This window comes from Phascolarctos cinereus, unplaced genomic scaffold (genome assembly GCF_003287225.1).
Source record: "Phascolarctos cinereus isolate Bilbo 61053 unplaced genomic scaffold, phaCin_HiC Scaffold_5;HRSCAF=322, whole genome shotgun sequence".
Lineage (NCBI taxonomy): Eukaryota > Metazoa > Chordata > Mammalia > Diprotodontia > Phascolarctidae > Phascolarctos > Phascolarctos cinereus.
Window position 1 is genome coordinate 300,574,905 of NW_027555958.1, and position 144,179 is coordinate 300,719,083.

At 43.3% G+C, this 144,179-nt stretch overlaps 2 protein-coding genes and 1 long non-coding RNA gene across 10 annotated transcripts; 2 read left to right on the forward strand and 1 right to left on the reverse strand.

Moving 5' to 3' along the window:
- Positions 1-687: 687 nt before the first annotated feature.
- CDK12 (cyclin dependent kinase 12) lies at positions 688-81,503 on the forward strand. 8 transcript variants are annotated; one of them, XR_013487212.1, is made up of 19 exons: positions 688-1,796; positions 6,677-7,564; positions 17,737-17,913; positions 21,525-21,664; positions 22,683-22,853; positions 24,720-24,909; positions 30,404-30,460; positions 30,867-30,968; positions 34,250-34,327; positions 35,870-35,986; positions 36,694-36,825; positions 38,959-39,170; positions 40,001-40,453; positions 58,757-58,880; positions 59,732-59,800; positions 59,914-60,015; positions 60,298-60,402; positions 79,986-80,084; positions 80,476-81,503. XR_013487212.1 is itself a non-coding variant. In XM_020997790.2 (14 exons), the coding sequence occupies exons 1-14, from the start codon at positions 727-729 to the stop codon at positions 44,732-44,734; spliced, it is 4,500 nt and encodes a 1,499-aa protein (XP_020853449.1). In that variant the 5' UTR covers positions 688-726; the 3' UTR covers positions 44,735-47,966. The 8 variants fall into 8 exon arrangements, 2 of the variants coding, with proteins under 2 accessions (XP_020853449.1, XP_020853450.1); XR_013487213.1 differs by having other exon boundaries at positions 60,298-60,328; XR_002326651.2 differs by lacking the exon at positions 59,914-60,015.
- A 42,577-nt stretch (positions 81,504-124,080) lies between these two features.
- On the reverse strand, positions 124,081-128,913 carry NEUROD2 (neuronal differentiation 2). Its single transcript, XM_078156020.1, is given in 3 exon segments — positions 124,081-126,551; positions 126,554-127,238; positions 128,805-128,913. Coding segments are annotated over 2 exon segments (1,155 nt in total). The 5' UTR covers positions 127,233-127,238; positions 128,805-128,913; the 3' UTR covers positions 124,081-126,075.
- LOC110215645 (uncharacterized) lies at positions 127,037-128,985 on the forward strand. Its single transcript, XR_002326587.2, has 3 exons — positions 127,037-127,281; positions 128,211-128,422; positions 128,908-128,985. It is a non-coding gene; the product is annotated as an uncharacterized LOC110215645 (long non-coding RNA).
- Positions 128,986-144,179: the final 15,194 nt, after the last annotated feature.

Below are 144,179 nucleotides of genomic sequence, written 5' to 3' on the forward strand. Positions count from 1 at the left end.
GATGACTTGTTCGTCACTAGTCTAACCCGTTCTCGCGGAGTTTGGTAGTGCCTGGAGAGGAGGGAATAAGGAAATAGGAAAGGGGAAAGTGGCTAAAGGCCGGTGTCTCTCTCGCGAGAGTAGCTCTACTCTCGCGAGATTTGGGCTGCGTTTCCCACCCCCACCCCAGCCTCAGCTAAGTGCCGTTTCGGTTTAACCTAGTGTGTCTGAGTGTGAGAGCGTGTGTGGTGAAAGTGAGTGTGTGTGAAGAAGGCCTGAGGCGAGGGGAGCGGGTAGTGACTTCCCCAGGAAAGAGGGACAAAGGGAGCGGGGGGCGCCCAGACCTCGGGCCCCCAGCGTCAGGAGGCCTCAGGGCAAGCCGGACTGCCGGCTGGGGGAAGGCCCGCGCAGCCCTCACAGACAGGCCCGCTCGGAGCCCGAGGCGGCCCCACAGCTCCAGGGGGCCGGGCCGGCCTCCCCCACCCCCTGCGGGGCGGGAGCCTCTGCCTCTGCAGCCTTTGAAGAGCTTTTTTTTTTCGCCTCCCCCTCCCCGGGCGCTCTTCCCTCCACCTCATGTAGGAAGGAGGTGAGGTGGAGGGAGGGAGGGGGGGCCGGGGCGAGCGCCTTCCCCCCCCACCCCTCTTCAGGAGGGGACTCTTTGCTGAGTGTGAGTTGGGGGGGAGGGTGGGGATTGACTTTGGGGATTCTGGGGGATTCCTCTCCCCTCTTGAAGTTAGGGGAAGGGGAATGCCCAATTCAGAGAGACATGGGGGCAAGAAGGATGGGGGTGGAGGGAGTTCTGGGGCCATGCATCCATCATCTCTGGGTGGTGGTGGCAGCTCTAATAGCAGAGAGCGGCATAGACTTGTGTCCAAACACAAGAGGCACAAGTCCAAGCACTCCAAAGATCTAGGCTCTCTGGCCCCTGAAGCAGCCCCTCTGAGCACCATGATCAAGCCCCTGGTGGAGTACGACGACATCAGCTCTGATTCAGACACCTTCTCTGATGACATGGCCTTCAAGCTAGATAGAAGAGATAATGATGATCGTCGGGGTACTGATAGGAGTGACCGGCTCCACAAACATCGCCATCATCAGCACAGGCGAATCAGAGAGCTACTGAAAACCAAGCAGATAGAGAAGGAGAAGAAGGTGGAAAAAAACCAAGAAGTCTCCAGCAAGTCAGTGTCCACAAAGGACCGAGTTTCTGGGACTTCAAAACGACTGAATGAAGAGAATGATGACTACGGGAAGGCACTAGTATCTAAGAGTAGCAGTAACAAGGAATCTAGGTCAGCCAAATTCCATAAGGAGAAGACTCGAAAAGAACGAGAGTTAAAGTCTGGACACAAAGATCGTTCTAAAAGTCATCGGAAAAGAGACCCACCCAAAAGCTACAAATCAATAGATAGTCCCAAACGCAGATCCAGGAGCCCTCACCGAAAATGGTCTGACAGCCCTAAGCAGGATGACAGCCCTTCTGGAGCATCATACAGCCAGGAATATGATGTTAGTCCTCCAAGGTCTCATACCTCCAGCAACTATGACTCCTACAAGAAGAGCCCAGGTGGGTCCTCACGAAGACAGTCAATTAGTCCACCTTATAGAGAACCATCGGCCTACCAGTCCAGCATTCGTTCACCCAGTCCATACAGTAGGCGGCAGAGGTCAGTGAGTCCATACAACAGGAGGCGTTCATCCAGCTATGAGAGAGGGAGTGGTTCATATGGTGGTCGATCACCCAGTCCTTATAGCCGAAGACGCTCAAGCAGCCCATTTGTGACCAAGCGCTCTGTGAGTCGGAGTCCTCTTCCCAGGTATGTGATCTTTCTTTTCATTTCTTTGCCTTGGGAGAAGATAGGTTGTGGGGGAGAAGGACTGGAGTGCCCTGAAGGGCCTTTGCCTGTCAGTAAGTAGTCAGGACCACCCATGACCAAGAACTTTTGTTGTTGGCTACGTATCAGAATAGATAAACCTCTCTGGTCTCTAGTAGACCTGCTATCTTAAAAGTAGAAAGTTTACATGGTAAAAACTACTTCCATGGTTGGTCCCAGCTCCTGCCTTTGGTGAGACTTTAATCTGCAAGGTGGAACCACCTGTTCCCATTCTTAAAGGTGGTCTCACCAAAAAAGTATGAGGCTCTGTGGGGAAAATCCATATTCATTACTTGATACATTTATAATAGTGGTCTAGATGTCCTGAGTTTGGCAACTTATTCTTAATTAAAAAAAACACATTTCTCTTAGCTTGAGGATATTTGGACAGGGTTCATTTACAAATTGATAGCATTCTATTGTTCATCATCCCCACTCCCTTTTCATATTAATCTAAACCATTTCCTTCTAGTTAGTGTTTAAAATTTATCTCAATACTTGCCCTTCTTTTGACAGAATGGTAAGGCAGAAATTGGTGATCAAGAGAAATAGGCTTCTTTTTAGCTCCATCATCAACTTTCCTTGTGACCACAGACCAGTCATTTCCTTTGAATAGATTGAATTAATACCTAACTTGGTGATGTCCTTGGGAAAAAACATATTTTTTTCTAGTTTGAGATTCACAGCTTGGAGTAAACTACTTATGGAAAGTTTTTCTTCCTTTGTGTTTTTATTTTCAAGGAATAGGAAACATCACCCTTTTTTCAAGCATACTTTTACATGCTGTCAGTATGTTTATTCCATTTTTTAAAATTCGTGTAGTGGAAACATTAAACTACTCTCCTGCCTCTATGTGTCAATGCCAGTGCTAGGAATGGAGCATGGAAGAATCTAGCACCATTCTTGAGGGAATTTTTGCTAAATCTATAAGGGTGTAAGACTAGGTGATTTATAATATCCCTCCCAACTCTAACATTCTGTTGAGCTATGAGGCTGTGTGATGGATCCTTTAAGGGAGCTGGAGTAATTTTTAAAGAATTAGTTGTTTTGTTCCACATAGTATTGCCAGTTTGCTTATAAGGGTAAATTTTATTGAGTATTTCCTAGTAGTTATAAAATAGGTTTTCTGACAGTGTCATTAGCCCATTGGGTTTGGGGCTACAGGAGTTCATTAATCTGTAAAATTAGGGTACTATATTAGATGGTCTGTAAGGTATGTTCCAACTTCATTGTGTGACATTCTTGAAATCCCAAGCTTCATTCAAGGCTCAAAGCACATGAACCACTTCCTATATGAGGCCTTTCAGGATCCATGTTGTTAAGTGTTCCATTTCAACCTCCTGGAATTACTTTGTACTTTTGTATACTTTGTATGCATTTTGAATTTACTTTTCTGTGTACGTGTTGCTTTCTCCCCTCTCCCCAGTGGAATGCTTCTTGAGCGCTGGGATTGTTTTCATACTAGGTTTAGTCCCTTGAAAACCTAGTATATAGTTCCTGGCATGTAGTAAGTGCTCAGTAAATGCTTGTTGAGTTGAATTGAAGAAGTACCAGCAGTAACTGCTTTTTTTGGATAGTTGTTTTGGGCAATAATAGAAAATACTCCATCTCATTCTCTGTTTCTTTCCTCAACCTTGTTGAAGATTGTCTTAATAGTGATATAAATTTAAAAAAAATATAAGGGCAGGATGTAAATTTGATGCATATTCAGTTCCTGGAGTCACAGTCATTTCTGTAGTTTTTTTTGTTTGTTTTCCTTAAAAGAGCTTTGCCTTTACACAGAGTATCAGTATTTGGTATTGTCATGTGTATGCATTCCTCCTCCATTTCATCAGCAATCCAAATGGTGCCAGAAGTTCAATGCACACTCGTCAGAGTGGATTGACCATGAACATGTGGTGCCTTTTTGTGTCCATCTTCTGTGATTTTTCCTTTTTACGCTGTCAGAAGGAAGCAGACATAGTAGGCACTCAGAGAGTTTTTAAAAATTTAATTTAGACTGACAACACTATTAAAGAAGCCAGAAATTCTGCATTAGAAATTACTGTGTTGTAACCAGAATAATGATACTTCAAGTTCAGGTGGGATTGGACTGGTTTAATTCAGTATTGTAGATTTAAATTTGGAAGGGGCCTCAAAGGCTAGTTTCAACCCCATTCAATCTAGTTCAGCCCCCTTATTTTACGTTTGATGAAGCAGACTCAGGGAGGTTAAATGACTTTTCCAAGATTACAAAGGTGGAAAAGCATTAGAGACAGAATATGAACCCAGGGTCTCCGACTCCAGAGCCAGTGCTCTATCCACTGTATCATGCTGCCTTCCCAAGAAGTCATGAAAGAGAGGAAATAGAGACTAGAATGCCTCACTTCAGCCTCCAATAGACCTTTTTTCTTGTGGAGAGAGCTAGGATTCATATTTAACACAATCATGGTATGGAACATTCTGTTATTTGCTTTTAGTATATGGCTATCCAAACATAGGATATGGGACTAGGAGTCAGAAGCCTTGGGTTTTAATCTAGTTTCTCGCACATAATATCTGTGTAACTTTAGTCAAGTCATTTAACCTCTGGGCTTTGATTTCGTCTTCTGGCAACTGGGAATTATAATAGCTACCCTGTCTACATCATAGGATAGTAATGAAAATCAATTCAGCAAACATAGGTACAAGGCATTGTGGGAGATAGGACATAGTTCCTGTTTTTGAGGAGTTTATAACCTGGTATTTAAATTGAATGAAATATGTGAAAAACAGAAAACTGTAAAGTACTACATACACCAGATAAGGTAGTAGAATTAGTACTAATAATTAATACTGTAGCATTTCCTTGGAGAAGTTGTTTAATTATTTAATTGGTTTAATTATTATATTAATGAAAGACTAAAGACAAATGGCTATAGTGCCTTCAGTAAGAGTCAAAGCAAGTAGTTGAGCTTTTGGGAAATGTTTCCAAAGTTTTCTTTGGAAAAAAGAGGGAATTTCATTTTAGTCCTGTTATAATGACAGCAAAGAAAATCCCTTTCAGTCAGATATTTAAAAGAAAAACATAGTATTCTCCACCTACATACTTTTTACCTCCATAAATGTGCATAATTTGACAATGGATTTATGTTGAACTCTAGGGAATATGATGGTAAAGTTAGGTTTTTATCAGTGCGTTTCTGGAGCAAAGTTAACCAAATTACCATAGATGATGTTGATGATCAAGAGTAGATCATTGGTGGGGCAGCTAGGTGGTAAAGTGGATAGAGCACTGGCCCTGAAGTCAGGAGGACCTGAGTTCAAATCCTGCCTCAGACCAAACACTTGACATTTACTAGCTGTGTTACCCTGGGCAAGTTACTTAACCCCAGTTGCCTTTTAAAAAAAAAAAAGAGTAGATTATTGGAAGGATTTGTGGTTTGTTCAGCCTGATTTTTAGCAGGGATGCTTCTTCCTGTACTTTCAGGACTTCATAGACACTTCAGTCAAATGGAATTAATAGTAGTTCAGATTTGATTTAGCTTCCTCTCATTGTCGAGGTTAAGATTTATTTCTCTGTTTCTTTATAGTTTCCTTCAAGGAAGGGATGGAGGGAGGAGGAAAGGAAGTAAGCAGGGAAGGGAGAGTGTTTGAAAGTAAAGAAGTGCCCTGCCTTTATATGATCTGAATTCCTGAAAAGTAGAGTGTAAATTAGAACACCTTAAAAGGGGACAGGGAAAAGGTCTTTCTCTTTTTTGATAAATCCTGAGTTTAATCTTTTTGTAAAACAGATACTCCAGATTTTTCTGTATTTTTAAAAATTCAGATTTTTGTCTTTACATTAGAATACAGTGAGGGAATACCTATAATATTTAAACCAACTAAAAATACAAAATAGATTGTTTTAGCCCTAAAGAATTTGACTGAAGTTTGAAACGTAAACAACTACCTAGTCAGAAAATTTGGGTATCTGAGGCATGCAAATTATTTTTATTTCCTGCAGAAGGTCATAGCTTCAGAAATCCCTTTAATATTTTCACAACTTTAAAAAAGTTTGAAATTTAAAATCTAAAAGCTTTGTCCTTTTGTTTTAATTATTATCATTGCCCCTTCAAAAGTACAAAAGAAGAGTCATATTTCCTTAGCATACTGAGTAGAGAAGAGCTTATTCTTGAGTGAAAGAGGGAAATATAGACAAAAGCTCTCTAACAACTGGAGTGTTACACAAATATAACATAGTATTATTAGATTCAGGTATGCTTGTATCCAGCAGCTGGGAGTTCCAGGCCTGAAAAAGCAACTTCCTGAGTTCACATCTGGCCTTAGACAGCTTGTGTGACTAGCTGTGTGACCCTGGGCAAGTCACTTAAAACCCTGTTTGCCTCTGTGTCCTCATCTGTGAACTGGCAAACCACTTTTTGCCAAGAAAGCAAATCTTTGCCAAGATAACCCCAAATGGGGTCATGGAGTCGGAAACGACTGAAAACAATAGAAAAACAACAAATGCTTGTGTCCTGTAGGAACCAGTTGTTATCCATTTATTTTTATGGTAGATTTTAGGATCATAGATCAAAAGCTAGAAGGGGTCTCAAAGGCCAAACCCTCTTTAAAAGAGAGAGAGAGAGAGACACTAGGAAATTGAGAACCAAGTGACTTTGCCAAGGTCACACAGGTAGTGAACAACAGGCAGAGTTTGAGCCCAGCTCTGAATCTAGAGCCACAGTTCTTCCACTATACCACACTATGTTAATTTGAGTAATGTTTGTTCCCATCTGCCAAAGCTTACTTACTGTACTAACTCTGTTTTCCTTGAATATGATTGTGAAAGATTCATTTTTACCACTAGTCTCTTCTCTCCACAGGAAATCAGTGAAGTCTAGAAGTAGAAGTCCTGTATATTCTAGACATTCATCTTCCCACAGCAAAAAGAAGCGATCTGGTTCACGAAGTAGACATTCTAGTATCTCACCTACCAGGCTCCCCTTAAACTCCAGCCTGGGAGCTGAGCTCAGCAGAAAGAAGAAGGAAAGAGCAGCTGCAGCAGCTGCTGCAAAAGTAGATGGAAAAGAAGTGAAGGGGTCACCTATAATTTTGGCTAAAAAGGAAAATATCTCAGGAGAGACTAAAGAGTCAAGTCTTGAGTCTAAAAAGTTATCTAGAGTTTTAAAATCTGAAAAATCTGCCTCAGATACCGAACTGGTAAACTTAACACATCTGAATACAGAGATTAAAACTTCTCTAGATCCTGGAAAAATAAAATTGGATGAGAACTCCGAGAAGAAGCATCTTGTTTCTACTAAAGACTTGAAATCACAGGGATTAAAGGACTCTAAACCCATAGTATTGAAAGAAGAGATTGTGGCTCCAAAGGAATCAGAGATAATGGAAAAAGAGGCTCTTCCGCCTCTCCCCACAATTACTTCTCCACCCCCTCTACCAACTACCACCCCTCCACCTCAGGCGCCTCCCCTGCCACCTTTGCCTCCATTACCTGCTATTCCACATCAACCACCTTTGCCACCTCTCCAACCAGCTTTTAGTCAGGTCTCTAATTCTGTCACCCCAACTTTGTCATCTTCTGCTCACCCAAGGACATCTGCTCTATCCTCTCAGGCAAACTCTCAGCCCCTTGTACAGGTTTCTGTGAAGACACAGGTGTCTTTGACAGCTGCTATTCCACACCTGAAAACTTCAACTTTGCCTCCTCTGCCGCTTCCACCCTTACTTCTTGGAGAGGACGACTTGGATAGGTAAGTCTTAATAGATGCCTTTTTGAAAGTTAACCCTGATGTTCTTCATTTCAAGTTATTTAAGTCTTATGTTTAGATTCTGTTTAGATTTATGTTTAGATCTGTCCACGTCAGCACTGCTTTTAGCATCACTATTATGAATAGGGTACATTTTTGGTGTTTTTGGCTTTTATTGGAAAAGGGCAGATCTAGGGCTTCCGTTAGTTACAAAAATTTGTAGTAATAAAGGACGTATGTTAACCACGTCACTTGACTGTTTTTGATTCAAATCAAAAGTTGTTGTAGCTACTTTTAAGGTAAGGCAGCATGGTATAGTGGACGCCAAGGTAAAATTCAAGTCAGTAAGACAGAGCTGCATTTCACACTAGCTTTGTGACCATGAGTAAATCATTTGGCCTCAGTTTCCTTGTCCACAAAAATGGAGTTAATACCTATAAAACCTACCTCACCAGGGTTGTTGAGAGGTCCAAATGAAGGAATATACATAAAGTGCTTCACAAACATTTATCGGTCTTAAGCTGTTACCAGTTTCTCTCTGAAAGGTAAAGAATAGATAATAATTCCAGAATCTTCACAAATGGGAACAGTTGAGTCACATGGGATTATTGGAGGGTGGCATTGAAGCATAAATTTGATTTTATGATAGATGTTTGGAAATTGGTTTACCTGTTCCTCTGCATGACTGACTCCAGGCACTACCAAGCAAACATAACTTTAACAATTACATGTACTATGGCAACTCCATTTGTTACTGTTTCTTGTCATTAGTTCTTTAATTCCCCTGAATCTGGATTGCCTTTATTGCAACATTCTTTCTTGTACACAGAAAAACCAAATACTGCTGAATTTTTCGCATTCCAGTTCAATCCTTAAACTTCAGATTTCCCAAGTGATATTGGTAGTGATATTTCAACTCTTCAGACTTATTTTCAGTCAACCCCAAACTAATCCACACATGACTTTTAAGGAAGAGAAAGGCATATCGAATAGACTTTGTCCTTTTCTGTTTGTATCAGCCCTTGGTAATTTTTAAAATGACTTGTCATGTTCTCTTCATAGTAGCCAGTAATTATGATCACAGAATTTTAACTTTAGAGCTGGAGAAGGAACTTTGGAAATCCATTTAGTCCGACTCTTTTTTCAAATGAGGAAGTTGTTACTTGCCCAAGGTCAAATAGCTAATAAATTGTTAGAAGCAGGATCCAACTGAGGTCTCCCTAATTCCAACTCCCGTCCTCTCTCCACTACACCACAATACCTTCTTATGCTATATACCAAGAATTTAACAGTAATAGCAGTAGAAATACTGTGCCTGGAAGTTAGAAACTTTTGTTGAAAATACTCAAAGTCCTGATAGATTAAACATGCATTTTTTAAAATGTAGCCTTATTGGGAGAGGAAAGGAACACTCTTTACCCTCATCTAAAGGGATTTACTCCCTGATGGTCCTGATTCAGATATTAGTTTTCATCTATCAGTGTCAACTGAGAATTTTGTCTTTTGGAAGCAGGTAAGCTACTTTTCAAGTCAAATTGAAATTACGTTAAATATTTTTTAGTCAAATGATAATGTGTCCAGCACTTGATTTTGCCTCTAGGTTGGATTATTCTTATTAAAGCCATGCTGAAATGCTTATTTTTTAGGTGATTAAGTGGAAAGGAGAATAAAATTGTCATGTGTATGTACACAGGAAAAGTTGAGTACGGGACAGGTTTTGGGGGTAGAGCAATAAGAGCTTAATAGGTACTTCACTGAACTAGGAGAATTGGCATGAGATCTCCACCCTCCAGCCTCCAACCCCCCCCCCAAAAAAAACCCCAAAACCTCCATTAGTATTATGTACCTATTTGGATTTTGACAATTCAAAACACCTTATTTCCCAATATAATTTTTTTATTTTTTTAAATGTGCTACTATATTGGGTACTTGTAAAAAGATAAATGAGTTGGTAAGTGGAATATTGGGATAATTAAGAATTTTTGACCATAACATTAGGGGTATTTATCTTTTTTTTTTTAGGTGAGGCAGTTGGGGTTAAGTGACTTGCCCAGGGTCACACAGCTAGTAGGTGTCAAGTGTCTGAGGCCAGATTTGAACTCAGGTCCTCCTGACTCCAAGGCTCTGTCCACTGTGCTACCTAACTGCCCCTTATCATTTTTTTAATTCAGGAGTTTGCTTCTGTTAAAAAAAAAAGAATTTAGGATTGTCCCTTTGTAATCTAGCCTTTCTCATTTATATGGAAAATAATTCAGGAAACTGAATATTTGTATTATTGTGCTTTCTTTTTGAAGAGAAACTGGAAATTTTCTTTAAATCAAATTTGCATTTTATTTTGGACAGAAACTTGTTAACTCAGGTCTCAGGCTAGCAATAAGCTAATTTTTAAATTTAATTTCATTCCATTCCTTGTAATAAAGCTGAAGATCAATGTATAGGAAATACTGCTGATTCATGGTTTCAGAAAGCAGAAACTTGCAGGCACATAACTCATAGCCACTAATCTTTTGTTAGCATTTTGTCAGGACACATTAATTGAGGGTTTACCTTGACAGGTACAGTATCCTTGGAAATGGCTAAGTTGTAACCTCTTCTATTGAGAAAGTCCTTTTGTCTACTTACTAATTACATAAATCTTTCTTTCCCTTCATGTACCCCATCATGCTTTGAGTGTAGCCTGTCTTTTGCTGACAACTTGGTTCATACTGGAGTTTATCTTTGTTATATGCTCTCGAAAAGGACTGCCCCCAATAAATAATGAATATTTTGTGAGAAAGAGAGAAGAAAGCTATACTCGAGATTAGATTTTGGTTCTCATGATACACATATTTGCTGTTGATGACACTGGTTGAAGATTTTGTTGATGCATGTCATGGCTTTTGTTGTTTTTCTTTTAAGGGCTTCAGAATTGAATAGTGGCTCATTTTTCATCAGCTTGTTTTGCAGTGGGAAGGAAAGGGTGGTTGGTTGCGTTTTTATAAGCTATATTGTTAAGATTTGAAAAATATTGGCAGTTCGACTAAATGCACATAGTTAATCACCATGTAAGCCAAATTGTAAATCCTTTTTAAGCTGTTATTTATATGATATTTTAAGGTTTGAAGAGGGCTTTAACCTTGTTTGACAAATGAGAAGGCTTAAGCTATGAGAGGCCAAATTGACTTCCTCTGTTCTTGGCCAGAGGCTAAGTGACTTGTCAGCTAGTAATAATCTGAGGCAGGATTCAAACCAAGTCCTTCTGACTGGAGGATGGAGGGATTTATCCAGCAGCTATCAACTAGACCAAGGTGCCTTTGACTAAATAAAGATTCCATGGAAAGGAAGTTTTTTAGGCAAAATACTAATATGAACTCTTAGGAGATCCTCTGATTATACAGTTAACTTTTTCAGTACTTTTGACATACCACTACCGTATGACCATAGCCTGGAAAGGAGATGCCAAAGTTTGTCATAGCAAATTAATAAAAGTCTGGTGAGGGGCAGCTGGTGGTGCAGTAGATAGAGCCTTGGAGTCAGGAGGACCTGAGTTCAAATCCGGCCTCAGAAGCTTTATACTTACTAGCTGTGTAACCCCGGGGCAAGTCACTTACCCCCCAATTGCCTCACCAAAAAAGAAAAAAAAAAAGCCTGTTGAATTCAATTAACATCAGCATGTCTTGGATCTAAATCATAAGATAAAGACTTTTCCTGACTACTTTACTCTCTTGTGGTCAGATCCCTAATTAAACTATGCCTTCCCAGTACTTGCACATTCCCAACAAAGGGGTTGGGGAGAATCAAGATTCTTTTAGACACAAAATGGAATTTGTTGTTATAGTAATGGGCCTGTGTTGGTTTTGTCCATGTGCCTCTAATGATATGTCCACATATATATTAACCAGGATCCGTAGTTAATGTAATGTGGAATTGCTATAAGCTTCAAGTAGTTTAATAAACCAGTGTACTGAAGCAACCTGAAGTATTTTTCAGGCTGATAATATAATTTTCATTTTCTTCCCAGAAAAACATTTCTTTTTTTAAACATAAATTTTTATTGATATCTTTTGTTTTTATCACCTAAATTTCCTTATATTCCTCCCTCCCCCCAGAGAGTCATCCCATGTAATAAAGAATAGCTTTCAGAGAAAAAAGAGGAACAGAAAAAACAATCAGCAAAATGATCACTTCATAGGAAGAAATCTGAAAATACATACAGTGTTAAACATCCACAGACCTCCCACTTTTGCAAAGGAAGCAGGAGAAATCCTCTTTTTTTTACAAAAAGTTTTGTAGCATTCACTTTTGATTGTTTTCTGCTTATTATTCTTTCTATTTATATTGTCCTTTTCTTCTTGCCTCTTCTTCACTCTATCAGTTTATGTAAGTCCATATTTCTGTGTTTTCTTCATATTCCTCATTTCTTAGAGCACAGTAATATTTCATTACATTTATGTGTCACAGTTTTTTTAGCCATTCCGCAGTCAGTGGATATCTACTTTGTTTCCAGTTCTTTGTTGCTACTAAAAGTGCATAACCTTTTCTATGATAATACTGGTGTCAACCAAAAAACCCTAGAGACGACAAAGCATAAATGTAAAATTTGGAATAATGGGGAGATGATAAAGGCAAGACAATTTATCAACTGTAGATGTTCTTCATATCTACTGGGGGTGGGAGGGAAGAAAAGGAAACAGGTTTCTGTAGCATAACTTTTTAAACTAGATAGAGTTTCAGGAATCAGTGGTTAGTAGACACAAAACTGATGAAGTAAGGGAAGTTATCTCTTTCTCTGGAAGTCTTTTTTTAAAAAATAGAATAGTTTCACGTACTTTCTATCCTTTTGATTTCCAGATTCAGACATTCTGATTTTTTTATAATAATGTAGAATATAATTTGTGGATAAACTATTTTGCCAATTTTTCCAAAGAAGGGTTTGTATTATCTTTCTAGGTACATTTAATTAGCCCTGCTTTGCTGGATGTGATATAATATAACACATCAACATAATACAGTTAAATTGTGCTTTTTTAACTCACTTGTCCGGTCTTTCTAATATGGGGTTAAAATGATGGAAGAAGGTGGGAAGGATACTTTTCACACCAACAGTAGTAACTTTGTTCATTGCTCGATTCTTTTATATTGAAAGACTTTATTTCTCATTGATGCTTTTGGAAAGCAGTTAGGATTCTCTACACGAAGAGCAAAGCACTTTTTAAAATACATTGAGGGAGGTAGAGCCACGATGGTGAAGTAGCAGGAAGAAAAAGACAGCAAGCTACCCACCACACATACATACACACAGAACTTCAAACTGATCTTGAAAATGGATCAGACCAAATCCTGGTGGGGATATCCAGGAAAAATGTGGAAGGAGACAGGTAGATAGAAAAGTCTGCAGTCCTTGGGAACAGGGTCTGTCCAGGGGCCTTCCACATGGAATATTTCAGTGCCCTGGGACTGAAGCTGAGCCTAAGGGCAAAGAAAGGTCCCAGATCTATACCAGGATATCACAACCTTGTACAGGGCATGGGAACAGGTACCAATTGACAGCTTGGTCATTTACTATTGAGACACAAATCCTGGACAAACTGAGACGAGAACCTGTGTCAGGACTAGTATTGTAAAGTAAGGAGTAGTCACAGGCCCTGGCTGTATACAAGAGAGGAGCAAGTTCAAAAGCAAGCAGCAGTATGGCTCAGACTCTAGGAGCAGACCAGGGTCTCATTTCTAACTTCTAGCCTAATCTGAAGGGGCAACTAGGTGGCAGCAGTGGATAGAGTACTGGACTTGGAGTCAAGAATACTCACCATCCTGAGTTCAAATCCAGTCTCAGACACTTAGTAGCTGTATGATGCTAAGCAAGTTACTTAACCCTTTTTCCTTCAGTTTCCTCATCTCTAAATGAGCTGGAGAAGAAATAGCAAACCACTCCAATATCTCTGCCAGTTGGGTCATTAAGAGTCAGACATGACTGAAAACCAACTGAACAACAACAAGCCTAATCTGAAGCCTGCACAGGGATAACCAAGGTAGAAATCCCAGACCAAAGAAAAGCCTACAGTTTTATTATTCTGAACTAGCAGAGCTTTCCAGTTTTGTGATAGCAGCTGAGTCTGTCCAGCAGCATTATAATGAAAATCCAAAGGAGACAAGTCCATAGGCCTGTTGCTCATTCTCAAAACCAGGTGAGGAACTTGCAGAGCTCAGACCTAGGGCAGGTAGTATGTTAGAGTTGCCCTGTATCAGCCTACTTTGGGAGTACAGAAAGGTTGCAGGGCCTCCAATCTGAGCTGTCCCTGAAATCATGCAATAATACAACACTTAATACCCCCAAGAAAGCACCAGCAGGACCAGCCCAGACATTCTCTCCAGAAGTGCACAGGGTGTAGGCTAGAAGAATGAGCAAACAAAAAAAGAAGCTTACCATAAAAAGCTATTATGGTGACAGGGACACTCAAATCACACCCAGAAGAAGAGCATGGCTTCAAAATATCTACAAGTAAATCCTCAAAGTGAAATATAGCTTGAGTACAAATTCAGTTAGATTATTGGAAGGAATGAAGTAAAAGTGAAGTCAGAGCACCAAAAAAAAAAAAGTAAAGAAATGAGAACTATGGAAGAAAAAAAATTGAAAAGGGAATTAACAAAGGTGACAGACACTGTGCAAGCAACAAACTCCCTGAAAATTAGAATGGACCAGATAGAAAATAATGCCTTCATGAGATAAGAAACATTAAAATAAAGTCAAAAAACTGAAGCAAATAGAAGAAAATTTAAGGTTTCTAATAGCAAAAACAACTGCCCTGGAAAACAGATAGCGGGGGGAAAAAATCTGAGGATCTTTGGATTACCTGAAATCAGTGAGCAAAAAAAAAGAGTCTAGCCATCATGGTTCAAAAGAAATCATAAAAGAAAACTGACCAGACCTCTTACGACAAGAGGACAAAGTGAAAATAGAAAGACCTCTCTTTTTACTTCTTGAGAAAAAAAATGCCAAAATGAAACTCCTAGGAGCTTCATAACCTAAATCCAGAGTTTCCATGTAAATGAAAAAATATTGCACATGGCCAGAAAGAAAGAATTCAAGTACTGAGGAACCACAGTCACAATCACACACAATTTAGCAGCCAGCATTATAATGCAGCAAAGAGGTTGCAATACAGCATTAAAGAAGGCAAAGGATATGGGCTTATAGTCAAGAATAACTTACCCAGAAAAACCAGAATATAATTTTGCAGGCAGGGGTTGGGATAGGAGAATGTACCATTAATGAAATTGAGGACTTCCAAGCATTACTATGAAAAGACCAGAACTTCTTAGAAACTTTGAATTGCAAACAAAGGAATCAAGAGAAACATGAGAAGGTTGACGTAAATGAACAATCACAAGGGACTAAACAAGGATAAACTGGTTGCATTCTAATATGGGAAAATTTTACATGTAACTCTATTATTATTAGAATTCATATGAATCTATTAGCAGAAAACCTGAGTGAGATTTTGTTAATATGTCTTTTTATTGGATCCACGTTCTCTCCTTTCCTCCTGAGTCCTGTCCTGTGTTTGAGAAAGCAAGAAAAAGAAAACCCTTGTAACAAACACATTATAGTCAAGCAAAACAAATTCCCCCATTGGCCATGTCCAGAGAAAACCATGGGTTCAATTATGTCTTGATGATAATAAAAGAAGAATAGAAAGGGAGTGGAGAATACACCAAGGATAGAGGACAAGAATGGTCAGAAAGAGAACATTATGGAAAATGATCACACATAATCAAAACGTACAAGTAGAAGTCCATACAAATAAGGAGGAAGAATTTGAATGAATGACATATGAAACTCACTCTTACGTGAACAGATCAGAGGAGGGAAGAAAATAATCACACACAAAGTTGTGTACAGAAATACATTACACTCAGCAGGGAAATAGGGAAAGGAGAGAATAGAGAAGGTAGATTAAGGGAGGTATTGGTCCTAAGCTTAAAGAAACTCTAAGGATGTACAAAAGTATTTATAACTAACTTTTTGCAGTGGCAAAGATTTGGAAGCTGGGAGTGCCCATCATTTGGGGAATGGTTGAATTTATGGTATATAAAGGGACGTATTTTTGTGCTGTAAGTAGTGATTCAGGGAGTGATTTCAGAAAAACCTGGGAAGACTTGTATGAATTGATACAGAGTGAAGTGAGCAGAACTGGGAATGGTTTATACAAAGACAATATTATGAAGTCAAACAGCTTTGAAAAACTTAAGAACTCTGATCGTTATAATGACCAGCCAGGATTCTAGAGGTCTAATGATGAAATATGCTACCTACCTCCTGATAGAGAGAAGAATCAAAGTGCAAAATAAAGACTTTTTTCCCTGTGAGGAATTTTGTTTTGCTATACATGTTTGTAACAGGTGTTTTGATTTCTTTTTCTTTTGGGGAGTAGGGGGAGGCTTATTCCTTGGGGGAAAAAAATTTTAAAAACGTTAGAGTAAACTGAATGTCTTAGTTTGAGCTTTTTTATAGATGTGGATTTATGTGATCCCTATAAATTTTCTCAGTGTGTATATGTGTGACAGCATACTGCTTATCTTGTAATATGTTAAAGTAGATTAAGAAATAGATAGGAAGTCAGATGAATTTTCCAGTCTATTTCAGTTAAGGCTAGTATCATTGTATTATCAATAGTCCTTGTTGAACTCTTTGATTCTAGTACAAAATATTTCTTTCTACTAGCTGCCCTAAAAATGAGCCTGAAGAAATTGCTCAGGTATTTTTCCCTCCTGTCTGTATAAAAGATCAGGATAAAGATAATTATTCTGACTGATCACTTAATCAACAGGTATTTATTTAAATGCCTTATATTTGCCAGGCACTGTGCTTTGTTTACTAAGCCACTGGAATATCAGTTTATCATTTTCTCTGGTTTTGTTTCCCAGTTTTATGATTTTTTTCTCCTCTTTCCAAAATACCATTAAATATACAATTCCCACTTTAAGTTCTTTCCATGCCTTTGCTAATATGCAAGATTTAAGCTATTGAACTCTAATATGCAGGTGTCATGTTACATTTCTTTTGAGTCAGTCAAAATATAGAAGAGATAATGAGCTTTTATATATTTGCAGTGATGATCTATGAACTGAAGGATTCCACTTGGCTTCATTTTGGTTCATTTCAGTGAAAAGCTACAGAGGCACATGATGGAATGAGAGGCAGACAATATAATATATTGGAAAAAATGCTACTCTGGAAAACAGGGCGCCTGGATTTGAGTTCTGGTCCCTTTACTTGCTAGTTTTTGTGACCTTGGGCAGGGGTTAAATAGCATTTAACTTCTCTGAGCTTCAGAGATAATACTGCCATGACTTTCATCAGAGAGTCATTGTGAGGAAAGCATTTTGTAAAGTCTAAAGCTATTCAGCCACCTCCATTGGCTTCCTTTTGCCTCTGAGATAAAATATAAACTACTCAGTTTAGCTTTTCAAGCCCTATACAACTTGGCCCTAACTTATTTCTCCAGCCTTGTTGGGTGTTACTCCCTCTCCTGTTATCTGAGATCTAGCCAAACTGGCTCTGTTCCTCACACACATGACATTTATTTCATCTTCTTGCCTTTTCACTGGCCATTTCCTCCTTAGTTCCACCTTTCTCATCCTTTAAAATGCAGCTCAGGTACCATCTTCTTCGTGACAATTTTCCTGATTTTTTCACCAAACACTAGTACCCTCCCTGCCAGACTACCTTGCATTATAATAATATATGTATTAAGTCACTAGATAGATATAAATATAAAATATATATATATATGCTATATATAGTTTAAAAACTACTTATTGTCTGTGTCATTAGAATGTAAGTTCACTTCCCATAGAGATTGTTTGATTCTTTGTACTTGTATCCCCAGCAGCTAGTACAGTGCTTGGTATATAGTAGGTACTTAATAAATACATGTTGATTGGTTGTTATATAAATGTGAACGATAGGAAAGCCAGTTAGAGTAGAATTTGGTAAAGAAATCATAAGTAATGCCTCATCCTTATTCTGATCATGCATAATTGTATAGATTTGTGTTAATTATATTTTTAAAAGAAAAATAATTTGTGATAATATCTCTTATTCTGCTTCATAGACAAACTTCATATTCTTTGAAAACCATCATTTGTATATGCCTTTAAATAGTTGTCATCTTCTCCACCTTACTCTGTTTTAGTCCGAAGGAGAGTCTTCCTCCAAAACCTATGAAGAAGGAGAAGGAACAAAGAACTCGACATTTGCTCATGGACCTTCCTCTTCCTCCAGAGCTCCCCGGTGGTGATCCATCTCCCCCAGATTCTCCAGAACCAAAGGCTGTCACCCCCCCTCAGCAACCATATAAGAAGAGACCAAAGTAAGTTTTTTCAGGGAATACACATCTCTGTTTTTGTCTTAGTTTTGACCGTGTTACTCAGTCAACTCCAGTGGATTCATATTGCTGGAAGTGTCGAATATAAACTCCTTTGTTTAGCTTTTAAAATCTTCCCAGCCTCATTGTGTACATGAGACTAGAAACTCTTCAAGGTCATATTGGCCTTCTCTCTGTTCTTCCTAACTCCATCTCCTTTCTCTATACTCTTGCATTAATTGTTCCCCATGCCTGGAAAATACTCACTTTTTCTCTGCCTCATAGAATACCTCTTTTCCTTCAAGATGCAACTTAAGCACTGCCTTCTTTGTGAAGCATTTCCTGACCCCCTTAACTACCAATGTTCTCCTACCCAAGCTAACCTGTATTTAACTAGTTTGTATTTTATTTATATTCTATATATGCTTATGTATGATCTTGTCTCCCTGGTTATATTGTAAGCACCTTGTTGTTAGGGGTTATTTATTTATTTTATTTGTATCTCCAGAACCTAGCACAGTGCTAAGCACATAGAATTTTAATAAATGTTTGTTGATTGATTGATTCCTGTGCCATCCAGACCAAGCCAATAGAATTATCTATCAATATTTATTAAATACCTATTGTATATGTAACAATTGATTAAAACTCTGGTGAAGATAGAGAATAAGAATTAATCCCTACTGACTAGTTTCTTTTGTTTTTCCCTACTGACTAGTTTTAAGCCCTTTCTGAAATATTTATAATAGACCTGGCAAACTATACTCACAATTTTTGTTCCTTTCTACTTGTGTCATGTAGTTTTTGAAAAATCGACCATTTCTCAGGTTTATAGCCAACTCATTCATCCTTTTGTGTTTGTTAGGTTAGGAATACTTTTAGTCTTGAGATAAAACAAGCCTTTTTGATCAGGGTGACCAGTATAACATATAGACTAATGAAAGAATAATAAACAAGGGAACTGGCCTCTGGAATTATTAAAAACTCCCTATTATTATTAATATTATTATAATTATTATTTTGCAATACAAATTTAGTTTGGTAGTTTCCATACGACCCTGATTTTTTAAAAAATTAATTTGTTTTTAGTTTTCAGTATTCACTTCCATAAGCTTTTGAGTTTTACATTTTCTCTCCCTCTCTCTCCACCTCCCTCCCCAAGATGGTGTGCAATCTGATATAGGCTCTGCATATACATTCCTATTAAACATATTTTCACATTAGTCATGTTGTAAAGAATTAGAACCAATAGTAGGAGCCACAAGAAAGAACAAACAAAACAAAACAGAGGGAAAAAAAAGAACAAATACTATACTTCAATCTACATTTAAACTCCATAGTTCTTTCTTTGGATGTGGATAGCATTTTCCAGCATGAGACTTTTGGAGATGTCTTAGATCCTTGCATTGCTGAAAAGAGCTAAGTCTATCAAAGTTAGTCATCGCACAACATGGCTGTTACTGTGTATAATATTCTCCTGGTTTTGCTCACTTCACGCAGCATCAGTCCATACAAGTCTTTCCAGGTTTTTCTGAAGTCTGCCTGCTCATAATTTCTTATAGTATGATAGTATTCCATTACATTCATATACCACAACTTGTTCGGCCATTCCCCAGTTGATGGGCATCCCCTCAATTTCCAATTCTTTGCTACCACAGAAAGAGCTACTATAAATATTTTTGTACATGTAGGTCCTTTTCCCATTTTTATGATGTCTTTGGGATACAGCCCTACAAGTGGTATTATAGGGTCAAAAGGTGTGCACATTTTTATAGTCCTTTGGGCATAGTTCCAAATTGCTCCCCAAAATGGTTGGATCATTTAAAACTCTACCAATATTGCATTAATGTTCCAATTTTTCCACATCTTCTCCAACATTTATAATTTTCCTGTTTTGTCATATTAGCCAATCTGATAGGTGTGATGTGGTATCTCAGAGTTGTTTTGATTTGCATTTCTCTACTCGGTAGTGATTTAGAGCATTTTTTCATGTGACTATAGATAGCTTTAATTTCTTCATCTGAAAACTGCCTGTTCATATCCTTTGACCATTTATCAGTTGGGGAATGAGTTGTATTCTTATAAATTTGACTCCGTTCCCTATATATTTTAGAAATGAGGCATTTATCAGAGACACTGGTTGCAAAAATTCTTTTCCAGTTTTCTGCTTCCCTCCTAATCTTGGTTGCATTGGCTTTGTTTATACAAAAACTTTTCAACTTAATGTAATCAAAATTATCCATTTTGCATTTCATAATATTCTCTATCTCTTGTTTGGTTATAAATTCTGTTCTCCATAAACCTGACAAATAGACCATTCCTTGCTCTTCCAGTTTGCTTATTCTATCAGCCTTTATGTCTAAATTACCACCCAGATTTTTTTTCTGTGCCCTTCTGAATTTCCTTCTCTATTATGTATTTTTGAAATATTTCAGTGACATTTTTTTATTATCAATATCCCCACTTTCTACTTCACATAACTTTCTCTGACTTCCTCCTCCAAATAAAAATCTGCATTTGTAACACATACATATAGAACTTTATAACACTTACAAGGAAACTTAATTATGAGTGAAGGCTTTTATTAGAATGAGGAGTAATGATAATGATGAAAAAGAAAAGAAAGAAGAATACCATTGAAACATTTAAAAATACAAGGAAGAAAGCAGAAGAAAGTTCAGTAGGGGATACAGACAAACTAGGGTAGTGTTGGTATTATATGTTTAATATCAGTTTTGAAATAGTAATATATAATTTTTCATAAGAAAAGCATAGTCAAGTAAAACAGATCCACATATTAGTGGTATCTGGAAAATGTAAGTGTCATTCCGTCTCTCTATTCCAGCAGGTCTTAACTTTCTTTGCGCGTGTCATATACCTCTTGGGCAGTCTAGTGAAGCCTATGGACCCCCTCTCATAAGAATATGTTTAAATGCATCAAATAAAATACAGAGGATTAGAAAGGAAATCAATTATATTGAAGTAGAGTTATAAAAATAGTAATAAAACACATTTAGGGTTTAGAGCTTCTTCTCTAGTCAAGAGAGTATTTCTACTCTTGCCAAAAGGTAGAAAAACATGTATTTATCATAAGGTTATGACTGGTTGTTGTATTGATCAGCATTCTTAAATTTTTCATGATTGTTTTCCTTCACAATGTTGTGGTCATTGTATGAATTGTTCTCCTCATTCTTCTCCTGTCACTATCAGTTCACACAGGTTCTTCCAGTTTTCTCTGAATCTGACTCTTTTATTATTTCTTATGGGCAATAATATTATTACATTCATATGCCATAATTTGTTCAGGCATTCTTCAGTCAACTACTTTGTTTTTAGTTTTATGCTACAACAAAAAGTATCAGCAATTTCTTTTAAGATGTAGTTGAATCAGTGAATTAGGACATATCATATATTAAAGCTCTATCACTTGTCATTTTTTACATTGACTAGACAAAACATTTCTATAATCTTAAGAACAATCTTGCATAGGGGAGGGTCAGAAAGCACAGTGTTTTATTTAGGTTTTCTGTAAAAATGTATAAAAGGAACAGTGAGTTAGCATTTCTTTTTTTTCAGTGAAAGTGTTTTATTTTTTAAAAAAGTTTTCTTGCTTATAGAATCTGTTGCCCACGTTATGGGGAAAGGAGACAAACAGAAAGTGATTGGGGCAAGCGCTGCGTGGACAAGTTTGACATAATTGGAATTATTGGGGAAGGAACATATGGACAAGTATACAAAGCCAAGGACAAAGACACAGGTAAAACACCACCGTACCAAACCTCTGGTTTATATTAAGAGCATTTTTGTTAGTAACGAGGGTGCTGCTAGAGCTGAATAAAACGTAAGCATTTTGGATTTTTAAAAAATTGCCATGGTGACAGTGACACTGTCTTAAAGGATCAGCTCTTGGACTTACTCAGCCTTTTTTTTTTAATTAAATGTACTTATTTATTTAATTTTAGTTTTCAGCATCCACTTTTATAAGATTTTGAGTTCTAAATTTTTCCTGTTCCTTCCCATGATTTTGAGTTCTAAATTTTTCCCACTTCCTCCCATCTCCACTCCCCAAGATGGCATGCAATTTGATATAGGCTATACATGTGCAATCATATTAAGCATATTCCACTTCACTCATGTTGTGAAAGAAGAATCAGAACAAAAGGGAAGAACCATGAGAAAGAAGAAAAAAAAGAGAGAAAAAACAGTATGCTTCAGTTAGCATTCAGACCCCATGGTTCTTTCTCTGGATGTGGATAGCATTTTCCATCATGAGTCTTTTGGAATTTTCTTAGATCATTGCATTGCTAAGAAGAGCTGTGGACTTATTAAACTTAATAACTGTACTTTTAGTTTTGTGTTGCTATTCATACTAAGATAGTAAATAAAGAGAGACTTAATGGCTCCAAAAGCATGGAGTTAACTTTTATTTAGGGGCTAAAAATGGTCTATTGTAGATTTTCTAATCTCTTTATTTTGAAGTTGAAATGAAGTATTTGAATTATTGATACTTTTCATTTTTCCATTCTGTTTTTTTCCTAGTCTTATCTAGCAAGTAGAATCAAGAATTATCTAAGTCTTAGAAATCATTAATTAAATGCAAGGTTAGGTATAGCAACATAAACAGGAAAATGTATTCATTTGGTATATAAAATCTTTGAGGGTAAGTATTATACATTCTTAAATCATATAAAATACCTAGTATGTTACTTTGCTTTTGGTGATGTTCAGTGTGTTACTTGATAATGGCCTGATAAAGGTGGATTTTGTTTTTGCAGGAGAGCTAGTAGCCCTAAAGAAGGTGCGACTAGACAATGAGAAAGAGGGCTTCCCAATCACAGCCATTCGTGAGATCAAAATTCTTCGACAGCTGATCCACCGGAGTGTTGTTAATATGAAGGAAATTGTCACAGATAAACAAGATGCACTGGATTTCAAGAAGGACAAAGGTAGTTAGCATAAGAATGTGTAAACATAGCAGAATAATTTAGAATTATCCTTTACCTAGCTTGGTATTGGCATGTTTTGACTAACTCTTAATTTAATGTGCTAGCTTTGTGCATATACAAATGAAGATGATTATTTTGGGCTGAGAGAAACTTATTTAATAAAATGCCCATTCTGCTTCATTTTCTGCTTTATTTATAGAAATCATTGGTAGTCATTGCCTTATGGTCTTTGCAACAGTCTCCTACCTATAGAGTTTACTACTTCTGGTAGTAGGTAAAAGGCATGGGACTATCCACTTTCTACCAGTCATAAGTTTACGATGGGTACTTTCAAAATGCAACACCTTAATGCCAAACCAGAAGAGTTTGTGTCTAGAATTATGGCTTTTGTCACTATTTTATGGATTGAATTTTCATCTTATCCTCCCTTATTTTTGAAGTGGCCTTTTACATTGTCCAGCATTCCTTTTGTCATTCTTTCAAAGCTGACTTGGAATGGGTTCAGAGGACATCTAAAATGATGAAGGGGATTTGGAGCTGGGGGAATGGAATAGAAAGACAGAGAACCAAAGGTGGCTTATGTTTTGCAATAGATTGAATAAGAAAGTGGATTGGATTCTTCATTGGGAGAGATGAAGGCTGAGAGGAAATATGAATAGAATTTATGATATCTTGAAGGGGTTATTAAAGTGAACAGTGGAAAAAAAAGGCCCACAAAATCTGGAGTGTCAAAATTAAGGAGGCATCCCTTGATATTTGAAAGCATTAGTTTTAAGGCAAATACACAAGCAAGTAGTAAAAAATATGGAATTTAGTTAGCTTAATGGATTGTAAATTTAAATGAGATTAGGAAAGTTAGCTATTTTTAGGGTTATGTCTCATACCTTTTGACATCATGGAGGACAACTATGCCTACCACAAAATATCCTACTGGTGTCACAGAATCTGGGACTAAAATAGGTATCTGATCTGACCCACAATGACTTTTTAATATCCTAAATTCTGTGTCCTATAGGCATACTTCTCTGCTGGATATGAAGGTGGTGTGGATTTCTTACTTTTCATGAGTACTATCTGTAATACTTCCCTACCAGATTCATGTGCATCTATAAAACTGTGAGGTTAAACTATCAGGGTTGGGGAACCTGCTGCCTCAAGGCCACATGTGGCCCCCTAGGTCCTCACGTGAGGCCCTTTAACTGAATCTGGATTTTCACGAATCCGAATTGGATTCAGTCAAAGGGCCACCACCTTGAGGACCTAGAGAGCCACATGTGGCCTTGAGGCTGCAGGTTCCCCACTCCTGGTAGATAATCCAGTTCTCCCTTAGTTAAAAAAGTCTTGTCTTGTTAATAATACACATAGGCGCCCATAAATATTGTGCAAACCCTTGTCTACCTTACCTTTAGTTTTTTGGGTTTTTTTGTTTTGTTTTGGTGAGGCAGCTGGGGAGTCAGCTAGTAAGTGTTGTGTCTGAGGCCAGATTTGAACTCAGGTCCTCCTGACTCCAGGGCTGATGCTCTATCCACTGAGCCACCTAGCTGCCCCCCACCTTACTTCTAGTATTAAAGGTTGAACAGCTCCTATTTTAGAGCATTTGTTTTATTGAAGAATGATTGTGGAAAGATCAGTGGACTCTTTCAGAAAAAAAAAAATCAAAAAATCTAGGCTCTTAATTCCAGTTTTGTCACTAAAGAGCTTTTCCAAGTTGTCCAGCCTTGTTGGGCCTTAGTTTCTTCATCTATAAAATAAAGGGGTTGGGCTAGGTGGGGTTTCTACCAGCTCTGTGATTCTGTTCTAACTAGAGGTGGGAGCCTATGGGCAGTTTTTCCCTTCCAGTTTTTAATTATCATATTTCCTTCCTAGGTGCCTTTTACCTTGTATTTGAATACATGGACCATGACTTAATGGGGCTGCTAGAGTCTGGATTAGTACATTTTTCTGAGGACCACATCAAGTCTTTCATGAAACAGCTAATGGAAGGGTTGGATTATTGTCACAAAAAGAACTTCCTGCATCGGGATATTAAATGTTCCAACATTTTGCTGAACAACAGGTAAAAAAGTAACTTGATTAAAATAAACTTTCTTCCTTTTTTCCCTGCCCCGCTTTATTTTCAAACTAAGTAACATGTTACGTTATATGGCAGTAATTTTATGCAATGCTAGTCTCTGGTATTCAATGGAGGCATGGTAGTAATAGTGGGAAAAACATAAATTGGAGCCAGGAGATCTTGTTTCTATATGATATTGAGCTAGCCATTTAATTTCTATGAACCTCTATATCCTCATTAATAAAATGGATGTAATGCCTATCTTACCAATTTCAAAGGTTTGTGGTGAAGATCAAATGGGATTATATGTAAAAGCACTTTGTAAACTGTTTAAAGTTATATACTGATGTAATACAAATAATATCATGAAATAGTGTTGTTCATCCTTGAAAGGGATTTGCTCTGACCAGCAAAGTCCCCAAATTTAATTTCTTTTTAAGCCCCTATCAGTTAGGATCATGAAGGTGACCTTAATGACATGCATTCCAGAACATAACTTGTTTATTCCTGCTATATGTTGTTTGTTTGTTTTGTAAATAATGCATTTTTTTCCAATTACATGTAAAGATAGTTTTCAACATTCATTTTAATAAGATTTTGAGTTCCAAATTTTTCTCCCTCTGCTCCCCCCTCTCCAAGACAGCAAGCAATCCAGTGTAGGTTATACATGTGCAATCATATCACACATATTTCCACATTAGTCAAGTTGTGAAAGAAAAAACAATAAAGGAAAAAACCGTGAAAACCAAAAAAACCCTCCCAAAAAGTGAAAATAATGTTCTTTGATCTGCATTCAGAGTCATAGTTCTTTCTCTGGATGTGGATAGCATTTTCCATCATGAGTTTTGGAATTGTCTTAAATCATTGTATTGCTGAGAAGAGCTAATTCTATCATAATTCGTTATCACACAATGTTGCTGTTACTGTGTTCGTTGTTCTCCTGGTTCCGCTCACTTTGTTCAGTATCAGTTCATGTAAGTCTTTCCATATTTTTCTGAAATCTGCTTGCTTATCCTTTCTTATAGCACAGTAGTATTTCATTACATTCATATACCACAACTTGTTCAGCCATTCCCCAATTGATGGGCATCCCCTCAATTTCCAATTCTTTGCCACCACATATAGAGCTGCTATAAATATTTTTGTACATGTACATCCTTTTCACTTTTTTATGGTATTTTTGGGATACAGAACCTAGTAGTGGTATTGCTAGATCAAAGAGTATACAGTTTGATTGCCCTTTGGGTGTAGTTTCAAATTGTTCTCCAGAATGGTTGGATTAGTTCACAACTCCACTAACAATGCATTAGTATCCCAACTTTTCCAAATCTTCTCCAATGTTTGTCATTTTCCTCCTGTATAATTAGCCATCTGATAGGTGCGGGATGTTATCTGGTATATATTGTTGAAGGGAATTTTGTTCAGTTGTGGGTAGTCTAAATGATCTGTGGTCCCTTCCAGTTCTTAAAATTCTGTGATTCAGTATCAAATTGCCCAAAAGTGTGCCATTTAGAAACCATTGTAATAGTGACAAAAATGATAATATAGTGCCTGATAGTCTCAGCATAATCATTTTTTTTCACAATATTCTAGGGGTTCAAGTTCTCTTTTTTCTGAACTCCTAAGCAGTTTCCCCATTGCTTAGAGGAAAGAAATCTGCCTGTTGACATTTCCTTAAACCACTTGAAATACTTTTCTTATTCATGTACTCTCAGAGAATTTAGGACTGAGATGGATGTAGTCATTTCTGGATATTATACACACAGTCTGGCAGGAATCTGGTGGTTGGAGAGTTGTAGCTTCCCAGAGTGTTTTTTTTTTTATTTTGTCTGGCTTCTCATAGATAAGCCTACAGTATTGATCTTGGATCACAGACAGTTCTGTGGCAGCAAATCTGCCATCTGAAGAACAAAATATTTATTCTGATACTTGGTTCCTAGATCTTTAGATAACAAAAACTATTGTCACCAGACAGTAATAATAGTTTGACTCTATGATCATTCTATTCACACACAAGTTCTACTAATCTCATTCTAATTAAGTTAAATGATTGTTCCAGTGCTCCATTTTGTAACATAATCTCCTGAGGTTTTGCTGCTGTGCCCAAATTTTATCTACAAAGGGAAACATAAGGCTCTACTGGCATTTCTAGAAGAACAGAGCTATGATTTTTCACCATTTCTCCAAAATGTTTGCCAATATGATACAATGTGGTGGCTCATATATGAAGAAGCAATGATCCTAATCACAATAATAGTTAGAATTTATATAGAACTTTAGAGTTTGCAAAGCACTTTACAGATATCTCATTTTATCCTCACAACAACTCTAGTAGGAAAATGCTGTTGTTATCCCCATTTTTACACATAAGGAAACTGAGACAGAGGTTAAGTGACTTGTCATAAAACTAGTAAGTATCTTAGGCTGAAGTTGAACTCCAGTCTTACTAAATGAAGGGCCAGTATTTTATCTGTTGCACCACCAGCTGCCCATCTTAAGAACAGTACCAGTGCTATGCATGTTATTCTAGGTTCCTGTAATTTCTACCATGGATTTTTGTCTTTTGGGCCCAGCCTTATTGTCAGAGGCCCTAAACATGTGACCCTGTTTTAGGTCTTCTGGGCCTTAAAAATCCTGTCCCAAGACAGGGTAAATTAAATGACTGAAAAGCATTTATTAAGTGCTCACTATGTACAAAATGGTGCTAAGACATGGGAATTAAAGAGGAAAGAGGCTCCTAGTCCCAGGCTGAGCTCAAAACACATTTATACCTACACTTGTTTTTTGTAGGATGTTATTAACTTTAGATTTAAGAAAACAAGGTGACATAGTGGAAGGAATGCTAAATTTGGAATCTAAAGATCTGGATATAAATCTTGTCTCTACTGCTTACTACCTATGTTACCATCAACAAGTTTCTTAATCTGTCTGAGCTTCAGTTTCTTCATATATAAATGAAAGGGTTGGACTAAATAACAGGCTCTTAACCTGGGATCTATAAACTTGTTTTTCATATGAGGCAATTGGCATTAATTGAATTGCCCAGAGTCACACAGCTAGTGAGTGTTATGTGTCCGAGGCTGGATTTGAACCAGATCCTCCTGACTCCAGAGCTGGTGCTGTATCCACTGTACCGCCTAGCTGCCCCTATAAACTTATTTTTAAAAAATATTTCAGATGGCAAAGTGGAGTCATGGGCCTGGGCCTGGAGTCATGAAGACCTGATTTCAAATCTGGCCTTAGATACTAATTATTAGCTATGTGACTCTGAGCAAATCACTTAATTTCTGCGTGCCTCAGTTTCCTCATATGTAAAGTGGGGGGGGGTGTAATAATACCTAGCTATCTCCCAGGGTTTTTATGAGGGTCAAATGGGGTAATCATTGTGAAGCACTTAGCACAGTTCCCAGCACATACTGTATAAATAGTAGCTCTCATTATTTTAATGAAATTATTCTACTTCTATATAATTGGTTTCCTTTAAAATTTCATCTATTTTATGTATTTAAAAGCATTCTGAGGAGTCCATGTGCTTCATCAGACTGCCAAAGGAGATGCAAAGAAAGTATTGGTAGAAATTCCCCACTGGGAGCTCCCAATGCCAGTGAAATCAAAGGTCTGGTCTCTATCCCTATGAAATTCTTTTGTCCAGTTAAAACAACAAAGATTAAAAAATGGTTTAGAAACAGGGCACCCTGCATGGTCCAAGGATATTGACCTCAATGTAATAAAGAATTCTGACTGACAGCAGTACCAGGGAGCTTCTGTAGGAAAAAACAGCTGTTCTCCCTGATGTCAGTTCCAAACACCCACCATATTTTTTAGGAACATGAGATCTTTAATGTTAGAAAGGACTATAGGAATCATTTAGGCCAGAGGTTCTCAGCTTTTGCTAAATGTTTTGGAACTGACATCAGGGAGAATTCCCAGTGAGGAATTTCTACCAGTACAGATTGGCACTTTTTCTGCAACTTACCTAAGTCTCAGAGTTTCATAGCACTGAGAGATTAAATGACTTGCCTGAGGTCATACAGCCAGTGTGTATCAGAGGCAAGACTTGAACTGAAGCCTTCTTAGTTTTAAGGCCTGTTGTCTTGTCAAATACATAACAGTAACTCTCAGTAGGTAAGAGTAAAATGTCTGTTAGAACCATACCTTAGAAGGCTGTAATCAACAAACAAGTAGGGCTCATAGAATCGTAGATCTGGAGCTGGAAGGAATCTAGGGTGCAAAAGAAATCAGACATCATCTCTGCCCTTAAGGAACATAATGATTAGGGAGATAAAGCTAACACTGATGAAACTATTAGAGAAAACTTAACTGTTATATGGTATTAAAAATAACTGTTGGTAGGCAGCTAGGTGGCTCAGTGGTTAGTCAGGAGGACCTGAGTTCAAATCCAGCCTCAGACACATAATACTCACTAGCTGTGTGACTCTGGGCAAGTCACTTAACCCTAATTGCCTCATTAAAAAAAAAAACTGCTCTGAGTTATATATGCCAGGCAGGAAAGATAAAAAGAAAGGCCTCACACACCAGTGTATTGATAAGAGCACTTTTTGTGGTAGCAATGGACAGTAAATAGTTCTTTGTATGTTGCCCATATAATATAATCCTTACTATAATGCCCATCCACTGGTAAATGAATGGCTGAACAAGGTCTGGTGCATGATTGTAATGGAATAATGCTGCCCTATGACAAACAGTGACTATAGACAAAGACAGAAGAGCATTAGAAGACTAATGGACTGATGCAAAGTGCTTTAAGCAGAACTAAGAAAATAATATACACAATGACTACAATATTGTAGTTGGAAAGAACAACCACAGAAACATTGAAACTGAATATTGTAAAGCTATAATGACAGGAAGTCAGGAAGACCTAAGTTCAAATCCAGCCTCAGACCAAACACTTGACACTACCTGTGTGACCCTGGCAAGTCATTTAACCCCAATTGCCTTTTAAAAAAAAAAAGTTAAGTTATAATGACCAGTCATAGCCCCTAAGAGATATGAGAAGACATCTTCCACATAAGTAGGAGACTATGGATGTGGAACAGTGTGTATATTCTTTTCTTTTTCTTTTTTTTACATTGTGTATATTGTTAATCTTTTTCAATGTGTCGGTTAGTTTTGCTGAACATTAACATTTTATTATAAGGAGGGAGATATAGGGAAATACAAGTGATATAAAAAATAATAAAATTTTAAAAAATAACCCCCAAAGAGGCAGCAAATCAGTATGGGCTGGAGTAGTCAGAACAGCTTTAGCCTGAAAAGAAAACTCCAGGAGGCAGAGAATTGTGGAGACAGGTGACATTCATCATTGTTCTTCCCTTCCTTTCTACTCTCTCAGGACTCCCAGATAGTTAGGATTAAGGGCATATTTTCCACAACTGATGTAATGTCTGGCTTTCAGAAGTGATATTATTTCAGATATGGCATGAGGGCCACAGCTGTCATTGAAAATTAAAACAATTGTTTGTTTATTTTCCAGTGGACAGATCAAGCTGGCAGATTTTGGACTTGCTCGACTCTATAGCTCTGAAGAGAGGTGAGGTGCCCATCAAGTAAAATTATACTGAATTATGAATTAGTCCTCATTTTTTGATGCTTTACCTATAAGCTTCAGAAATTGTCAGAGTTCTTCTATTAACTGAATGTGTTACAGTTGTTGGTAGGCAGATTTAAATACTATAAGATGATATAAGTTAGTCAGCCTGTTTATTTATTTAAACAACTCAACCAGAGATTGAGTTGGAATGGAAATCTTTACTTTCCTTCTCTCTTCTCTCATGTTTATGTTATTTTGTATTTGTCTGTTGTTATTTAAAGGAGCTACTTTAATAATCCCAAATGCAATAGAAAATCAAGAGTAGTTATTACTATCTTCATTTATTTGTCCAACTGGTTTAAATTTGTTGCTGGTGTAAAAAGTATGGTTCTTTTTTATGTTTCAGTCGTCCTTACACAAATAAAGTCATTACGCTATGGTATCGACCACCAGAACTGCTGCTAGGAGAGGAGCGCTACACGCCAGCCATTGATGTTTGGAGTTGTGGGTAAGGACAAATCCTGAAGTCTAAGGAGTTGAATATTCATCTCTGTTTTCTCTCATCACCCCAAATTTAAGGTGGCCATCTTGTGCTGATTATAGCTCATTTACTATTGGTGTAGATCTTTATTCCCCATTTGTAATCTTCCTGCATTTCTGGCTTTTGGGATAGGGAGAAATGAATATAAAATTATTGGCAAAATCCCAGAAAATTCTGCTGCTCATTGAGTGATTTTTTCCCAAGGCTTAAACACAAACAGGCCCTGTACTATTTCATGAGGCTTACTAAATAATGTAGGATTTTACTACATATTCTCTTATTGCCCACCATGTTACCCCTGCTCCCATACATAGTTTCCAGTATAGTGTAACAGCTTGCTCTATTTCACCTCGGTGAAAATGCCACTATCTTAAAAAGATGCACTGCAGGATTTACTCTCCAGATTCAAGAAGGGTGATGAAAGAAAAGCACAGCAACTGTTGTAGCCTACCAAAATCAAATGTAGCTTTAGTTAAATTTTAGTGACTCAAGCTGGGTGTGTTTGTGTTCTGGACTATTTGCTTTAATAGTATTAGCATTTAAATTGTCACAACTAGGCTCTAAAGTTAACGCCCCATTAAGATGCTTGGGGGAAGTTCATAGCTCTTCTGCTACTGTTATTTCGGTCTGTGCAACCTGCATCTTCAGTGCTGTGGCAGGGTGTTGATTACATAATGAAGATGTCTTCCCTACCAAGAGGCTGGAAACAACATTTAAAATGAATGTAACAGAAATACCTAGACACCTCAGTAAACTAGGATCTCTGAATCAGTAAATTTAAATTTTACTTGGCTTTCATAAGTTTCAGTATGTTTTTCTATACTGAAAACTTCTTATTGATCCATAGTAACCATAGAGGAAGACTGAATCATTGGAGAACTTCCCTTCAGAGATTTGTGAACTAGAGCTGTTCAGTTTACAACTCACAGGAGAACTTGAGTGGCTGGCATGGCATCCACCTGGAGTCTGAAAATCCAGCTGTGTTCTTTCTGCCTCTTATGTCACCACCTATTATTACAATACTAAAGTTTAGAAGTTAGTTGATGATTTGATAGTCAATGCAAGATTTAGAATTAAATTCAGCTTTGGAGTCCTTTAGTAATATCAGCTTTTTGTGACTATTGGGAATAAAAATTTGTTCATCATTTGAAATCAGCAGGCACACTTTAGAAACCCACTAAGTACTGTGCTAAATAGGAAGGTGCTGTTTATTTAAGCCGTCAGGATTTTCCTTCTTGATTTCAGTGAAGCCAAAGAAATGCAGAATTTAAAGATAAAATTTTTTTATTTTTGGTTTTGCATCAACACTTTCATACAACTTTACCAAAGCATAGACTAGAACAGAAACTTTTCCTCTGTACACGAAAATGGCAATTTTTATAGGCACACTTCATTTGAAAACCCTTTCTATTTAAATCACTACCAGCTGATAAAAAGAAAACCCTTTATTTGCAAACATAGTGCCAAGATAGCTGCAGTGTAATATACACACACACACACACACACACACATATATATATATATATATTTTTTTTTTTTTGCTTTTTGGTGAGGCAGTTGGGGTTAAGTGACTTGCCCAGAGTCACACAGCTAGTGAGTGTTTATGTGTCTGAGGCTGGATTTGAACTCAGGTCCTCCTGACTCCAGGGCCAATGCTCTATCCACTGTGCCACCTAGCTGCCCCTGTAATATACTTCCTATAGATCAGTTGAATGAAAAGAGCTATATCAACCTTTTAGTAAAAAATATTTTATTGGAGCTTTTTTGAGGCAACAGTTATTCCCAATGTGCCCCACTCACCAATAGAAATATAACAAAGAAAAACAGTTAATTCAAACCCAATAATATAGTGATAACATCTGAAAATATTCCATTCCTATAATCTGTTACTTCTGTCATCATTTAACAATATGATTTTTAGTGTTTGGTTACTTTCTTTATTTACACTAAAGTATATAGGGGAGATAGTTTTCATTTATGATCACCTTTTCTTGGGTTGTTTTAAATTGTCTTCCTGATTCCTTGCTTCTGGCCCTAGCCATTTTTTGTCCAAAGAAGTCTACTTCCTCACTATCCACTGGAGCCTGAACCCTTTGCAGTCTTAATTTTAAAATTAAATATCCTTACCCTGTTTCCTCCATACGTTCTTCCTTCATCTCGTTAACTTCCGTGGATGAAATGATCACTTCTTTGCAGGTTACTCCCAAATCTATCTCTCTGATCCTTAACTTCTTTTCTGAGTGCCAGCCTCCTGTTTCCAGCTGTGTAATGAACATCATATGAATGTTGCACTAGCATCTCCAACTTAATGCCCGAAAATGATTTGTCTGCTACTCTTGCCCACCTTGAACTGCTCCCAAACCTGCTCCTCACTCTGACTTCCCTATTTCCATTTATGGCATCATTGTGTTCTATTTGCCCTTGCCTTAAAACCTTGGCATTATCTTTACTGTCCTCCTTTTACCAAGTCTTACTGATTCTTCCTTTTCTATATCTCTTTGCATTCAGCACCTCCTTTTTCATTCCTTCCACCAGCATTCTGGTTCAGTCAACAATCTTTTTTTTTTTAAAGCACCTATTATGTGCCAGGAACTGGAGTTGTAAATACAAAGGATCAAACAGTCTCTACTCTCAGGGGGCTTATATTAAAATCTTTATTATGTGGACTACTAGCTATCTAACTGGTTTCCCTGTCATTATTCATCACCTTTCTAGTTCATCCGGTACTTTTCCACAGGAAAAACCTTGGGGAGGTGGCGGGGGGGGGGAACGGACGGGGACGCTATTGTATAAAGTTCAAAACGTGGTCCAATAGTTAAGGCTTTTTTCTTAATCACTTTTAACACATTCTGCTTTGTATTATAAATAGTTGTGTGCTTCTTATTTATTCTGTTAAATTGTAAACTACTGGAGTATAAGAGCCATGTCTTATTTATGTACATAACACACTGTGTTTAGCATACTGCCTTGCACATAGTAGGTATTTACTAAATGTTTGAATAAAAATGGTCTAGCAGTAGCTGATTCATTTAAGCTGTGCAGAGCAGTGGCATTCATCATGCTAAACTGGATTTGATACATTGGTTAATCTGTATGTAGTTTTGATCCTGGTCCTAGCTGCCAGAAATTTGTTATTCCTTTAGGAAACCCAGGCTGTCCCTTGGTACTGTGAAGCAAAGTTTACCAAGATACTGTTTAAATTGGTTTTAGCATTTACTCTCCTGACCTCTTACTTTTATTCTTCCTAGTTGTATCCTTGGGGAACTGTTTACAAAGAAGCCTATTTTTCAAGCTAATCTGGAACTGGCTCAGCTTGAACTAATCAGGTAAAACAGTGGTGGGAGGGAAGGAAGGAAGGTGTATGTGTACAAATGCGTTCCTTGGTGTGAGAGTTAATCTGTTCTTCTAAAATCCATTTGTGTCACAAGTTACCAGTTGTTTTAGCCACATCATTAATGGTTACATCTTACTGTATGTCAAAGGCTTTGGGACATTCTACACAAAGTGTTGTTTCTGATCCCCCTAATTAGTTTTATAAAGTAATGTTGTGGTAATATAAAGAAATACATCTTACCAAGCTTTGTGGTTTAGGAGATCTTCTGTCTTACACAGATGATGCCTTGAGCAGATAATTGTGTGCTGATTTAGGAGATGGCGGTGAGATTCTTGAGAGGCTAAATTTAAATTTAAGACAACGTTGCTATAATGAGGGAGCTTAAGTTTTGATCTCCAACCAAAAGCTGACTGAAATTTTATCAGACTTCATCTATTATAGATGTAAAAAGATAGTTCTACCCTGCTTATTTGTGATAGTCAACATCCTTGGTTACCCAAAGCATCATTTTTCCCTTGCCTCAGGTTGACTTCTTGACGTCCAGTATACTTTAGGATCCATCTCAGCTGGTTGACATAGGTTGTAATTTGTTGTTTTTCAGCTGTTTCAGTCATGTCCAATTCTTTGTGACTTCATTTGGGGTTTTCTTGGCAAAGATACTGGAGTGGTTTGCCATTTCCTTCTCCAGCTCATTTTACAGATGAGAAAACTGAGGCAAACAGGATTAAGTAATTTGTTCTGGGTCACATAGCTAGTAAGTGTCTGAGGCCAGATTTGAACTCAGGAATATGAGTCTTCCTGACTCTAAGCCTAGTGCTCTATCCACTATGACACCTAGCAGCCCATTAGTTGTAGTTTAGGAAATGTAAATTAATGTTAATATCTAATCAAAACCAAAGGAAGAAGATAAGTCTGCTCAGAGTAAGGGAGGGGAATATAATTCATTACAAAAGGAAATGTGTCTGTATTTCGTACTATTTTTTTTTTAAGGCAGTCAGGGTTAAGTGACTTGCTCAGGGTCACACAGTTAGTAAGTGTCAAGTATTTGGTCTGAGATCAGATTTGAACTCAGGTACTCCTGACTTTAGGGCCGGTGCTCTATCCACTGCGCCACCTAGCTGCCCCTATTTCCTACTATTGTTAACAGGATAATTGAAATCTGCTATGAAAATCAAGACGCTCACAAATAAAGTGGATATTGTTATTACCATACTATGAAAATTAAAGCATATGTCCTTTCTTTTCTATTAATCATCAGTAAACTACAAAAGTGAAAAAGCTACTGCCAGTCTCAGTCACAATATTTATGCTGGTGTACTTCTCTCCCCTGCCCTCTGAAATATTTTTGGAGAAGGGGGAGGAAGGGATATCTCTTGGAAAGTAAAGGACATCTCAAAATCTCATCTTTCCAATTTGCCCTTGAACTGAATCTTATCAAGATGCCCAGAACCTCAGGAGGTAGTAGTTATGTGTCTGGATTTTTCAAAACATATGGCTGACTCACTCTTTTGAATGTTTTCTGTTTTGCTTCTAGTCGGCTCTGCGGCAGCCCTTGTCCAGCTGTGTGGCCTGATGTTATTAAGCTACCTTATTTCAACACAATGAAACCGAAAAAGCAGTACCGTAGGCGTCTACGTGAGGAATTCTCTTTGTGAGTTTGACGGAAGTGGGCAACTTGTAGTTGTAGCATAACCTCAGCTACTCTTAGTATATAGTATAATATAGTGTTCTGCTTTCTTAAATATATAACTGTTTATCTCCTCAGTGATTTCATACTACCCATTATCATATAATTTTTTTTTATCTTTGAACCATATTTCAAGGGATTCAGTTATTAATGTGTATTTTCACAGACATTTAATGGGCATATTACTATACTAGCATTACTGTCATATTAATCATTCCTGCAACACAGAATTGGTAGCATTTTTGTTTGTAAAATAAACACTATTTTGAAATTTTTCCTAAATTCACCTTAGTTCTTGACACATTAATATATATTTCTTTTTTTTAATGCATACAGTGTGTCTGGCACTGTGCTAAGCATTTTATAAATATTATCTCAATTGATAGTCACAACAATCCTGATAGGTAGGGGCTATTATCTTTATTTTAGATTTAATATATATTTCTGTATCATAGTGTTTTTAAATTCTTTACACAATCATGTCTCTATATGAGTTGCCTAAACTATTCTTAACTATTCCTTACAGTATCCAAAAAGTATGTTACTATTACTGTTTTCTCCTCACTGTATATGAAACTAATAATTCTAAGACCTTCTAATAGAAGGCTGCAGCTTTGAAAACAGTCTGGTTGCTTGAGACTGACCCTTTTTTTTTTTGTCTCCTTTTACAGTATTCCTTTGGCTGCTCTAGACTTGCTCGACCACATGCTGACACTGGATCCTAACAAGCGCTGCACTGCTGAGCAGGCCCTGCAGAGTGACTTTCTTAGAGACGTCGAGCTCAGCAAAATGGCTCCTCCAGAGTAAGTGCCCCTGCTCCTTTCCCCAGATGATGTGGGACTGAGAATCATTTTTGTATAAAGTTCTGAAGATGGGAACAGTATTCTTGGAGAAATCAAGTAGCTTATAATGTCCCAACAAGAAAGATAACTGAATTCGAAAGTTACAGAGACGTGAGGGTAGATATGTTTGTTTTAGCTAAATTTGACTTGTTTCCTTTTTGTGTTAGATCCCCGGGCATATTATTCAACTTCTTTCTCTTCTGAGTGTCCACTTTCATTTTTTCTTCCTAATTATTCCCTCTTCCTGCCCCAAACCGAAAGGGAGTGAAGCCTATAGAGTGAAGGGCTTGGAGTCAGGAAGCACCAAGTTCCCACCTCTGCCCTTGGAGTTCAATAGCCTTATGACTATGGGCAAGTCACATAACTTCTTTGAGCATCCAGAAGCTTTCTAGGACTTTATCTACTAAGTTATAAAAGGATGGCAATCTATATTGGGGTGCCATTGAAGAAATCACAGATCCTTGATGTAATGATGTCACTCTTTCCCTGCCTTAATTTGTATTGTGTCTCTCCCTTCTCTAGTGTCTTCTGAGAACCTCGACATGATTGACTCTGGAGTCAGAGGACCTGGGTTCAAATCCCACCTCTAACACTACCTGTGTGACCTTGGGCAAGTCACATAATGTCCCTAGGCCTCAGTTCCCTAATCTGTAAAATAAATGGGTTGGGCTAGATGGCCTCTGATATCTCTTCCAGCTCTAAATATATAATACTTTGAATTGTAGAGAAACCCCAGGGGCTCCTATACTCCAAGGAGTAGTGATAGGTGCTCTCTATTAGCCAGGAGAGCTGACAGACAGATAGCAAGTCCTTTGGTGTTTGGACTTGTCACAAAATTTTTTCAAATTTTTTAGTATTTCACTTCCTTGAGTGGGGTAGAAAAATGTGTTGAGGGAAAGAAATGTGTAAGATATATGTGAAGTCAGTAATTAATATGTTAGATCCTTTTTGCTGTAGCTCTAAGAGACTTTCCAAATTCTTTTCTTGTTCTAGAATTTTGTAACATTGAATATTCTTTGAAATAAGTGGGTTATGCACTGAGATTTGCTGATATCTTTGTTTTACAAAGATTTTTTATATAGTATATCATAATGAGACTCAGTGCAGAAGATGTTCACAATGTTGTATAAAAAGGTGACTGAAAATACCAAATATTATAAAATATTGAATCTCATAAATAAAGAAAGTGATAGTGTTTTCTTGAGGAGATAGGACATGGGTAAAAACAGAAGAGTACCTTTTCTTTTTTCTTTCATTCTTTTTTTTTGCCCTCCCAAACCAACATTGAGAAGCATTTCCAAAATAATATATTACTGGGTTTTTGATATGCTTTGCAAATAGTCATAGGTCAGTCTTCTCTGTACTAAAATTGAACAGACCTTCTTTTATGGTAGTAAAAGTTCTTAGTCAAGTAAGGGGAGTCATGTGGTTTTTGTTTGCTTTTTTTTTTTTGGTGAGGCATTTAGGGTTAAGTGACTTGCCCAGAGTCACACAGCTATTGAGTGTTATGTATCTGAAGCTGGATTTGAACTCAGGTCTTCCTGACTCCAGCCAGTGCTCTATCCACTGAGCCACCTAGGTGCCCCAAGTCATGTGTTTTAAAACTATGAATGGGATCTGTACGTTGAAATACAAAATTTGGTCTTTAGTACTAGAAATACCTTCATTCCTGGTTTTAGGAAGTTCTCCCTCGCTTTGTGTTCTCATCAACTAAGGCTTATCATAAAACCTAGCCATTTTTAATGGAGGCAGCATGGATTGTGATGTGTTGGATTTATGGTGAATACCTGTGTTTGAATTATGGCTCTGCCACTTACTATCTTTGCAACTTTGAGCAAATTACTTCACTTCTCTGGATCTCAGTTTATTTGTCTGTAAAATAAAGAGTTTGGAATAAGTGGTCTTTAAAGTCTCTTCCAGCTCTAAATCTTATATTACTAGGTTGTCTATCCAGACTAGAGCCTAGATATCTTCCATTCATTTTCCTGGTCAATATCTGTGTATTTTCCTTTTTGCTTTTGGCTTTCTTTCCCCAATGCCTTTTCCTCACTCCCTATCACACTCCCACACACATTTCCTCTTGCCTTTTTCCAGCCTCCCTCATTGGCAGGATTGCCACGAACTATGGAGCAAGAAACGACGGCGACAGAGGCAAAGTGGCATTGTGGTGGAGGAACCGCCTCTGTCCAAAACCTCTCGAAAAGAAACTACCTCAGGAGCAAATGTGGAGCCTGTGAAGAACAACAGCCCAGCACCACCCCAGCCTGCTCCTGTCAAGGTGGAACCTGGGGCTGGGGATGCAATAGGTCAGTGTTGGGAATAGAGGCTTTTTTGTTTGTTAGGAGTACCATTCTGATGAGAGCTGCTATTAAAAGATCATGCAAAAATCATGGTACTTGACGTTTAAACCTCTTCCATTGAAGCATTAATAAAAATGTGGTATCTATCTTAGCAAGAGACAGTGATACACAGCCTTATGCATTTAGGCTAGGGAGAGCTAAAACATTATTTTCTTTACTAAGTTTAAAGAAACTGAGCTAACTCTATTCTATTACCTAAGTGCTTAATAATTTATTTTTCACAAATCAGACTAGGTAAACCAAATTGGCCTAGTACTCACACCAACTTTAACATAATCTACCACATACTGTGAAACCCTTGATATCAAGCGAATGGTTCTTATGAAAACTGACCATGTGGTTTTTTTGCTGTATGTGTCTGAGATATTCACTGAGTTGAGTATATCCAAATATGTCTAATAAGCTGTTATAACAAGGTCTTGCTATAATAGCAACTTTTCCTAGATAACAAATATTATTTTTCCAACCTTCCTCACCAATCTTGTTTCTGCCTGGAGTCATACAGTTTGTAAAGTAAATTAAATCAACATTTTAAACTACTCATCTGGCATAAAATAACAGTTCAGAGTAAGTGGACTTTTAAAAAGTTGCTTTAGTGTGTCTAGGTGCTTTCAAGTATACCAAATAACAGTTATCATGGGAAGTGGGTACATAGAGTTAGATTTTCAATTCAAAGTGTCTTCTGGAATGGAAGAGACTTGGTTTTGCCATTTCAGGAGGGTTAACCCCTCTTTTCTGCCTCCTCTTTCTGTGATGGCTCCACTGTCTCTCCATAGGCCTTGGTGACATCACACAGCAGCTGAATCAAAGTGAACTGGCAGTATTATTGAACCTGCTGCAGAGCCAGACTGACCTGAGCATCCCTCAGATGGCACAGCTGCTCAATGTCCATTCCAACCCAGAGATGCAACAGCAGCTAGAGGCCCTGAACCAGTCCATCAATGCTCTCAATGAAGCCACTTCCCAGCATCAGGACTCCGAGCATGTGGCCCCAGAGGAGACTGTGAAGGAGCCCCCCCCTGCCATGGTAGCCCAACCCTCAGCAGAGCAGACAACCCCTGAAGCATCTAGCACACCAGGTGACGTACAGAATGTGTTGGCAGTCCTCCTAAGTCAGCTGATGAAAACCCAGGAACCAACAGGCAGCCTCGAGGAAAGCAATGGAGAAAAGAGCAGTGGGCCACAGGGACCCCGAAGAACTCCCACAATACCACAGGAGGAGGCAGCAGGTAAACAGACCAGTCATGAATCTCATTGAGCTCAGGTGCTGTTGCCCTCTTAAAAAAAAAAAATCTCTTACCATTTTCTTTTTCACAATGGCTTTGGGTTTGGTTTTTTTTCTATACCTATCTACAGAGGAATCTAGCACCAATGGCATTCTGCTTCCCCATCCACTTTCATCCCAAACTTGCAAAGCCTCTCAAAAAATACTTTGTACATACTTTTTGCAACCCCCAGGAAGTAGGTAAGTAGAATCCTTAAGATGTATTTAAGCAAAGAAATGGCAACTGTAGCTGATGATTCATCTTGTACCACCATATATGTAGTTGCCAAACCAGACCTAGCACCTGAAAATTCTGACTTCCAAATCTCTGGGCCACTACCACATTTTATTTATGTGCCTGTAATGTATTGAAGTTGTTGGATACCACACTGTTTACCTGTAAGATAAAAGAACAAGGAAAATCAGAGCCATTTTGGAATGTTTCTTAATTAGACAATTCATACCATGCATTTCCTTCACCAAAAATAGTACATATAAACTTCATTATTTTAAGCTTCCACCTTTGCAATGGATAATGCAAAGGGTCCCTAGAAGGATCTAAGCCTTGTTTCAAGATAAAAGAAAAGGAACCTAGCACTCTCACTTACTCAGATCATCCCAGAATGTGATTTTGGGTAATGGAGGAGGATGTTTGAATTGGTTTTGTGGTAATGTTTTCAACTTCCCAGCAGTTCAGTTATCCATTTAGACCCCAGAATTTGAGGAAGCACAAGGATTCAATTCACTAGCCTTTCTGATTTAGGCTTCTGATTTCAGATTTCATGGTCTGTGATTTGGGATGTGTGTACCTGATCTTCACATACATATACATACACTACAGAAAAGCACCAGCATGAGCCAGTTAGAAATCTTTAGACTTTGAGACTTTACAGTTAAGTTCATCCCCTCATTTTATAGTGGAAAAAATAGACCCAGAGTGGCTTGCCCAAGATCACACAGATAGTTAGTAGCAGAGCCAAGACAAGAACCAGTGATTCCGGTGTTGCTTTAATCAAAAGAAAATAAAATTAAGAGGTCTTCACTCCATGGGATAGTGAAGAAAGCTAATACAATGCCTGTCTTCCTAATACACACATACCCTCAATTCTAATTAAAATTGTTGGAATGGGAAGTATGTTCCATTTTAAATAACACACATTGATGGAAACCCACCTGATAATTAAGCCAACAAGCAATCCACCAAATGGTCAAATTGTGAGTTAAAATTAAGTCCTGGCTTATAGCCATAACTTGATGGATTTGCTCTCAGAGGTGATTGTAAGTGCCACCTCGATAATTACTGTACCTACCATTGGATAATCCAGTTGGTGTCTTAACCATGTCTCTCCCTTCTTGTCTCCCTCCTGCTGCCTTTCATTTGAGCTGTTTTGCTGTTTGTTAACGTTTCCAGCAGAGGGCAAGCTGGGGATGTCAGAGACGGTGAAAGGCTGTCAACTTAGCTACTGTTTAGCTGCTCTGTAATTGCTGAGTAAAGTTTTTAAATCATCTGTGTATTTTGTTACTGCACAGATCACTAATAATTGACAGTGCTATCAACCCCTCAAATTCTTTAGCCGTGTAATATGTAAAAATGTTATCTTTATTTTTAATCGTCTCAAAGAACCTTATTAGACTTACTAATGATTATTTACAATCCCACCACATTACTGCTTCCCAGTAGAGTGTTTTCTTCTCTTCATGCACATGAAAAACAGAAAAAAAGTGTTTGATCTCAAGAAATAGCATTATAAGTCTGGGTCATTTGCATGAAAGATAAAATTTAATTGTGAAAAGAAGTACAACTGAGGGAATTTAAATTTAGTTTTACCTTCCTTTACAGTTACAAGTTTTCAGAGTAATTTAACCCCTGAATTAAAATATTTGATCTTTAACACATGGTCCGAAAAATGTTTATGACTGACACTGTGGACTTTTAAAGATAGATAGATAGATAGTTGATGGGACTACATGTATATACTTTTTAATATGTGGCTTTTCCATGGCTAGGTATGGTTTTTGGGGTTTGGGTTTTATTTATTTTTTTTTAATCCCTGCCACCTAGTAATCAATCAACCAGCCAATCATTGAGTATTTATAAAGTGCCTACTCTGTGCTTGGCATCTAAGCACTATGCTAATTCTGCTCCTTCCATTTGCCCAATCCAACCTTGCATATAGATATAGATAGTGTTTTTAATTTTTCAAAGTGCTTTCACATATGTGCTCAGGGAATTCAGATTTATTTTAGTAGTGGCCTTGCCAAATATAAATAAAACCCACAATGTATCCTAAAGCCGAATAAAAACTAATTTTGGTTTTTCTGTGCAACTGCCGTCCTCTAGTAACCCAGATAATCAAGAGTTGACTGTATAAGAATCCATACATATACTTTCAGTGGTAACAGACAGGAACATTTGGTTATTTGAAAGATAACACCATTACAAAGCATTAAACCTTTCTTGTCAGTGTGGTGGCCCCCAGAATTCCAAAGGCCCTATTCATAGCACCATAGCAACTTTACTCACACTACTTTCAGTGTTTACCAACTGAAGATATTTTATATCACCCCACACTGGGTCCAGAGAAATTCATTATGAGATACTAGTTGCTGTGGCCAAGCAAACTGGGCTGACATTTGCGGGGTGGGGGGAGGTGCTGAGACTAATCTGAGGAAAACAGTGATATTTAGAGCTGCAAGCCCACGGTATTAACTTATCTCTTCTGTAAACACTTAGCATTCATCATCATTGTGATAAATAAATTTTTTTCGAGAGCCCAGTGGGTGCATGACACTGTACATGGCACTATCACATTGTGCTTACTAGGGAAAAAGTGGTGCACGTAGGGAAACAGAAGGTGATTCTTTGTAATTTGTCATTAAAAAGTGGACAGTATCCTTTTATCATAAAATGGGATGCTGAATGTGAATGGGACAATAAATCTTTAGGATATCCCATTTCTTTGAAACATGAAAATGACAAGTGGGGAATACAGGCGTGGATTTCCTGAATTTTCAAAAATAAAAGGTTTGCCAGTTCAATACAACTATCCTGTGCACTCTTAGCATCTATTTCAGGTTAATATTGTATCATCAAACTTTCTGTACAGAAGATTCTTCCCTAGATTTGAAAATCAAATGTGTTTTCCCTCCTCATTTTTCCTATTCTTGCTTTTTAAAAAAAAAATTAACATTTGATCCAACAGCTTAAATTGGGCTACCAGGGGCCTGCAAGAAGACTATCCCTTGAGAAAAAAGGCGGGGAGGGGGGGGTCTGCTTCCAAAGGAGAACCAGGAAAATGCCTTGAAGTTTAATAATTTATGCCAGTCTGTAGATGTAGCATGCGACTGTTTTACTTATCTTTTTAAATTATTTTCCATACAAGTTTCATTTTTCTAATCCCAAGAGTTGATTTTTTTCCACTTCTGGGTTGCTTGTATAGGTGTGTGGGTGTATATTTGTGTATGCGTGCACGTATGTGTGTATAATCACATGATTTTAAAGATGGTGTTTAAAAGAAGTAACCCTTCCACAGCATGTCCTCCTCACATTCTTCCACCAGAGAAGAGACCCCCTGAACCCCCTGGACCTCCACCGCCGCCACCTCCACCCCCTCTGGTTGAAGGCGATCTTTCCAGCGCCCCCCAAGAGTTGAACCCAGCTATGACAGCCGCTCTACTACAGCTTTTGTCCCAGTCTGAAACGGAATCTTCTGGCCACCTGCCACATGAGCACCAGGCATTGAGACCTATGGAATATTCTACCAGACCCCATCCAAGCAGGACTTACGGAGGCACTGAGGGGCCTGAAACAGGGTTCAGTGCTACTGACACTGATGAGCGCAGTTCCGGCCCAGCCTTGTCAGAACCTTTGGCCCAGACCCTGGCGAAGAGCAGGACTTTCTCAGGCTCTGTGAGCCATCTTGGGGAGTCGAGCAGTTACCAGGGCACAGGGTCAGTGCAGTTCCCAGGGGACCAGGACCTCCGATTTGCCAGGGTCCCCTTAGCATTACATTCAGTGGTCGGGCAGCCATTCCTGAAAGCCGAGGGAAGCAACAATACAGTGGTCCACACAGAGGCCAAATTGCAAAACTATGGGGAACTTGGGCCAGGGGCCACTGGGGCCAGTGGTTCAGGAGCCAGCCTTAACTGGGGAGCCCAGGCACAGGCTACTGCTTATGGAAAGCTCTATCGGGGGTCTGGGAGAGTCCCACCAAGAGGGGGAAGAGGGAGAGGAGTTCCTTATTAACCAAGAGACTGGTTTCCTGAAAGACTCCTTCCCTTTCCATCCCTTCTTTCTCTCCTCTGAACCTTTTAATGAAATCGTTTGCCAGATTGAGGTAATCGTCTGCATTTGGCTACTACAAAGCTGTTTGTCTTATTCCTTGCTCAGTTGCTGCTAGCGGGAGTTCTACATAGTACGGATGTGGGCATTTTGCTAGCCAGACCCCCTTTACTGGGCTGAGGCCAGAGTATGAACAACTTCAGCCCTAGCTGGCAGATGCTGGTGAAAGGGTTTGGAAAGGGTCATTAAATTGGAAACGAAATGTTTTAGCAGCTCAGAACCTGCCTTACTTGGGCAGGAAAGAGAAAAAATAGTTACAGCTCTGAGGCAAAAATCAGAGAGGAGGCTCTTTTGTTTTTGTTCCCTCCACCCTTCTACCTCTTAAGTGATTTCCCCCCCAGTCTTCTATTTTATAATTTCAAAAAATAAAGTTCAGAAAATTCAGTCTTCTGCATTGAGCAAAACTGAGAATGCATTGGCTGGGTTTAAGAAAATGCACCCTCCCATCTGCCACCCCAACTTTTTGCTTTTAAGTGAATCTCTTTTTCTGTTAAGCTGCTAGACATCTCTCTCTTTTTCTGATAAATTTTCTGTCCCCAAAATTTGTTCCATGTATGCCTTCTCTCCCTGCATCTGAAGCAGGTTGCAGAATGTGATAGTCTTGGGCAAATGTGGACTTTTTCCTCCCTTCCTTTTTTGCCCCATTTTGGAAGGGCCTTTTTTTTTTTAAACCTTTTAAGACATGTGTGGGGAAATTGAACCTTTTAGAAGCTCAAGAGCCCAGGATGATTCTTTAACTTTTTTGAAATAAAGGAAAGGAAATTGCAACCCCAACATTGTTCTCTGTAACTCTTCAATTCCAAAAAAGGTTTAAAAATTGTTCATAAAACCCTACTCAACGTGGGGAAGGTGCTACAAACAGAGTTTTTGGTTTGTAAATGGGGACAGCCCTGGATATTGCTGCTGGACTGGGGTTACAGACAGTGCCTCTGTACTTAGCTAAAGATATAGCAGTTAGTGTACTGTTTACACATATATATTTTTGATGTCAGAAAGTATTTAAAGATCTTTCTGGTTCCCACAGAGCATTGAAATATTGTCAGAGGAAAAAAAAAGGAGGGGGGAACGGACAAGTAAAAGGACATGTAAATTTAGTGTAGAATGGGTGTTTTTCCTGGAGATGTATCAATACCTGGTACTTTATTATTGTTATTAAGTTTAAAATTAAGGAACTGGGGGGAAGGAATCATATTTGTTATGTACACATACCAGTACCTATGCCCTGCCAGTCCTTTTTGAAGGTTCCCCCAGAGAAATTTCATGTTTATTTTAGTTTTGATAAAGCAGGTTGTATTGTGATTGCCTGATTAGAACCTTGCCTTATCACAAGAATTCAAAAAGGGAAACGTTCTGAAGCAGGGGAGGGAAAGGGATACATATGAAGGTATATACCTGTATGCGCTTCATATTGAAGGACAGATATGAGTACTAGCATACGTAATGTTTCAGAAAGGTACATACATTCACACGAATCTTTATCTGCATAGATTATATATGATTTCTAAAAAGTTAGACCCCTTTTATGAATAAAGGCAAACATTGGCTGTTGGTTTTAGCAGTCTGGGGGAGGATTTGCAGAATTCAAATGAAAGAATACGAAAGCAGTACCATAAGAGAAAATACACTTTTTGTTTTTAAAGAAGAAACCTCCAAAGACATACATAATGCTCGTTTTTTTCCCTTTATTGCAAATGGCAGAGTTCTGGTGTGTGTGTGTTTATTTTATTTTATTTTGGTTTTTGGTCTGGTTTTTGCCCATGGTGACACGACACTGATTGGAAACAGAATCTTCTAAACTATTCCGGCCCTGACATATTTCAGTTTCAACATGTCCTGCTCAGTTAGCTAGCCTCATCAACACAGTGTTGATGACCTGCATTAAAAGTCCCTTGAGCTTCTTAGTCTGTTGGCTTTGGAGCCTTCACACTTGGGATTATTATCTGAATTTGAGGCACTTAGCTTCCATTTGCTCTGCCTTTGATAAAGAGCTTGAGCTTGGGATACTTTCACAAGTATCTGAAATGAAATAGAATTGGTTGCCCCACCCAGTCTGAATAAAATTCTCTTGACATTTTCATTGTATTTTGGTTGTCAACTGTCATCTATCACAGTTTTTTGGTGTGTATTTTTCCTCACCCCCCACCATTGCCATTTAAAAAAAAATGATGCCAAATATCCTAAGCAATGTGCTTATTTCCTGTTGTGACCTGTACCCCTTCTGAGGTAAGGGAACAGGTGTGTTAGCATGTGTGTATGTACGTGTGATTTCCCTCCACTCCTCCATTCTTTGTCTAAAACTTTAAAAAGAAAAGCAGGCATTGGGGATTTTTGAATTTTTCAAGGGGGAGAAATCCCTTAATTACCCTGGATGCAGTGGAGGAAAAAATAACTATGAATTGTTCAGCTATATTTAAAAGTGGTGGAAACAAAAGTTTGAAAGAATTTCATTTTTGCTGATAAAAGAAAAATTAGAAAACATAGTCTAACCCCATTAAAAATGGGGAATGGTGTTGGGTTTTTTTTTTTTATTATTGTACCATGAAGAAGAGAAACATTAAAATTATTTTGAGCAGATGAGAAATTTTATTCCATTTCATAAATAAGGGATGGGAGGGAAAACTTTTGACCAGAATATTTTTTGTCATTTTGGGAAATTTTGACCCAGTTTTCTTAAGTTGCTCTGTCCATAGGAAGAATGATGATTTTTTTTTACGAGGGAAATTATGTGTGCTTAAAACAGGACAGCACCAAGTTGAGTAGGTCTCTCATTAGGCTGCTTCCACCTTAAACATCCCCTCCATATATATATATAAATATATATGTGTATACATATATATGTGTGTGTGTATATATATATGTAATATACATATAAAGTTACAGTGCTGAAATGGTTAACAGGTTTTGACAGAGATTGCTATAGCAGAGAAGTGTCAGTGACCACTTTATTCTTATTTGAGTTGGGTTTCTGACACCATAAACCCCATCTTTCTCATTTTTTGTTCCTTCTCCCCTCCCTGCCTTCCGGGTGTACCTTTGTCTATGTACAGATATTTTGTAATATATTAAATTTTTTTCCTTTCAGTTTATAAAAATGGAAAGTGGAGATTGGAAAATTAAATATTTCCTTGTTACTGTACCACTTTTGCTCCATTGCATTTCCTTCTTCTGTAGCCTCTAATCAGGTGTGATAATATGTAAAGATCATTTTCTTATTTGAAATCAGATATTCTCAATCTAGTGCAGTATAGGCTTGAAATTACAGAATTGGGTGTTCTCCACTTAAGGGATAAAGCAGAGGTAAATGGTGTTTGAGAATTTGGGAGTGAGAATAGAGAGGTGGGGAAATTTGGAATTGAGATGTAATTTTAAAGAGAAAACTGAAGTTGAAGTTTGTGAAGAACACAGTTGAAACATAACTCATGCAAGGTTATGCAAATAAATGATTATGCAAATTGTAGCACTGCCAGACCACAAAAGTTGAGCTTCATGTACCCTGACTCCTCCGTGCAGGAGAGGTAAGTGGGTTTGAGCTCAGCTGCAGCTAAAGGAAAACAAAAGTAGGAAACCCTTTAAAGTGAAGGAATAGATAGCATAGGTCTCAAGCCAAACACCTCTTGTTCTTGTGATGTCTCCATCAGAGGGATTAGGTGTGAACAGTTGCTGTGTTGATCATTTCTCCTAGTTGGCAAGTCCAGAAAGCAAGTCAAAGACTTTCACTGTGTGAAAGCTCTGCTAGAGTCAGATTCTTCTCTTATATAATCACCTGAATATATCTACCCTCATTCTCCATGGCAAAGAAGGTTAAGGGTTAAATTCTTCTAATAAGTTCATCCAGCCTGTGAATCTAATGACAAAGATAAGATTCAAAAGAAAGGGGAAGAAGATACAGTTATAAGAAAGTTTGAGGAACTTAGGATGAGGACAATTCCTTGTTGGCCAGTGGAGAATTGGTAGGTAGACACAGGAAAGAGGAGTGAAGACAGGAGCTCAAGAACAGGAAGTTAATGTTTTCTATAGCATATCCAAGACTGCCTTTTAACTTGCAAGTCTTAAAGACCCATTGCTTCTTTGCCCACAACCCCAGTCTTCCCCTAATGCAGAAGTGTTTGTAGCAGGAGAATGAGACACTTTACTAGATATTTCTTGGGACATATTTGCTAAATCTTATCCTGCCTTATTCTGATGGCCAAGCCCCAGGGAAGGAGAGTTCTAGACTACCTGTTTATGTTGCAAGCTGAGGCAAAGGTAAGGCATTCCTGTCCACACAAGTGAGCATTGATCCCATTAGCAGACAGTAAGAAGAGTCTGGTCTTTAACACTTGAGTACTCAAGCCCAATATTTAACTAAGTCACTAAACCTTTCAGCCTCAGTTTCCTCATCTATGAAAAGAGACTGTACTAGATGACCTCTAGGGTCCCTTCCAGCTCTAAATCTATAATCCTTTCTCCAATACTTCTACTTTTAAGACCATTCCTCATTTTTCTATGTAATATAACCTTGCAACTCAATTCCACAAGTTCCCCTGCCACTTTGACATTTATTTTCCACAACCTTAGGCTTTTTCTGTATTGTAGGGATTTGTCTCTAGTGGAGTCAGAGGAATTTCTCAGCCTAAGATATTGAGGATGAACTGGGTCCTTTGTTTTTTATTTCATTCTAGCATACAGCCTTACCTCTTTTTGGTTCTGCTTCATTTCTTTGTTCCAGCCTCATTGTCTTTCTGAAGAGCCTAGGGTAGGTTGGAGAGTGAGGAAATGCTTTGGCCTCACCTTCAAGGAGAGGCTGAGCCACCTCTGTTCAGGCTTTTATAGTGGAGATGTGCAGGGCAGCATTGGGAGTAGGAACACCAGAACTGGGTGCTGGTCCCAGGTGTAGAATTTTCCTCTCCCCTGTTGCTAATATCCTTAGGAATATTCTCCAGATAAGATGAGTTACTCCAAATCAGGGGAGGCACATGGCATAGAAGATAGGAAAGAAGAAAGGTTTTGGAGTTATTTGGCCTGGGTTTGGATCTGCTAAAGATCTTCATGACCTTAGGCAAGTTTCTTAACTTCTCTAGGCCTCAGTTTGGGTATGAGGAAATTGGACTAGATGATCTCTAAGATTCGTTTCAACTCTTAAGTTCTGTATTTCTAAGGAGAAGCAGTCTTTGGTGTGTGTGCCCCTGAGTGACAGTTGTTGACACTGTAGGACACAATATATACATATCTGTATCCACTCCTCCCCTTCCAGCCTATGCCTTAGGCTTGCCAGAGGCATCCATTTCCCTGCTGGATACCCAGGGCTAAAGAGGTTGCCACTGGGACTCACAGGAGCGCAGCAGTGTCTTAGAAAGGTTGTCCATAGGGCAACATACAGGTTTTCAGCCATTTGGAGTGGAGTGGTTTGTAGGGTAGAGAAGAGGGAGCTAGATGAGACCAATGATATCTTAGAAGGACTTGGGCTTTGCTGGTGGGTATAGGAAGCTTTATTTATTTTGTGAGGAAGTAGAATGGAAGAAAAGAGAAATTGATTTACTGAGTGCTCTGTAGCTGGGCAAGAAAGAAGCAAAGGTAGTCTTCTGTACTACCCCAAACTCTGAGGCTTGTTACTTCTACCATTGACGTTTCAAAGCTCAGCTGCAGGTGGTGTCTGTTGGACACAATTTTTGGTGTGGCTGAAGGGGAGAGGCATGAGGGGGGCCTGCTGTCCATGATAAGGCATGTGGAGGCTACTCCAGTGTTCTGGTGATTGATCACTGGGGCACCTACATCTATGCCTGGACACTTCATTTCTCTCATATGCCCACCTCAAAGATAATGTTCTGGAGCCAACAAAGGGAAAGAAAGTAGAAGCTACTTTGAGGTGAACAGTCCGTTACTCTTTAGGTAGGGTTTACTTGGGGTGGGTTATCTCTTAATGGGGCTTTTCTCACCTTCTCTGTGTCAGCCCCAGAATTGTGCTGTAGTTTATTCTTCTAGAAAAAGAATATATGAGCATGACCCACAATAGGACAGTTATGTTAAAACACAAAGAAGAACTTTCCCAGGATAGTTAAGACACTGGAATTGAGGAATCCCTTTCTTTGGAAATGTTGCTCTGGAGTGGTTTAAGTGGGCTTTAGTTTAAAGGCAAGAAGATGGTTAAAGTGATTTCTCAAGGTCCCTTCCTACCAGGTACTTAAAGATAAACCAGAGACTTTATGTCCAAAGCATACCATTTCCAGGGAGTCAGGAAGTAATTTCTTGTCTCTCCCTTGAAAGGCTGTAAAAGGATCAGAACAAAACTTAATTTAAGGATAGGGTGTGTGAAAAGGCCTTGGTTTCTGAATAGGCCTCAAGTAAGAGAGTAGTCTGATGAGCTCTTTCCAGGGGTGAATTCTTTGTACCCCATTAACGTGTGAAACACCCTGAGAGGCTGGCTATAAACCAAACCTCTGAGACCAAAGAGGGGTTAGAAGAATGAGGTGAAGTTGTAGGGGTTGATAGGCAAAGTAGAGTGTGGCCATGCTGGTGTGGGTAGCCTTTGACAAAAACCAGTAGCTCATTTTTAACTACAGAAGAGGCTCATTGCTGTGGATGTTCAGAGTGAGAGCAAGGATTTTTTTTCCCCTAGCTTTCACTTGCTCTAGAAAAAGCAATTATTAGTGTCTGTAGCCCTGTGGAAGGGGGAGCTAAACATTGAAAATGAGAAAATGTGAGCTCAAAAGTCTAGACCTTTTCCAGCTTCAGGAACACCTGAATTCTAACCCTGTACTAGAATTATTAATTCCTGCTAGGTGACAGAAAGAAGATTAAGGGCAAAGAAGTTGAAGGAAAGAGGAAGAGATATGGAATAGAGGAAAAAATTTGGAATATACAAGTATCTCTGGAGTGGTGGAGAACTGAGGAGGATAGCTGAATGACTCATTTCAAAGCAGAGGTTCTTAGAGCTTTTTTGTGTCTTGATCCCTTTGTGGTAAAGCCTGTGGACCCCTGCTTAAAATATTGTTTTTAAATGCATAAAATAAATATGTAGGATTGCAAAGGCACCCTATTATATTGAAATAGCAAAATATTTTTCTTAAAAGTTCACAGATTACAGGTTAACTGCTGCTTTCTGGGGACCCACTGTGTTTCAGTGACCAGTAGTATTCCCCTGAGGTTAGAAGTATAGGACTGGCATGCTAGATCTGGGCGTCAGGATTAAGGGAATTCTAGAGAAGGCCAGGCTTGGTCAGATACATAACTCATGTGCTGACCTTGATTTAGGCCTCTTTATGCATCCCAAGTGAGTTATTTAGGAACTTGAAGGAAGAATAAAACCCATTTGAATGTTTGGGGGGAGAGAGGAGGTTAAGCTTACTCTTAAGTTAGCGCTAACCTAGTTTCAGTGTATTTTCTCTTCTTCAGTGTAGCTCTGAATACTGGATTAAAGGTAGAGAAGAGTAGAAAAGACAAGATACTGAAAGAAAAGGTTGAAAGTATCAGGGTATTTGACCTAGAAGAAATTCGGCCATAGTATGGAAGAGTGGCTCACCCTCTACAACAATTACTTTTTTCTTTAACCATTCATTTAAAAGGAATTGTTTGGAAGATGGCAAAATGTACATTTTTATTACTATAGAGGGCCAACCTTGAGAAAGTGAAATTAAACATCAGGAAGGCCTTACTGTTGAGATTTAGAGCTTAGGGGTGCTGCTGGGACCCTGAAATAGCAGCACAAGGGTCCCATCCGAATGAATTCGACCCAAGCCTTCTTTCAGCCAAAGACAAGATTTATTAAAGATCTGCCATATTGGCCAGACTCTCAAGGAATCTGAATATTTGTGATGCTTGTATGGACAAGCAGGCTAGATCGAATCCGAGCCATGGGCCAGATTGAATCTCAGCCTCTTAATGGAGACAAGATGTATTTTAGATATGGAAAGACTGTGGGAGGGATCTAGGAGTGGCCAATTAATTTGGGGTGACTGGAGGAGGGGCCTAAGGAGGATCATGATGGGAGTGGCCAGTAGGCTGAAGTGAGTGGAGGAGGGGTCTAGGGAAGGTCTTGATGGGAGTCACTGGGACCTGGACCAAGAGAATGGGGTCTAGATAGGATTAAGGGTGGGAAGTAGCCTGGGGCCATTGGGGAGGTAATGGACAATGAAAGGCTGGACTAGATTAAGGATTGAGAATTGGTTGTAGGCCATAATGAAAGGCCAGTTGATAGGATTAATGCCTCAGGCGATTCACTAGAAATTGATTTGATCAAGTGGGAAAATTCCAGTAGAGTTCAAGGGTGGGGTTTCCAGAGCCTGTACCCCATCATTACCAGTAGTAAACACTCAAAGAGGAACCTCATGAGAGGTTGTTGTGAGATCTCTATCTCTGGAGACCTTTAAAAATGAGCACAAGGTTTACCGGAAGTCCAGGAAATGAAGTTTTAGCGTTGTGATTCTGATTCTAGGGACGCAGGTCATGGATTGTGAATACAAGAGTTGATCAAGGAATGGAATAGTTCTCATTCTAGCATTTCCCCAACCCTAGTGGGGAGGCTGAACCTTCACATACCTTTGGGCTTGTTTGAAAGTCGAGGTGTGTGGCTTATAGATCGGTAGCATTTTTTTTTCTTTTTGTAGCTTACTTTGAAGTCAGGCAACTGAATTTGTGATTTTGAAGACCACATCCAGTGCCAGATTGCTGAGAGGAATAGTCTGATAGGTGGCACAACACATATGTGTGTCCCTGGTTGTTTTGAGAACACCCACCCACATATGCACACATCCACATGCATATTGAACACACACTAGCCTCTATGCCTCTCCTTTCTTCCTTCTTTTCCTCCCTTTAGTCCTTGGAAAGATGCTCAGGGCCTCAAGAGCCTCAAGGTGATCTCAGATGTAAGAAATCAGTTTCCCTGAGAAAAGGCAGTATGATAGAGTTAGAAAGGGCATTAGACTAAAAATTCATCTGGACTCTTAGTTCTTGCCCTTGTTTATAGAATTTCAATGGGGAAGCAATGATTCAACAATATTGAGTGTCTACTGTCTACAGATTTGGATAGAGTCCTGTAGAGAAATCAGAGATGGTCCTAGCTTTTAAGGAGCTCCTGAGTCCTATTGGGAGAGGTGGGAATCAGAGATAAGAACCTTAACAACAACAAAAAACAATTTCAACAGCACTCATAAGTAAATGTATATTTTTGGTTTTGGATCAGGCCTGTGATTTGAGGGGGGGGGTTGGAATCCCCAGTATGGAGTCTCCCTCCACTGATAGAAATCAGTAACTTCTGTAACTTATAGTCTTAGAGAGTTTCCTGGGATACTGAGAGGTTATCTCATTTTCACAGCCAGTATGAGTCAAAGGCAGGAATTGAAGCCTAGTCTTCCTGATTCTAAGATATGACCCTGACAAAATGCCTCTGACGAAAACGTGTTAATGAATACAAATTAAAATACTGTAGGGAAGTGAGAGTAGGGTAGTACGGCTTCTTGAGGGAAGCATGTTTTGAGATACTTAAAAGGAATGTTATGGGGTGGCTGAGAAGAGGTAGAGCCTTCTAGATACTTGGGTTGGCACAGCCAAAGGTAGGTGAATGAAAATGAGCCTGCTCTGTGTAAATGAAACTAACAGGATTAGAACAAGATGATACTGAGAAATGAGGTTGGTAAGTTAGTAGAGCTGCCTTGAAGGTCAGTCTTACAAATTCAGTTTTAGTTTAACAATTTAGGGGGTGTCTTTGTTTTTAAGTGGAGGAAGGACAATGAAAATGGCTTTTGAGGAAGATTATTCTAGTGTGAGTTAAAACCAGAGGCATTGGTGATTAACTGTTGCAGTTGTCTAGCTGTGAGGTAGGTGATGAGGGACTGTACTAAAATAAGTACTGGTGAGACTAAAGGACAGGATTAGAGGAAAACTTAAGAAGACTTAATGATACTTTTAATGGGAAAAATGGAAGTGATAACTCCCAATTATGTGGTGATATGGGCATTGGGAAGTGGTGTGTTTTGGTTTCTAGGGGGAAAGGGGCATTACTATATAAACCTACTATAAGACAGGACCATTTTCAATATTGGGGTCATATCTAGTATGAGGCTCAATAAGGTAGGCACAGTATAGTGACAAGAGCCTAGGCTCTGAAGAACTAGGTTCTAAGTCCTGGCTCTCTTACTGCCTGTGTCACTTTGGAGAGGTTACTTCCTCATTCTGGGCTTTAGTTCCCTTCATATGTAAATGAAGAAGTTGGACTAACTTGATCCATCCCTTCCTGCTCTAAATCTGTAATCCACGTGCTTTTTTGCCCTAGTCCTCCCACTGAAGCCAATAGGACTCATTTGAAATTTTGAAGAGTGAATTGCTGTACTCTTTGACATGGGGAAAAGTGAGAGGAAGGAAGAAACTACTGCCATATCCTCATCCCAATAGCCTAGCTTATTGGAGGTATGCCTGGCAGGTTTTGGTCAATTTGTCCTGGGTGTGGGAAAGAAAAATGTGAAGTTTTGCCAATTCTTTCTTTCCCCCTTTAGAACTTTGAAAGTAGGGTGTATCCAGTCTGTGACAGCATCTGTCTGTGGATACAACACATTCTTACTCAGAGCTTGGAAGTCCTCTGTCTCTGTCCCTCCCTTGGGGTCGTTTGTATCTCCATCTTTTTTTGCTCCCACAGCCATAAAGTGGGGGGGAAGCTGTTTATTAATTGGGTTGGGAATGGGGAGGGGACCAGCAGGGGACTCTTTAGTGTATCGGGCGGGGGTCTTACTGAACGAGCCCATTAGCCAACCCCACCGGCAACTGAAACGGGGCTGCAGCCAAGTCCTCTCTGTTTCAAAAACTCTCCTTTGCCCGAAGCAGATCAGAACAGGGCCTGCGGGAGCCCTTAGCTTCTGATTGCAGCTGTGAGGAAGGACAGAACAATTTATAGGAAGCCAAGTGGCTCCTGTCTTTCTCTCCTCCTCTGACTTTGGAGAGGATAGCGGGCTGGGTCATTGTAGTCCCATTCCCTAAACACACACCTCTGAAGGATCTCCTTAATGGGTATAAACAAGACCAAAAAATGTATTTCTATTAGATGGATAGTGTATAGTATATTTGTGCTGTAGATGTGATCACATGCTCTTCTTCTGCCTACTCAGTCATGTTATATGAAGGGTCACTGCCTAAGAACAGAGGCCGAGCAGTACTAATAATATTGAAGAGGGTGTTGAGATTAATTTCTCGCTTCTTATCCCCATCCAAGTGACCTCAGTCTACCCTCTAGAGCTTTAGTGGAGTTTGAATTGGAGGGGTTGGGTATGCTTTCTTAGATTAACTCTCTGGACAGAAAAAGAGTCTCTAGGAAGGCCTCACTAGAGCTCACTTAAGTGTACCCTTTGGCTAAGTCCAAGTGAAAGACAATAGTGGGTCTATCACTTTCAAGTGGCTTAGATACTTCCCTGCTGAGTGTTCTCCAAATAGGGTTATGCTAAGTTATAGAATCAGGGAATATTGGAGAATAAAGGAGCCATAGAGATCATCTGTTACAGCCTCTTAGTTGTATAGAAGAGAAAGGAATTCCTCTCAGCCAATAGTGAAACGGATGCTTTGTTCCAGAGGTTCCCTAGCTACTTAGTTGGAAGAGCTAGGAACAGAAGTCAGGATAGAACTTTTAGACCAGTGATCTTTCCACTATACCACTTTTTTCATTTGATATACATATGTGTGAATGGGGTGTGTGTGTGTGTGTATGCATATGTATACACACACATATATGCATATATACAGAGAGAGAAAGAGGAGAATGAGACACTCAGGCTGATGTGTGGGAGTGGTGGGGAGTTATTAGGGAAAAGGAACTGAGAAGCTTTCTATGCATTTTGTCACTAAATGAATAATATGCAAATACCATACAAATTGAGAGAAAGGCATTTTTAGAGTCAAGCTCCAGCTCTCTTGGGAACATGACTGGGGATGTTATGTTATGGTCATGGCTGAGGATTCTGATGCTCTCCACCTTTAAGTAGTAGCTGTCTTAGGACACCCATCACCCTCCCATGGGGGAGTAGCATGGCCAAAAAAAAAAAAAGATTATTAGTGAGAGGAGAAATTTCTTGCTAAGTTTGAACTCTGAGTCATAATACAGACACATTGAAATGCAAAGGAGGAAGAAGGGAAGAAAGGGAATAGACTTATTTACTAGGTAGAGAACCAAAGTCAAAATAATCTCTGAAGCTGCAAAGTAGAAGCAGCAATCCATAGGCCCTCAGCATAATGGGGCTCCATTTGAAAGTATACTGGTGCATATGCTTAGGTGAAGGGGCAGCCTCCACCTGGTGATAGGTAGGAGAAGACACTCTAGACAGCTGTTAGGTACTGTGGTTGTGGGTCAGTCTTTTGCTTTGGGTGCATAGTTTAGAAGAGCCTTATTTCTAGCCTTTTCCAAGATAGGAGCAAGGCATAAAGGGAAAAAAGGAGAGGAAGAGCCAGCTAGAGAGCTTAGAAATCAAAGTTACTAGCCAAGGTATGTGGAAACAAGGAGTGAATCACTAAGGCTACCAATAAGGTGGAATCCAGCTATTATTACCCATCAGATTTCCTTGTATTTACCATCTGGTCCTGTCAACCTCAAGGCTGATGGGAGTGAGGCAAGGGGCAAAATATGGGGTTGGCCTCTATACAGATTGGTCTCTGACTTGGAGACAGAGGATATATCTCTTATTCGCCTGAATTACTCCAAGTAAACTGCCTCATAGTCAAAGCCTTTTTCTGGTCTCTAAACCACCCTTCAGAGAAGTTAGAACACACTTCTATAAAGGACCCGTGATCCTTAGGTCCACACAGCATCCTTACTCCAACCAAGTCCACCAATCCAATGTAAGAATCATCTTTCCTACAAAATTTGCTTGTATAATTTTGTGATTTATCACTTTAATTTCTGTTGATTCATGTGTTTCTTGTCTCCCCCATCAGACCAGCTGTTAAAAAAAAAAGCAGAGAAAGTCTATGTCTTTGTTTGCCATCTTGGGTTGGGAGTAAGAGTACCTTACATTTGTGTAACACCTTACATTTTCACATATAATCTCTCATGTGAAGCAGGTGGCTAAGAAACTGTGACTTATACAAGGTCATACAGCAAGTCAGTAATAGAATGAAGACTAGATTCCGAGTCTTCAGACTCCTAGTCCAGTGTTCTTTCTCATCTATACCACAGTGCCTCTAGGAAATGATGTCTGTTTTTTCAGGACTCCAAGTGTCTGATATGAATGAATGGATGTATCATTTATTAAGGACATACATTGTGTAAAGTGCTGTGCTAAGTGCTGGGGATACAATTAGAAAAGAAAAACAATCCCTCCTCTCAAAGAGCTCACATACTAATGGGGAAGACAACTCATATCAAAGGTTTCAGCTTTTTATCAGATGGAAGGGCCCCCATGGTCTTTAGGGTATGGGGGCAAAGCAGATGTTAATACCTCTTCTTTAGCATCATTTCCACTGGTAAAATCATCTGTTTCTGGTGTTGGACCGTATGATTATGCCAAAGAGTTTGCCGACAAGAACTTTCTTTTCTGAGGTTTCAGTAATTGAGGCTATATAGCACCTGCAGGAACAGTTGCCAAGCTGCATCTGAACAAGGGCTACTTCCTAGCAGCATGGCTGAAGGCACTGAGCTGGAAGCATTGCCATTTCCAAGGGTCTTGGGTTCAGGGTCCTGGGTTGTTTCCAGCAATCTGAAGGTAGTAGTGGTGGCCTACCTGCCCAGCACATACTGCCTCCTGTGTCTCCCCTGTCTGATATAAAACTATTCACTCAGGAGCTCAGTGAAGACTTGCTGCCTTGTTTCAATTTCTCAGGTGTTAGGAGTTAGTGTTTAAGGGTATGGGAAGATTGTCATCATTTCTAATGTCTTATCAATTAAGTGTTCCCTGCTGGAAATAGCTTTTCTGACCTGGGATTCCTTGTTTCATGGTTATAATACTGACCTACCTGTCTTTTCTTTTTTTATAGAACAAGTTAATAGCAGGAAGGGAGGCTCCTGAGGAATGGGCACCATGCCTACAATAATCTCACACTTAGAGCCTTGGCAAACCTCTTGGCATCCTTCTAGAAGTTTTTGGGATTCTGAAATCAGGTAAGAGAGAGTCTCACAGCTTGGTGGAATACCCCTCGCTCTTCCCTTTCACTTGTCTCAGTGTCTTAAGAGAACCAAGCTAAGCTTTTTTTTTTTTAAATTTTTTCCCCTAGATCTTTGGAGAAAGAGATGATGTCACCCCGGTTTGGTCATTAATCCTGGTGCCACAGATACCTACTAGTTAGAAAGTCTCACACCTTCTTTCATGTAGCAATCCATTTCCTTCTCATTGTTCTGTTCTCACTATCAGTGAAGTGTTTACTGTATTCTGGATACCCATCAAGGGCTAACAGCCAAGTAGTCATTAATCTTCAGTTTTCTTTTCTCCAGGCTAGGTTTCCATCCTTTACATACCCTACCATCCTTTGCCCTGTGCTCCTTTCTTCTTCCCTGCTTTTCTGTTAGGTGGGGAGGGTAGGGGATTATGGGGGGGGTATATTCATTAATATGGGGAACTCCCAGTATGGAAATTTTCTCCACAGTTGCCCATTATCAATGTATTATCTTCTGGAGTTGCTCAGGGTACTAAGAGATTTCAGGGATTTGTTTATGATCCCATAGTTCGATAACATTTGAACCAGGTTTTACTGTGTCCAAGACAGTCCTCCTCTCTCTATCCACTATACCAGGCTGCTCCTCTCCTTCCCTTCAGGCAGGGGTTCTGTACCTGGGGTTAAGATTTCAAAGGGTACATGAACTTGAAAGAGAAAACAGTTACATCTTTATTTTCACCAAACTTTGTTTTCCTTTGTAAGTTTAAAACATTTTAATATTTAAATTTAATTTTTAATTTAACATATTTAATAAATTTAATAAATTTAATATTTAAAAACATTTTTTTTCTGAGAAAGGATCCTGAGACTTCACCAAACTGCCAGAGGGGCCCATGAAACAAAGAAGGTGAACAACCACTGCCTTAGGTAGATAGATACCCTCTCTCCACCCCCACTCCCACCGCTGCCCCGCCCAGCTGTCAGGTCTTAATATCCTTGGTCACATTTGGGTACCCTTATACTGTCTCTTTGCCATTTAGACACCATCCCTGCAGAGGCATCATACATAGTATAAGAGAAAGGACACTGGGCTAGGAGTTTGAAGACTTGGAGTCTTATCCCCATTCTTTCACTTACTGAAGGTATGACCTTGGATAAGTCACTTAACCTCTGAAGCTACCATTTCCATTGGGTGTCTAAAGGGGCATTTTGAATGAAGACATCTGAGAATGTGACCATTTAGCCTAGGTGAGGGGGCACCTCACAAGAAGGAAGAAGGGGTGGGGATGTTCCTGTTTGAATATCCCTAAGGGAATGAGAAAGGCAGCCTGATATAGTGGATAGAAAGAAGGCCAGTCTGTTCCAGGGTAGGGAAGAGCTATCCTTATCTTCTGAACTAATTTACTTTTCTGCCTCCCTTTCAGGTTTTGATGAAGACCCAGCACATCCTGGGTGGTGAGTTTAAATCCTGTTCCAGAATTTATACAGACTTGTCAGCTGTCTTCTTTTACTCCCAGCTCCTGGCCCAGGCAAGTCACAGTGAAGTAACCTTACAAAAAAATCAACTTGGTGCCCTCCCTGCCTCCAAACAGGACTGCCTGTCAGCTAGCTCAGAATAGTATGATGGCAAAAGTGTCTTTCTTCTCCTCCCTCAATATTTCCAAAGAGAAGAAAGTCCTTATTCTTTTCAACTGCCCTCTGCCCCAGTGGCTTCTAGTCCTGACCACTGAGAAAACCTTCCTGCAGCAGCTTTATATCCCACAAACAGAAAAGAGTCAGTTCTTTCATTTGTTGGGTATGGGAGGAAGGAACCAGTAAAACAAGATAATGGAAGATAGCTGGGAAGAAAAGGCCCGACTTGGGGGGGAGCCTGCCCCATTTGCCCTTTTCCAGTGGATGAGAAGGCACCAGTGGCCTGAAACCTTGGAGATTCACTCCACCCTGTGGCCTGCAGGCCTGAGGGTATGTCCAGCCAGCTTGGAGAAGGGAGTTCGGCTGTGCCTCCAAGGAGAAGGAATTGAGGCTGTGATATTCCACTAATTCCCAGAACTTCCCCAGGGACTGGAGAGTATGTTGGCCATAAGGAGGAATCAGCCACCAGATGTCACCCTCTGTCAGAGCTCAGGTGTCAACCTGGGCCGAGTGCCTGTGGAGAGCTGGCAGGAAGGGAGCAGGGCTTTTCCCCCCATTTCCCAGCGTGTTAGAAAGCAGTCATCGTTCTTTGTGGTAGTCTTCCTCCCTCTTCTACTTCCCTGTCTGGTCAACCAGCAATCCCTACAATATAGACATCAGCCCTGAGTGTGTATGTCAAGTGTGGACTAAGAGCTTCTCAGGTAGTATCCCTATCTAGAACTCGCCAGACCTGTTAGAGTGATGAGGCAGGTGTAGAGGGTCAGGAGACATCCTTGGAGCTCGGAAAGGAGCAGTTATGTGCAGGGTGCCCAGGGGGCAAAGAATTCATTTCTCTGCCCACCTCTGGCACCACCTGTCAGCACAAGCAGTCTGACCAGCTGTCACCTCTGAGCTGCTGCCTTGGGTGGTTAGGATAAGGGATGTAAGTATTGACCGTGGGGAGTTGAGGGGGGTGGATGCAGTCTTGATTTCTGCCACACGAGGGCACTGCCTGCCAATTTAAAAGCCTGCCCCATGGGCAATACTTAAAGGGTAGAACTTGGGTGAGGGGGCATCTTTTCCTCTCTAGAGAAATATAACATTTATTTGGAAACCAAAGAAATAGCCTGCACTATTTGTCCTTTCCATGGAGAAGCAGTATTCATGGGTGGAGTCCCTGGATACTTCCCAGCAGCCTAGCATCAAAGACTCCCCCTCCTCTTGTCTCTGGGTCCCAAGTGCCTTGAACTTCCCTGAAAACAATAGGGGCATTCAGACTTTTAGGTTACGATCAGTTCCCTAGGGGTCCAGCATGACCTTTCCAAGAGCACCCATCTATCTCTTGTCTCTGAGCAGAGCAACTCCTCTACCAGCCCTGCAGGTTGTGCAGTTGTTCATTTGTGTCCAACACCTTGAACCATAGTATGCCGGGTCCTTCTGTCCTCCACTATCTCTAGAGATCTGTCCAGGTTCATGCCTGTTGTTTGCATGACACTCTCTATCCATCCCATCCTCTGCCATCCCCTTTTCTTTTTGCCTTCCATCTTTCCCAACATCAGAGTCTTTTCCTCTGAGTCCTGACTTGTCATTATCTGGCCAAAGTATTTAAGGTTCAGTATTTGAAAAAGAGTATGAATTAATTTCTTTACTTATTGGTGGATTTGACCTCCTTGCTGTCCAAGGAACTCCCAAAAGTCTTCTCCAGCACAGTCCTCATAGTTGTAGGGAATCTTCACTTCTCTAGGAAATAACCTTCCTCCCATGGTTTCTTACAGCTGACTTAGTTTCTTCATCTCCAAAATGGCGTTAATTATACGTGTGTGTGTGTATACACATATATGTATATGTATGTACATATCTACGTGTATATCTGTGCATGTGTGCCTGCATGTATGCACGTGCATGTTCATATATATGCACGTTTACACATACAGCCTACTTCACAGGCTGTAAGGAAAGTGATTTATAAACTCCAAGCCATTGTAAATGGTCATTTCTTAGTGAAGGAGCCTAGCAGGGAGGAAAAGCATGAAGTTTTGCACTTAGTATGTGTGCAATAAATGTTTGATGAATGAGAACAGATCGGGATCATGGGCCTCATTATCCTTCGTCACAGTCTGCCTCGGCTCAAGCCCGCTGCTGCGCTAGGTCAGGAAGGCTTGGGTTCCCATCTTGCCTCAGACACTTCACCGTGAGACCTTGGGCTAGTCACTGTGTCACAGGTTTCCTCCTCTGAGGTCCTCCCAGCTCTAGATCTGGCACCTCTGGGGACCAAGCCATGAAGATAACACGGAGAGAATGGGGCCCAACCGCATCTTACCTGACCATGAAATGCCCCCCTGTGCCACAAAGCACCGGAAAGGGTGGGCCCAGCCATGGCTCCAGTGGTTATCTGTGCTATGACTTGGGCAAGAGATGGGACCTCTGCGTTTGAACCAAAGCCTATGGAGCTTTGCCAGGCTGCAGGAGGTAAAGAGGACAGAGGTTCCACCCCCCCCATTCCTATCCCCATTCCCGGCCTATGGCCCCCTCCCCAGGCGGACAGCTTGATTAAACAGTCGGTGCTGCTGGAATTACTGCACAGCTGGCGCTCCCCCCCCCCAACCCCAAGCACCCCGAGCAGAGCAGCAGCACAGATTAAAATCTCCAATTAGCGTTAAAGTGAAGAGGCACTGAGGATGCCAAGGAAGCTGGGTGGGGGACCCTAGGCTGTCTGGGTTCCCTCCTTTTCTCCAACCTACCTCTTGATCTAGAAGCTTCAGGCTTTGACTACAGGTTCAAGTGTCAGGAGCCCCTGAATCTGACAGCCTTCAATACTCAGCCCCTTTCCCCACCAGAGTCTCTCTAAGGGCTCTCCCAGTGGTCCTGGAGGACCCCTCACTTTTGTAATGCCCAGAGGGTGACGGTCTTCCTCCAGTTTGCCTCTTCACCACCCATGTGGCTGGCTAAACTGGCATCTGAGGGCTACCAGTGCTGAAGAGGTGGAGCCAGAGTGCTCACCAGGGTGAGAAAATAAGGATAATGAGGTAGGCAGTGCCTATCAATATGGGATGCCTTCCCCAGACCGGTCCAGATATGTTCCCATGATGCCAGGCCACTATCCATAGTGCCTAGAGACTCAGGACACTGTTGCTTCCTTCTCCCTGGGGGAAGAGTAAATAAAACAGGCAAATTCCTCAATAAGAACAAAGCCCATTACCCTTGGGGCTGGGGATAAAAGACCCCAGCTATGTTCTGTCCGCATATCTAGCCACTTTGCCTGCCCTGTCCATCTGCTTTCTATTTCTGTCTGTCTTTTGCTCCTATCTGATCGATGTGTGACATCCTTCCCCCGCCTCCATTCCTTGCCCATCTTTTCAGGGGGCATGGGGCAAGCACAGCTGGACATGGGAACAGCACCATACTCTGCCACCTGGGTCCCCAGGCGGCTCCTCATTATCTCTTTCTCAGATTGGGGGGTGGGGCAAGGAGTAGAGGGGGCATACTAAAGACAGGATGCTTGATTCCTTCCCCAGCTCCCCCAAAGCCCTTCCACCATTTGCATCTCCCCTAGCTGGCCATGCTTAAGTTAAAGGGAACTGTGAGTTTCAATGCCCCCCTGCCCCTTTAAGAGAGGAAGGGGTAGGTGCCCAACTGATGAGACCTCCTCACACCCACAGAAATTAGACACCAGGGCATGATGCCACCCTCCCAGGCTGGCACATGCTACCCTGGCAGAGGTTCAGACACCCCCCCACATACACACACTTTCCTCCTCTCTATCTCTGTATTTTTTTTCTCAGCTCAAAGCACAGCTGAGCCTTAAAGGGGGTGGGGGGGTGGGGGAGAGCCTAGGCTGGATGTTGGGGGGGAAGAGCTCCAATAGCACATTTTCACCTGCCATTTAATTGGATGTATTTTTAATTAATGGGACCTCAGGGACCGACATGAGACAATCTGATCTCTGAATAGGGACAGGGGAGGGATTGGAGAAGGGAGGAGGATTGGGCCACTGGGTGCGGTTACCGGGAGCGCAGGCCCATCAATCACTGGCCACTTTGCGCTCTGGCACCAAAAGCAAAGAGGTGGAGGAGGTGCCAGTCAGGATGGGGTAGCATCAGCTTGCTCAGGCCCAGGAGGAATCTCGAGCACCAATTGGAACAGTGATAAGGAATAAAGTTGTCGAGGGTTCAAGTTTCTGGACAGAGCCCAGCCAGGAGTTTTTGTCAGTTTGGACCTGTCCAGTCTGACCCAGGAGAGGCTAGGAGAATTTTGATGAGCAGAGGGACAGAGGTCCAGGGAGGTCAGGGTGAGGAACAGGGCATTTGGAGCAGTAGGGTTCTAGGGGGAGAGGGATGAGGCCTGGGGACATTTCTATGCATTTTGACATGAAATGAGTACCATGGAGATTAAATGCAAAACACTATGCAAATGAGGCCAACCCAATTCATTTTTACCTTACAACATGGGCATTTTTGGTGCAAACCCTGTCCCAGGGGCCTGCTTTGAGTCCCTACTGCTGGCATTTTCAGAAAGACAAGGGGAAGCTTATTCACGAAAGTCCTTCTCCAATGCCTTCCTGGGGCATGGAGGTGACCCCCAAGCTTCTGGAAGCCCGTGCCAGCTGAGGGTGAGTCCTATCAGGCCCTACCAAGCTGGAAAGGCTATAAGCCCTTACTTAGCAATGCACTGTCATCAGCAGGCCTGGCCAGCCAAGTTCAGAGAGGCTGACCACCAGGTAATGAGCTTTTTTTGGCCACAGCCATGCATTAAACCTTCTACAAAAGGTGTGGAAGTATTGCCCTATGTATTATTAGAGTGAGCATGTGCACAGAAGGTATGTTAAAGAAGGGGTAGGGGAGGGGGGAATGCTGATTTTCCTCCCTATAGTGCCCCCTCCTTCCCTTCCCAACACAAACCCTCAGCCAACAAGCATTTTTAAAGTTTTGGCTGTGTGCAACAAAGGAGACAGTCCCTTCCCTCAAGGAGCTTACTTACAGCCTATTGGTTTCAACACCACCACCACCACCACATATAAGTAAAATGCAAATTAGATTTTGTTGTTGTTCAGCCTTTCAGACTCTGTGACCCCATTTGGGGTTTTCTTGGCAAAGATACTGGAGTGGTTTGCCATTTCCTTCTCCAGCTCATTCTACAGATAAAGCAATTGAGGCAAACAGGGTTAAGCTGGTACATGTCTGAGGCTGGCTTTGAACAGGGAGGGGGTGTTCCTGACTCCAGGCCAGGCATTCTATCCACTGAGCCACCTGCCTGCCCACAAAATATATTCAGAAGTCATTTTGGAAGGGAAGGTCCAGCAGCTGAAGAGATCATCACAAGAGTCCTCATGCAGGAAGTAAAAGTTTAGCAGGAACTTGGATGGAGGCAAGGGATTCCTTATCCATGAAAGGATGGGGTTGGACCGGCTGGCTTTTGCAGGCCCTTCCAGACCTGAGTCTACAGTCCTGTGTATGTTAAGAGGTAGGAGTGAGGAGGGAGTGTGTTCCAGATGTGCGGGACAGCCTGTGCAAAAGTGTGGGGGGAGGAAGTGGAATTTTGTATCTGAGGGACAGCCAAGCCAGTCTGCCTGGAGGAGAGCATGTGTAAAGAGGAGTAACATATGTCTAAAAGGGTAAGCTCAGACACTAGTGGGCTTTGAATGCCAGGGGGCTACTGAAGCTTCCTGAGCAAGGAAGTGACATGGTCAGACCTGTGCTTTAAGAATATGACTTTGAGGGGCAGCTAGGTGGCACAGTGGATAGAGCACCGGCCCTGGAGTCAGGAGGACCTGAGTTCAAATCTGGCCTCAGACCAAACATGTGACACTTACTAGCTGTGTGACCCTGGGCAAGTCACTTAATCCCAATTGCCTAAAAAATAAATAAATAAAATAAAAGTGAAGAACCCCTCCTTATCTCAAAAAAAAAAAAAGAATATGACTTTAGCAGCTGGAGACGTGAGAGACTAGAGGCTGGGAGACTATTGTGATCGTCCAGGCAAGAGGTGGTAAAGACCTAAACCAAAGCCATAGCCAAGTGAATAGAAAGACAAGGACAAGTGGGAAAGGTATTATGGAGGGAAGAATCACTCGGATTTGGTGACTGATTGGACATAGGGGTGAGGGGTCATGGGATCATCGATTTAGAACTGGAAGGGCCTTTACAGGTGAGGAACCAAGGCCGAAGGAAGTTCAATGATGCGTTCAGGGTCATACAGCTAGTATCTGAGGTAGAATCTGAACTTGGGTCTTTCTGACTCCCAGGTCCACCCTTCTATATCCTAGGCAATGCTGCCTTTTAAAGAGGAGTGAGTAGTCAAGGATGATTCAGATTGTGAACATGTATGTCTAGAGGAACAGTGGTGCCCTTGAAAGAAATTGGGAAGATAAGAAGGCTGAGTTTGGGGGAGAAAGATAAAAGAGTTCCATTTTGGACATGTTGCCTTTCAGATGTCAGTGGGACATCAAGTTGGAAATATCTGAAAAACATCACGAGGTGGGGCAGTGAGGGATGGAGAGGGAGGGAAAGGGATGCTGGTATAGCTTTTACGGAGTGTTAAGGATATTGGCATTTCTTTCATCTGCCAATTGCCAGATGTCATTCCATCTCTTCTACTCTTATCAGCATTTAAACCAGTGCTTCTTAACCTGAGATCCATGGATAGATTTCAAGGGTTGTATGAACTTAGATGGAAAAATTATTACATACTTATTTTCACTAATCTCTAACTAAAATTCTGCATTTCCTTCAATTATGAATTTGAAGAAGAAAAAACAAACATGATTCTGAGAAGGGTTCTATAGGTTTCACTAGACTGCCGAAAGGAAAGGGGGTCTACCATGCAAAAAAAAAAAAAAGAAAGGTTAAGGACCCTGAATCTAGCCCCAAGAAAAATCATGTTACAGAAATATAACATGGCAAAGTGGAAAGAATGTTAGACTTGGAATCAGAAGAGATCTGCCTTTGATACTGACCAGTTATGGGACCAAAGGTAAGTCATTTTCTGTCCATTCTGCCACCATTGTTCACTCATGCCTCATGACCTTATCAATTAAGAAGTCCTTGTGTTACGCTCTCCTGCTGTAACACAAGAATCTGGGGAAACCAGAGTAAACTATGGGTTGAAAAGTCATATGTCAGTGTGTCTCCCATGCCCCTGCCTTTCCACCCCTCACCTTGAGTCCATTTCAAAGTTAGTTAGGTTTTACCCTACATCAGTGTCTTTGCTCCACCTCCTCACTCCTCAAAAATCCCTTGCCCCGACCCCTCTGTTAATGTCCACTGAGTCGTTAACAGGCACTGTCAAGGAAGCTTTTTGCAAAGCATAGAATGTTGCTCATCCTTTGCCTCCTTTACCAGCTGGGCAGAAGGGGGCTTGCCCACCAGGTTCTGGCAACTGTCTGCTAGGGCACTTTGAGGGCCAGCCATCAGGGCCAGAAATCTGAGGGAGGTGTTTCCTGACATCATCCCACCTGTCCGTATGTGATAAGCATTCTCCATTCTTTGATTCATTAGGCCATGGTGATGCCAAAGTAATAGGGTAGGCAGGTAGGAGGGTGGTGAGGCAAGGGTTACTTGGACGGAAATTCTATCCATGTGCTTCTGACCTATCCCCCAAAACCCTCTCCTCCCCCCAATCTAGCCTTGTCTCCTGGCCCATCATCCTGTTTTGTCTCCCAAGTGCCCTTTCTGCTCCAGGCCCCTGGAGCATCCATACTAGTGCCTGGCAGCAGAACTCTGCCTGCTAAATCCTTCTTACCCTTGATTATCTAGAATCTGCCTTTCAGGAATGCCCATCAGAGACCAAGACTGACAAGCCCCATCCTTCCCTCTACCTCTACCCACTAAGGAGGGAAAGTGCCCTCTCACCTACTTCCAGCCTGTTGACAGTGGCCAGCAGGGAAAAATCTTGCCAGAAGTTGTGGGTAGGGGGAATGCTGTCATCTGGGTAAACTAAGATGGCACTGGAGGAATGAAAGCTACTCCCTCCAGTATGACTGAGAGAGCTGTGTAGCCTGAGGCCCCCATCAGGGGCTGGCCATTCAATGTAGGGCAAAGCATTAATATTTAGTGTTGGTTGGGGAATTTATTTTGTGGTGGTTGTTTACAGAGCTGATTCCTGCTCTGGAATGAAGGGGGAGAGCACTTAGTGGGAGGGACATGTTAGGACTGGGAGAAAGGGTAGATTTTTCACAAGCCTACTCCCTTCCCTTCACTCTGCCATCTTCTTTTCATACCTAGTCCCCTCACATAGACATTTGAAATTATCAAAAAGATTCTCTAAGCCCCCAAATCACTTCCATTTGAATTCACCACATTCCTCTAAGAAGTATCAAACCTGGTCCTTTCCCAACTCTGACTAGGTTCCCTGGTTTGGACAAAGAATGTGTAGGCAGAGGTTGCCACTCACATATGGGGGTTGTCACCATCTGGGGCAGAGAGAGACTGGTGTCTGCAGCATGGGGCCTAGCCTTGGGGGTAAGCAAGAGACCAAGGTACAGATTGAAACTCAGAGGTCTAAGCATTCTGCCAGAATGCTTTCTCTCTTAGAAAAGAGAAGAGAATCACAAAATTTCAGAATTCTCAGGGAACCTCATTGACAGAATAGTCCAACCCATGCCTAAAAATTTCTCACTACAGTGTACAAAAGTATTGACCCAGCCTTTATTTGAAGACCTCTAATAAGTGAGACCCTCTATATCCTGATGCAGCCAGTTCTCTTTTTTTTAAAACTGTAATTGTCAGGAAATTATTTCCTAACATTAAGTTTGAAACTACCTCTTTATCACTTCCATGAATTGTGCCTGCTTCTTAATTCTGAGCCCAAACACAACAAATTTTAATCTCTTTTTCATGTGACAGCCCTGCAAATACTAGGAGGCGGCTATCTTATTCCACGTCTTCTTTTCTGCAACCTAAACATTGCCCAGTTTCTTCTGTCTTTATAAGACGTATATGAACTTGAGGCCTGTCACCATCCTGGAGTTCTCCTTTGGTTATTCTCTAGCTTATCAAAGTGCTTCCTGAATTGTGGTGTCCAGAACTAGACACAATACCCTTGATATGTGGTCTGACCAAAGCAGAGTGCTGTGGATGAATGGTACAATCTCTTTATTCCTGGAAGCTGTATCTCTCTTAATTAAGCCCAGAGTCAAGAGAGCTAATTTTTGCCCCCCATATTGCTTGTCAACTCATATTGAGCTTACAGTCCCACCAAAAATCCCAGATCTTTTTTTCTTATTTTTTAAGCAGAGACTATTGTTTTGTTTTATTTTAGTTCCAAATTCTCTCCATACCCACCCCATGAGAAGACAAGAAAAACAAAACCTATTGCAAATATGTATAGACATGCAAAGCAAATTTCTACACTAGCCTGTTCCCTCTCTCTCCCCCACCAAAAAAAAAAAAAAAGAAAAGAAAAGAAGAAAAATTAAGGAAAAGAAAAAAAGATGGTTCCATCTGTACTCTGAGTCCATCAGTTGTCTTTCTGGAGGTGGATAGAATGTTTCTTCACAAGTCCTTTGGAATTGGGGTTCATTGTGATCATCAGAGTTACTAAGTTTCAGAGCTGATTATCTTTACAATATTGCTGTTACTGTGTATGATATTCTCCTGATTCTGCTTACTTCACTTTGTATCAGTTTATACAAGTCTTTCCAGGTTTTTCTGAAACCATTCCCTTCATCATTTCTTATACTACAATAGTATTCTGTCACATTCATATGCCACAGCTTGTTCAACCATTTCCCAATTGATGGGCATCCTCTCAGTTTCCAATTCTTTGCCACTACGAAAAGAGTTGCCATAAATATTTTTGTACATGTGGGTCCTTTTTTTTTTAATCTCCTTGGGGTATAGCCTTAGTAGCAGTATTGCTGGGTCAAATATGCACAGTTTAATAGCCTCTTGGGCATAGTTTCAGATTGCTTTCCAGAATGTTTGGACTACCCAGACCTTCCCTGCTCCCCCCAAACAATTGTTGTCTAACCATTCCTCCTCCATCTTATACTAAGATAGAAAGGATTTTAAATATCATTCATATTAAGTCCAAGGCCCTTATTTTACAAATAGGGAACCTGAGGGCAGAAGAGAGAAGACAGCAACTGGATGGGGCCAGACTGGATGACAACTGGTTGGTGTAGAATTAGCTAAAGAAAGTACTGTCTTATTGATTATGATGAGCCCTACTATTACCTCAGTTTATTTGAGGGTTCCTAATGTTAAACATTTCCCTTTCTCCAGCTCCCCATCCTATTGACTCCTAGAGTGAAGGGAAGGGAAGGAAGGCAGGTGGTAGTGAGGCCTGCGAAAAGAAGAGTAGTGATGACAAAGCCACACTGCTCACCAGCACCCAAAGAGAAAGACCAAGGCAGAGGGAGAAACAGCCACCAGAAAGAGCCAGGCGGAGATGCCTGCTCCTGGAGCAGTCTCCACCCTCTCATCCCTGTTCTTCTCTTGTGCCAACAAAGCTGTGTGCCCTCCCGTGCCAGCTTTTCTGGCTATCCCTCTCAACAGCACAAGCAAGCCGGGCTTTGATTTGCTCCAACACAGAGCACGTGCTGGGGTGTCTCTCTCATTCTCACAATCTCTTGCTTATTCATTCTCCTTTGGTGGTTCTGCATGACAGATTCCTGGGCATGGAGGATTGGACCGGGGTCAGACTTTTCGGGGGCTGGGATTCTCTGTTTATGCACCTGCCTGTCCACTGGGGTAAGATGAGGGTGCCAGCAGTTCCATGGAATTTAAGGTTCTGGTGATTCAGAGGGGAAGAAGCGGTATATGAACAACCAACCAAAAGATGAGACCTGTTCCAGCACCCTAGCTTCTTGTTGGGGAAGGTGGATGTGAAATGGGATGATATGTCATAAAGGAAAATCCCTGCATGAAGTAAGAGTACAATATACTGGAGGAAGACTGAACCTGCCCTGCCCTTCTATTTTTATTCTCATAGTAGAGGTCTCCAGGTATCCCCCAACCCCTATGCTCTCATGGCCCCAGTGTGCCTTCCAAAAGAGAGGTTACCGTGACAGTCTCAGTTGCTCCCCTCTGTGCACACATTCTGAACTGTGGCTACTGGGTGGAAGGGTAAGGTAGCTTCCTGAAGAGAAGACAGCACCTGAAGGGTTTACCAGCAGGGTTTGCCAGTCTATTCCCTGGAAATAAACACCAGGAGAGGCAGAATTGGGACTGAAAAGGTAGCTCTTATTTTGATATGTACACAGGTGGTTGAGAATATATATGACAAGGAGGATTGTCACAGAGGCATAAATGGCCCTCCAAAGCAAGGGGAAGAGGTAAAGGGGTGAGAAAAGACAGTGAAGGGTGGGTGGCTATTTATGCCCAAATTGGAGGGGTTGAAATTTCCAGAGTAAAGACAGAAGAAAAAGAGGTTGTAAGAGTCACCAGAGTTGGAGGAATAGGAAGAAATGAGTGAGAGTGTGTTCTCAAGAAGTTGACACAGCCTCTTCCTATACCTGTCCACTTCCTACCTGACTCCTTGTGGTATAGCCTGCAAATGTCAGCCAGTCAGCTGTCATTTAAGTGCCTACTGTGTGCTAGGCACTATGCCAGGTACTGAGATGTTTTCCCTTTTCAGAAACACAACACCCATTAATGATGATGATGATGATAGCTAGCTAGCATTTATATAGCCGTTTAAGGTTTGCAAAGCCCTTTACACGTTGTCTTATTTGATCCTCACAACAACACTGTGAGGTAGTTTCTGTTATTATCCTCATTTTACAAATGAGACAGGTTAAATGATTTACCCAGGGCCACACAGCTAGTAAATATGTAAAGCAGAATTGGAACTCAGGTCTTCATGACCTCAGGTTTAATGTTCTTATCTGTGCCACTTAGCTTCTTTATTACTAGATGAAGGGGCACTGATACTGAGGGTACAAAAAGTAGCTAAGAAGGTTCATTCATTTCAGTCATGTCTGATTCTGTGTGACCCCATTTGGGGTTTTTCTTGGCAAAGATACTGGAGTGGTTTGCCCTTTCCTTCTCCAGGTCATTTTACAGGTGAAGAAACTGAGTCAAACAGAGTTAAATGATTGCCTAGAGTCACATAGTAAGTGTCTGAGGCCATATTTGAACCCAGGTCTTCCTGATGCCAGTCCCAGTTCTATCCACTGCATCACCATAGGGCCTTGACCACTTGCCTAACCAGAGAAAAGACAGATTGAGTGTCCATCTAGAGGGCACCCTCCACGGTGAAGCCTAGTTCCCCTATTTGCCCCTCTGTGTTACTGGCTTTCTTTGCCGGAGAGTTAATATAGGGAAATAACTGCCCAATGATTCTTTCCCCTAAAGAATTGCAATAGTCAGGAATCTATCTTGTTCCATGAGAATCTCTGCTCCGTGTGAATTGGGAAGAGGGGAGGGCTATGGGAAGGGAGGAGTGTATGGCTGAGGTTCTACATCAGTTGATGACCCTACTTCTTCATTTGTCTCTTCCTGTTCCTTTCTGTGTCAGCAGCTCTGTTCTCCAGCTGAGGAATGGGGCACTTCTGCCTGTGGCCATTCCTAGAAATCCAGAGTAGCTTCAGGGTGGAGAGAAGAACAGACCAGCCACTTCGTATCTGTGCACAAAAACAGGGCTGATCCTCACCCATCTCCTTACCATCTCATCTCTTCCTGGCAGCAGACAGGCTTGGCTTGGCAGGATCACAAACCTCGGGTGGGCCTGTTGGGAGGTTCCAGAATAAAGTTCAGCCCCAAACCAACACCAGACTTGATGTTAGATATCAAGATAGTGCTGCTGAGAAACAAGGTGGGATCAGGGAAGGAATAAAGAGGCTTAGCTTCAGGAAAGCATTGAAGCCACACTCCTGAGTGCCCCATTCAGTGCTCTCTTCCCCCCCCTCCAATTCTCTTGATTCTTCCACCCCCACTCCTACCCAGTGACCAAATTCTCTTTGACCCATCCTATCCTGGCTACTTCACACACACACACACACACACACACACCACACACACACACCCAACCCGGGACACAGACAAGTTGTCATCTGTCCCTCATCTTTTCTATTTCTTTTCCCCTCAAACACATGCCCCTAAGATCTCTACACAGAACTCCCAGCTTCTCCCTCCCCTTATCTAAGGGAACTCCAGCCTAAAGGGGTCTGTCTGTTCTCGTTCTCAGAAAGATGCCTAGGACAATGAGTGGTCTGGCTGCTGGCATGCCTTGAACTGGGACTCCAAAGAGAGAACTGGGGCAGAGGGCAAGCCCCTAGGATGGAGGTGGGAGGGCTAGTGTCACTGCTGGGTTGAGTACCGAGTGTCTGAGTGTATGCCCATGCGTTGGGGCGCACTGGTTTATTAGTGTTATTTCAGCATTGTGATGCAGAGAGAGTAAGTGTAACAGCTGCTCCTAGCTCGCAGTGTTTATTGTTACCTAGAGACAACCTCCTGGCTTTTTCCCAGTTCCCCACCACCACCCCAAACACCCCCCCCAAGTCCTGCTCTCCCCACACTCTGATGGGAAATTTATAGCTTGCCCATACCATACCTTTAACCCTCTCTTGCCTGTAGAGGATGGCTAAGGTGAGCAGTAGGAACACTTGAGTGGAATGAGATAGGATGCAGTAAGGACACCCTCTTAATTCTCCCTTCTTCATGCTGTTTCCAGCCTTTGGAAAGCCCAAGTGCTTTCCATTCTCATAGGCTTTCACAGTGGTCAATCAGGAGTTTTTTCAGTAACTTCCTTAGCTCCTTTGGAAGCTAGATGGCCAAAGGACCTGGGTGTCCTCCCCACAAGGTTATTCACCTCCCTGGGAAATATCTAACAACCTGAATTTGGCTGACTGGGTTTAACATTGGGCCCAAGAGGGGAGCCTGGAAAGGGTGCAGTTAGAACTGGAGGGATGAACAGAGACTGGTATGCCCAGCCAGACACATCTAAAGAATAGAAAAGGCTATGAGTTAAATTTGGTTAAACTTCACACTAAAATGATTACAGAGACATCATTTTAACCCAAACCCGAAGGTCCCGTGGCCAAAGGGAGGGGGTAGGCTCATGGAGTGCCAACTAGACATGCAGAGCTGAATGGGTAATGCCTTCTGCCAAGCATGGCAGATAAGACTGATCCTTTCTGTTCTCATACTCCTTCCAAGTCCAATGTCAGGCCTGGGGATGACCAAATAGAAACAGTGAAGAGAGAGTTCATCATCAACTATGTCTTTTAGGTCAGGGGAAAGGGTGTGTTCCCTCCTGCATATCCCTCTCGGTCCATCATCTCCTGGGGGCCCGTCATCTCTGATCTATTTCTAACAGATTTTGTGGTGGTTTCTTATTCTCTTTGCAAGCACAGGGGCCCAGTAAGCCTTGGAGGTGGCCTCCCCAGAAAGAAGGAAGGAGAAGCCATTCCTCTTAATACTGAGTTCTGGTATCTTGATAGAGGTCATGACCTGCCTTCTATCCCCTACCTCCTCTAAGAACAGGAAATACTGTAAGATTGCAGCAAGATAGGTAGATGTTGTGTGGCTAGCTAGCTAGCAAATTATTTATATAGTACTTTAAAGTTTGCAAAACACTTATAAATATTATCTCATTTTATCATCACAACAAACTTGGGAGGTAAGTGCCATTGTTTTCCCTATTTTAAAGGCCAAGAAACTAAGGTGAACAGAGGATAAGTGACTTGTCCGGGGTTACACAACTAACCAGTATCTGAGGCTGGATTTGAACTCAGGTCTTCCTGGCTCCAAGTCCATTGTTTTATCTGCTGTGCCACCTAGCTGCCTCTGATTCCCTCAAGCAGTTATGAGATGTAGGAATGGGAGACTGATGGAATTCTATGACTTCCCTTCTCTAGATTCTTCTCTATCTGGGATAGGCTAGGTATAGAAGTACCTGGATAGAGATGAGCTTTCCAGAGCCTGCCCAAACCCACACAGCTCCCATACAATAGTGTGGTTTCCTTTGGTCACTTTCAGAGCTGCCTAGAAGGTGGAGCAGCCCAGTGGGTCTGTGATTTTAGTAGCTTAGAATCTCACCACCTACCCCAGGCTACATTCTCCCTACTAAGGGCGGTGTCTTGGGCACCCTATTCACACACACCCAAAAGAATCTTATCCTTTCCCATACCTCCAGACAAATCTGTCCTATAAAGGATGTAAGACAAGATAGAAGACACAAATTTCCCCATATGATTAGGGTGAAAGGGAGATGAATTTGTAAGCACAAGTGAAATAAGAGAGTAGCATAGGTCAAGATAGAATCCCTTTGGGCCCTCCATGCAAAGGTAGGCTTGGAGTAGGGGCAAAAGATAATTGGAAACAACTAGAAATGTGGAGGAAAGCCTTTTTGCTCTTTTCTAGGGAAGAAAATAGGAAGTCGTCCTTGGGTATTCAACTCTACTGTGATCCAGAAGCGGGTCTAAGATAAGAGGAGCTCTTTGCTAAGGAGAAAGGAAGGAGCTGTTGCCTAAGGTTGAGGATTCTTCTTCATTTCTACATGACAAGTGAAGTAGCTCCCATTCCAGAATATGATCAGTGGGGTACCATCTAACACAATATCACACTCTACCATTAACTCTTATGACCTCCCCCCAATTTCCGTGATAAATGGGGCCATGGCAAGCTAGAGACGAGGTACAAGAGACTAGCAAAACCACCATGTCCGTCCCCATGCCTCTGAGCATAGCTGGAGGCTGACAGGTAGAAAACCTAAAATTGGCACTGGCATGCTAGGGAATTGAGATGCCATATTCTAGTTACCGCCTGATCTCTAGCTGGCCAGATGTCATCAGTTCCCAATATCCTGAGTAGGATAGCTTCACTCTTCCTTTTGAGCATTCCTGGGTCGGCTGGTGTTTCATCAGTAAAGATACCTCTTCTTGCCTCCATTCTCTTTGTGACCACATTTGGGGTTTTCTCGGGAAAGATACTGGAGTGGTTTGCCATTTCCTACTCCATTTTACAGAAGAGGAAACAAGCAAACAGGGTTAAGTGACTTGCTCAGGGTCACACAGCTAGTGTCTGAGGTTGACTCCAGGCCTAGTGCTCTATCCGCTGGGCCACCTATCTGCCCCTTTCCTAAAAGAGGACCACCACTTTAATCTCAAAGGAGGCAAGATAATCCAGTCTTGCCAAATTACTTGCAGCCTCAGAAGCCAGGCCTTAAGGGTCATTACTAATTTTTCTACCAGCCCTTGGCGTTATCTTGGTGATATAATATTGGGACAACGTAGATGATACAGTCATCATTCAGTGTTGCAGAGGGAATGATTAGTACAAATATGATTCTTCTTTAACCTGATACTTCCTAATTCCTGCCCTAGAAAGTGGGGGAATTAGGGGCTGAGATCTTGGAGGCCTTGGAGAGGACACTTTTATTTTCATAACCAGCTATTTCCAGTCTGAACTTCTTTGAAGAGACATTCATCCATAAGGAAAAGACCCACTTCTCAGGGCACCTTGAGTTTTTCCAACAACTCCCTCCCCCAAAAGAGGCAATCTTGATCTTGAAGAAGGCAAGAATAACTATGCCATTCCCTTGGAAAAGACTTCAAAGACTCAGTAGTAGTGGCAAGGTCTCCTTAGGACAGGCCTCTCTCCCCTCTCCACTTTCACCCCATTCCTTGACATCTCATCTTTCTGTTTCCCTCCTTTCATGTCGCTACCCCCCCTTTTTTATTCCCCCTTTATCTTCTCCTCCCTTTCTCCCTCTCTCTCAGCAAGTTTTTTATGTGATTACAGGCACTGCATGGTAATTAGTGCTAAACTCATTTGCACAACTACAGTTAATTGGCTACAACAATTAATTAATGTGTTGGAAATTTGGCACTGGAAAGAAAAAAGTTTGTCATAAAGAAAAGCAAAAAAAAAAATGTAGAATGAAATGCCCATAAAAATCTAGGGCAGGCTTCAAAGGCCCAGCTGGGCCTCAGACTTGGGGCTGGCCTTCTTTGCCACCTTCCCACGCTCAACTCCAATAGCACTCGGCCTTTCCCATTTTTTCCTCCTTTCTTTCTCTTTCTCCCTTTTTTTTTTTAACAACTTAAGCAAACTCATTTCCCTGATAAAATATAGCATGACTAATGGCTAGAGCATGTAAAAATCATTGGGAAAATGTCCTTGGAAGACGAATGCATTTTCAGCAGAATAATTAACTTAATTAACAAATTCACATGCATATTCATCAGGCTATTAATGTCTTCTCGGCTCAGCTTGATGAACATTGCGGTAATAACCATCTCATTTACATACTGCATTCTACTGCGATCCAAAACAGACAACATACAGGCGTACACACACGCTCATGCACACACGAGCATGCACACACACACGAGCATGCACACACACACGTACAGGCACACACATGTGTGAGTCAGTCTAGACTCCAGGGTGATTGGGAATGTGGGAGGGTGTACAGGCACCTGGCAGGGGATTGGGTGGAACCCTGAGAGAGTTTGGTCTATGGAGAGTCATTGTTGAGGGAGCCTGGGGTCGGAGGGGGGAGGGGGGGTGATTGCATGCATTTGTGTGTAAGAGATCAAGAAAGAACTTTCATCATCATCTCTCTCTCTCTCCCCCTCCCTCCCTCTCTCTTTCTTCATTCCTTTTCTCCCTCCCTTTTTCTCTCTCTTCCACCCCCCCATCTCTCTCTAGGGAAAAACTTGGTATCTGTGCCAACTTTCTTCCCCCTTCCCTCCCTCCTTCTCTCCTACTCTTTCCCCCCTCCCAACTGCTGCCAGCCGGCGTCAGCGCCGAATTGCCATCTCCCTCAGCTCTCTGTGGAGCAATCTTGAGGAGCAGTAAGGTGTGACGCTGGGCTCTGCCGGCTTCGCAGCACCGCCTGCGGAAAGAGCGCAGGATGGAGGAGGAAGATTAAGAGAAATCGCGAGCAGGGCTCTGCTGCCATTGGTGTGTGCAAACGCCGAGGAGGAAGGGAGAGTGAGAGAGCGAGAGAGAGAAAGGGAAAAAAAAACACAGCAGCTGTCGGCCTAATTCTTCTAACACTCTGCTTGTGGTCATATTAGAAAAACAGATTATGCCCCTCAGTGCCACTCACTTATATTTGACATACGTTAATGTTCTATATCTTCATTCTCTGGTCTCCACAACGCTGGACTTTGGGTTCAGGGAACTGGGGCCAGAGGGACGCAGAAGAAGCTGCCCAATGCCCTCTCTTCCTCTCTGCCTCCTAAAACACCACCCTAGAAAGAAAAAGCACCAGCTCTGTCTTTATATCTGATACTGCCATTTGGTTCTGCTCTCCCTTTCCTCCCCACCCCACTTCTACAGTGGTGTCTCTGTAAGGAACTCTTCATATCCCCTCCAGCAAAGCATCTTCCCTCCTCCCTAAAGGATAGGTCCCCTCAGGGCCAGTCAAGGCCAACTGAATTCTGGGGTACCCCCTTTTACCTTGGCTCCTCCCTTTCCTATTTAAGAGGAGTAGGGCTAGGAGGGAAGGGTAATCTAAGAATGCACACCCCAGAGTTGGGTACGAAAGACACCTAAGGACCCCATGGGCCAATCCAGGAGTGTATCTGAGTAGCTATGGAAACTAGGTTACCCCACCACCATCGATCTTGAAGGACAGTAGGGGTGAAGTCTATTAGGTCTTTTCTCCCTAGCCCCAATGTGGGAAGAGGACTAGACTTGGGAGTGAACCGGCTAGTTCTGAACTTGTATCTGGCCCCAGTGGGTGCCCCAGCCCCTTCCCTGTTTTTCTAATGTTCATTTGATGGTGCCTTGTTCTACAGTGTGCCTTGTCCTCTTTGGAGACCTGTTGCTTAGCAACCACCAGTGCCTTCTTTCTAATAACTCACAGGGACCGTGAGATGTATCTATCTCTTTATTCTCACTTCTCCCCCCCATTTATTTTTAATAATCAAAGCCCTTGCTTCAGGTTCACATGTTTTCCCAGAAGGTATTGACAAGCATGAGCTTGTGTGCCCCAAAAGGGGGAAAAGTGAGTGTAAGCTGTAGCATGAAGGAATGAGTTTAAAACTAAGAAAGAACTTTCCGAAAGGGTAGGGTGGGAAACACTGAAGAAAGAGATAATAGGAAGATCTAGAGTCTTCTTCTTAGTGTAGTCTTCAAATGGACTGTAATTCATACAAGTCTTCATAACTTGTGTGTTGTGTCTGTCGTATTTGTAGTCTCTTTTTGTCTGAACCTATGATTTTCATTGGTAAAGGGAATTCCTAAGGAGGAAGCTACTTCTACCAATAGAAGTGGTGAGGGCTTTAACTTGGCTACAGTGAGTAAGCTCAGGTACTCCTGGGGTTGCTCTCAAATGCCTGAAGCAATTCCTTCTGGTACTTCATGGTACAGAAAAGCTGATTCTTTCTCTGGTATCTGGGGTACACACAGAAATGGAGAATTCCTCAGTCAAGGTGGTAGAGGAATATCTGACCTCAGGGTTCACATGAGGATGACTTGAAAAGCTCACAGCAGGGAGACCAGTTCTAGGCATCAGGGATGTTCCTTCCTATTTCTTTTTCTTCACTTCTCCCCTTCTACTCTGTCTCCATCTAATCTACCACCTGGTCTTTGATCTGTTGCTATAGAGACCACCTCTTCCCCGCTGCCCCCAGGAATCCTAAGAGAAGTCAAGATGTTGGAAATGAGGGAGCAAAGCTATGCTTGAAGAATCAAATGGTCATTGGGTAAGTACCTACAGTGGAAAGATAAGATGATTAAATCTAGATTCTTAAATCCAGAAAGTGCCTTAGAGGTCATTCAGTTCAATCACCTTATTTTAAAAATGAAGAAATTAATGCCCGGAAAGAGGGATTGATTTGCCTAAAATCACACATGGAGATCACACAGTTAATGGCAAATCTGGGACTAAAACCCAAGTTTTCTGACTCTGAATCATGTCCATTTTTTTAAATTGATGGATGTCATAATTTTTTTTTTATCCATGTTACTTCCCAATGACTGCCGCTCCTCTACCACCAAAGAGAATCTTCCATGGTAACAAAGACATATAATTAAACAAAACAAATCAAGACATTGTCTTTGCTTAACAATGTGTGCCTCATTCTGTACTTATAGGCCACCATCTTTCTGCAGAGAAGATAAAAGAATGCTCCATTTTTCAGTCCTCTGAAGTCACAGTTGGGTCATTGCAGTCATCAGAGTCTGGATATCTTTCACCATTGTTTTCCTTGACTTCATTGTGGTCTCGGGGTAGATTGCTGCTCCCGGTTCATCAGTTCCTACAAGCCTTCACAAATTTTTCTGAATTCTTCATTTTTGTAATTGTCTTTTTTTATTTTTGTCTGAACCCATGATTTTCATTGGTAAAAGGAATTCCCAGGGAGGAAACTCCCTGTACCACTAAGGGTGAGCAATTCTTCTGCAGTTTCTCGTCCTAGAGATCTGCCTAGGGCACTGAGAACTTATATGGCTTAACCAGGATCAAACAACCCCGAGTGCCTTAAAAATAACGAGGTTGTCCTCTAACCACTACACCATACTGCTGCCACTCCACACTGTTTGTTTCTTAAGGCACAATAATATTATATTACATTTATATGCCACAATTTGTTTGGCAATTCCCTAGTTGGCACTCACTTTATTTCCAGTTCTGTGCTATCATAAAAGGTACCAGTATAAATATTTTTGTATATATGGCACCTTTCCCTCTCTGCTTGACCTCCTTGGGATATGTCTGGTAGTGACACAATGTGTCAAAGGCTATGTACAGTTCAGTGACTTTTTTTCTCTTCAGGCAGTTGGGGTTAAGTGACTTTAGTGACTTTTCTATTACAGTTGAAAATTGTTTTCCAGAGAAGTCGGAAATCGTTGCTAGTTCCACCAAACGGTACATTAGTGTCTCTGTCTTTCTACAACTCCTCTGACACTTCCAGCGGTCTTTCTCTAGCATATATTTCTAATCCAGGCTAAGATTTCTTCTGAGCCCTCCACAGAAAGCTCCTAGAGCAGAGTATCTGAACTTTTTCTATATCACAGACCCCTTTATCAGTCTGGTGAAGCCCATGGACCCCTTCTCTTGATAATATTTTTAACTGCATCAAATAAAATATATAGGATTATAAAGGAAACCAATTATATTGAAATGAAGGTATAATTTTTTCCCTCCAAGTTCACACCTCTTGAAATCTATTCTTGGACCCCTTAGGGCTCTCAACCTAGAGCTAGGTTAAGAACCCCTGGAGGAGGTGGCTAAAAATGATGAGTACAGAATCCTAGGGGTGACAGTGTCACATCCATCTAGCACTGACCTGAACTCCGGCATTCTTAAGCTCAACCCTAGTTCCCTACCAGCCAAATGTATATCAGAATTGTTGGCAAATGGGGAGGGGGGACTTTCCTTCCTTCTATGTGGAGGGGATCTATGGGGTTGATGGGGCAGGTAGGTGGTGCAGTAGATAAGAGCACCAGCCCTGGATTCAGGAGGACCCGAGCTCAAAACCAGCCTCAGACATGTAACACTTATTAGCTGTGTGACCCTGGGCAAGTCACTTAACCCCCATTGCCCAATGGGAAAAAAAATAAGGGTGTATGGGGGTTGAGGAGTACAGATAGAAACAAAAATCAAACATACTATTGCCTGGTAAGAGTAGGGTCCCAGTAATGCCTTCTATTGCTCCTTCCTCAGCTTTTGACTTTTGATTTTTTTAAATTTTTTTTTCTAGGCAAGGGGGTTAAGTGACTTGCCCAGGGTCACACAGCTAGTAAGTGTCATGTGTCTGAGGCTGGATCTGGACTCGGGTCCTCCTGAATCCAGGACCAGTGCTCTCCACTGAATCACCTAGCTGCCCCCAATTTATTTTTTCAATGAACAAAAATCTATTTTATCTTCCTCCCACTTCTCTCCCCCCAGTAGAAGAAAAAGAGAGAAGAAAAACAAAACCCTTGTAACAAGCATGAATAATCAAGCCAAATAAATTCCCTCACTGGCCATAGCCTCAAAATATGTCTCATTCCATACCCTAAGTGCATTGCCTCTCTGTGAGAGAGCATGCTTCATCATTGGCCCTCTGGAATCCTTGTTGTTGGCCTTTGATTTCTAACTCTGGCTAAGGTATATGTCCCTTTACCCTTACCTGGGACAAGAGGTGGACACCCCCGTCCCCATCAAGTTCTTCTCCCTTGCCAGCAACATGACTTTCATGTTCACTCAGTCTATAGAGCTGTATATACCCCCCATGCCCCTCCTCTGTCTGACCCCCTCCCCCAATCTGAGCCTTCTGTGGGAGACAGATGGGGTGTCTGTGATGGAACAAGCTCTGGGCTCCTTGCCGCCTGGGGCGGGGAGGGCTCCCCTCCATCTTCCTGCTTCTCCCTCTCCCCACCCAAAGCACTGAAATCCACATGGAACCTACTAGTCATACTAGAAGCAGCTTTCAAATCCAGCTCTCCACCCCAGCCAGCACCCAGAGAAGGGGAGAACCAGCCCTCTGCTGGTGAGGGCCAGGGCTGGCCTAGGCCCCAGTTGGAGACAGTGCCACACTCAGGCAGGGATGGGGGCTCCTGCAGGGCCAGGAACTAGGTTAGGAGACGGTGGTGCCCAATGCCTCGTGACTAATGCAGGGAGGCAGCAAGAGACAGGAGCTTCACCTCACCTCCTGCAGGGCCACCACGCTTGGGGACCTAAGCCTGGGGTCTGGGGTGGAGAGGAGTTCAGAGCAGTGACTGTACCTTTTTTGTCCTAGCTTTCTCAGATTTTGGAGGGTAGTAGATCTCAGGAGCAGTCAGGCAACGTGGAGAAGAGCTATGTCTCTCTGGCCTAAACCTACACCCTTATTCCACCCCCCACCCCCACTCTCCTACCCCTCAGGGCATGTCTGACCTAGAACAGGCCACACATGGACCTTTGATGCTAAGCCATTGGGCAGGATACTGAGAGTCTGTCATTTTCCCAGGAAAAGACAAGATAGAGTCCTTCCAAAGCGCCCCCCCCAGGAGAGGTTCCACTTCCCATTGGGAGTAATCTAGCTCTCTCTGTCTGCTCCTTACCCCCCTGAAAGTACAATCTGAGATCTCAGCAGCCTCAGCTGGAATACAGTCTTTGAGGTTAACTAATCAATCCTACCTCAGCCCCCATAAATTTGATTTCTTATGTATGGGGTGAGGGCTCTTTATGCTACCGAGGACTGTGAGAGAAGCATGCAGAAGCCAGAGCCTAATAGACTTAACTCCCTCCCTCATCCTCACCTCACCCCTATTCCAAGTTGTCTCTGTTGCCTCGGAGATGTCTGGGGAGATGAGAACTGAGTCCCAAGCTGGGTGGCAGGCATGGCAGGAGGAAGGCCAAGGGAATATGAAGAACCAGTAAGGAGGTAAGTAAAAGAAGTCTGGGCTGCCTTCATTGTGACAGATCAGATGACCTCTGGAAAGTATCCAGTCTTCTGTCAAGGCCTTTGCTGCTCCTATAGTCTGAGCTCTGTCAACCCAAACTGCCTCCCCCGCCCACCCATACACCCTTTAATTAAGATTGGGCTGTCTGGGTAGGGGAGAGGAGGAGGAAGAGGAGATAGGAAAAGCAGTTGGGGGCGGGGTGAGTGCAGTTAGGTGGATCGGGCTGGGACATATTAGGCTTCTCAATGATCCCTTTTCCTCTTCCCCTTCTCTCAGATATCCTTCCCCCCAACCAACCTTACCACCTCTTCTTGTTCTTTGCCTCTCATCCTTCTGAACCCTAGCTTTGGTGCACAAAATCTGCTCTGGCCCCCCAAGGCTCAGAAGGTGAGGGAAGGATCAATTCTATAGGGTAAGGAGGCTGGTTGGTGAAGGTGTTGCCACTCCCCTCCAATCACCACCTGTCCCCCTCCTCCCCATGTCCCCTCCACACTGCCCTGCCTTCCTCTGCAAATCTCTGGAGCTATGCCTTTGGAAGCCACTGGGGTGGAGAGGGTGGGGGGGGCTGGGCAGAATATTGCTCTCCTCTGACCCCACCTGTTTTCAGGTCCCTAATGAAGTCGGGCAGCCTAGGCCATTAGCCAAGTCTCCATGTCCTCATCAAAAGCAGCATCTGTCCCTTCCAAGAAGAAATATCGCCCCCCCCCGAGGGGGGAGAGGAGAAACCGAGGGGAAGGGGCCCCAAGCCAACCCGTGCCTTCACCCCACATTCCACTGCAGGCCTAGATTAGATAGTGAGCAAACAGGAGTCAACCAGAGGCAGAGACGGAAGCCCTCACTGCACATACATAAATACATACATGTGTTAGCACATACTAGTGCTGCCTCCCCCCCCCCCAGCTCACCAAGCTACCTGGGCCTCAGTCACTGCCAATCGAGCCTTCTTTTATTCATTCGTTGTTTTATTGCTGGCAAACACCACCGCCTGCCACTGTTGGAGGCGTTCCTGCCAAATCCATCCCAACATCTTGGCCTGGCATCCGGGCGGCATGCTAATGCAGAAATTTAAAGAGCTGCTTGCTTGCTCGGCTTTAAATCGGAATTTCAAATGAGCAGCCATGCTCCAGGGGGACTCAGGCAAAAGCTGAACAATATCTGACCCTGCCCTTCCCACCCCCCAACAACCCCATACCCCTCAAGCCTCTTTTCCTCCCCAGCTCCTTCCTTGCAGTTCTTGTATGGGCGGGGCGGACCCTAGCAGGAATGAGGCTCTGGAAGAGCTGGGAGGGAGGGAGGGACGCATGGAAGGGGAATCCTTTATGGGGAAAAGGGGGGGGGGTTGGGCAGGGATATGATTTACTCGTCCAGTACATCTAGGACCCCCTTCTCTCAGTGAAGGGGGAGAAGGGATCTGCTGGGCTTGAGGGATCCATGGCCATGGCAAATATCCAGCCCTAAAGAGGAAATTGGAGGCTGGTGGTCCAGCTGCCAAAGGTCTTTGCTGCCAAACCCACCAGTGGCCTTCCCTCTTTCCCCTCCAACCCCCCCCCCCCCCCCGTGCTCTCCCTACATACACGCTTTCCATCTTCCCTGTGAGGAAGAAGAGAATCCTTAGAAAAAGGCAGAGAGATGGTTAAGCATCTAAGGTACATAAATGTAGGTGTGCATGAGTACATGAATCCCCCACACATGGGCAGAATCAGTTATTTGTGCACAAGTGGTTACAAATACATGCACGAACATTCTCAAACCATTACACATGCCTGTAGTGAAAGACAAAAAAAAACCAGGCCTGGGTGTGTCCATGTTGCACAGTACCCCTGCTTGCATCTAGACAAGCTGATACATCTATGTGCTCAACCCAGGCCTTTTCCCAGTGGACCTCCGTGAGGACTGTGCACAGTCTTCTCCCCAGGGTTCATCAGCTGTCTCTGTCCCCTCTCTGGGTAAGGCAGGACACATGAGGATCAGCACCCTGGGTCCTGCCAGGGTAGGGTGGGATCTGAGCTCCTAAATGTATCCAGACTTGGGCATCAGTCCTGAGCCTAGTGTGATGCCCTAGTTGGTGACTACCAGAACAGTAGGCTCAGATATCTTCCTGTCTCTGCTAACATCTCAGGGAAGAGGAGACTATGGCTGGGGATAGGCCTCCGGTTCAAGGGATAGGGAGTCTGGGCTGGTCTTTTCCTGAAGTCCCCTGCTTCTTTCCCAACTGGAAGAGAAGCATAGTAAATCCATTATCATCACTTAGAAACATGTATTTAATACCTACCATGTGTGGGACTTTGTGCTTTGCATCCTGAGTCCCACCCCTTACTCCCCTAGAGGCAGAGGTATCTAAGACCCTTTGACTTGGTGACCTCTACTTTACCTTATGGGCTGCCATGCCAGGAAATGCCCCCCCACCTCCCTCCCACCATACCCCTCCCTCAAAGAACAAGCCAGTTCCTCTGGGGGTTGTCGTGGCTGCCAGCCAAGAGGCTCGGGGCAGGCCTGGGGCATGCAGCTGGCACTTGCTGGCCAGATCCCCCAGACGTTCCCCATTCCCCTCCCCCTTCTGAGGGCCCTCACTCAGATGACTCCTGGTTATGGGAGGACAGAACAGAAAGAATAGGCCCTCCCTGAGCTCAGCTAGAACCTGGAGCTGGTCAGGTCCAAAACAGTTGCATCCTTCCCACACTAATACTGCCTTCCATCTCTGCCCTCCTCCCCAAGACATATAGCTTATACCAAGAACTGCCTACATAAGTATTCTTTAATGCCAATCTATGCCAAACACCAGGAGTTACAGACTAGCTGGAAGTTTGTTCAGGGAATTATAATAGTCTCAGGATTGATGCTTTTAATTGTAAAGCACTTGGCACTTAGTGCCCGGTACATAGTAAACACAATATAAATGCTAGCTATTATTATTATTATTATTTATAATACAGCTAGGAACTTAGATAGCATTCCACCCTGGTACCAGGAACCAGGGTACTGATCCCAGCTGTATCCTGCCTCTTCCAGAGAGGGAACCCGGGGGCAGCTGATGGGCCCTAGGGAGCAAGCCATTCATGGTCACTATGGAGGCCCACTGGATCACTGGAGGCCCCACTCAGTTGGGCACACAGATGTGTCAACTGCAGACCTGAGCGCTGTGTGACATGGACACACCTAAGACTATTTCTTCGTTTTTTGACTACATGTATGTGTAATGGTTTGAGAATGTTTGTGCATGTAATACTTGACTCTGTCCATGTGTACACGTTCACGTAAACACATGTGCCCAAACTCATGTGTGCATGTGTATCTTCTAATTCTCAGCCATGGGAGCAAGCCATGCATGGTCACAAAGCTCATTGGGAAAAGACTTCATTTGGTACAGTAGGGACCGGGGGCACTAGAGAGAAGGGGAAAAGAGGTTGGGGGATTATTTAGGGGAAAGGAGCTACAGCTAAAGGGAATACCAAAAGAAGAGAAGCAGGGGCTAAACAGACCCCAGGGAGAGTGTGATGGGGACTTGGGGGAGAGGTGCATGGGCTTGAGGGAACACTGAGAGATGGAGGGAGTCGATCTGGGGGAATAACTGTCTTTCACATTTAATTAGCAATGTACAAACATTATGCAAATCAGTTTTTCTTTAGGTGGAGTCAGTAGTGTTGGCACTTTTTTGAACAAGGCTGTGAGCCAGGCTCTCTGAGATACTGGACACATAATACTGGGGAGGAGCCAGAGAGGTCAGGATCTCCCAGAGTGGGCCCCCAGCTAGTTAGAACTCACCTGCTAGTTTGAGGAGAAACCTGGTGGAAGGGAAGGTAGAAAGTGGAGGGCACAAAGGTAACTGTCATAGGAGGTGGGAGCCACAAAGCAGGGCAGCCCCTTGCCTGCTTCTTTCCCTCCCTTCCTCCTTCCCCAAATCAGTATGCCCATGACACCACCTCCTTCCACTCCCACCTTCCCCTCTTCTCCTGTTCCAATGCCTGGAAGACACCTAAATAATACATCCTCTGTTAACCATTGAAGCCTGGAAAGTGTGGTGCCATGCTGGGACCATGGGGGGAGGACTACTGAGTCACAAAGCTTCGAGGGACCTATAAAAGTCATCTTATCCATCCCACTGCATAGTATAGAGCAGGAGGCCAGTAACTATGGCCCCTGGTCTTAATCTGGCCTGCCAACTATTTTTGCCCAAGTATTTTAAAATGTAAAAAACAATTCTTAACTGAAGACCTTGGGGGGGAATTTGGCCCACAGACATAGTTTGCCCACCTCCTGTGTAGAGGAAAAATGACTAGATTTTAAAATTAGAAGGCATGGGTTTAAATCCTCGTTCTAACACGAGCTTTCTGACTCTGGGCAAGTGACTTAACCTCTCCAAGATTTGATTCCTTAATCTATCAAACAGTGTGATGAGGCTTACATTTCCTACCTCACATGGTTTTTGTTATATGCTTTGTAAACCTTAGAGAACTATATAAATGTGAGCCCATTTTACAGATGAGTAAGATCCAACAAAGTGAAGTGGTTCAAGGCCACACAGCTAGTTCAGTGGCAGATCCATTTAACAATGAGAATTGTTATTCTTACACCATAGTCCTGCCAAAGATGATTCAAGGAGTAAAGGATGGAGAGATGGGATTTCACTTTGATACAGAGGCTGCTGCTACCTCTTCCTGTCCATCACAATCAGCTGAAGTGAGGAGTCCCTTCTTAGGTCTAATCCTGCAAGCCTCTTGTTGCATTTCCTGCCATCTTTTAAGATGGAGCCCAGCTCACTACATTTAGGAGCAGCTGAGAATCTTGACTCCCCACCCCAGTGTGAGCTGGAATAAGAGGGGATGGTAGACAGACTCGTCCCTTGATGCCTAGCTGCTGGATTGAACATCTAGGGCCACTTCTGTTCCCAGGATAGCAAACACTAAGTCTGTACTTCCCAGCAGGACCCTACCCCATTGGCCTCTGCACCAGTGCTCTGACCCCCAACCCATTTCCCTCCGCCATTGGTTGTGGTAGAGGAGGCGGAGTGGGGATGGGGGTAGTGAAAGCAAAGAAAGCGAGTCCTGCACCTTTAAGATCATCCCCTTTTGAGGCTTGGGGTTGTCAAGGTGCAGTTGCTAAGGGGCCCATCAAGGTATTCACATTCAGCATAGCCGCCACCAGCGCGGGGCTGCTTTGCTTCCGCTGCCGCTGCCGCCGCCGCCCGAGCCTGGGCCAGCTCCTCCAAACCGTCTGGCAGAGTTGGCACCGTCCCCGGCTCCTCGGTGCCCCCGCAGTGCGTGGCAGGCTGTGGCTTCATTACCCTGATTGATTCCTCCTGCTCCTCGCCCGCCATGGGGGCTGTGGTCTGGTGGGGGGGGTGGCGATGGAGGAAAAGGAGGCGGTATCTGTGTGCTCCTCCCTTCTCCTTCCCCAGGCTTGGCTTCTCTCAGGCTACCCCTCTTTACCTGACCAGAGAGTAGACTGGCCATGGGCTGGTTACGTCGAGCAGAGAAAGAGAGGTGGCTGCCCGGTCTTCCCCACTGCCCTCGCCCAATTCTGAGCCTGACATTCCCTTTTCTTCCCACGGGTAATGCGTTGGCCTTGAGCTTTGTTTTAGTTATAGGAGGTGCTAAAGTAATAGCTTCTGTCGTGGTGGCTAATGGGATGAGCAGTGACCCACTTTGTCCTCTGATTTTGCCCACTGGGTTCAAATCTCGGGCAAATCATTTCACTTTGTTGGGCCTTAGTTTGTTCATCTGTAAAATGGGTGTACAGGTCTATTATGAGAAAAGCATTGTACAAACTATAAATTGACCCAGAAATGTGAATAATCATCAAAAGAGGGAGTCAGGCCCAAGGGAAGAACACCCAGGTTGGTTGGGGAATTTGCTAGGTTACTTGGTGATGGAGAGTCATGGTGGTAGTGGTGTGCTGCTACATGTTTCACAACTGGGGATGGGATGAGTGTGTGGAAACATATGCTAGACAAACTTTTTAAGTTGAATCTGCATTATTAACATTTTCCCATTGCTTTCTTAAGCCTAGGCAATCAACAGCACAATAAACGGAGCCTTGTTTTGTGGTGTTTGCCTCTTTTTTTATTTTATCTTTTTTTATTTTGGTTTGCCTCTTTCCAATGTGTAAATGCTCACACTGAACATTTAACAATCGGCTAGCTGGGTTCAACACATTCCTGCAGGATGGTGTTGATAGGACCTGCCCTCACCCCCCGGAAAAAAGGAAAACCTGATAAAGTGTCATAAATTTGGAACTGAAAGACACCTGAGGTCATCTGCTCCAATGAACACTGAGGCCTGAAGAAAAATGAATTGCCCCAGATCACACCAGGATGGTAACAGAACCAGGATTCACACCCAGATCTATCCAATCTATATTCTTTCCTCTTTGATGCACCCTTTTCCCTCTTTCTTACTGGCAAAGGATTCACCACTTTGCTCTACTGTAGATTGTGAACCTGGTATATCTTGGTGTGGTGCCTCCTGGGTGCAATATTTCCAGTACTGGGGACAGGCAATGACTGGGGTATTCCCACTCCCTGCATCACAAGCTCACTCTATCTTACATAATGACTTGTAAGAAGACTCTTGGGGCAACTAGGTGGCTCAGTGAATAGAGCTCTGGCCTTGGAGTCAGGAGGACCTGAGTTCAAATCCAGCCTCAGACACTTAACACTTACTAGCTGTGTGACCCTGGGTAAGTCACTTAATCCTTATTGACTCACAAAAAAAAAAGAAAGAAAAAAAAAAAGATGAAGACTCCTAAGATTAGGAGAAGGGAGGGAACGTAGCCACCAGCCAAAGTAAGGAATGACTTCTCCCTGGGCCTTATTGATAAGGCTATGAGAGCTGAGTTGTAGAAAAGAGATGAAACTCAGGGACTGGGAAGTCATCTTGATTTTATGCCCCTACCTCAAAGGATGACCACATCTAAACATTACCTTTTGGTCTGATACTGTGTGACTTAGGACAAGGTTCTTTCCCTCTCTGGGCCTCAGTTTCTCCCTCTGTAAAATGAGGGGGGTTGTACTCAATTCAATTTTATTTATTAATATTTATTACAAATATTCAATATTTATTAATCACCCACTCTTTGCGTGGCAGTTTTCTAGGATCTGGGGGTATAAGGATGAAAATTAAATAGTCCCTGCCCTCAAGGAGCTTACATTCTACTCACCATTAAATGATTTCTAAGGTGCCTTCCTGATCTAAATCCTAGGATCTTAAGAATCTCTGCAGTGTTTAAAAACCACAATCTCCCCTTGGTTGATATTTCCTGGGCATCTTTTCCATCTCAGTAACAGAAAGTTCTTTGACTTGTGGCTAACCTATCCCTCCTGCCATGATTCTATACCACCTTCTCCGTGCCCTCAAGGGAAACATCAAGTACTCTCCCTCTCATTCCAAAATCATATATTTAGAACTGGAAGGGGCCTTGAAGGTTATCCAATTCCTAGCATTTAAACTCTACTGCAGAGAGCACAACTCCAATGGGCTGGCCACATTGCTCAAATGCCAAATGTACATTTGCCTAAAAGACTATTTTACAGAGAACTCACACAAGGTCAAAGAATTGATACAAAGACACTCTCAATGTCTCCGAAGGACATTAGAATCAATTGTGAAATGTGGGAGACACTGGCACAGGACCACCCAGCCTGACATGCCTGGATCAAAGAAGGGGCTATTTGTGCCTGACCTGTGGTAAGGATTTCTGAGTTCATATTGGTCTGATCAGTCACTGTCAGGCACATTGTACCTTGACCCCAACATGGTGATTCTGGTCCTCTTTGAGAAGGAAGACAACAGTCAAGAACTAATCCAACCCCCTCCTTTTACAGAAGAGGAGATACAGTAAGAGGGAGGCAAAGTCATAAAGCTAAGTGATAGAGAAGACATTTAAACCCATGTGCCTCTGACTTCAAATCCATGGTTCTTAGGTTTCTTTCCTAGATGCAAAGATAAAATATACTGCCACCCTGTCACCAGCTAGGTGGCAAAGTGGGTAGAATGCCTGGCCTAGAGTCAGGAAGATTCATCTTTCTGAGTTCAAATCTGGCCTCAGACACATCCTAGCTGTGTGCCCCTGGGCAAGTCACTTCACCAGGTTTCCCTCAGTTTCCTCATCTGTAAAACGAGTTATAGAAGGAAATGGCAAACCACTCCAATATCTTTGCCAAGAAAACTCCAAATGATGTCAAGAAGAATTGGATATGACTGAAAAATGACTGAGCATTTATACTTAACCACAGTGCATCTGCCAAGAAAACCTATTCAACAATTGTCACCAGGAGTGCTGGAGGCATTGTCTGGCAGCAAATCATAACTCGTAACAATAATACCCAACATTTCTCTATAGCCCTCATAGGGCTACTTTAATTCTCTATCTTTTCTATAACACTCTGGGCTAAGTGCTACAAGTGTTCTTATCTCCATTTTAATAGAGCAGGAAATGGAATATCAGATAAATGACTGGCACAAGGTCATGAAGCTAGTAAGTGATATCCTCAAGATTCAAACCTAAGTATAGAAATAATGTTTCACATGACTTTACATATATAATAAGTATCATATTGCTTGTCTTCTCAGTGGGGGATGGGGGAGAGGAAAGGAGAGAATTTGGAACTCAAAATTTTAAAAATAAATGTTGAAATTAATTGATTTTTTAAAAAATGATTGAAACCTAGGTTTCTTGACTCCAGACCCAATAATCTCAATAGTAGGAGAAGGGCTGGAGGGAGGAAGAGAATTTGCAACTTAAAAGTTTTTAAATGAATGTTTAAATAAATAAATACATTTTTGTAAGAAAAGGACTCAAACCTAGGTCTTCTGCCTCCAGACCCAATAATCTTCCTGTTATACCAGACTGTGGTTTATTTGCATGGGATGCCCATTATTTCTAAGCACACAGTAAGCTTTCTCAGACTACACTCTTCCATTCCCAGGACTTTCCAAGGTCCTATATCCTGCCCCCTAAATCTTTCTGCCTGTCACCTCTCTATACACACACACACACACACACACACACACACACACACACACACACACACGCACACACACTCAGCCTCCTCCCTCCAGATTCAGAGAGATTAAATGAGACCCAGAGGTATTAAGATCTCACAGGTAAGAGGCAAAGCTGCAGTTATATAATAAGCTTAAATCACCTCCTCAGTGACTCTTTCCTCCTCCACCTTCTACTACCACCAAAAGTTCTCCCCTCTAGAACTATGTAGATCTTGGTGCTGGATATAACCCACAGCCCTGAGTGGCGGTCCTCTGAGATTACCTTCTGTCCTCACTTATATTTCTTGTATATTCGTGGTTTTGCATGTTGCCTCCCCTATTAGAATGAAAACTCCTTGAGGACAGGGCCCATGTTTTTACTTTTCCTTTTATTTCCAGCACTTAGTATGGGCATATAGTAAACACTTAAATAAATGCTTTTTGGCCAACTGATTGGATGGAGGAGGAATGGAGGCAGACAGGGTGTATAAGGCTTTGGGCTAGAATGGAAAGCGCACTGGATTTGGAATCAAGGGGCCTAGATGTGAGTCTTAGCTCAAATACTTGTCTCTTTGTATCCCTGTGCAAATTAACCATTCTAGGCCTCAGTTTATTTATCTGTAAGTTGGACTGGTTAGACCAAGTCCCTTCTAGCTCATTAGAGCCTATGAGTTCTAGTGCATCCGTCCTGGAATTTAGGGACAATATGGTTTGATTGGGATACTGGTTTGGGGCAAATTAAAATTCAGCAACCATCTATGTGAAAGGTATAGTGTGAGGGTATATAAAGATGAATGAGATAAGACTCCTATAGAAAAGAATATAGGAAGGGTGAGAAACTATAATACAAATTACAATATGATAAATGGATAGGAGAGAAACAAACAAAATCTTATGAGACATTTGAGAAGGGAGATAGCACTTCTAGTCGAGGGAATCAAAGCAAGTTTCTTAGAAGTGGCATTGGAGTGGGACTTGTCAGGCGTTTGAAAAAAATCATTCCAGCCATCCTTGTTGACAGGATGGCAAGATGGGGGCTGGGGTGTAGTGATGATGTGGGTTGGGAACTGAACAGCTAACCATTCTTGCATTTGAGCTTTGATCCAAAAAGATCTCTTCAAAGCTAATAAGGAGTAAATTTTGCTGTGTGCTGAATGTCAATTTTTACAGTTTGGATTTTAAAAAAATTGTACAAGTAAAAGACAAGGGAGATACATCTAGGAAATCATTTGTGAAGACAAGAACAAAGAATTTTAGGGGACTACAAGTAGTAGAAGTCAACAAAAGCTAATTCAACCTTGGGCTGTGTTATCAGAAGTACAGTATACAGATGAAGGGAAGATATAATCCTGCTGTACTCTCTCTTGTCGCATCAAATCTATAGGGACTTCTGGATGCCATTTTTAGGAGGGATGTTGACAAATTGGAGAAAAACTTTAGGCAGTGACCTTGAGGAGTATGAGGGGATCACAGACTGAGGATCACAATGACCAATGTACTGGAGGTTCTAGGATGTTTAGTCTGGAGAAGACAAGACAGAGAGGAAGAGAGAGAGATGAAAGTTACTTTCAATATTTGATCAAAAATCATATGTAAGAGAAATTAGATTTATTTTTGGAATAAGTAAGGACCTAGAGGGCCGAGAGTCTTCTGTCTTTGTATCCCTGGAGTCTAGTACAATGCCTTGTACCTGATAGGCCCATAATAAATGCTTATTAAACTGGTTCAGGAGGGTTTCAACACAACGTGCAGAAACACTTCCTTAATTTTTTTTTCACAAGATAGTGAGTTCCCCATCAATGGTGGGTATTAGATGGATATTTATTAATAATATTATAGGCAGAATTCATTTGAGGAAAGAAGGAAAGGAAAGAGTACTGGATTTGGTACCAAAGAATTTCAATACCAGTTCAAGCTTCCCCTCTGTGACCTGGACAAGTCATTTAACTTCTCTGGTCCTCATTTCTGTCATCAGTAAAATGAGGAGTTTGAATGAAAGTCCCTTTAGAGACTAAGGTCCTTTTTTATCTATGAACTTTTCGAGTTGTGCCCAGTTCTGAGATTCTTTGTCCTAGGATGGCTTGGCTCTAAAGAGGCATAGGTGAGGCCATTAACTACAGGAAGAAATAAAGGCACTTTTTGGGTAGCCAATTTTACAACCTACAAAATCATTCATTCAACAGATATTTATTGAGTGATCCCATGAGATATTTGTAAAGTGGCTGGCACATAGCAGGCATTTAATAAAACTTTTTTTTTCTTCCCCCTTTTATGCATACAGTAGTGGAAAAGATTGAAAAAAAGAATGACACAGTCCTTGCCCTCAGGGAGCTTCCAGTCCAGCTGGGAGGTTAACACAAAATAACTTCCATACAAGGCAGTGCCATATGGGAGGGTGTTGGTCCAGCTGATCTTCCAGCTCTGACATTCTGTGATTCTAGGACACCACCCGTCCACAGGCTAATTGCGTTGTGTATTGGGAAGTGAAAGCAGGGTGAAGGAGGAAGGGGAGGGGTGCTGTTAGTCCTGGGGCTGAGGACTTTTAAAATGTGTTGGGTTTTTTCCCCTCAGATGTCAACTGTGTCATTGAAAGCAGTTTCAAAGCATCTTAGGTGGAGGGGCTAAGTGCTCAGGGATATAGGGCATGGCTTGTGTCCCTACTTCTGTAGCCTCTTCCCTTGACCCTCATACAACCCCTATCTATCGTCTTCCCTCTCCCCTCCCCCGCCAGGTCCGCTTCCTCCCCTCTCCTCAGCCACCCACCTCTCCCCCGCCCCTGCCGGCCTATCCCCAGTTCTCCGTGCCTCTTGGCGGAGTCTCTGCTTCCTATTAATACAAACCACGTGGGACCCTTTCTGGGGCCGGTCTCCAGGCAGAAAACGGTCTCTGATCGGGAAGCAGCAATGGCCACCTAGTGGTTGTCGAGCATCTTGGCAAGGACAGGATTCTGATCCACCGTCCTTGGGGGAATAGGGTTTCCTGGGTGCGTTTAGTTACGGTGCCTGCCAATGGAGAGAGGAATAGGAATGAAAGGGTTAATCAAAGACCCCAGCCCCTCCCTTTTCCCCACATGGCCCCCCACCCATCTTTCCTTATTGCCTTCTCCAACTCTCATCTCCACGTAAACAGTTTTCTCAGTGGGGAAAATGACAGCTTTGTTTCTCAAAATGCATCTATTAAGCACCTGTTATGTTCTAGGTACTGTGCTGGGGATTCAAATAAAGGCCAAAAAAAAGTGACCTTGGATAACTGGGAGTTGTTTCTGGGACTCAGTTTCCTTGTCAGTTAATTCGGTCTCTCAGTACTTATTAAGGCTCTTCTATGTGCTAACAAGGGGCTGAAGGATTCCAGAGAATTCTCCGTTTCCTTCAGTGAAGTATTACCTTCAGTTCAACTCATTAAGCACCTCCTATATGCGAGTGATGGGTTCTTGGAAGGAAGAAATAAAACAAGTATTTATTGAGTATCAAGTACTTTGCAAATGTTATCTCATTTGCTCCTCACAACAGCCCTGGGAGGTAGGTGCTATTATTTTCTCCATTTTCCAGTTGAGGCAACTGATATTAAGTGACTTGCCCAGAGTCACACAATTAGTGTCTGAAGGGAGGTTTGAACTCAGATCTTCCTGCCCCCACTCAGAGTGCTATCCATTGTGCAACCTACCTGCCTCTGGGAACACAAACAATAAATGGATCAGTCTGTGCCATCTAGGAGTAGGGTAGACATAATACGTACACAGAGAAACAAATATAAGATACGTACAAAGTAAGTTCTAAAAGTTCAATGAAGTACCCCTCAAACAGTCTGGCCAGGATACAGTCTGAGCCATTCCCACTTCCAAGGGAGGCACCCATCCCTTCTATGGGGAATTCCTGACTATGGGCTAGTGGACCCTGAAGGCTTCTTTTCCCCAGCTTTCCAACACCCAATCTCATGCCACTATAAGATAGGAACTATAGTCGTACCCTGTTGGGTTTCAAGTCACAGATTACAGCTTGTCCGAGCTAGAAGGGATTTTGGAGGTCTACTCCATCCTGCTTCTTTATACAAGTCCCCTTTTTCCCTTAGCACCTCCTGCTCCTGCAGACCCTCCCTCCCTCTGATTGGATAAGGTGCACATCTGAGAGGTCCTCCAGGATCCTGCATTAAGGAAAGGGCCCAGGACAGCCAGTTTAGTCATTTTTCAGCTGGCTGCAAAACTTCATCATCAGCTTCCCTTACAGGAGACCTTTCCACCCCTGACTTTTCATCTCCTTTTTATCTGTTGTCTTCCCCCTTTAGACTGTGAGCTTCTTGAGGGCAGGGACTGTTCTTTGCTGACCATCTCCAATCCCTATCCCTTATGCCAAGATCTACATATTAAACAGGATCAGCCCCAGGATGACATTTATGTAGCACTTTATTCCCATTTTATTGATGAGAAAATTGAGGTCCAGAGAGGTTAAATGACTTTCCCATGGTCCACAGATGGTAAAAGTCAAAGATAGACTTCTACTCAGGTCCTTCCTAACTCCAAGTCCAGTACTATATAATGCCTCTGTCCCCTTCCATTTCTCCTATTTTGTTTCCTAACTCTACTATACCCTTCCCCTTCAAACCACCAGGAAAACTGTCAGCACTTCTGATGGCCTTTTCCCAAGTTGCCTCAGAATGAGGAAGGGGGATACAGTGTTGTCAACATGATGACATTGAACTCCAAGGTCCCTTCCAGCTGGTTCTCTGAATCTAGAATTCATAACCTATATATCTTAGCTCACAAAAGATTCTGCCTGCCTTCCTCAGACCTACTAGACCCCTGGCCCTAGCAGAATAGACAGACTTACAAAGCTTGAGGTGGGGGATGGGAACCTCTCTTAAATTCAGCAAGCACAGGACTGACTATCTTAGGGCACCAGCTTTTCTCCTGCCAACACTCAGGCTGGCAGTCTTGCCACTTGGAGGAGGGAGGGGAGTAATTGGGTTTCCAGGGAGAGACCTAAATAGAGAAGGATAGGAACAACCCACAGGAGGCCTCTGGGCCCCAGAAGGCTAAAAAAAAAAAAAAAAGGCAGACTGGGATTGATGGTGGCAGCAGGTCTGTGATATGGTCTATGAGAGAGAAAGTAAAGGAAAACCTTAGACGGAGCAAAGCACGGAACAGTTGGAGGTGTTTACTCTCTGATTCTTTATTGTCCCTGAGAGACCCTTACAAAGGGGGCCCTAGACTCAGAGAAACACATGAAGTCCTGGATGTGGAAACCCCATAAGGGTCATCTAGGCAGAGAGGGACCCTCCATATTGGACCCAAGGCCCACAAAAATCCCACAGAGAAGGGTTCAAACCTAGAGAGACCCTATGGGGATTCCTAGACAAGGAGGTCATGGAGAGAGAATCTGAGGCCAGGACAAACCCTAATAGACATGGTCAGAGCACTGACCTGAGAGGCAGTGCTGGAAAGTGGAGATGGACCTGAAATCAAGAGACCTGGGATCTAGCTGTGTGATATAGGTTAATAAGCATCTTTATCAGCAAAATAAGCATAATTCTGGTTTCCTCTTGGGGTTGTTGTAATGAGCAAATTCACTCAAGTACAGTTTTACAAACAACACTTTTATCGTCATTGGGAGGTAAATACTATTATTGTCCCCATTTTACAGATAAGGAAACTGAGAGACAGAAAATTGCCTGGGGTCACATAGCTAGTAAGTGCCTGAGGTGGGATTTGAGCTCAGGTCTTGCTGACGCCAGGTCCAATGCTCTAGCCTCTGCTTTTTACTGTGGACGGAGCATTGAGACAGGGTTCACAGGATTAAGGAGGATAAATTGGGAAGGGGGAGACCTTCCTGGAAAAAATAATTGGGCTGACTTTTCAGGAAGAGTTCACTGAGATTCCCCAAGCCAAGATGCATTGTCCCCAGCACTCTCTCACCCATCTGCCAGGCAAGATGGAGGCTCACAGACACCAAGCTGATATACCCTCACATGCCATCATGGCTCATGCCCCACTGCCAGGCTTGCTCCTCCCCCTCCCCATTTCCCTTGTTGGGGGAGGGAGGAAGAAATCCCCTTCCATCATCTCACACTACTCCCACCCCCCAGATCTTCCATTCTGCCTTTCCTGAAACCGACTGTCCTGGAAAGAGGGAAGACAGAGCCAGTGAGGTCACATGAAGGTTAGAAGGGTGATCATGCTTATGTAGAAGATGGGTGATAAGCAGAGGGAGATTTCCCCCCACACCTTAATTCAACCAAACAATGCCTACACACAGGCCCCCCTTGCTCCCCAAGCCCCCAGCCATCAAGTCCAGAGCTTTGCTTAGTTAATAGAATACAAAAGAAGGAATGGGGGGAGGCTGGGTGCAGGGGAGAGCACTGGAGAGAGAGAGGGAAAAGTTGGGTCCTTTCCAAAGAGTTAATGTTCCACAGTATGATCGATTAGATGTCAGATGTAATTTCAAACCAATACAAGATGAATAGCATAATTTTCCCCCTCTCATTTTAGACAGAATTAAGAATCCATTAGCTAACACAAATTTTTGGCAAGTTTAATAGAAGCTCAAATCTACATTCGGAGGAAATGTTCCCCAAGGCCTGCTTGGAGACTTTGCTCCCCAGATCCTCCCACCCCCACCCCCAGCCTTGTCCTCCTCATCCCCTTTGCCTGGTAGCCCAGCCCAGAGATTAATTGGCCTAACCCTGCTCACAATGGCCTGGGTCCTTGGCCATTGTCTTCTTGTGACAATGGGGCAGTGGGGAAGGGGGAGGGAGGGGTTGGCAAAGGGCCCAGGAAAGGGAGGGGGTGGCATTGGATGTGTGAACTGGCCCCTAGGGTGTGAAAATGATTGGAGATTTGGGCACTTCAAGGTTCAACCTTTTCTCTATCCTCAGACCCCCAAAACATCCCCTTCATTACCAGTCTGAGGGAGGAAGGAGGAAAGAGGAAGGGTCATCTGGGTGACTCCTCTCTCTCTCTCTCTGCCTCCCTCCCTTCCTCCTCAGGCCCATAAAGGCTGTGTTTTCATTCCCCATACCTACAACGAACAGACCATCTGTCCTGGATTTTCCAAGACAGTTAGGATTTAAAGAAAAGAAGACCTGTTTAGAAAAAAGAATTGAATTCAACAAGCATTTCCTTAGTGATTACTACCTGCTAGGCACCATGCTAAATCTTAGGGATAGAAAGACAAGAGCCAAATTGTCCCTGCCTTCAGAGAGCTTACATTTTATTTTACCTTGGAGAAATGACAAGTACACTGATAATAAATACAATCTATGTACAAAGTAATGGAGAGGGGGACAGTGCTAACAACTGAGGTGATCCAGAAAGATTCTGTATAGGAAGTTGTACCTGAGCTAAGCCCTGAAGGAATCTGGGAATCTGGTAGCATGGAGGTCAGGATTACAAAGTCATGGAGACAGGAGATGGCATATCATGCCACCCTACTATCTGGTGGATGTGACACTCCACTAGAGGACAGGACTCAGGGTACGGGCTCAGAATACCCATGCCCTGCTTATAGTTCCTCACTTATTGTGTCTGGTCCTGAAAAAACTATCGAGTCCAGAGACTTAAAGGAAATCCAGAATGAGGCCTAAAAGTAATTGATGCTTTCAGCATTCCTTCAGTTTAATTTTTACATATTTATTAGGTCATGCCATATGACCTGGACAATAATGAAACAGTGCCTGCCCTCAAGAAGCTTATATTCTACTTGGGGAGACATGGATATATGTACATAGATAAATTGTTCTTAATTTTTTTAAAGGTAATTTGAGGACCATAGAGAGAGTTGCAGAGGAACTCAAAGGTTATCTAGTCTAATCACCTCATTTTACAGATGAGGCCCAGAGAGGTTAAATGATTTGCTAACATCACACAGACAGTGCTCTGACTCTAAATGCAACATTCTTTCCCTGCACCACCCTGTGGTAGGAAAGAGCAGTAACAAATAAGAGAATCAGAGAAGATTTCATGGATGAAGAAAGGAAGTATTTATTAAGTGCCTATTATATTCCAGGAACTGTGTTAAGCACTTTACAAGTATTTGTGAAGATCATCCTCACAACAGCCCTAGGAGGTAAGTGCTAATATTATCCCCATTTTATAGTTGAGGAAACTGAGGCAGACAGAGATTAAGTTACTTGCCTAAGATCACACAGCTAATAAATATCTGAGGCTGCATTTGAACTCAGGTCTTCCTGAGTCCAAGTGCAGTACTCTAGCGCCTTGGACACTTTGCTTCCCAGGTTCAGGCCTTTTGACAGAGTGAACTGGACTTTGAATGAAGTTTAAGAACCTGAAATGACATAGATAAGGCAGAAGTTCAATCCAGGCACGGAGGATATTTCATGCTAACGAAAGGAGGTAGAAAAAGTGTTAGAATTTCTTGGGACTATGTGTAGATTGGAGCAGGGTAATGATCTGAGGCAAGTAAGACAGCAAAAGGAGAAGGAGGCAGAAGGACATTGGGAAATGGGAGCTTGCCCAATGTTGTTACACCAGTGGCTGAAAATTTCCCTGGGGATTTTTCATTTGCTAAAGGTGTTTGTCTCTGTTATGAAGGATGTCCAGCACAGAGTCCAAATGCAAGAAAGAGGGCCTCATTATAGAAGATGAAGCCTTCCAGGTGCTATTTACAGATGTCATTGTGCTGATTGCATCAAGTCCTTAAACAAGAGTCAAAACCATTCAACAGAATTAGGTTAACAGTTTGCACGGACCAAACCTAGCAGATGAAGAATGCCTACTGTCCAGATAATATATAGGGTTCAATGGAAAGAGCTCACTGAACTACATCAGTGTACATGTTGGACAGACAGTGCATACTGACAATGAACCAGGCCTATGTTCTAGGTTCTCAGGGCCAATTCCAAGGATTGGAGTAGGGATCAGGCTCTCCTTGTTGTTCAGGAATTTTTCAGTCATGTCTGACTCTTTGCGACCCCACTTGGGGTTTTCTTGGCAAAGATACCAGAGTGGTTTGCCATTTCCTTCTCCATTTTATAGATGAGGAAACTGAGACAAACAGAGGTTAAGTGATTTGCCCAAGGTCACAGAGCTACTGAGTGTCTGAGGTCAAATCTGAACTCAGGTCTTCCTGATTCCAGGCCCAGCACTCTCCACTGAGCCATCTCACTGACTCCTGCCAATTCCTTAATATGTAGCATTTCTCTAAAGGAATAGTTAACTGGTAAACATTACCTCTATATCACTAAATGATGAAAGCAAAATCCAGCGTACAACTCCTATGTATTCCGGTGAGATTTATTGAAGACTAGAAATAATAGCAGAGATGAGTTGCAGCTGTCCAGATCTCCAATGGAGAGCCAATGTTCAGAGTGTGAGTGCTGTTCTTGGCCCCCTTGGGCACTTTATGATAAAGGAAGGGCAAGCTCCTCTGAACCTGTAAAACAGAAGTGTCAACCATATGGCCTTCAGGCAGCATGCTGTCCACAACGCTCCCTAATGTGTCCAGAACCAGATTAAAATGTATCACCGAATCACAGATTATATGGCGGAGAGTAAGGTAAGGAAATTGGGTTATGAAGAGCTTTAAATGTCAAACAAAAGGTTTTAGTATTGTTGTTTTGTCCTTTGTTTTCATCATGGCCCAATGACATCAGGGGGTGATGTCTTGACTTGCTTGTGAATTGCATTTAAGTGAGGCAGAATTGCACAAAGTCATCAGTTTCACTTTCTCTTCCAGAGTCATCGAAGTGCAATGGCAAGACAAAAGTCAGGATGACTGGCAGTGGCCCTGAATGCAGTGGATAACCTCGGCATCTTTGATGTCTGACCAAGCTCTGAGCCCTGCATAGCGCCTGCTTCAACCATCTTCATGGCTGTTGGAACAAACTGTTCTCTTCCTCCCATTCCACCAGGGGACATCTTCATGTGCTTGGGTGAGGCATCCGCCTAACTCACTGATGGGTTTAAAGCCTTTCAGTTACCTTCGACCTGGTTTAGCCCGTCTGCTGAGATGGTTTACTGAGGTGTAGCTACTGTGCATGCTACAGTTTCCTGGAGCCACAGGTGAGAGTTGAATGCCAGGTAGACACCAAAGGTGGATGAGCAGCCCTGAAAAGGGCTCAGTGAGCCCTCACAGCAGAGGTGCTAGAATACCCCATACACCCCTAAATATTAGATATTATATCCTTGAGATACAGGGAGCCACTGGAGTTTATTGAATGGAGGGTGACATGGTCAGAACTGTGCTTTAGGAAGATCCATTTGATAACTAAGTGGAAAATAGATTGTAGTGGGAAAACACTTGAAGCAAGGAGATCAGTCAGCTGGCTATTGCAACAGTCCAGGCTTGAAGTGGTGAGGGCCTGCACCAGTGTGGTAGCAATGTAGGAAGGGGCATATGCTTATAAAAATAGCATCAACAGGACTTGGCAATAGATTGGATGGGGGATGGGCATCAATGAGAGTGAGGTATTAAAGATGACACCAAGTTTGCCAGCCTGTGTTCTTGGGAGGTTAGTGTAGCCTCAATAGTAATATGAAAATTAGGAAAGAGGAGGGCTAGGGGAGGGGAAGATAATGAGTTTGGTTTGGAAACACTGAGTTTAAGATGTCAATAGGACATGCAGTTCAAGATGTCTACGAATATGGAACAGAAATAGGAAGATGGAGATGCAAGCCTGGAGGTCAGCAGAGAGGTCAGAGTTGGATAAGTAGATTTGAGAATAAGCAGCCATAGAGGTAATAATTGAATCTATGGGGACTGAAATAGTTTAAATGGAGAAGAGAAGAGGACCCAGGACAAAACCTTGAGGTACTCCCTCATTAGTGAGCCCTGGATGAAAATCCAGCAACGGAGATTGAAAAGAAGCAGCAGATAGGTAGGAGGAGAGCCATGAATTCGAGTGAGGGTCACAAGATGTCTTGGGAAAATAAATTAATTGAAAAAAAGATGTCTTGGATATCAGGATTGCTTCTATTTAGGTAGTCAGAAAGCCCTGCTTCTGATATCAATTCTTATCAACGAAGGCTCTGGTCCTCCATGTATTCTCGAAGATTTGCAAGGGTTAATGGGCCAGGCACTGCACATCTGAGTTCTGAGCGCTGATTGTCCAGAGGTTTCTGCTACAGTCTTCTCCAGACTCATGATTGGTCTCTAAGCTTCATCAGCTTCAAATGTGGACACCTGTTTTCTGGAGGAAACTTATGATGTTCTGGTTATCACAATTAACCTAAGGATGCTATGTGGTTAAATAATATTGGGAAATAGTAGATATTTCAGGATGGGCAGTCCACTCATCTTGGATACTAATAGATACACTGAAAAAATGTTTAATTAAAGCTACTATTATTTGAGAGAGACAGAGACAGAGACAGAAAGAGGGAGGGAGGGAGGAAGAGAGAGAGAGAGAGAGAGAGAGAGAGAGAGAGAGAGAGAGAGAGAGAGAGAGAGAGAGAGAGAGAGAGAGAGAGAGAATGTGTGTGTGTAGGGGATACAGAATCTTGTGGAAAAGTGTGGAGAAAGGAAAAAAAATGTGGCGCATTTTTGACAAGCTAATTTATGAAGCTCCATTTGCCAGCACTTCAAAGAAAGCTGCAAACCTTGTGAGCAAAAAGCAAGAAACCATATTTAAGTTTAAAGTTTCTTCTACTTAGGCAAAGAGTCTCCCAAAAGGGATTGTTACACTTGTAGTTGCAGTAGACAATAAGCAACAATAACAGTAATAATAACAACAGTAACAATACAGGCTTGATCTGTAAACTTTGCTTTATTTCTACAGAGAGCAGCACCTCAAAAAAACATCAAAATAAGTCACAGATGAATGAAAAAAAGAACAATCAGGATAGTCCAGGGTTTAATAGGAGGAAGAAAGTGGATCAAATTGCACTTTGGAAAATCGTGCAGTGCCTTCCACCACACTAAAATTTTCACTGAAACAAAACCTCTCATTTTAACACAATCTTCCTGTGGTGATGTTCTTTGAATCACAACCAGTAAAGAACAATGGAGAATACAGAGAATGAAGACTAGATCTGAGATTTCGTTTTATGGAGAACTCCCACATGAAGAAGCTCCCTCTACCAAAGTAGATTAGCACCTTCTTTTCAGCTTACAGTCGGGAGTTTCCACGACAGGTTAAATGATTTGCTCAGGGCTGCATAACTAGTGTCAGAGGTGGAGTTTGAACCCAGGTTATCCTGTCTCTAGGGCTGGCTTTCTCTGTCCACTATGACACATAGGCTATAGTAATGACAAATTTCATATGAGAATATTAAGTGAGATAAGAAGGAAATGGGCCAGTCAGTCACATATCAAGAGCAAGTGACAAAGATCTGTTAAGGGACCTAGAAGAGAGCCTCTGTGGAGGATCTATCAGAGGACGTGGACAAAAGTTATAGCTTGTTCATATACAGTTGTCTGTCCCATGAGACTGTGAGCTCCTTAAAAGTAGGTACTATCTTTTATTTTTCTTTCTCATTGACAGCACTTAGCACAGTGCCTGGCACATAGTAGGTACTTAATGTTTATTCACTGACTCATTGACAGGATAAGGATGGGTTGTGATCTATAATGCTGGTAGCAGTTCCCACATCACTGAGATCATGGATTCATACAAGTATTAAAGTAAATTGATATTGCATTCTCATATACAGTCTCTTATTTGAAACTCAGAATACCCCTATGGGATCTGGCAAAGCAGAGTCCCATTTTACAAACCAGAAAATTGAGACCCAGAGAATGAAAGAGAGTTGCTTGGAGCCATATAACAAGGAATGGGACAACTGGACTGCCTTTATGGCCATCACTGGATCCTTTCTGGACTTCTGTCATACTGGCAACATTTCCACCTCTACAATCTCCTCTTCTGATTGGAGAATTTATCCCTGAATCTCCATTTGAGAAAGCATCCATGCTAACTATGCTTATGCCAAATCTGGTTCAGCCCACAACTTCTCCTGGATCTCCCCGACCCCAACTTTTCATCTCCCTTTAATATACCATCCTCCCCCATTAGAATGTAAGCCCCTTGAGTTCAGGGACTGTGTTTTTCGCTTGTATTTTGTATTCCTAGTGCTTAGCCCAGTGCCTAGTACATAGTAAACACTTAATAAATGTCCTTCCTCCCTCCCTCCCCCACCCCAGCCCCATCCCTGTCTCTGTCTCTCTCTGTCTGTCTCTCAGTCTCTTTTTCTAACTATGTCTTTCTATCTATCTATCTATCTATCTATCTATCTATCTATCTATCTATCTATCTATCTATCTATCTAATTTATCTATCTATCCATCCATCCATCTATCCATCTATCTACTTATCTATCTATCTACTATCTATCTATCTATCTATCTATCTATCTATCTATCTATCCATCCATCCATTCATCTATCCATCCATCCATCCATCCATCTATCTATCCATCCATATACCTATTTATTTAGATGTTTTGAGGTCTCTGAGTCAGCAAAAGAAAGGGACTTGAGCCAGAGAGCTAGGACTCAAGCCCAGTTCTTCCTGCTCAAAGTCCAGCACTCTTTTTATTGTGACTCTTTGCTTCTGGTCTAGGAGGAAAGACATTTCTTTCTCCTTTCCAACTCCAAATCCATGAATCTATGATTCCTTCCATCACTTTTTACTTCTCCCACTTTATCAGCTGGAAACACTTTACTAGGGAAGGTTCTCCTCAGCCTCCCTAGGTACTCTGTTTGTTTGTTTTTGGGGGGCTAGGCAATGGGGTTAAATGACTCGCCCAGGGTCACACAGCTAGTAAGTATCATGTGTCTGAGGCCAGATTTGAACTCAGGTCCTCTTGACACCAGAGCCAGTGCTCTATCCACTGCACAATCTAGCTGCCCCTTTCCCTAGGTACTCTGAAAGAGGGCTACCTTGTCTGTGGAACCTGAGTTCTCAAGAAAGATCATAAAGGTCAATAAGTAAACCCCTATGTCCTAATGGATTCTTGACTGATCCCCTCCCTACATTCACACAACACACACACACACACACACACACACACACACACACACACATACACACACACACACACCCCCCAGAGATTTGAAGTAGCTAATCACAAAGATGAATTGAGACTGGAAGGCTGGTGAGACTGACCTTCCAAAGCACTCAGAAGAATTCTCTGTCTAGCCTAGCCTGTAAGAGATGGTCTCTTCCATCCTTATAGGTTAAGGAGGAGGTGATGCATCATCTAGGAACAGGAACTGAGACTAAGAGTGGGATTAGGAAAGGGATTAAGAAGAGCAGGAAGAGGGGAAAAAAACAGGAAACTGAAGATAAGAAAGAATCATAGAATGTTGTAACTGGAAGCGTTCTGAAACTTCTAGCTTAAACCCTTCATTTTATAGATAAAGAAACGGAATTGAAGTGCAGTGAAGACTTACCCAAGGTAATTCAGGTGGTAAGAGAGCAGGGATCCAAACCCAGGTCATCTGATTACAAAACTAATGGTGAAAGCAACTTACCCAAGATCACACTGATTTGGTGGAAGAGTCAGGACTAAGGCTTCTGATCTCCATTTCAACACTCTTTCCACTACACCACACTGAAGTAAGAGGAAGAAGGTAATAATAATCACAATAACACACACACACACACACACACACACACACACACACACACACCCCACTCATTAAACTCCAGTGGCTCCCTATCACCTCTAGGATTAAATGCAAAATCCCGATGGCATCCAAAGCCCTTCATAACTTAGCCCTCTTTAGCCTTTCCAGTTTTTTTACACCTTACACCTCCTTCACATACCCTTTAATCTAATGACACTAGTCTTCTTGTTGACCCATGAACAAGACTCTACATCTCTTGGCTCTGGACATTTTCTCTAGTTGTCCCTCACACATGGAACACTCCCTCCTCGTCTCTGCCTACTGGCTTCCCTGGTTTTCTTTAAGTCCCAACTAAAATCCTATCTTCTTCAGGGAGCCTTTCCCAACCCCTTTAATTCTAGTGCCTTCCCCCTGTTAATTATTTCTTATATATCCTGTATATAACATGTTTGTAAATACTTTTTTGCTTATTGTCTCTCCATTAGATTTCAAGCTCCTTGAAGGCAGGGACTATCTTTTGCCTCCTTTCATATCCCTAGCATTTAGCAAAGTGTCTGGCATATTGTAGGCATTTAATAAATGTTTATTGACTGACTGACTGGCAGAGTAGAAGTCATGTCTCCTTATTCCATGTCTAGTGCTCTTTCTACCACACCACTGAGTTCAGAGCCTCAGAACAGAAAAACCAAGGAATGGAGCTTGGTTGGTGAAGAGTGGTATAGATCAGCTGGTGAATAACCTATCTCCTACTCCCTAAAAGCCTGGGTCTCACAGTAATTCAGACAGGGGAAATTCTGATGTGGGACACATCAGCCCACAAGACCCTTCCACCTCCTGTCCACTTCTCCTTCCCCCCCCATGCCCCAAACCCCGCCCCCCAGGCCACCTTAGTCTGTCTAGGTCAATATTCTTCTCACAGTTACCGCCTCAAGCTCCCTGGTGAAGATTAGCTAGACTTCCATCCTCCCCAAACCATCAAGGAACTTTGGGAAGCCCCTAATTACTGCCATAAAGCGGCTGCTGGGTTAATTCGATGATATGAAAGGTGTGTGTTTCAATTATATTTAACGAAAAGATTTACAGTCAAGTGAAATTTAATTAGGAGATTGCCAGAGGACAGGGCTCTTGAGACACATGGCTCTGCAGGGGATGAGGGGAGTGGGCTAGGGAAAACTACACTGACCCCCTTGAGTTTTTACAGAGCTCAGCTACCAACCACCCTCAATTGTCCCTCACCTATTCTCAATGATCTCAAAGCACATCTCAGAACTTGAACAGATAAGCAGATGGTACTTGCCTGACCCTAAAATGGGTGGAGTCTCCACAAGCTCTTCCTCCTTGAGGTCAAAGGAGCTTAAATTTAGAGCAAGGTGGGGGGGGTCAAGCCCTCCCATTTTTACACATAACATAAGTGTGGTAAGTGGCAAGGCTCTTTCATTACATTTCAAATTTCAACACTCCTAAAATTATAGTAGTCATGTGGCCTTGGACAAGTCACTTAACTTCTGTAAGCTTCTGTTTCTTTTCTGTACAATAGAAATAACAATACTTGCAGAGGCAATATAGTATGGTGGATAGAGACCTGGCCAGGGAATCAAGAAGGCCAGAATTTGAAATCTGGCTTCCAACACATCCTGGATGTGTGATCCTGGGTAAGTCATCTGACCTTTCAATGCTCCAGGACACTCCCTAAGATTATAAATTGAAGAGAAGGTGCCAAAGTACATTGTACTGGTAGAGAGAGGTTCTTCACTATGTCAGTGAAGTCACATGTAAAGCCCCACTTCATCCAGCTCCCAACTGTCTCTTTTCTGTGCTCAGGTAGCCTCAAAAGAAAGTCACTGTGATGTGGGGAAAGGTCACTAGACTCAGATTCAAAAAAACCTGGATTCCAGTTCATCCCCTGCCATCATCTAGCTTTGACTCTGAGACAAGCCATTTAACATTTCTGATTCTCAGTTTCCTTTTATGCTTACTTTGAGGTTTGTCAGACATAAACAAGATCATCTATGTGGAAGTACTTTAGGAAAAAAACCCCACAATGCTGGAAAGTGGCTTTCAGCTGATAAACCATTATTGTTATTCATAACCTTGTCAACTATTTTTTCTGAAAGCAGAGATCCAAGACTCTCCCTGATTCTTTATGGAGTCCTACACTTGACTCTTTGCTTCTCCACATGGAACCACGTTCTTCTATATGCTTCCTTCTTACTTCAGCTCCAATAACCTTTGATGTACTAGTAAGAATCACTTTGTCTGGGTGTGCAGTGCTGGGGAGCAGTCTTCCTAAACTATATCTTACCATCTCTCTAGTTCTGTCTGTCTCACTGCCTCTGTCACTCTTTTCCCTTTGCCAGAGGATGAAGAAGGACTTGAAGGAGCTTCCAGAGATCATTGACAATGACTCAATAATCACATTGCCAATTATTTTGGATCTCTGGATTAAGCTGTTTGTGATTAGGAATCATTTAATTATTTGTACTTGTATTCCCCAGGGCCTAACACAGTTCCTGGAATGTAATAGGAGCTTAATAAACATTTGTTGGATGAAAGGGGAAAAGGGAGTTTCTAGGTACCCTCGTCTCTACTCCCAAGGGGCACCATCACTTACAAGGCTGCATAGCGCAAGGGGAATTCACTAAATTTGAAGTGAGAAAACCTGGGTTAAAATCTTGGCTGTGCTATAATTTCTTCCATGACCTTGGGCAAATGATTTGACCTCACTGAACCTCAGTGTCATCTGTAAAATGAAAGTAAGTAGATGATCTGTAAGGTTCCTTCCCAGCATTCAATTATATAAAATTCCTAACAACTATCTGGCCATAAGGGTACGACTCTGGGCAAAACCTGTTTTGTTTTCCTTTTCTCAGGGATCACAGGATCAGATTTCAAGCTTGAAAGAACCTTAGGAGTCATGGAGTCTAACTCTCTCATTTTATATTTTGAGGCACAAAGTGGTTAAATAACTTGCCCAAAGCCACAGAGGTAGTAAGTGGCAGAGCTGGGATTTCAACCAAGATTTTCTGACTCCAAATCCACTACTCTCTTAACTCTGCTATGATACCTCTCCAAGGGAGGTAAACAGTAATGAAATGAGCCCCAAAATGCTCTTGTTAGAGTTGACCTGGAAATCATGGTGGAAGAGTGGATAGTCTAACAATTCCCACAAGAGTGACCCTGGTCTGGATTACAAGTTGTGAGGAGGGGAAGTAGGAGGGGTGATTCAAACCCTTCAACTCCCATTACTGGTTTGAGTTGGTTTCTTTTTCAAAGAAAATTGAAGTGGGCAGAAGCACACATTCAATTGTGAACATCTGATGACTGAGCACCCATGGGTGTTGACGTTCTTGCAGATAAAGCCAGATGACCTCCAAGGTGTCTTCCAGCTCTAAATCCCATGATCTTTGTTTATTATCATGGTTGTATGTGTATCCAACATGGATTTGGTAAGGAAGAGGTAAAGATGTTCAAGAGAGTCATGCTTACTATGTACACTTGGGTGTATGCATGCAGTGCATGAAGTATGTAACCTTTGTGTGTACAATGTGTGTTTGCTTATAGAGAGCAGGGGTGAAAAAAAGAGGATAACTAGCTCTTAGTTTGAGTTCCACACTCATCCACACATCTCTCTTGGCCTTTACTCGGTGCTTCCTCCCTTATTCCACCCAAACCCCCAGAGTCGGGCAAGATGCCCTCAGTCTGTGCGTTTGGCACCACATGCCACATAGCTCCTGTGAAGCGTCTGTGCGAGGACGACGCCCCCAGACCCTGGCTAGGGGACTCATGCCTCTCCCAGCTCCAGAACGGAGTGTCCCCATTCCTGATCTCTTCCTAAGCCAGATATGTGGGGGAAGCAAGCTGGGACACCAGCACAAACACCAACACACAGACAGACAGAGAAACACGTGCTTGTACACACAGAGACCCAGACAGACACACATGCTCTCTCTCTCTCTCTCTCTCTCTCTCTCTCTCTCTCTCTCTCTCTCTCTCTCACACACACACACACACACACACACACACACACACACACACACACACACCCCAAAAGCATACACTCAGAAAAACATAGATACTACTAGCTCCCACGACTGGGCAGACGCCTACTCTCTGTCGCTGTCCGTTGTGCTGAAAACGGAGCGCCAGACTGCTCTCTCCAGAGAAGGGTGAGGGTAGAGAAAAGGGAGAGGAAAATGAGAGGAAGAAGAAAGGGGAGGGGAGAGAGTAAATGAGGGATGTGTGATAAGGAGGTGATGAGAAAAAAAAGAGGACATGAGAGAGAAGAAAGACTTGGAAAAGGGGATAGGTGAAAGGGGGGAAAAAAGGGCAGAGATGGAAAATGGGAATGAGCAACTCTAGGAGCTTCTGGGAGGAAGTCCAGGGATTGTCAAGTAGGGGAACTCTGTCTTCATTGCCAGAGATTAGAAGGGTAGTGGATATGGTATTGCCAATGAGTACCCATACTTGAAGGTACAATTCAAATGCCACTTCCTTACCCTCTCAACCAGCTAGAATTTCTTCTTTCTCTGAAAGAAACTTACATTTCACATTTACCTTTTATTATGGAAATTTTCACAACCTGCCTTCTATTATAACTATTTGTGTCCTTGTCTTGCCTTTCCCCACACCACATCCAGAGGGTTATGTCTTACAGGGGCTGTCTCATCCATGCTTATATTCCCCAATAGTGCCTAGCACAATGTCCAGAACATACTAAGGACTCAGTAAACATTTGTCCAATTTAATCAAATGGATACATCTTCACAGAAAGCCTATAATATGCTGCTCCCAGAACCATCCCTCTCCACTGGAGTGCTGCCTTGTGGGGGTAAATTTTGAGGTATGATAAGACAGACCTTGCAAATAGCTGCACACTTGGTGCCTTATCCCCATTTATAACAGGTGAATAGGAAAGAATGTTAATATAGATTTGTTCTGCAGAGAATGCAGAAGCTAAGCCAATTAGCAGCGTTTATATACAATACTATGTTAGTTATTTTATCCTCCTTGAAATCCAAGCCTCAACTATCTATCTATCTATCTATCTATCTATCTATCTATCTATCTATCTATCTATCTATCTATCTATCTATCATGCCCCAGTACATCTCCCCACAACTAACCCCCAATCAGCCTATACCAAAATCCCTAACCTTCTGAGACTAGGGGAATGCTTACTCTTTTGGTCTTGAAAAAAAGGAAAGGAGACATTTGATTTTGTTTTTTAACACTTTAGAGTGTTGAGAGAGAATGTGCCTTGGGGATCTTTTGACAAGGAAAAGGAGAGAAGAGGAAGATGCAGAGAGGGGAAAAGAAAAAAAGATAGTAAAGAGAAAGACAGACAAAAAGGGCAAATTGGGATAGGGAGGAAGATTATAGGAGAAAAGAGAAAAGTACAGAGGAAAAGGGATAAGAGGAAAAGAACAAGTGAGAGAAACAGAGGGGCAAGAGAGAAAAAAAGGGGAGAGCTGAGAGGAAAAGAGGATGAATGAGAGGAGATTCTAATGCATTGAGAAATACATGGACTAGAGGGATGTGGGGGTCATCCCTTCCACCAGTCAGATATGTGGTGGACACATGGTGCTGCCAGTTTCTGGCATGCTATTAGTTGACCCAGCCAGTTTTAGTGGCTTCCGTGTCAGTTGTCCAGGGAGGGGGCAGGTGGATTGTGCCAGGTGGGGAAAGCAGCATCACTCAGACTTCCCGGCCCCCAGACTGGAGCTGAGTTTCAAGACTGGTCCTTCAGCTGTTCACATTGGTATCCTACTCCTTGAACCGAGGGTACTGAGACTCCAGCCAGGGTAGCCAGGGTCATGGGTGTGAAGGAGCAGCTGCCCTCGGTGAGTGCAAGAAAGATGGGGCATAATTATATCTCTCCATGACTGTGTGGGCATGTGTGACAATGTGTTCATCTCAGAGTATGACCGCTTGTGTGTGGCAGTTTGTGTATTTATCTGAAAGCATGTTTTGTGTGTTTGTAAGTATGTATGTAGGCATAGTTTCAAATATATCCATGAGAATGAAACTTTCTTAATGTGTATGCCTGTCTCTCTGAAAATGTAAATGTCTGCATCAGGCCTATGTCCATGTCTCACACTTCTCATGGCTAGTAAATTCTTATTTAACTTCTTACTCTCTACTTAGTCCTAGTCCCATCACTCTTTTCCAGCCTTCTGTGGACATGGAGGTCATGACCTTCCAATGTTACTCATGCTACCACTCTCCTCTTCTAACCCAGGGTCAATGGGGGTTGTCTGGTGGTAGGGAAGAAGGGAAAGGGCAAAGAGGAACCCAAGGTAGAGAAGCAAGAATTGCCACTAAGATCTGGACTTTAGAATTACCCTTTACAGGAGGTGTGTGTGTGGGAGGGGGTGTCCCTTGATTGATGAAGAAGCTAAGATTTCAGCCTTTGACTTCCGACGTAAAATCCAATCAGACCACCCTTTCTCATATTTCAACCCAGGGTTCAAATTGAACCCAATACCTTAACTTTCTAGATTTATGGAGATTGTATTGACTGGCTATTCACTCACAGACTCCTTCCAACCCCCAACTACCACTTTCTCTTCTCCCATTTCTCTTTTTTCCACCAAGTTGTCTCCTATCACCCTTTTCTGTCTCTCTTTTCCCCTCTGGGTCCGAGGCTTTGAGGTGGTGGAGGGGGAGGGGGAGTGTTCATGAACTATAATGGAGAGATCTCAGATGAAATGGGTGTCCTGGTTCAGCAATAGAAGAGTAAGGGGGCTGTGGGGGCAAAGGCACCCCCCTCATATTTCCAACATTCTCTCCAGCTCCTGTCTCATCACTGTCACCATTCAATCATAGCAGATGGGTTGCAGCTGTGAGCGCCAGCACGGCACACAGGCTGGTCCATGCCGCTTGGGAGAGAAGGAAAAGAAAGGGAGGGAGGGAGAGAAGGAGGGAGGGAAACAGAGGAAGGAAGAGAAAGGGAGAAAAAGGGAGGAGGAATAACAGGAGATGAAGGAAGAGAAGTATAAGTTGAGTAGAAAGGAGACTTGGTACTTCTTTATCACCCTCTCTTCCCAACAGGAGAGGAGAGGCCAGAGCTGGGCACATGAGCTGGGCAGTGCCAGTTGAGATGGGCATATGCCCTTGATTACTACCAGGACCGCAGGCCAAACCTCCACAGCCGCGGCGGCCTCATAAATCAGTTTTTAAGTAGCAACCAAATGGACATTTCCCAGCTGAGAGCCCAAGCCTCTGCCTGCCCTATGCAGGAGCAAGCCTGGCAAAGGTTTGGGGGAGGGGGATGTAGTTCCAAGGCCAGGGGCTTCTTAAGAGAGGGAGTTGCCCAGCTCTGTCAGGAAGGGAAGGGAGCTGATTTCAAGCTTGACCTAGGGGTGATTTAAGAGCTTCTATGAGTGGGCAGAAAAAAGATGGGGCAACAGGTGTATAGAAGAAGGGGACAGAACCCCTCAACCTGAACTTCAGGAGCCCTGAATTCACAGACCCTTCCCTTCCCAGACTTTTGGTTCACTCAAACTCAGCTATTCCAGAAGTCATTGTTTAAAAATAAAGAATTCTAGTACATTGGCCCAGAGGCATTACCATCCTTCAGCTCCTCCACCCTACTGTCCCTCCAGATTGGAAATAGGTGTGAGAGGGCTGTATGTGTATTATAAGTGTGCCCATATTTGGGGAGGGAGGGAATGTGTGGTATGTGGAGGCTTGGAGAAGGGCACAGGGGGAGAGAATAGTAGGACTCTGTATGTGTGTGATTGTCTATGTTTGTATCTGTATGCCTATGGTGGGGCAGGGTGGGAATGTCAGATTATGTGTCACCGTGTATATGTATTATTGTTCGTGCCTAGGGAAAGGAGGATATTTGTGGGGCTGTGCATGTGTTGGGGGGAGATTATTGCTATTACCTGAACATTAAAACGAGACATGCCAGTGACTCTTGAACACATGGTTATAGGGAAGAGAATGTGCCACTATATCTGAAATTTCGAGATTGGGGATTGGGGAGGGGTTTGTGTGATAACAAATTTGTTTTTCTGTATGCATATATAGCTAATTGTATCTACGAGGGGCACCTGTGTAATCCTATGAGTGTATAGCACTGTGTGTGGGAATAGGGATATCTGTCTATATGTGTGTATGAGTAGTGTATATGTGTGTTAAGGGCTGGGAATCCCGTTCAGTCACAACCCGCTATCCTCCTCCCCAACTAATGCCCCCCACCACGACCTCTGTTTTGGCTCCCCTCTACCTGCCCTCAAAGTCAACCATTCTCCCCTAGTCACCTCCTCTTTCTGCATTGGTCTGTGAGGCATCAGTGACCCTTAGCTTGGATGAGTGAGGGCATCCTGTTTCTCCCCAGTTCAGGCTCTGTATTGAGTGTGAGAAGAGTCCTTTCCCTCCCCAGTCCAGGCTGCCTCTACCGCTCCCTGTCCCGCACCTTCTCTGTCCCCTAAACCAAATGTGCCCGGCCAGGGCAAAAAGTAGAGGGTTCCTGGGTCTGTAGGCTGGCGTAGAGAATTTGGGTGGGGGGTCCCTGGACCTCAACGGTGAAAGAAAGGGTTGGGGAAGGGTGTGTGGAAACTGTCGGAGCCTTCTCCCGCTCTGTGTCTCCTCTCTGGGTGAACAGATGTCTCGGAATTTTAGATGCGCTCCCCGCTCCTCCTCGCTATAACCCCCCCCCAGCTGGCACCGGCTGCGGCGTGGCGCTCCCTCCCCCCCCCTTTCCACTTCCCCTCGGAGCCCTGGCAGCCGAACTGGCTGACGGACCGAGTCGGCGACCGGGCTAGCTGGGCTGGCTGAGGGCAGGCAAAGGGGATCGGGCGGAGCTGGGGCAGGAACTCCGGACAGAGGCAGGGAGGGGCCCGGGGGCGGGGTCGAACTAGCTGCGGGGCTCAGCTAGCCCAGGCGGGAGGGGATGAACTGGAGACAGGCCTCTGGGCGGATCCAGTGTGAGCCTGCAACGCGATCTCTGTAGGTCTCGGTCTCCGTATGTGACTGTGTCTCTGTTGTTTGTCTCTATTTCTCTCAGACTGTCTCTGTTATCTTTAGGTTTCTGTCTCTTGCTAGTCTGCCCCTCGCTCTGTGTCTGTGTCTGTCTCTGCTCTCTCTGTCTCTATTTTTCTTCTTTACGTGGTTCTCTCAGTCTCTGCCTCTCTATTTCTCTGCCCCACCCCAGTGCCCAGAGAGTAGGGGAGGGAAGTCAGATTTCGCCAACTGCCGCATACAGGGCCCTCACCTCCAGGCCGATCAGCAGCAATCGATATCCTCCTCTTCCTATACACCTTCCCCTTCTCTTTAATCTAATTTTCCTCCAGATCTTCCCTTTGGCACTAGGGGACTGTGTCCCCTAGTCCCTCTCCGATACACTGGGTTGCTGGCTCTAAAGGGCTGATAAGACTGAGGTGTGGGTGCGAGTGGGGCAGAGAAGAGGATGAAGAGAACAGGAGGGGACAAGAGAATGACGCCAGGAAGAGAAACACCCTAGTTCCCTCATCAGCGTTAGTTAGTTAATTAATAATCCGATCCAGTTGAACTCCAGTTTGCGGACCGGAGGAGACCGATGGCCAGCCTCGGGCAGGAGATCGGCCGGCCGGGCTTGGCTACCCCCTCCCATCCCTGCCCCCGCATTCCGAGGTAAAAAGGCATTTGTTCCCCGGCTGGTGCCAGCAGCGATTGGCAGATTCGGATAGGCACAGTCATTCCGCACACAGATGTCCCTACGTTAACTCTTGTGATATGAATTCTGTCAGCTCTGTAACGAAGAGGGGAGAGACCCAGAGACAGAGACAGAGATAGAGGCAGAGAAACGGAATAGAATAGAACAATTGCCTGAAAAAGACAGTACCAGGTGTATTTCTTCTCTCCTGCCCCTTTTCCCCAAGAAAGAAAAAGTCTCTCCGGACTCTTGGGGTAGATCAGTAACATTCCTGATCCTTTTTCTCTTTTCTCTACTTTAATCTTGCTGCTCTCATCCCCACTTCCAGTGAGTTTTAACCATCATCACTCTACTCCCCCCCCCGCCATCCAAAGCCCATAATTCCAGAATATCAACATCGGAGAACAGAGAAATCGCACAATTCCACAAACGCACAAAATTCTGGGATTTCAGGGTGTAAAAATTCCCAAACTGGAGAATTTCGGGATTCTAGAATATCAGAATTCCCAGAATTTCCCCATTTAAAGATGCAAATTCCAGGGTGCCAGAACCTGATGATTTTAGATTATAGAATTTCTCTTTGAGACCTCTAATTGTAGTTATAGAAGGTGGGGAACCGTGTGAGAAGCAGAACTGCGGTATAGCCAAATACCCTATTTTCTTGTACTGGTGGAGTGTGGAAAGAGAGACATCCTTCCAAGAACTGTGAGAGTGGAGGGCCCTAGGCTCCTGGAGCTCAAGTACTGCCCATTGGAGCCTAAGTATGGTGTAGGATTGTCATTAAAATAAGCCCTCAAATTTAAAAAAATACACACACATACACACACACAAAAGGAGGTAAATTTCACTGACCTCCTCCCAAATCCTTCTGGGCCAAAGACCTCTACTTCCACTTCTCTCTCCTCTCACATCGCTTTTCTCTTGACCCTTGCCAGGTGGCTTAGGACTCTGTTGTCGAGTCTGACTTCCATGCATTTCTTGAAGAAGGTTTCTGTTTCCTCCAAAAGGAGTCTGGTGCTTATCATGCAACCTTTGGTCTTCTGGGAGAGGTATTGGGTGTTATAAACAGGTGATAGATTTAAGGATGGATTATAGGGGTGAGAGGATTCTGGGTTTGTGGCTCGTTATGGTGGGGGGTTTTTTTGTTTTTATTTTTTGTTTGTTTGATGTTGGGTTTTTGTTTTGGGGTTTTTTTTTTTAGATTAAACCCCCCTATCCTGTGTCATCATTTTTATGGGATCTGCAATTCTGGCAAAAATCTGTCTTTAATTTAGCTGTCCATATAAAAATCCTCACTGTATAATAATGAACAGATGCCATGGAATTTAAGCTGGAGCTTCGGCTCCTCCCCGCCTTCCCCCCGCGCCTGGCACCGGGCACTGGGCACCGGCTGAGTGGCATCGATTGGCACAGCCACCAAGGCGAAGGGTGGGTACGGGGCACCCAGGCTTCTCGCCAGGGTTCTAGGGTGGGGCACGAAGAGGGGGGCGATACTCAGGGGAAGGCACTGCAGGGTGAAGAAGGTATGAGAAATTTTTATTTTCTACGAAGTGACTCAGGATTTGAAAGCTTTCTTCCTAGGTCCGTAGTAATAAAAACACACGTGCTCACAGACACACTCCAATTTTCGTATCTCATCACCTCGGAACATGAAAGCCAAGATTTTAGTGATGTTAACTGAATTGATATTGACCAACCGACTCCCCTTACCACCACCACCCCAATTCTGTCCTCGTTTCTCCCCTAACTCTGTTTTCCAGCCCCTGCGGGAGCCCGAATTCGCTGAAAGCGGGTTTCATTCACTGCCCAGCAGAACCAATCCCCCAACTCGGTCTGCCACCTCCCTAATTCCCTCGGGAATTTGTTTAAAGCTGTAACCTGGTCCAAAGCAGGGCAAACCTGACTTCCCTTTGAGGGGCAGGCAAAGCCTGGGAAGCTACCCGTCATGGGGAGGGGTGGGGAGTGAGAGGAGATAGTTCACAAGCTCTCCCTACCTCAGTTCTCTCTCCCTTCCCAGGGGATAACTGAGGAGTGTAAGTAAATCCAAGCCTCCTGCCTCTCTCCTCACTCCGCAATGTATAGATTGGGGAATTGGAGTTGAAGTTGGGAGTTTCTGGGCCTTGGTTCGCCTTCCCCACTCCTGCCCCCCCACCCCCAACGCAGTCCTCTTTCTCTTTAATGCGGCTCTGGCGAGAACAGATGTCCCGGAGTCGGGCTGGCTGCCCAGACCCGCCCAGCTGTGCCCTTGGCGGTGACTTGGCTCAGGATAGGAACTGGCACGAGGGTCCCCAAAGGGGATAGTCGTGGAGAAGGATGGGGTGCCCACTCCGAGCTTCCAGCCAGGACCCGACCTGCCATCTCACTTACTCACTTGGAGCGAAGGGCAGCCACCGCTGGGAGCCTCGGTGCTCTCTGGAAAACAGAGAACTGGAGAGACCGAGCCACGTCGAATTATTTCAAGAATATTACATTAGTTTCATATGCTATGGCGTCGTCTCCAACAGTAGAACATGCCACACGGTTTTCAAGCTGGCGTCTAAGTCAGGCTTATAATACGGCTCGAGAATCGATATTAGTTGCTGGACAATCAGACCTGGTCGGAGGGCGCTAAACGTTCTGTGACTCAGTTCTGGCACATTCTGGAGCTTCCAGGAAAGAATGGATTAGGGTTCTCATTTAAAGCTATATCCTGTTCCTTTTGGTCTCGAGGACTATCCTGCTTTGTAGAATGAGGCTCCTGCAATGTGCCAAGGTTCTGTGATTCTATCTACTCCCGGTCCGAAGCCTTCACTCTGGCTGTCTGCCCAAAGACCTCTTCCAGTCCTATCGCATTTAATTCCCAGAAACCCCTCCAGGCTTTGATTTGGCGCCCAGGGAAGTCTCTCTCTGGTCTCAGGGCCACGGATGAGAAAGTTTCAGAGCTAGGAGCGTCCTCCAGGCTTAGCACCAAACTTCATCCCCACCCTCCATCATCTGACCCCATTATAGTTCTTAGTAAGAATTTGGAAAAGCACTGAACTGATAAAGCTCCAACTCTCATTCTTAGTACTTCCAAGTTTGACTTTCGCTGGTCTCCATTACCTCACCTTCCCCCCTCCCCCAGCATCATCTTCCAAGGGCTGGGGCCACAGGGAGAAAGGCAAACAAATGATTCTGACAGAGAGACAGAGACAGTGAGACAGAGAGATGCAGAAACAGAGACATAGAGACAGAGACACAGAAGGCAAAGACCGCAGGTCGGAAGTCCGGGACTGGTTCTCTCTCTCTCTCTCACTCACTCACACACACACTCACACACACACAGACAGACACAGAGAGAGAGAGAGAGAGAGAGAGAGAGAGAGAGAGAGAGAGAGAGAGAGAGAGAGAGAGAGAGAGAGAGAGAGAGAGAGAGAGAGAGAGAGAGAGAGAGAGAGAGGGAAGAGAGGGGAGAGAGAGAGAGAGAGAGAGAGAGAGAGAGAGAGAGAGAGAGAGAGAGAGAGAGAGAGAGAGAGAGGGAGAGAGAGAGACAGAGAGAGACGGAGAGAGAGACAGAGAGAGACAGAGAGAATCAAAATTCCTCTTAAAAATTTTTTTGAGTTTGAGAAAATACTCGGGCCACAGACAGCTTCGTTCTTCCGCTCAGGGCTTGGGTTGGGGATTGGAGATTTGGATTAGGAGTGTAGGAGAACGGGTGAAAGAAAGGTGCACCAGCTGTTAAGACTGTGGGGCCAGAGACTCCCACCTGACTGGTGTTTCGTGAATTCACTCTCCTTAGGTAACAGGGAAAAATCAAATACCGAAACTAAATCTCTCAGGGGAAAAAGCAGATTCTTCCCGAACCTTTAGAAGCGAATCTCTCTGGAGCTTCTGGGTTCTAGATTCTCAAGGGAAGAAGGGAAAAAAGAGGAGAGAAGGAGACTGAAATTCTCGATTCTCACCCATAAAGTACCGGAAACTCTGTGTTTTGCTAGATTTCTTCAAAATAAGAGAAGAGAAAAAGAAGGGGGAAGGGCGAGGGTCATAGAGCCAGCACTCTGCCTTTCCACGGGTGGCTATACTAGGCTTCTTTGAGTTTTTTTGGGGGGATGTTATTTGGGTATTTGATCTGGGTGTTACTTCTTGTACTTAGAAGGGGTGGGAGGAAGAAGGGAGAGGGTCCAACCAGCAGGCGAAATTGGAGGCGAGGTGGAGAAGATGCCAGGAATATTCGCATAAGGATCAGTACTTCCCCCTTTTCACTCAGGACAACTAGAAAAATGATTGGAAGAGAAGTGAAATATATACACATATACGTATATATTTCTCTGTATTTCAAAGCACGGATTGCTTTGGTAGGTTGGGGGGGGCGTTGACAGGGACAAGAATAAACCCAAAGGGAAAAAAATCCCAGTTCAATCATGTATTCCAACACCTTGGAGTCCCAGTGTTTGCTGGAGTTACCGTAAATTGAACACTTCTACGCTTGGAGATCCCTCTTATGGGAATGGAGGGAAGAGAAAGAAAATCTTTTCCTCTCTCCTTTGGCTCTGGGGCACAACACTGGCCTTTTTTCTCCTCTTCTCTTGCCTCTTCCTTATGCTGATATCGCTTCTCTGGGGGCTCTGTATGACTGTGTGTACGTGTGTGTGAGAGAGACAGACAGAGAGACAGAGAGAGAGAGAGATGAAGGGACAGAGGAGAGGAAGAGGAGGAGAAGCTTGGGGCTTCGGGTCCATGTTATTTTCTCCTTTTCACCTCTCTTCACTGGAAAAGTTGAGGGTGGAGCAGGAAGGGCAAAAGATAACAGTCTGTTGTGTATCTGTATATGGGAGAGTAGGGGAAGAAGGCTAGGACAGGAAGGGGGTGGTTTCTGGAGATTTGTAGGAAGTGGAGTTGCTCAGGATTATAGTGGGTGGGGATGGCAACTCTTCCGAACTCAGCCTTCCCCCCTTACCAGCTCCCAAACAAAACTTCAGTACGACATGATCTCTCCCTCCAAATGATTGGGAATTCAGCCCCAAGAAACAGGAATCAATATCTAATCAGTTTCTGGGAGAAGCAGAGTACTGGGGGTATTCCAGTTTGGGGTCTTAAAAGAGATTTGTCTTCTTCCTTCTCCACATGGACCCTTCCTGGAAAACTCAGAGAGACTGATTGATTTCTTCTAAAAGTAATGACTATAGAAAACCAGTTAAACCATCTCCAGATCTCAGGATCTAGATACCTGAGTCCTCTCCCCTTCCAAGATCCTACTGCTCAGGCCTCTGCTCTGCCCCTAGGCATAGTTGCACAGAACTGAATTGAGCCGTAGGGTGCCTGAGTCCTGAGAGGGCAGGAAATGGGAGAGATGACAAGGTGGGGAGAGGCAAGGATGGGAGGATTCTTCTGTTGAAGAGGAGTCTCACTTAGATCCTGGAAAAAGAGATCCTAAGGTTCCTATAGTCCTGATAGGCCACTGAGAGAGAATGCTGATGACTGAGAGCCCAGACCGGAACCTAGAGAAAATCCCAGGAGAATTCGGTGAAATTCTGAGGAAATTGCTGTGAAATTCCCTGCAAACTGCAGTAGAATTCTGAGAGAAATGCAGGAGAGGCCAGAGACTGTGAGTGTCTCTCTGCAGTCTGGGACTAAGCAATAGAGGACAGCTATGGCTCGCCTAATCTTCAACCTGAGAGTTCAGCACTAAGGCAATGGACAGCTCATCACCGTAACAGTTTTTCCCTGCTCAGGTGTTGGGAGTGTTTCCTCTTCTTTTTCCTTTTTCTTTTTCCCTTTAGGAGGGGAATAAAGGTACGGTATATGGATAGTCAGACAATATAATTTGCCTCACTCACCACTTTAGAATTGGGATGCTCCCTCCTGTCCCCACACTCTCTCTCTTTTTTCCTTGCCCTTGATATCCCAATGCTCTCTTTGATGCCTTAGATCAACTACCCTGTCTTAAATGAGGCCAACACCTCAGAAACTCTATAGCCTCCAAGTTCCCACGTAATAGAAAAGATAACTCTTTTTTAAAAATCATGCAGCTTTAGAGAAAACTAGAGTAGGAGATCTCAAAAAGAAATTAGGCTTGCTTTTTCCGTGATTGAGGAGCATGTATGGCGAGGTTTTTCTATGTGACTGGCCCCATTATCCAATTTCTTAGTGCTAAGTATTGGGGGTTAGGCGAAAGAGAAGAGAAAGGAAGGGGGCTTTTAATTAGAAGTAGGTCCAAGCCTCAAATATGACACCGATTTTTTTTTATAAGAACTGGAATTTTGTGAGAAAGCTTTTAAGATCATGAGGTGATGCAGAGGCTTCTCATCTGTTGTGTCCTCCTTTCCCCATTTTTCAGGATCTTCTCTTCTCTGAGCAGTATGAAATGGAAGAGAGAACTGCCAACTAGACAATGTAGGGATGTTGAGTGTGTATGTGCTGCCGCTGGGGTTCTAAAATTCTCAGTGCTCAAAATCCGGAGGATTTTGTTTGTTCTATTCACAAAGGCTTATCCAGAACCAATCTCCAGCTCCCAGTGTTTTCAGGCCTCCCCTTGACCTCTTCCTTCTCCCCAAAGCATACAAATTTAAAATTTGATGCTCCAAAATCCAGAGGCTGAAAATGATTGGTCTGACTGAAACTGTAGTTTAAAAAAGAATACTTTTCTCCTTTTTTCTTCATCATGATCTTTTTAAAAAATGTATTGCTCTGCCTCTGACAACTGGCTCTTTATTAGGATTCTCCTCCATCACCACCATCCCCCTTATCGTGTCTGACACATGAAGATACGAGTCTCTCTTGTCATCAGGTGCAGATGATCCCCCTCCTGTGACTTGACTTTTTTCCCTTTGAAACCAGCTATAGAAACAGATGTATGTTGTTATTGTTGTTTTAAAAGAGAAGGCATGTGCTTGTGTGAGCATGTGTCTGAGTGTGTGACTGTCAAGGAAGTGGCTATGTTCTTGCATGTGCCTGTACGTGTCTGTGCAAATGCATTATCTGTGAGTACCTGTTTGTCTAAGGGTGTTGACTTGCACGTCTCTGTGGAGTTCGATCTCCACACAGAGGATATAATTGCCCAGGACCCAGGGACCCTTAGCCGCCTTATAGCTGACCCCAAGGTACCACCTCCCTTTTCCGACCTCTTTTTTAACCTGCTTCGTCACCCCAATCCCACCACTCCCCGGATCCCCAAACTCAATTGCCCCCAAATGAAATGACGCCACCGTGAGAAACCGCCGTCCAGCTTTGCATCTCATTTACATAAATATTTATTAATCGTCATTAAACTGAACAGAAACACGCAATGCACTTCGGGTGTCCAACGGGAGTTTCAGCTTCAATAAGATGTGAAGGTGAAATTGCTTGTGTTTGTGTGTAATAGAGAGAGATTGAGTGTGTCTGCGTGTGTGTTTGCATTTTTGCTTTGTGTCAACATGTGTCTATTCGTCTGTTTGGTTGCGGGCTTGTTCTGCGAGTACCTGTTTCTCCGTAACTTCTCTCTGTTTTGCGACAGTAACAAAGAGGATCCTTGACCCCCTCCCGGCCTTGGGTGCTGAAGAGGCCAGGCGAGGACCAGAAGGACCCCTCGGAAAAGTTTCATCTCCAGGAATTATATCGGTCCAAGCATCCTCCTGTCCATTCCCAGGCGTCAATAGGGGAAGGAAGACCACAGCAACAAAGCCTCAGGGAACTGATTGACCGGGCTTGGAAAGTAGGAGGGAGAGAGGTCTGAAGGGAGACCCGGGCTTAAAGGGATGCCTCTGGGCTGCAATATTTCCTTTCCTCTTTCGATTCCCCAGACCAGAGAAAGGCTATAGCTCCCTTCTTTCCCAAGTAGCATTGCATATTTTACCATGTGGCTAAGTGTGTGTCATTGTGTATGTCGCTGTGTCACTGTGTGTGCGTGTGTGCGTGCGTGCTGTGTCAGTGTGTTTTTATCATGCAACCCCCCTTCCCCAAACCGACCCTCCCCCAACAGTTCGCCATTTCATACAAATTTGGAAACAGGTTTAAAAAACAGTATGACGCACAATGGGGACGGGTGAGGAGGGGAAAGGGGAGGGTGAGGAAAGTGACACTGATGTCCCAAATCTCGGAGTCACTGATTGTAAGAACCGAGGGAAGGGAGGAGTGAGAAAGGGTGAGAGGGGACTAGGGAGAGAGGGGAGGCGCCACGTCCCCAACTTCACCAAAGTGCACATATCCGCTTCTGCAGCTCCGACCCCGGCCCTGGAGCCGAGGAGGGGTGGGGGGGATCCCGGGGGACCAGGGGGCGGGGCCGCTTGGCTCAGTCAGAACCTCCTTGCATAGATATTTGTGTCTTTTTATTTTTTATTTTATTTTATTTTTTTTTTTGCCTTTTATTGCTTCTAAAAGTTCTTACTGTGTTTTCTCTCCGCTCCGGACTCTGCGTTCGGCCTCCGTCGCCTTTTTGCGTTTTTGTGTTTGTTTTTTTGTGTTTTTTAAAAAAGAAAGAAAAAAAACAAAAAAGAAAAAAGTCGGAATCTGGTTACAATGGTCTTGACCTTTTTCTTTCCTCTCGGATCCCCATCTCCTCCCCCTCCGCCTCCCCTCTACACCTCCCAACTTATATTAAGACTCCAAAGCGGAGAGACCGGGTGCGTGGGAGGCATTCAAGGCCCCGGGTATGGTGAACTTAGTATGTTCTCTTTAGGAAACAGAACTCCCTATCTTCCACCCCGCCCCTCCCCACCGCTACTGCATTCCCCCTTTCTGGTATTTAAAAAATATAACTTAACAAATGAAATGGAATCCGGCCGCTGGGCCGCCCCCTCCCCCGGTCCCCTTCTCCAGGCCCGAGCTGACTGCACTGTTTGGGGACTGAGGATGAGAAGAGGAAATTAAGGGAAGGAGTTGACAGTGTGTGAGGGCAGAAGACCCGAGGGGAAGAAGTGGGGAAGAAGGCGCTCCTGGAAGAAGCCGGACCTCTTGGGAGAGGTCCTAGGAGGGGTTCCCCCTAGGGAAGGAAAACTTCTAGGGCAAAGGAAGAGTGACAAAGGAGGGGGACGAAAAAGGGGGAGACATCAACAGGTAACCCGACTGCACAGGTGAGGGGAACGGAGGGAGCCTGGAGGAGGGGGGTGGCCTCTAGTCAACGTGGCCCTGCCGCCCAAATCCCTGCCATGGTGGGGGGTGGCCCACCTTCTCCGAAAAAAAAAGTAAATAAATTAAAAGGGAAGGAACGAAAAAAAAGGAAAACAAAAGAGGGGGTGAGGGAGGAGAGTTCTCAATTATGGAAAAATGCATTGAGTTCCTCATACATTGGGCCTCGGTCGTGGTGAAGGTGCATATCGTAAGACAAAAGATTCTCCGAGTGGACGCTCCCGCGCACGGCCGAGGAGCCGAAGACCAGGCCGTGGCCAGCTGGCCTGGAGCCGGGCAGAGCGGAATAGTGCATAGAGTAGTGGTAGGTTTTCTCGTGGTCCGGAGACGAGTCCTGCTTGAGGGAGAAGTTACCGTTGAGGCAGAGCGGGGGACTCAGCGGCCCCTCGTACTCCGAGCTGTTGTAGTCGGGGGAGGCGCCCCCGCCGCCACCCCCGTACAGCGTCTCGTAGGCCGCACAGTAGCCGTGAGTCCGCAGGGCGTGCGTTGCACCGCCGCCCAGCCCGCCGCCTGCTTGACACTGAGCCCCAGCGAGCCGCGAGCAGGGATACGGGTAGGGGTGCATAGCGAACGGGCCTCCCGAGCCGTGATAACGTCCGCCCCCTCGCCGCCTTGCTCTGTGAGGAAGTTGCGCGAGTTGAGCTGGAGGCAGCCGGCCACCAGGTTGGTGGTGGGCTGCGACAGGCCCTTGCACAATGTCTGCACATAGGACACCAGGTCCGGCCGCTTGCCAGAGCGCAGAATCTCAGAGAGCGCCCAGATGTAGTTCTTGGCCAGGCGCAGCGTCTCGATCTTGGATAGCTTCTGCGTCTTGGAGTAACAGGGCACGACCTTACGCAGGTTGTCCAGCGCCGCGTTGAGGTCGTGCATTCGGTTGCGTTCGCGCGCGTTGGCCTTCTGCCGGCGCAGCTTGGAGCGCTCCAGCCGCGCCTTGGTCATCTTCCGCTTTTTGGGCCCCCGCTTCTTGGGCCGCTCTCCTTCTGCCTCGTCTAGCCCTTCCTCCTCCTCTTCTTCCTCCTCCTCCTCGCCCCCCAACTCGCCGTCGTCCTTGGCCTCGCCCAGTGCAGGGTCCGGGGGGTCTTCGCCACGAAGAGGGCCCGGCTTTGGGGGGCGGACGGGCCCAGGAACTCCAGCCCCAGGCCCAGGCGGCGGAGGCGGCGGCTGGGGCGGCGTGTCACCCTTTTCACTCCTGGGCTCGTCGTCGTCGCCGTCGTCTCCCCAGCTGGCAAACTTGGGGACGTCGGGGAGGAGACCGGGCTCGCTGAACAGGCGGGTCAGCATGGTGGCCTGAAGAGTTGGGGGAGGGGGAAAGACAGACACAGACACAGAGGTGAGCATAGAGCAGAGGAACCAGCTCAGCCAACCCATGCAAGTGCCGCGCTCCTGTTAGAGGTGGCTTTTCACACACACAAACACACACGCACGCACACGTACACACACTCATGCTCCCCTTTTTCAGACCTCCCTTCCCCACCGCACCCCCCGTCCCAAATTAAACCTCTCCCTCAGGTGACCTCTTCCAAGCCTCCCATCCCCAGTATCCTTTCAGACTTCTGCCTCCTGGAATAGGCTGTAGGGAGAGCGTTTCTCTCAACCTCTTGTCTTCTCTTATCCTTTACCCCATAGCAACCTCTACCCACCCCTGGGGCACTTAGAGGGAAGAGGTACCCACTCCTCCATAGCCTCCTCTGCCGCGGAAAAACATTCTCCCCCAGAGCCTATCTAGAGCGGTCCATTTTAATCTCGGCTGGGGGGTCTCCAGATTCCTGGTGTTGGGTATCAGGTGCTCCTCCATTCCCCGCCGCTCCAGCGCACCCCCCTTCCTAGGCCGGGAACCCCCAACTCCGATCTCCTTGTTATAATCCTGGCTTGGATTTGAGGCCGACCTCCTCCCCCTTCTCTCTGCATATTTTCTCTATGAGTAGGGGTGTGGGGGTGGAGGGGTATTTTAGAGAACGAATTTCTCCGTTGGGGGCACGCCCCGAAATAATTCTCTTTTCTCCCTCCGGGCGGAGACTTTGAGTGTTTCTGGCCGTCCGGCTTCCCGGTCGTGCCTCGTGCCCTGGGCTGGGTGGGTCCGACTTCTCTTTGCTTTTCCCCGCTCTGTTCCTTTCCCCACCTTCGCTGCCGTCCGCTCTACCGCCCTCAACCCCTAATCCAATTTTCAACTTGGCCCCGAGCCGCCCCCAGCCCACCCCGGCCCCCGCCCCCGTCTGCCCCCAGTCTCAGAGTCGAATCGGTTCCTGTCTCCGTCTCCAGCTCCAGCTCCTTCCTCCAGGCCAACACCGGCTCTGTCCTCGGACTCCCGGCTTCAGGGCTCGGGGAGTCTCGGACAGGGGAACCGGGGTCCACATTACGAAGCCAGGAAAACAAACCCTTCTCGTCACCCCAGCGTCCAAAGACACCCGGGACATCCCTAAACCTCGCCGCCCACCGAATGGCTCCCCGAATCTCGTTATATTTGGGATTTGGTGAGAATCCGTTTTTTCTTTTTCTTTTTTTTTCCTTTTTTTTTTCTGAGGGACATCTCGGGTTCGGTATGGGAATCATGGGGGAGCGGAGAAGGACGTCTGCCATGTCTAGCCCCTAGCCCTCTTTTCTTGCCTTTACCCCAGCCCCTTCGAAAACCAAAGCCACCACCTCCGCAGCCCAATACCCAGAGCCGCAGACCCCGGGGGGGCGGGGGGAGCAGGGATCCCAGGGTGGCTCCATTCCCCACCTTATGGAGGTGGACCATAACCCCAGGAAGCCAACGGGGTATTTGGGGACTTCCTGGTCCCCCGATTCCAAAGCCCATAGCCAGAGCCCTCCCCAGCTGGCGGTTCAAATCTCCCTGCCCCTCGGACAACTTACCTCGAAGCGGAGTCCGGGGGAGAGGGGAGGGGGGAGGGGGGTAAGAGAGAGAGGGGGAGAGAAGGAATCTTCCTGTCTATTTCATTGTTTCCCCATCTTCAAGGAGCGGGGGCAGCGGCTCCTCAAGGCGGCGGGCGCCGGCGTCTTCAGAGCGCCATGCGAAGCGGGGAGCGAGTGTGGCATCTCTACCAGGCGGGGGTACCAGCCTCTATGCCAGGGCCATATGGGCTTGGCACGTCACGGGCAGCAGCTATCACATGAGAGACGGTGATTGGCATGCGTCTGCATTGGGGGAGAGCCGGCTCCCCCGGGACCAGCCGCCATCTGTCACTCTCTACTCCCAAAAAAAAAAAATTAAATAAATAAAGAAAGAAAATAAATAAATAAATATCTCTTCGGTCCTCCCCTCCCCTCCCAGCACAGGGGAAAACGGGGCTGTAGATAGTGGTGGGGGTGGGGGAATAGATCCCTTGGGGCATGTCCCCCCAGATGGGAACAATAGGGTGGGGAAGTTGGAAAGGGAAGGACTGTGGGGGGACCATGGCCCCTTAATCTGCCCTTCCCCCTTCCCTTCCTGGAATCTTCCTCACATCCACCCCCTAAGCCCCCAAGGTGGGTCATGGACCAGACTCAGGGCTGGGGAGGCAAAAGGGGCTGTGTTCTTGCTACCACCTACAAAGAGGGTCCCCCTCAAGCCACAAAGGGACAGCTGAGGCCCCCTTCCCAGGGTAGAAGTCCCTGGGCGGGTGGGGAGGGGGTGTCCCCAGCCCAGGCCCCATAGGTAGGTGCTGGCATAATGCCAGTCCTCATTCTATCTGCCCCTCCTCCACCCACCCTCACACAACACACACACACACACACACACACACACACACAACATATGTGGCTGAATGAAATTCAACCAAAGGAGAAGCAGAGAAAGAAAGATTTGCCTCCGTGTGTCTCTCTGCGTTTCTATGCTTCTACTTACATGTGTGTGAGACTATGGAAGAATTAATGTGACCGTGTGTGTTTCTGTGATCGTGTTTGTATCTAGCTTCACATTTTGACTGTGTGTGGGGGTGGGGGCTGGGAAGAAGTCCCTTCAATGGGCCCATATACATCAGCCATCTGGGAAGGGTATGGGCACAGACTGCTAACACAGCACTCCCCAGGCCCTAGTCACTCCAGGGGCAGTCAGTACCCCTCCTTGGGAGCCAATCCTGGTTCAAGAAGGTGAGGGGACTAAGTACGGACTCTAAGGTAGGGGAGGGGGGACTGTTAAGTGGTATTCAGATTGTTAGACTCCACTAGCCTCTACAGAGCTATTCGTAACTACCCCAAAAGACTGCTGAGAGGGTCAAGGCAAGGGTCTGTCTCTCCCCCCTCATTGGCCCAAACAAATCCTAAAGGGAGCAAGAGTCAGGGATGTTTTACACATTCATGCATACACACACACACACACACACACACACACACACACACACATACATGCAAAGCTGTTCCTTATACAATGATACAGATGCAGTGGCTACACATGTATACAGTATTCAAATATACGTATATGTCAAATGTATATATGTGTGTATATGCATGTATATGCATATATATTATTGCACACACAATCATACAAGTACATGCCTGTATTTACACTTACCTGTGCACAGACTTAAACACACACTTACTTTCACTTTTCTTGTACTTGTGCACACATAGGCATGCACACAAATAGACATCCTTCAGTTTCTCTTTTCATTGATCCTGGGTCTGGGAGAACAGGGACAACAGGAGCAGGGAGAAAAGGAGATATTCACACTCATTGCATCCAATACTCTTATGCCAGGACTTGCCTTGGGGACAGGCATAAGAGACAAATGATTGCAGGAGGGAGACAAGTAGAGATGCCCAGCCCCACCCCCATTAGTCCACTTCTCTGCCCTCCTTTCTGAAATTCCAGGAAGCCAGCTCTGCTCCGGTCTAGGTGGAGAGGTATGTGACAGGAAATAGAACAGGCAGCCAAGAGATGCAGAATTTCTCCATCCCAAGGGACAGTCTCCTTAGCTTCTTCAGGACTTAAAGAAGCCTCATACTTCCTCCCTTTTTGTCTCCACCCCTATCCCAGATTTCTCCACTCTTTTGAAAAAGATGCCTGGTATCTGGAGAAAGGTTCTCTCTTCCCCAGAGCCAGTCAGATACAATCCAGGATGCCAGACTATGGAACAGAGTATCTAGGGCCTCAGGTCACTGTGACTCCCACTGCTTCCCACCCCCACCCCCATCATGGGCCAAACAGCAATTATGCATTGGGACACACATAAATACACATCCACACACCAGCTCTTAGAACAGACACCATTGCCCCAGGAAGAAAGGAAGGATGGAAGGAAAGAAAGGAGGATAGGTGGGTTAGTTCTGTCCTAGTTGACATTCTGTCCCTGCTGTCTCTCCAGGGATGACACCTTAGGTTCCATCAGAAGCTAACCTCCTGCTTCCCCTGGGGATTGAAAGGCTACACACCTGCTTCCCTAAGTATGTTCTCTCCAGGTTTTCAGGTGCCCCTGTTCACTGAGTTATTTTGGGTGGGCACCCCCAACCACATGCTCTCTCCTCAGGGAACCCTTGGAAGAAAAAGAGCTAGTAGTGTTTTCTGAAACAAGAATGGTGCCAGAACATCCTAGGATAAGTAGGACCCTTCAGAGGTTGTTATAGCTCTCTTCCTGCCTCCAAATATTCCACCTGTTACAGCCTGAAATTCCCTTCAAGCCCTTTAGAAGGGGAGTTCTGAGGTGATGGAGGGGAGGAGAGGAAGAAAGGGATCTTGGGAAGAGAATACATTTCTGCTCCAGTTTCTTTCTGACCCCTGAGGCATAGTTCAGAAGTATCAGTATTTCTTGGACTAGGGACATCCTCAGGTGGATGACGAGACCAGGGGCCCAAATTTTGAACAACTGTTAGCTAGTTTGGTTGTCTTCCCTGCCCCCCACTTCTTGCTCCCCTCCCTGCTTCTCTCTTGACCCTATAATGACCTCAGGCTAGCACCCCCTTTGCTGAGGACCTGTCCTGGTCCTCCCTTTCCTTTTACCCAATGAGAGAAGGGAATGGGAGTGGCAATCGGGAATCTGTTTTCTGCCTGTCTCCAGCTCTATCTTTTTCTTAGTCCCCATCTCCTCTTCCTTTCGAAAAATGGAACAAGTTTTTCCTCACTTGACACATTTCAACCTTTTCTTTTAAAGGAAATAACATTAAAAAAAAAACAACTAGGGGAGGAATTGGAACCAAGGGAGATTTAGGGTGAGCTTGCCTCTGTGATTGGTTGAAAGACACAGACACACAAGCACACACAGAGAGAGGAACAGAGAGACAGAAATGGAGAAAAAGAGACCGAGAGAGGCAGGACACCCAGAGATACCATCTGTTCCTCCCCCTGGCATTGAAGGGAGGGAGTTGGTTTAAAAAGGAGGGGAAGGTGAAGGGAGCTGTGGAGACTCAGACTAGGCTAGGACCCTTTTTAAGCTTCCCACTCCACATGGGACCTGTGTTCAGGGAGCCTTGGTGTTCCTATGGTGATACAGCCCCCACCCCAAGGGAAATAGATCTCTGGGCACCTAAGATGGCTGCCTCGAGGGGGTGACAGCCATTTTGTTTCAACTGGGACTCTGAGAGGGCAAAGGGGTGAGGAGTAGACTGGAACACGAGTATGGTGGAGGGAAGAAGGGAGAGAGGTATGACACTATGACAGTGGTGGACTCCTCTGTCAGCTGGCAAACTAGGGGAATCTTGCTTCACATGGAGGATGAAGCTACTATGAAACAGCCCCAATCCTCTCCACCCCCACACCCCTCCCTCATTTCCAGTCTTCATTATTCAGTCCCAAATATCTAAGCACTTGACAGTCTTTGTATTCACGGCATCTACTATGTGAGATTGTGGGGGTAGGGAAAGGAGGAGGTCAGCTTTCCCCCACCATAGAGGCAAAACAGGTCCAGAGTCAGAGTCCTGTGTATGTCCAGACTGAAGGTCTGTGCCCCTAACATGAGGCATGTTAAGGGAGGGGGGAAGGGAAAGGTGTCCAGTCTGTGACCATTCTATAAACTAAAAATGCCCCCAAGCTTCCTCCTGATGCCTTGGCAGAGTATGCCCACTCCTCTACCCCTAGCTTCCCTCTTTTCTTCCAGTAAGGTAGCAAGGGACACCCCACCCTCAGTGCCTTTTTTGCTCCAGGGTGGGCGCCAGCCGGGCTGCCTTCCTCCCTCCCCCCCAACCCCGCCCGCTGCAATGTGCTAGGGAGCGGCGGGCACACCAGATGGCGTGGCTGGGAACGCAGCGACGTTGCCGGGAGGTGAGGGCTGGCATGGGAGTGAAGCAGCAACTTGCCTTGTGGTGCCATGGGGTTGGAGGGGGAGGGCACGTGCATCATTGAGCCCTTCCCCCCTGTCTTCTGACCCCTACCAGGGTGCCAATCCCACAGAGGCCCTCCTTGATTTATTCTCTCTGACCTCAGTGCCACTTGCTCTGGGGCTGGACACTCTGAAAGCTGGCTGAGCACACCCCTAGGATGCCAGGCCCCTGGGCAAAGTGTTCTGGGAAGGAGCCAGTGCTGTTCCTTCCCTCCATGGAAAAAGACAAACAAGGCAAGCTCCCTCTTCCCCTCACCCTATCAATGAAAGACAAAAAAAAAATGAGGCAGAACAGTCTATTAATAAGGAAGTCTCCTGCCCTGGATGTGGTATATGACCTTTGTCCTCAGTGACCTCAGACTCGTGGATATGGAGCCAAAGCTCTCTAAGAAAGGGAAGCATCTCTTCTCCTGATGCCTGTGAGCTCCAACATTTCTCTCCACTACTCTGCTGGACAGTATTTTTGGACCCGCAAAACCATTTTTAATAGAGTCTCACCGGGCAACTTGATGTAGAGACGGGTTTAAATCCCAGCCCTGCCCCTTGGCAGCTATTTGATCTTAGGGAAAGCAGCTCTTGTCTCTGAGCCCCTATTTTCTCCTCTGTGAAATATTCTAAAGTCCATTCCAGCTCTGACATTCCATATGCAATTTTGCTTCTGACTCTCAGGACTTCACCACCACGGCCCAGCTTCCTTGTCCTTCCAGGAACCCTGGAAGTTCCCTTAGTGCCTATATCCTCACTCTGGAACATTCCACCCCCAGCCCCTTCTCTCATTGGTGAGTTTGTCCTGGGGCTTCCATTTTGAAGAAGGGTCCAGACTGGCCCTTCTCCTAGTTCTGCTTTTGATTCTCCAGACTTTGCCCCCATGCCACCTTTTCCATTCTTGCCCATCCCCCAGCTTTTCAGTTCCCTTTCATGTGTTTCTTCCCTCATTAGAATGTAAGTTTCCTGAGGACAGGGATTATCTTTTTTTTTTCTTCTTGTGTTCTTATCCTTAGCCCTTAACACAGTGCCTGGCATGGGCCTGACTTGACTTTTGCATTGATTTATGCAACTCCCTTCATAAGGTTTTAATGGAGGAAAGCACTTTATAAATCTTAAGCCCTAAATAATTCTGAATTGCTATTGTTATTGTCTGAATTGCCACCCACTGTTTTCCCACTGTGGGCAGCTTAGAGCTGTCCCTCCTGCCTCATGCTCAGACCATTGTCTGGAAGACTGAGGTAAAAAGGTAACATACTTCCCATAAGGAGGACCTGGAAGGGATCGATCAACAGGTGGCCCAACTTGAGGATGGAGGGGGTAGCATTAAAGTCCAAATTGAATAGGTCTCCCCAGTTCATACAGCTGGCCCTAGGCACTCCACCCTAACCCTCCAAATCATAAAGCAATTTCCTCCTATCTTACTGTGTCTTATTTCAACTAGGAGTCTTGCTCATCCACGATAGAAGCCAGGATGCCTGGGTTATGTGCCCAGAGCAGATATCTTCCTTACTCTTTTCCCAACCTTAAACATCCCCAATGAGGCAGTTCAACTCAGAGAGATATGTGTAGATGAGGTCCTTAGCTTAATCTCCTATAAGGGCAATGGGGGAAAGGACTGTAGAACTTAGAATAGAAAGAGACCTAAAGACCATTCAACAGAATAAAATCTTCTTTAGGGCAGGAATTACTCCTTTTTTGTTCTTTTATCCCCAGAGCCAAGCATAGAGCCTGGTATACAGTAGGTGCTTAATGGATGTTCGATGAATTGAAATCAATTGCATTTGTTCTAATCCCTTTACTTGATGAGGGAACTGAAGGAACTGACTGCAAGGTCATATGGGCAATATGTAGGAGAATTGGTTTTTAGAAATGATGTAGTATAGTGAGTCAAGTATTGAATTTGGAGTCGAGTCAAACTTGAGTTTGAAATCCTTTCACTTAATCTTTTAGAGCTCCAGTTTCCCCATCTGTAAAATGGGGATATAATAACTGACATTTGCAAAGCGCCTTACAGATATCTCATTTGCTCCTCACAACAACCCTAGGAGGTAAGGGTTGTTATTTATCCTCATTGTACGGATGAGGAAACTGAGACAGACAAAAGTTAAGTGAATTGTCTGAAGCCAGATTTAACTCAGTCTTCTTGACTCTATACCCTGCTCGATCCAAGGTGACATCCGTCTGCCTCAAAGCTTAACTCACTAGAAAAATGTGAGTTATCATTATGACTCTGGTCTCATGCTCTTTCCTCTAAACTACATAGATTGGGGTCAGACATGTAGGTGAGCAGGCAAAGGCATGATATCCAATAGAAGGGAGGCTCCTTCAAGGCAGAGACTGTTATTTTTGTCTTGTATCCCCAGAACCTAGCATAGTACTTGGCTCATAGTAGACGCTTTATAAATGTTTGTTAGTTTGGGGTGGGCCTGGCCACTCTGATCCCTCTTTCTAGTAGAAAAAGATTTATCCCTCTTCATATTTTCTTACGGCATTTTGTTTGGGCAGCTAGGTGATGCAGTGGATAGGGCACCAGGCCTAGAGTCAGGAAGACCCGAGTTCAAATTTGACTTCAGACACTTCCTAGCTGTGTGACTCTGGGCAGGTGACTTAACTTCTGTTTGCCTCAGTTTCCTTCTCTGTAAAATGAGTTATAGAAGGAAATGGCAAACTGCTCCAGTATCTTTGCCAAGAAAACCCCAATGGAGTCACAATGAGTGGGACACGACTGAAACAACAGAACAACAATATCTTTGTTTAGATCTTTCTTTGGTGCTTTTATCCCATGAAATTCTATATCATATTTGTTGATAAGCATCACTCCCCTATCCCTTATCTTGTAAAGTTCTGAAGAATAGGGACTTCATTTTTATCTTTAAAAGGTTAGGATGTAAGGTCCCTGCCAGTAGCAATTATTTACATTCTTTATACTTGTATCCTCAGTGCTCAGCACAGTGCCTCGTACACAGCAGGTGATTAATAAATGCTTATTGATCTATTGATTAGCAAATACTTGGTAAATGACTGAGTAAATGAATGAATGAATGAATGAATGAATGAATGAATCCTCCTCCCCAGGAGTCAGGGAGAGTTCTACTGCTTGAGTTCCTACTCTTCCCCTTGCTTCAAATGCTTTCTCCCATTTCTGTCCACTTCCCTGAACCCTCCAAACTCTTGAAAGTATCACCTCTTCTATGAAGCCCTGACTGACTGACTGACTACCTTTGCCTTTAGTGCAGTCACAACTTCTCTGAATGACTTTCTGTCTAAACCATTTATTTAGCACTCACCTCTGTTATCAGTTTCCAGCCTCCCACCTCCAACACTTCCTTGTCAGAAGCATCATTCCTAATAACAGCTCACATTTCTATTTCATCTTATAGTTTGCTCTCTGGCAAACTCTGTGAAGCAGGGAATGTTCTTTTTGCCCTCATTTTATAAATGAGGAGTTTAAGTGATTTTCCCTGAGCAAGTCAAAGAGCTAGAATGTGACTGCAGGTATCCTATTTCACAATCTTGTGGCAAGACCGTTGAACTGCACTTCCTCCTGTAGAAATATTATTATTTGTGGGGTAGCTAGGTGGAGCAGTGGATAGAGCACTGGCCTTGAAGTCAGGATGGACCTGAGTTCAAATCCGACCTCAGACAAAATATTTGATACTTACTAGCTGTGTGACCCTGGGCAAGTCACTTAACCCCAGTTGCCTAAAAAAATAAAAATACTATTATTTGAGAGACATGAGATTGGGTTTGTAGAATTTAGCACTAGAAGGGATCTTAGATGTCACCTAACCAAATCATAGATTTAGAACTGGAGTTTTTTGTTTTTTAGTCATTTTTCAGTCATGTCCAACTCTTTGTGACCCCACTTGGGGTTTTCTTGGCAAAGGTACTGGAATGGTTCGACATTTCCTTAGCCAGCTCATTTTATAGTTGAGGAAGCTGAGGCAAACAGGGTTAAGTGGCTTGCCCAGAGTCACACAGCTAGTAAGTGTCTGAGGCCAGATTTGAAGTCAGGTCTTCCCAACTCCAGGCCTTGGCACTCTATCCACTGCACTACCTACCTTCAGAGTCAAAGTCATCTAAACCAGTGTTATCAAACTCAAATATAAACAGGGGGCCACTAAACTATAATAAGGATCTCTAAAGGCCACATCATGACTTAGAAAACAACATATTAACATTATCTATGTTCTATTGAATTTTTATTTTTATTAATTATTTTGTAAACTATTTCCCAATTACATTTTAATCTAGTTCATCTCAGGACTGCCTGACTTGTTTAATACCTCTGATCTAGACCAATCCCTTAATTTTGCAGAAGAGGAAAATGAGGCTCAGCAAAGTTGTACCTTGCCAATGATCAGACAGGATTTGAACCCAGGACTCCTGATTCCTAATCTAATATTCTTTTGATTGCACCCTATAGCCCCCTTAACTGAAGCCTCCCATTTTGCAGATGAGAAAACTGAAGTCCATAGCAATAAAGTTGTCACTCACCCATGTTCACACAAGCACATTCATGAAGGATGTGGGGCTTGCCCATGGGTCCCCTGGCTCAAAGTGTGATGCTTTCTCTTCTCCACCACAGACACTTCCCCAGCTTTGCTGTGGACAGGTTGACAAAAATCATCTTTCCAGAAAGCTTGTGCACTTTGATGAACAAGGATGAGTTTTCTTTCCCCAACTAGTCCATAAGTGTTTACTTACACCTTGGGTGCTCCACACAGTGTCTAGTACTGCACTTCCTAGCCCATGGCTGGTGCTCAGTAAACTCAATGACTCAGGTAAGAAGGTAGGCGATAACCCATAGGGATATAGGTGGCACAGAGTACCCTGGGAGAATCAGTTTCTAATTGTGACTCTATGACTGCCCCAGTGACCTTGGGCAAGTCAGTCACCTCACCCTGGAGCAGGAGCTGAAGGACCATTTGGGCATTGCATCTACTTTAGTCTAAGAAATGAAAGCCTGAAGTCTTTGTTTAAATCTAAACCATCACTTTTAGGACATTACCATAGACTGGGAAACTACAGTATGTTACCCACAGATGAAGGAGAAGGAGGAAGACAGTTTATTTCTATTTCAAAGATTTTGTGGCTTCAGGATTTCAACAGCCCATAGATATGAACCTAACCTATTGTGTTACCTGGGGAGGATGGAAGGATGAAAGGAAAGTCACAGGGCAGGAGCAGGGAGGGAAGAAGCAGGGAAACACTGGGGGCAGGAAGAAGAAATATGGAGAGAGACATGGGCCATCTTTTAGGTTAGGGTCTGCAGAGTACAAAGTTAATAGTAGTTTCAAGGAACCTATCCTCTGAATATCTTAGCATTTTCTATTTTTTCCTATCACTTTATCTTTTTCTTACATTCAGTAAAATGTTCTCTCTCTTTTGGTAAATAATTAGATATTTATTTAGTACCTACTATGTTCCAGGGACCCCAAGATTAAAAAATATCACAATCTCTGTCCTCAAGGGAGGGACTGCAATCTATTGTCTGAGTCTTAAGTGTTTAATCAATCAACCAATGTACGATTATTAAAAGTCTACTGTGTGTTGGGTACTGTGCTAGGCCCTAGGAATACAGGGATAAAAATGAAACAATTCCTGCCCTCAAGGAACTTTAAAAACAAATTGGTGTTGATCTCCTTTGTTTTCACATCACCTACATTTCCCAATATCTCTCTTCCCTACTTCCCTTCCCAGAGAGTTATCCCTTATAACAACAAATAAAAAAGAGGAAAAAATACCCAGTTCAGCAAAACAAATGAACATATTTTAAAAGTCTGACATAATATGTACCTCTGGTCTCTCATCTCTGCAAAGATGTGCCTTCTCACTTCTCTTCTTTGGAGCCAAATGTGGTCATTATAATTTCTCAGTATTCCATTCCGATTGTTTTGTTGTCTTGTTTTGTTCTTTCATTTACATTGTTGTAATCATTTCATATACTGTGTTCATGGTTCTTCTTACTTTACTCTGCATCTGTTTGAATACCTTCCCACGCTTCTCTGTCTTCATTATACTCATCATTTCCTACAGCATGGAAATCATTGCATTCGTGTACCATGGTGCTTTTAGCCATCCCCCAATGGATGGCTACTAGCTACAAAGTAGGCTACATCTACCTTGCTTCTCATTTTTTACTACTATAAGAAAAGCTTCTATAAATATTTTGGAGTATGGCACCTTTCTTTTTCTCGTTGACCAAAGAAGCCTACATTCTAGGGGTGGGGATAGGGAGAAATGCATATAAATAGATATATACACCAAAAAATAGATACAGAACCTCACTCTACCATGCCTGGGAATTCTCTCCCTTCTCATCTTTGATTTCTGACTTCCCTGGTTTTCTTCATGTCCCAGCCAAAACCCCATCTCCTGCAAGAAGCCTTTTCCAATATCCATTAATGCTAATGCCCTCCCTTCTATTGATTATCTCCAATTTATCCTGTCTGTATCTTATTTGTACATAATTATTTGAATGTTGGCTCTCCCAATAGACTGTGCACTCCCTGAGGGTAGGGACTGTTTTTTGCCTTTCTTTGCATCCCCAGCACTTAGCACAGGGCCTGGCAAATATTCAGTGATAGATAAAGGCTTGTGGCCTTGATTCTATAGATTCAGGTCTGCTCCTTTTCTGCACTTACAATTTATTTTTAAAAATGATTTAATGTTTTATTCTTCCCCTAATTACATGCAAAAACAATCTTTCATATTCATTTTCAAAACATTTTGGGCTCCAAACTCTCCCTCCTCTCCTCCCTTCCCCCCTCCCCCCCACTGAGAAGGCAAGAAATTTGATATAGGTTATGCATGCATAGTCATGCAAAACATATTTCCATATTAGTCATGTTGTAAAAGAAAATACAGACCAAAAAAAGAGGAAAAAAAAGAAAGCAAAGAAAAAGTATGTTTCAATCTGCATTCAGACTCCATCAGTTCTTACTCTGGAAATGGACAGCGTTTTTCATCATGAGTCCTTCCAAACTGTCTTGGATCATTGTATTGCTGAGAACAGTTAAGTCATTCACTGTTGATCATCGTACAATATTGCTGTTACAGAATACAGTGTTCTCCTGGTTCTGCTCATTTCACTTTCTATCATATAAGTCTTACCAGGTTTCTCTGAGAGCATCCTGCTTGTCATTTCTTATAGCACAATAGTACTCCATTACGATCATATACTACAACTTGTTTAGCCATTCCCCAAGTGATGGGCATCCTCTTAATTTCTAATTCTTTGACACCACAAAAAGAGCTGATATAAATATTTTTGTACATGTGGGTCCTTTTCCTTTTTTTTTTTAATCTCTGTGGGATACAGACCTAGTGCAATTACAATCTTATCGAGCTGCCTTGAACACTGAGAGGTAGAAAAAAAAACTTGTTTAAGGTCACATGGTCAGCATGTTAGAGATGGCACTTGAACCCAGGTCTTCCTGGCTAGTGTTCTATCCACTATGCAACATAGTCTCTCTAGAAAAACAAATACAAAGTAATTCTGGGAGGGAGGATACTCTAAGCTGGTGAAATCAGGAAAGGTTTTCAGTGTTGCTGCTTGGGCTTAGAAAACAAGAGATTCAAAGGGGCAAAGGTGAAGAGGAAGTCTATTCCAGGCATGGGGGACACACAGGGCAAACTATCACAGGTCGATAGAGAACAATAAGAAAGTCAATAGGTTAGACTGAAGAGAGAAAGGAAGGGAAGAATATGTAAAAGGAAGGTAGGGCTAGGGAGTAAAGCATTTCAATCGTCAAGCAGAGCTTAGATTTTATCTTGGAGTAACAGGGAGCCATTGGAGTTTACTAAATGGGAAAAATGGCTTGATTAGATTTGCATTTCAGGAAAGTCACTTTGGCAGCTATGCAGGGAGCAGATTGGAGGGAAGAGAGATGATTCAGGGAGACCAACTAGGAGGTGATTGTGATTATTCTAAAGCTTGGGACTTGGTGCTAGGAAGACCTGAGTTCAAATCCTTCCTCAGGGAAATTACTAGCTTTAGGACACCTAGTAAGTCACTCAACCTCTCTCTGGCTCAGTTTCCTAAGCTGCAAAAAAGGGATAAGAATAGTAACAACCTCCCAGGCTCAAATGAAGTAACATGTAAATTCTGACATAAATACTAGCTATTGTAATTTAGGGGACAGGTGATGGGAGCTTAAACTAGGGAAGGGACCCAGTGAGCAGAAGGAAAGATTCAGATGGGATGGATTCAGCAATAAAGTGAATGAAGGACTTCTGCAGGGCCTCAGAAAAAGCAACAAGGAACCAGTAGCAGTATTTTTTTTTCCCAAGAAAAGGGCTGCCTTGGGTCAGTACAGGTATGCAATTTGAGCAAGTCAGGCTATTTCCTTGCTTTCGTGTAAAGAAGGTAATATTTCATGACTTAGGCAAATGTCTTGATAAGATTTAGAGCTGCAAACAAGGGATCTTAGAGACCAACTACTTCAACCTCTTCATCTTACAGTGGGGGAGACAAGTACAAAGGGTAAAATGTCTAACCCAACGTCACTTGGCTAATAAGACAGACAAGCTGGAATTTGAACCCATGTCCTAGGACTTCAAAAACAATGCTTATTCCACTATGTTTTTCAGGTCCCTTCTTGTGCTGACATTCTCCTGTTTCAAGGTCCCTCACCGACAATCAATCAACAAAGATTTAATAATCACTCTCTGTGCAAGGTACCTTGGATAGCTATGATGGCAAAAAGGAAATGATCCCTTCCCTCAAGGAGCTTACAATTTATTGGAAGAAACAACATGTACATATATAAGTATATACAGGGGAAAAAAATTAAAACTAGACCTGCGGTTTCATCAGTCTAGGAAGCTCTTTGTTAGGAACTTCTGCAATATTATTAGCATCTCTGCAGCAATCTGGGGGTACTGAGAAGTTAAAAGACTTACCCAAGGTCACACAGGCAGTAAGTATACTATGTACATATACCTTTCCAGATAGGTGGAAGTAGGGTACTAGCAGATGGGAGGGTCAGGTGAGGGAGAGGTGGACAGGAAAGGCTTTACATATAGACCTTAGTTCTTAAGCTTAATCTAGAAGGAAATATAGGATTCTGTGCGGTGGAAATGAGGAAGAAAAGCATCCCCTCCCCCCACCCCAGGTATAAGGAACAGTCAGTTCTGACATTCTATGGACTGCTAAGACGCTTCCAGCTTTAACATTTTATGTTCTGAGGACCCTCCCAGCTCTGATGATGATGATAATAATACCTAACTTTTTTACAGTGCACGCTATGTGACAGACACAGGGCTAAGCATTTTACAAAGATTTTCTCATTGGAGCCTCACAACAGCCCCGGGAAGTAGGTGTTATTACTATCTCCATCTTTACAATTGAGGAAACTGAAGAAAACAAAAGTTAAGTGACTTGCCCGGGATCATACTGCTAGTAAGTGTCCAAAGCCGTGTTTGAACTCAGGTCTTCCTGACTCTAGGACCAGCACTCTATGCACTTCACTACCTAGTTGCCAACAGTCTGATATTCTGCTGCTCCGCTACTCTACCTTCTATGTTCTAAGCTCCCTTCCAGATCTGACATAGTCTGAGGTCCCTCCCAATTCTGACATTCTTTGTTCTCAGGTCTTTCCCATCTCTGATATTCCATGTTCTGAGGGCTCTTCCAGCTCCGACATTTTATGTACTACTGTCACTTCTAGAGTTAACACTCTTTTGTTCTAAGGGCTCTCCCTGACACTGTGAAATTTCTGAAGCTCAGAATCAGGGAAGGAGGGGACACTAGGAACTTTGGGGAGAGGTTTAGGGCCATTGGGCCTGCCCCTCCCTCAGAGAGACAGCACGTCCAGAGAATTCAAAGTCTGCAGGAGAGCGGCTGCCAGAGTCAGTGGTGCATTTGGCGGGGGCCATACCAGTATGTCACAGATTAACCAGAGAGTTCTTGGCTCAGTCCCTAAGGTGGGGAGGGACAGAGTTGTTGAGACCAGAACAAGTGTGAAACCATCTTCATTTCCCTCGCCACCCTCCCCTTCCTTCACAGATGGCTGACTGGCACAGTGGGTGGTACAGTCCAAGCCCTGGACTCTGCTTACCTCTTCTTGCCAGCTGACCCTACAGGGCAAGAGGGTGGACATGGAAATGTCTTGTGAGAGGATCATTAGGTATCCTTTCCAAGTCCCCTTTTCCCCCAGTAGAGGCATTGCCTAGTGTCCAGAGAACCCTAGAAAGTTAGATCTGGAAAAGATATTACAAACTAGCTAGTCCAATGTACCCATTATACAGGAGAGGACACTGAGGCCCACAGAGAGGAGATAACTTGACTCAAGTTGCACAGCAGTTTAGTGGAAAAGCTAGGAGTGTGTGTGTGTGTGTGTGTGTGTGTGTGTGTGTGTGTGTGTGTGTGTGTGCATGAAGGGATCCAGGTGCCTCCTAAACCAGTGCTCCTTCCATCATACTGCACTGCCAGTGGGAGAAGGGTCAAGATGAAGGGTTGGGAAGGTGGGGACAAAGTGAGCCCTTGCCGTCTTTATCCTAGAATCATGGATTGTTGTTAAGTTCCTGATTCTTCATCACCCCACGTACTTTTACCGTCCATGGGGTTTTGTTGGCAAAGATACAAGAGTGGTTTGTCATTTCCTTCTCCAGTGGATTAAGGTAAACGGAGGTTAAGTGACTTGCTCGGATTTACACACTACTAAGTGTCTGAGGTCAAATTTGAACTCAGGTCTTCAGGCCTCCAAGCCCAGTGCTTCATCTAGCTGCCTCTGAATGATAGGTAGGAGTAACACAAATAGATTTCAGGAACAGGGGCCTGGAAAGGGGTTGCAAGGAGATGAGGAAGAGAGAGAGGTAGGGTCTGTTTGTGAGATGAGTGTTTTTCATAGTGCTGACTAGGCACATGTTTTGTCAGGCCTTTGGAAAAGCCTTTTCCCTAGCCCCTCACCCCGACCCCAAGGCCAGAGGGCAAAGACTGGCACAGGGCTCAGACCCCAGATGTACTAGAAAGGAAAACCAGGATTGATCCACGTCCCACACACAT

Bases quoted from the DNA above. Each gene is read 5' to 3' on its own strand.
- CDK12 (XM_020997790.2), top strand. From the start codon at position 727: ATGCCCAATTCAGAGAGACATGGGGGCAAGAAGGATGGGGGTGGAGGG. The intron at 21,665-22,682 runs GTAAAACACCAC...TTGTTTTTGCAG, and splicing joins AGCCAAGGACAAAGACACAG to GAGAGCTAGTAGCCCTAAAG. The intron at 22,854-24,719 runs GTAGTTAGCATA...TTTCCTTCCTAG, and splicing joins GGATTTCAAGAAGGACAAAG to GTGCCTTTTACCTTGTATTT.